Source organism: Alligator mississippiensis, chromosome 2 (assembly GCF_030867095.1).
Source record: "Alligator mississippiensis isolate rAllMis1 chromosome 2, rAllMis1, whole genome shotgun sequence".
NCBI lineage: Eukaryota > Metazoa > Chordata > Crocodylia > Alligatoridae > Alligator > Alligator mississippiensis.
Genome location: NC_081825.1, coordinates 50,033,267 through 50,147,642, shown reverse-complemented (window position 1 = coordinate 50,147,642; position 114,376 = coordinate 50,033,267). Strand labels below are relative to the sequence as shown.

The following is a 114,376-nucleotide window of genomic DNA, read 5'->3' as shown; positions in this document are numbered from 1 at the left end:
GTGTGCAGTGGTCTTGAGAGCCCAATGTTTGCTGACATCATTGACACACAGCATCTATGAAAAGTAGGCCAGTTTAATTAGGTGCCTGACTAAGAATTTAGAAGCCAAGTGTACCAAATGGTGTAACAATACCATTTAGGCACGTTTACCATGTTTCACCTGATCTGACCGAGATAGAAGATATTGTGTGTTCACCTTGAGCTGGGTTTTGAAATGATATTTAATACAATAGTGAAATTCTCCAAAGCAGATGGTCAGCACAAAGGTTATGTAACATGTAATCATTATACCCCATAAGACTCCAGTGGAAGCTGCTAGGTGTGTGATTCTTGAAAACTTGAGTCTTGAGAAGGAGATATTCATTAGCACAAAGAAGTTCAAGGCAAGACCCATACTAAACTTGTAGGTACTTCCCAGAGGGGTTACAATTCTGTCATCCCTCAAGATCCAAAGAAGAGGTCATAGGCAGATTAATGAATGGGCAAGCTGGGCACAAGCCCAGGGGCCCCTACCAATTTGGGGCCCTGGCCCTGGAATCCTCATCAGCAGGGAAGTGAAGGCCACAGTTTTAAACTTGGCACCCATTTTTGCTGCCAATTTTAAAAGTGTGGCTTCGCCTTTACTTCCCTGGAAGCTGGAATGGGGTGGAGTTGGGCCAGGCTGGGGTCAGGCCGGGAGAGGCATGCTGCGCCTGTGGGGAGGGGCTGGACCGGGTGGTGCTGCATCCTGTGGGGGAGAGGGCTGAGCCGGGCTGGGAGAGTTGTGCCCCACCTAGTGTGGGGTTGGGGAGGGAGGTTGGGGCCAGACCAGGAGCACCACGCTGCACTATGCCTTTGTGGACAGTGGTGCTGGGCATTGGCAATGCGTAGTGGGTGCACGTGGGTGCACGTGCACACCCTGAGCGTGGCAGTGCACCCCCTATGGAAAGGTGCTGGTGGAATTCAGGTGGAATTCACATGACCAAAAACAAGGTAGATAAACCCCACTCCAGCAGCTGCAAAATTACTAAGGCACCTAGATTCAGGAGATAACTACCTCCATTTTGGCCTGAAAAAATCCCCAGGCATCTAGACTGGGACTACAGCACTTGCCCAGATGTGATCCAAATCAAGCATCTAGGAATCTAACTCCTGTTGCAATCCAGATTGGTGCTAGGAGGCAACTAATTTTGCCAGAAATCTCTGATTTCTTAAATGGCCATTGAGAAAGCTTAGTGACTGTTTGACAAGGAGCATGCAAAATGCTCTATACAAAACACAGACACCAGAAAAGAAAGGGGTCTAGATGCAGCTTTCTACTTTTTGTTCTAAAATTTCAAGCAGGGGTCAGCAACGTTTGGCATAGGCAGCTCAGGTTGGAGAAGGAAGGGCAAGAGGACCCAACCTCCACCACTTCTCCCCTATACCCAGCTGCAGCATGCTGTGGCAAAAGCACCTCTCTGCTGGAACCTGTGCTGCCTGGCGGTGGCACAGTACAAACAAAGCACTTCCTCCCTGCCAAAGCCTGGGTTCCTGACTGCAGTGTGGGCAGAGATCCCCTTCTGCTGAAGACCTCAGTGCCCAATTGCAGTCCAGTGCAAGGACAGCTCCCCCTGCCTCAAGATGCCACTGAAGCCGCAGCTCTGTGTGCTGGATCCAAAGGCTCCATGGGGCATAGAGGGCCAACTCCTGGCCTAGAGTTCAGAGCATTCACTGTGAAAGTGGGAGACCCAGGTAATAGATTCTTTTCAGCTTTATGGGATGCAAACTCATATCTTTGACTCTCCAGAAGATTGGCTCGTGTAGGCCATGCTTCCTGTAGAAGCTGTTCCATTGGGCAGCCAAGAATACTTTGTAAGACTAGAAGGAAAGCAAACAAGAGGGAGGTAATTCTGTAGCCCAGTTGCTGTAACATTGACGGGGTGGGAGGCACTCTGATTATGTGCTCTAACCATTAGGAAAAAGGTAAATACACTCTTCTTCCCATTCAAGCAGGATCAGGGGTTGCCATGCTTTGTACTGAACTCAGCATTGCTATCAGTTCAGTATGCGCCTCTTGATATCCTGAGCTATTGAGTAATACTGTTGTCTGCTACCAAACAGCTACCAGGCTAAACTTCAGTGGTGGCAGTAGCTCAAGTGACATATGTCCATAGTTGATAGTTTTAAGGTCTTTTGTGATGCAAAGTGTGATGAAAATTTATCAGATACATCAATAACCATTAAATAATAACATGATGCTAGGTATGGAAGAATATATCTGTTCCTACCTAGCTAAGACATCTGAGTATTAAATTAAACAGCACATAAAACTGCTGATCAGTCAAAAATAAACATGCTTTTGTCCCTTAAAATACATTCATCCTTTGGCCCAAAGACCTAACTAAAATAAAGCAAAAATGGTTATGCAATTATTAATATTTAAAATTATTGTCGTGTAATGTATTGGCACTTATTCTACCCGATTACCAGATGTGAAAAGAAGAAGTAAAATTTCTCAAATTAGATTTCCTTGTTTAAGCATGAGCAGTGCCATCAACAAACCATTTCTTCCTGTTAAACAGTTTCTGGTATTCTCTTCCCAGGAGGGTGCCCTAACTAGCTACTGCTGCTAGGATTTTAACTGTTTTTTAGCCAAAGACTTTCTAAAGTAAAATACATAAACAATCCTATGAGCAATGCTGGAAGCTAACTTTGTCCTTCTCCCAATGGATTTCCCATCTCACAGGGCTACAGAACTAACCTTCCTTTTGCTTACTTTCTCTCTGGCCCCATGAAACTTGCATTCATGTTTGTCCAGCAGGCCAGCTTCAACAGGACGAATGGGGGATTCTCCCACCCATCCTTTTCTTTAGCCTGATGGTTAGTGCACTCTCTCAAGAAGTGAAAAATGTGAGTTTGGGTGTGGGGTTGGAACCCAGGTCTCCTTGGGTAAGTGTTTTAAACACTAAGCTATTGTGGAAAAGGGTGGCATCATCTTCTGTATCATCACTAGTCACACTTGTGAATGAATTGTGGTGGGAGGGAAGGTTCTGCACTTTACACAGAATCCGGTTTAATGTTGGGGTGAACTGGGCTTCTGGTGCTCCAGACCCCAAGATAACAGCAGTGCTTGAGATATAGCCCAGAGTCAAGAGCTCAAGCACCTAAGAAGGATAGGATAGGAATCCACACTGTGCCAAGCATTTCCTATGCATTTCCTAGCACAGAGCTTTGGTACTCTGAATTGACCTTTCGAGGCACCTCTCTATTGACTGCATGGAAATCCTAACTGCCTAACCTTGTTGGTGAGGCTCAATCTCCCACAGCAAGGGCCTTGATTCTTAGGCATTGCAACACCTAAGTGGATCTGGCCAGTGACTTGAAAACTTAAGTGTCCAAACTAATGTTTTAGAGAATTAACACACTAATATGCTAAATTTTTCCCTCCCCCAACAAGAAGTCCCATTCTAATGAAAATTGTTAATTTAGTTGTACATATCATAGTGTGCCTGACAGACACAGGAAATACAGTTTTCTTTTTTGGACGAAAGAGGCTTTTTTTCCCCAGAGTTTAGCAATGTTTTTCGTAATGTCTCTGTGGGGATTTTAAATTTTTTATCTGAAACTGAATGTGTTTTTGGCCAGACAGCAGTTGTGGTGTAAGTTCCTCTTTCCTTATGTTCAAATGTCACAAGAATTTTCTTTTCTTCACATGTTTTGTAGGGCAATGGGCTACAGGCAGAATGAAAAAATGTGTATCTGAAACTGGATTCCTAGGGAGAGATTTTCTTAGGTACTAAGGGCATTTATGCACTCAGCTTTCATTGGCCTTTTGTGATTTTGGAAGTCACATTATAAGAAGCCTGAGCACCCACAGAAGCCATACACCGGAAAAGGAACATGCTATGCAAAGCAGTCTATTGGCTTTGTACTGGCTTTCTCCATAGGGTAAATTGTGCCCTTAGAGAATTGATTAGTTGCATTTTACAAATAAAAGAATAACATTTAAAAAAGATAGGGGCTCTAGTCTTGATAATTATGGCATGATCGGACTCTGAGGGAGGAGGATAGACAAGAAAAATAGCTTTCTTTTTAAAGTGTTTTCTTGTAATGTAAATACAAGTTTTAAATTTATGGCATTTGTGTGCAGTAAGGGCGACATCTAGTGGCCATGTAAACATTAACAAGCCTCCTGTGTCAGGGTAAGATTAGTTGATAGATGGAAACTTAAAATGTCAGGACAAGTATAGATATTGCTTATTTGGTTCAGCACATGCATAAATCTGTCTTATGGGCATATTCATGTACAGCAGGGTGCTTGGAAGATGGATTAAGAGATATAGGTTCTGGTCCTAATTCTCCCACTGATGAGTGTCCTTAAGAAAATGTTGTACTTCCGTTTTCCAATCTCGAAAGTGCATTAATTGCTTACATATTTTCGTTAAATCATGTAGTATCATCAGATAAACAACAAAAGATATGCACTAAGTCACCTTATCAGTTGACCTTGAAAATCTCTTTAATTAGTTCCAAGACAAACATCAAGCACTGGTGAAACAAGCCCCTGTTTTGATTGTTATATGCGAGGCTTCCTTTTATGTGCTCATGTTTCTTTGGTACTTAATGCCATTACCTCACTTCCCAATACAAAATGTTACTTTTTTATATTAGTGAAAATGAAAAACAGATTGATTTGCTGGGCCTTACCACCCTTCCCCTCTATATACCAATGTATCTCTATCAGACTCAGTGGTCTTTGTTCCTGATCTAAATTACTAACCACAAATCATTATAGTTAAAATCTAGTGAATGCTTTTGTTTTTCTCTTCTAGCCTGGAAAATGTTGAAATAATAGTAAACCAAAGTAAAAATCTTAAAATTAACCATTTTTGCTTCTATTTTTTAATATTATTTAAAAAATATTTTTTAATGGTGATATCCATGGCCTATATGCTTGCACGATGTAGAGAAACATTTCTTCCTTAGGTGTCAGGATATCCCTTGTAGAAATCATGGATTTTGCAATGAGCTTGTCTGACAGCAGTGGACTGTGTGTGCATGGAGTTTATTGGACAACTGGGGCTGGTGGATCCTCAGCTGGGTCCTCTGACTTCCATGACAGCATGTTTCATTGACTATCTGATCTTATAGCTGCAGGATTTGTTTGAGTATCTGTAAGAAGCTTAAAATGATAAATGGCCTAATTATATACTGGGAATAAATGAGACTCGCCCTCTTTATGCATTTGTTGATAACCATCATCTGTAAATCAAACAAACTGTTTCTTTTAACCTTTTTTTAGGTCTTGCTTTTAAAACTTGATGATGGTTACTATCAGTTGGCCCATACATGTTTGTGCAATGGCAGAGTATGTGCGTGAGGCTATGTATGGCCTGGGTATATCAAATGTCAGTTTGGAGTGTCCTCTGTTCTTTTTTGATAGAAACCTGAAAAGTTTCAAAGAAAAAAATAATGTTCTGACTATGAGGGTGGTCAAGCATTGGCTGCCTAGAGAAGCTGTGGAATCTCCATCCTTGGGAAACTTTCAAAAGCAGATTACACAGACACTTGGCTGGGATAGTTTAGTCAGGGATGATCCTGCCTTGAGCAGGGGGCTGGACTAGCTGACATTGCGAAGTCCCTTCCAGCCCTATTTTCCTATGATTCAATAAAAAGGAAATGCTGTTATGATAATTTTCAGTCAGTTGAAAAAACAACTTCCATTAAGAAGGACTTTAATAGAAAGTTTTTGAGAGCTCTTGAATTGATGCTACAGAGCAGGTTTTAGCTATAGTTTTCTAAAATTGTACTTAGCACAAGCTTTGCCTACACTTAGGGCCAGTTTCTACTGCACGACTTATTTGCTTATGAGCTATTCTATTCCAACCTGCACAAGTCATCCTTAAGATTAAGTCATAAACAAGCAGCAAGGAGGAGTAAGAAAATTGAACTCCTGAATGATTCCTTTGCTTCAGTATTTCACCAGACTAAGGGGAAAATCATACTACATAAGGTTCAGAATGGGCATGGTGGGAAGGACTGCCTTCCTACTGTTGAGGCTAAGCTGATGCATGATCAGTTAGAAAAGTTAGACATTTATAAGTCAGCAGGGCCAGATGAACTTCATCCAAGAATGCTGAAGGAGCTGGCCGAAGCCATTGTGGGACCTCTGGCGAAACTCTTCCAAAACTCATGGTGTTTGGGGGAGGTCCCTGAAGACTGAAAGAGAGACAATATTGTGCCCATCTTCAAGAAGGGGAGGAGAGAGAACCCAGGCAACTATAGGCCAATTAGCCTAACTTTTATCCCAGGGAAAATCCAAGAAAAATTCATCAAGGAGGCTTGCAGAAAGTAGGATTCTCAATGACAGCCAAGAAAAATTCATCAAGGAGGCTTGCAGAAAGTAGGATTCTAAATGACAGCCAGCATGGCTTTGTTGCAGGCAGGTCTTGTTTTACCAATCTCATCTCCTTCTACGACCAGGTAACTAGGAACCTAGATAAGAGAGAGGAGGTCAACCTTGTATACCTAGACTTCAAAAAGGCCTTTGATCTGGTATCCCATGATGTTCTTACGGTAAAATTGGTGGATTGTAGGCTTTATTGCTTGACAGTCAGGTGGGTAAAAAGCTGGCTGCGGGGTAGGACCCAGAGAGTTCTAATGAACAGATCTGTGTCATACTGGAGAGAAGTGGCCAGTGGTGTCACTCAGGGGTCTGTGCTTTTCAACACCTCTATCAGTGATTTGGATGTGGGGGTGAAGAGCTCACTGGTTAAGTTCATGGACAACACCAAGTTATGGGGAAGCGTGGCCATGCTTGAAGATAGGTTGCAGATACAGGCGGACCTAGACAGGCTGGCAAGTTAGGTGGACTGGAACCACATGAAGTTCAACACTGAGAAGTGTAAAGTGCTCTATCTGGGGACAGACAGTCCCCAACATACTTACAGGCTTGGTGGCATCATATTTACTAGCACCACAACTGAAAGGGACCTAGGGGTAGTAATAAACCATAGTATGAACATGAGCTGGCAGTACGATGCTGTAGCCAGCAGGGCAAACAATACTCTGGCATGCATCAACCGATGCATCTCAAGCAAAATCAAGGAAGTTATTCTTCCATTTTACTCAGCATTGGTGAGACTGCAGATGGAGTACTGCATTCATTTCTGGGTACCGCACTTCAACAAGGATGTGGGAAAGCTTGAGAGAGTCCAGAGAAGGGCCACCCATATGATCAAAGACTTGTATGGCAAGCCATAAAAGGAAAGGCTGAGGGACCTGGGCCTCTTCAGCCTCCAAAAGAGAAGGCTGAGAGGGGACTTGTTAGTAGCTTACCACTACATCAGGGGAATACATCAAGGGCTCGGGGAACAACTGTTCACTAGGGCAACCTTGGGGGAAAACCAGGAGTAATGGCCACAAACTCCTAGAGGACCATTTCAGGTTTAACACTAGGAAATACTTCTTCACAGTCAGGTTGTCCAGACTATGGAATAAACTCCCTCCAGAGGTGGTATAATCACCTACCCTGGAAATCTTCAAGAGGAGGCTGGATGGTCACCTTGCTGGGGTCACCTGATCCCAGTTGTCTTTCCTGCCTAGTGCAGAGGGGCTGGACCCAAAAATCTTTGAAGTCCCTTCCAATCTATGAATTTGTGAACCTAATAAGTGGAATAGAACCATGCCCTAAAATAGAATCTGTATCCTGAAGCTATCTGGTGTGTGAGTGGATAGCTTTTTAACTGTGGGTAAGAAACTCTACACTTCTAACAGCTGAGGGAAATTTTTGTGTACCTCAAGCTCTAGGGATCAATCTGAACTTTTCACAGAACCATCTGGGTTCTCTCCTCCTGCTACATTGAATGGACCTGTGTTCAGCACAGTGATTTGTAAGAACAATGTAGATTTTTACTGTTTTGCTTAAAATTCCCAGTGCGCGGGACTAACACCCACTGTGGGTGTGTCCAGATGAGAGTAGACCAATCTGTGGCACCACATACCACACACACCACACATGCAGGCATTGCCTGTGGTACTACTTTGCAGCTGTGGGTGCGGGGGGGCTTGACCATGGGAGATCCCAGGGTAAAAAAAACCCCGCACCTAGAAAAACTGGGGTAGTGCACATGGTGGCAGTGCACACTGCCCAAAATCAGTGTGGGGCCAGCTGGATCCAAGCTCTGGCTGCAAGCTAGGCTCCCTGCTGCAGGAGCACTGCAGCTGCAGCTTCTGGAGACCCCCAGGACCCCATGTAAGTCTGCTGGGGCCAGCACACTTCCTGGCCCCAGCCTCTCCTACCCCATCCTGGGCAGCATGCTCTATGTCAGAGCGCATATAGCATAGGTGTTCCCTGGGGACCACTGCTACTTGTCCCCAGGGAAACACATGTTCCCACTCGTGAGGATGCACCCTATTTAATCATTGATTTACTTTGCTTATTTTATTTTTCCAAACCAGCAGATGGTTGAAAGTATCTTTAAGGATTTGTCTAGAAAGTTCCTTGTATATTTTAGCAAATTATTAGTTGCATCTATTTATTTTGATTTAGAACAAGAAACTGTTTGTTCCTGCTTTCAGCATGCAGGCTGTGCACACAAAGCTTTGGACAAGTTCCTGGCCTTTGCTCTGACACCTTTGCTGTGTTCTGTGATGCAAAGCAGCCCAAAGCCAGCTTAATTAGCTTCCTCAGGATACCACTGAATAGGGGAATCCCCAAAAGATTTTGATCCACAGTAGTTAAGACTATGCCACACCTCAGGCTTCATTATATGCACTTAGGCTGAGAAAGCTGCTGGATTGCAGCACCATATAAAAGAAAATAGCCTTCAGGCCATCCCAGCAGGAGGGAATACAAAGAAGACATCAAACCACAGTTTCCCTCCCTGCTCTCAAGTGTATGCTGAGAGCGGAGTTGGAACATAATAAGCAGGGTTAATGAGGTCACAAGCAGAACACATCCTAGCCTTTGGTTTTAAGAAATATTCCAAGAAGATGCTTTGAAGCAGCCTTTTGCTTTGGTAACTATGTAATTTTTTCCCCTGAAAACCACAGTAAATGGCCACACAGAATATGCATAATTAATCTGCATGTAGGTCACTGCTTGCCTCAGGCTACAGCAAATTCCACTCCTACTTTTCAAAATGCCTTACTTTTTATCATTTTCTCTGGATTTAATGTTTAAAAACATGGCCTGCCAGCCTCTCAGCCCTGTATTACCTTTCTGTGTGTAACACAATTGAATTCTTTAGAATTAAGGGGCATTTAGTGAACTGTATAAGAGAGAATCATGAAAATCTCTATGCCATTTTTCTCCCTTCTAATACTTTGTTGTAGGGTAGAAATCTTCTACAGGTTCTATGTGCTGCTGTGCTGTGCAGAGCAACTATTGGCAGGCTAGCTATAGAACACAATGAGGCTATCCAGACGGCCTTATTTTATCATGTTATAAAAACCCTGCGGGGAAGAATAAGAGTGCCAAAGAAACTCAGGCTCATGCCCTTAAAGGCACTTGGAGCTGAATTCAAGAAAGGACTTAGATGCCTAGCAAAGTTGGCTGCTGCAGTGCCTAACTTTTAGGTGTCTAGCTCTCAGAGTCCAGTCCTGTGGCATCCAGGGTCCTGTTTTAGGAGTACTGACTCCCTTTCCAATGCATGGGAATAGTTGGGCATCTCAGAAACTCTAAATGCTGAGCAAGGACCTGCTTAGAGCTAGCAAGAGCAAACACTGAGCCCCATGGTGTGCCAAAAATCCTGACCTACTCTGGAGCTTAGCCATCTGAGTCACGGCTGCAGGTAGGCACCTCTGTGGACTAGAGAACAAAGGGCAGAATCTTTTGAGTTGGGGCACCTACAACTATTCTTTCAAAGAGCTGAGAGGACTCCCTTGGCCTAGAGAGAGTTTAATGCATCCAATGACTGTTCAATGTAAAATCCACAGAAGTGATAGAAGCAGGGAAAGGACCATGGCACCAATATGACCACTTGCCACATTTTAAAGAGAAAGTGGCCCAACTACATTATGTGAATATCCAATTATGCTGGTGTCTGCTAAGTATGCCCTAAACATGCCTGCCAGATCATGCCCTCAGTGAACTTAGTCAGAGCATGTCCAATGCCTGATTCCTAACTGTACTTAGATGGGAGCTGGCACCACATAGCTGCTCAAACTGAGGCAGTTCTGGGCATGCATGAAAGCAGAGCCCTAAGGGCTTAGGACATTTACTAAGTGCTTTTAGGTATGCTCATGGTATGGTGGCTGCAGCCAGGTTCCCAAAGCAATGACCACCCCTCTGCCAGTGCTCGCTGTTTTCATATTGGGAGAGGGAAAGGCATCAAAGGGAACTCGTTCTTGGGGCTCCCCAGCTGGTGCTGATGGGCTAGGGTGGGTGAACTGGAGCCACACACCTCAAGAGGGGGCTCTAATACACTCGCCCCACCCTTGAGGGTAGGTTGAAAAAAGCCCAGACTGAACTCCCTCCACTCCCTTTCCCCCTCCTATTCTGAAAACAGTGACATCTGATACCTCATGCAATGAAGGGTCAGTTTTTCACCCAATTGGCCATTTTTGAAGCTGTCTGCAGCTGTGCTCTTGTGTTTGGTCGCAGCTATATACTGCTTTCTGGGGCCAGATCAGGCAAAAATTGTCACTTCTCTCTGCACCCTTAATGCTGTCCCTCCTCCCCTCTACTGATGACAGTTCCATAGAAGGCAACTATGACAGTGGCTCTCAACTTTTTTTTGACTTGAGGCACCCATCCATAATGTTTGTGAATTGACTGGTATCCTACTTCAAACACTGATTTTTATATAGTGTTTACCTCCTTACAATGGGGATGGGCAGTAGGGGTGGGGGATAATTCAGGCAGAGACAAGCCTGAGCTCGGTTTACCTGCTTAGTTTATCTCTTCACACCTTGTGGCACCTCTGAAAGGGTCTGGCAGCACCCCAGCACCCTGTTTGAGAATAACAAATCTAGAGTTTGGGGCCTACTTGTAGAATGCCTACAGTGCTGCTGGTAAGATAGGCCTTGCTGGCGGGGGGGGGGAGCCCAATCTAGTTTGAGAATCTGAGGGTTTGAGTGATTTTTAACTGTGGGGTTATATCAACAATTGGGAAGCATTATGAATGCTAACAGGTAGAAACTTAGGTATCTATGGGGACAGAAAGCACTTAAGCAGTGGTTTTGAGATTATCAGTTGTCCTTATGAGGTCGTAGAATTAGGTGCCAGGAAAGCACAGTACATGCCCAGGTATTTGGTGATAATGACTTTCCTTTGCATGCTCCCATCAGAAGAAAAGGAGGTTAGGGTCTTCTGGGCGCAACAGAACTGTGACCTTTCAAAATGTGACCTACAGGAGTACTCTGTCTCTACCACAGACCTCCCAAAATTTAAGGCATTCATAATTCTCCTTAGGCCACCCTTGTTGCTTCCTTATAGTTTCATAGTTTCATAGTAGCTAGGGTCAGGAGGGACCTGAACAGATTATCTAGCCTGACCCCTGCCACAGGCAGGAATGAATGCTGGGTTCACAGGACCACAGACAGATGATCATCCAACCTCCTCTTTAATTTGCTCAAGGTAGGGGCGAGGACCACTTCCCTGGGAAGTCAGTTCCAGATTTTGGCCACCCTAACTGTAAAATATTGCCTTCTGATCTCTAACCTAAACCTATTCTCCATCAGTTTATTACCATTGTTCCTTGTCACCCTAGGTGGTGCTGGGGAGAAAAGGGCTCTGCCTATTTGCTGTTGATCTCCCCTGATGAGCTTGTAGGCAGCCACTAGGTCTTCCCTCAGCCTCCTCTTGCTGAGGCTGAACATGTCCAGGTCCTTCAGTCTCTCCTCGTAGGGCCTGTCCTGCTGCCCTCTCACCAAGTGGGTGGCCCTCCTCTGAACCCTCTCCAGGCTGGCCACATCCCTTTTGAAGTGCGGCGCCCAGTACTGGATGCAGTACTCCAGCTGCGGCCTGACCAAAGTTGCATAGAGGGGGCCGGTTTGAGATGCACCTTTGGATGCATGACAAGGTATGGCTGGCCTTGCTGGCTGCAGTCTGGCATTGGCAGCTCATGTTCATCTTGGAGTCAATAATGACTCCAAGATCCCTTTCCACCTCTGTGCTTTCAAGAAGGGAACTCCCCAGCCTGTATGTATGCTGTGGATTCCTTCTCCCAAGGTGCAGCACCCTGCATTTATCTGTTGAACCCCATCCTATTCTCATCTGCCCACTTTTGTAGTCTGTCTAAATCTAGTTGCAGCGTCTCTCTCCCTTCAAGTGTGTCCACCTCGCCCCACATCTTAGTGTCATCAGCAAACTTGGACAGCATGCTGTCCACCCCCTCGTCCAAGTCGCTGATGAAGATGTGAAACAGTGCAGGCCCGAGGACCGAGCCCTGGGGTACCCCACTGCTCACATCTCATCAGGTTGAGTACAACCCGTCCACCACTACTCTGCGTGCGCCCAATCAGTCAATTTTTTACCCATCCAACTGTGCAGGCATCAATGCCACAGTCGCTTAATTTATTGATGAGGATGGGGTGAGAGATAGTGTCAAAGGCCTCTTAAAGTCTAGAAAGACTATGTCCACAGCAACATCATCATCCAAGGATTTAGTTACTTGGTTGTAAAAGGCAATCAGGTTGATTTGGCAGGACTTGCCTTTGATGAACCCATGTTGATTGCCCCTGAGCATGATCTCCCCTGCTGGCCCCCCACAGATGTGCTCCTTGATGATTCTTTCCAAGATCTTCCTGAGCACCGAGGTGAGGCTTACAGGCCTATAGTTACTTGGGTCCTCCTTCCTCCCCTTCTTGAAAATTGGGACCACATTAGCCAGTTTCCAATCCCCCGGCACCTGGCCAGATGACCACAAATGCTCAGCCAGGCCAAGGGATCCACAATGACCCCTGCCAGCTCCCTCAACACCCTTGGGTGGAGGGCATCTGGACCTGTAGATTTAAAAATGTCTAGCCCTTCCAGAAGATCCCTAACTACATCTGCGCTGACTGAAGGTCTGATAGAGCTATCCCCAAGATTGTCCCTACCTCTGGTAGGTGGGATATCCCGGTCCCTGTTCAAGAAAACAGAGGCAAAGAAACTTAAAAATATCAGCTTTCTTGTCTGGTGTAGCCAACAAGATTCCTGTTTGTGTCTTGCAGGGACCCTACATTGCCTGGTTCCCTCTTCTTGCTCCCAATGTAGTTGAAAAAGGACTTTTTGCTGTCCCTAATTCTGGATGCTAGCCTGAGTTCTATCTCTGCCTTGGCCTTCCTAATAGCCCTCCTACACTCCCAGGCCAAGAAGGAGTACTCCTCCTTGGTGATAGCTCCTCCCTTCCACTGGTTGTGTGCCCCCCTTTTAGTCCTCAGGCATTCCTGAATGCCCTTGCTAAGCCAAGGGGGTTTCTGAGCACTCTTACCCCCCTCGCTTCTCTCAAGGACTGTTATCCTTTAGGCCTGGAGGATCACCCCCTTACGGTACGACCATCCCTTGTGGACTGCCATCTCCTCTACCTTCTGGGCCCTCAGTGTCTCCCCCACTAGTCTCCTAAGCTCATTGAAGTTGGCCCTTCTGAAGTCAAGGGCTTTAGCCTTGGTGCAAGTCCTTGACGCCCTGCATTGGATAATGAAATCCAGCAGGTGATGATCGCTATTGCCCAGGTGGTCAAGGACCTGCAGTCCCCTCACCAGGTCATCCCCCATGGCCAGGACCAGGTCCAGCAAGGCGTTACCCCTAGTGGGGCTGTGCACTTCCTGGATAAGATGAAGGTCCTGTAATACAGCCAGGAACCTATGCGAAGGGTCAGACCTGGCTGTCTGCTCCTCCCAGCAAATGTCTGGGTAGTTTAGGTCACCCATGACAATAACAATAACTTCTTCCCTCTGTCAGTGCCTTTGTTAACTGCCTCCCCTATTCATGGTTGTATGGTAGCAGTTGGAAAAAAGAATCCAGCCTTAATTTGGAGCTCCATGATTGCACCCACTATATATAGGAATTCAGAAGAAGTACCATGGAGCATGTAAGGCCATGGACAGGTGTTATATTTGTAGCAAGAAGCAAGCCCTTTTATTGCTGCAAAAAGTGAGTACAGTCATGCAAGTGGTTTGTCTCAGAAAGACATAAGTCTTTAACAAAATGTTAACTCATTCTTCCAGCAATTTCTCAGCAGCATGATTTCCAGAGCCACAGGTAATATCTGTATGGTTACATGCAACACCACAGGACATAGCTTGGCAACCCTTTTTTCTCCCACAGCTCCAGGGAGTGAATCTGTCCAGTCAGAGGTTTGCAGGTCACCACACAAGTCTCACTGCTCAGCTGTGTCTTCCTTTGTGAACAGGATGAAACCCCTGTTGCTCAGAGAACCTGGCAGCCTCTTGCAGGTTGATTATCCAACTGAATCACGTTGCCAGCACCCACTGGGTAGCCAGGAACACTGGCAATGCATCTCCTAGTATGGACTTACCTACTCTGAACTGGTTGCCAAACCAGAGAAAGCATGCCCAGAACCTCAGTCCTGTCCTCACATGGTAGCACATGGTGTTGTGCACCAGCTCACATGCTGGAGCTGAATGAGCTGTCTGAAGTGGTGGTAGGTCTTGTCTGTGCTGACAGGAGTACAGCACATACTGGATCTGCCTGAATCTTAGGTGCCAGCAGCAGGGGTTTATTATGGACAGGAAGTAAAATTGTCAAGCCTTTGGCAGTGGAAGCCGTGCAGGCAAAATATGTTTCTACACTCCCAGGATCTGTCTATGTGCTTGGGAAGGGGGAAGGTGTGGAAGGTCCCTGGTAGTTTTGGGTCCTCAGGCAGCCAATCAGCTCTTTCCTCTGCACTCATCTGTCCTCAGGACCTGCCAGACAGATGCCCCCAGAAAGCATACTAGGATTACTGTGTGCTAGACCGCTGGCTGCAGAGCACCAGAGGGGCACGCTCTGTGGCATTCTGGATAGCTGGGGTGCCTGCACACAAAGAGAAGGGCTGCTCTGATGCACTGCAATTTGAGTGTGTGGGAGCAGACTTGATTAATTGACTCTGCTGCAGCATGGCAATTACTGCGCTCCAGCAGCCTCCCGTGTCTCGTGTATCAGCATCCGCACGCTTTAAAGTGGTGATGGGGGTGCTTTATCTAAAGCTTGTTCAATGAGCTCCAGTTCATTTAGTTCGTTTGACCTTGGGTTTCTCATTAAAGGTAATAAATAATGAACTGAAATAAATTAATGAATTGTTTGGAATTCACGTCTGCAAATATTTTGTTCTGAATGACAAACTATGGACTACAGTTATTGTATACAAATATCATTTATTTATCCATTAAACTAATCTTAACTGTGAACCAGAAATTCGCTTTTTACAAACATTGCATGAAACATTTAGTTATATGTTCGTGAAAAGCAAATAATAATAGAGATTAAGGGGTTGCATCAAAATCCAACAGAGCTCTTTGCAGTTTGATTTACATAATTCAATCATTTGTACCACTATAAAAAAAGTGATGCACAGGTTTATAGTGAATTTAATCATAAGATTATATAGTTCTGTATGCACATCAGATCAGCATATTCTTTATTATTTAATGAGATATAAAAATAATTATTCTGGAAAATTTCTCTGGTGCACAGAAATTCCAGTGATTGCCTCTCTTCAAAACTCAGAAAAAGTAAAATAAAAAATGCTCTTTTTTTTTAATTGCTGATTTTACATATTTTAAATTTATTTTCTGAACATTCTGGTCCATATGTGATTACACTCTGTTGTTGTAAAAATGACATCACAATTAATATTCTGATGGTTTTATTAACAAGTATAATACATATATATTGTATATGGCATATTGTATGAGGCCTGTACAGTACAAATTTAAGTTCACAGTTTGACATGACAAAATGTCATTACTGAGTTCCCATTGGACTACCAAAGTAGAAACAGTGAAAGTACATTAAACATTCACATCTTTAGTAAGAAAGATTACCAAAATGTCTCAGTATTTGCAAGGTATAGTAATGCATGCTAGAAACCTTTAATTACCCAGTCTTATTAGCTTATAAAATATATTACATTCTATTAAAAAATTTCTGCATAGTTTATACAAGTATTAAAGTAAATGTAATATCCCTGCTATATTTGCAGGTGATATTTTAAGAGATGCTAAGGAGAAAGATTATTTTGACCCTCTAACATTTAAAGTACATAAATAGCAGAAAAGTGCTAATATCTGTAAAACATATTGAAAGTTGTTGTAGCCCTCTTAATACATGTAAAATTCCTTGTAATTATTTTTCTTTACAGAAAGGATTTGCATTCATTTACAAGTTGCTACCCTTGACAGAGACAAAAACAGAGACAAAAGCCAACAACATATTTAGACAAGCTTGTGGCATTAGAGAGGTCACTACAGAACTACAGTGTATATTTAAATAAAACCACGTTGCTGAAATACCTGTTGAACTCCGAAGGATTGTCTCGGAAATAAGTAACCCATTATAATTATGTTTAATGGTGAATACAGGCACAATATTAGTAAAACAATATTCTCAAGCTACATACTATACAGTGCAATAGTGCTAGTAAACCAGGATTTATTTTAAATATACACGTAACTCTGCTGCAGGATTAGTTTTTTTACATTTTACACCTGATCCTGCATCCATGTAGGTGGATGACGACAGGACTGGCTTGTTTTCCTTTTAGTCATTTCCTTAGTTCCATCCATATATTTTCAAAGTACCCCTCAAACCAAGTTCATTAAAAACAGTTAATGCCCCATTTAAGATGTGGATTCACATTTTAAAATGAAGGAAAAAACACCTTACTTGTTTGCAATCTTTTTTGACTTCTTACAAAATGACACCATATACATAAAGAGAAAAATCCTATAAAGATATTTGTAGGAACTTAAGATTTTTATTTAATGCTTAAATTTAAACTGTTCTTGTTAAATGTCCTATATCATTAAGTATGTAGTCAAGGCATTTTAAATTATATTGCATCTCTGCTCCTATCCCCACTGTTCATCTTAAACATTTAAAAAAAACGGAGGGTAAATAGATTAATAAATGAACATGGTTGATAAGCTAAATGTTGGGGATAAAAATGCTGTTGGAGTAGATCTAACATCAAATAAATCGTTCAAGCAGGTCATCTGGACCCAGTTCTGTACTTAGAAAACCATGCAAATATTTAAAGAAAATCTTTATGAAAGAAAAAAAAAGAAAGAAAAAGGAAAAGAAACTAGCAGCACTAGAAATAAATGTTATTTTTAAAAATCCAAAATGTGATGCGTTTAAAATTACATTGAAAGCAGAAATGGAAATAAAATGCCTGTCACCTGCCTTGTCCATTATAGAATTGTTTTTTTTTCATTTCCAGGATACGAAATTTGTTGGTACACTTGTGTTATACAGTATATTAAGGGTACAGCCTAAGAAACTGCACCCGTAGGAGTTGCATAAAATGATCTGCTATCAAAGCTAATGAGAATTCCACAGGTATTAAGTTCTAGGGTAGTGACCAATTCTAATTCTTCCATGGCAGAGTTGCCAAAAAAACCCAAAATGATGCTAGGTTATACTAATTCTCCATCCAGGAAGGCTTTGGCTACATGAGTAACAGATCAGCGTACTGACAGAAAACAGAATTGTCTGTATATCCCTGCAAGATGCATGGGTTTTTGTGGGTGGTATCTTTTAACTGGACCTACTTTCTAGGTATCACAGTAGTCTTCCTTAGGACTCTGGAGAGAAGCAGGCATGGCAGAACTGAACAGATCTGCTATGCAAAGGTAAATAAGTAGCTATTTAGCTCCACTGTACTTGCTTCTCTCTTTGGGATCTAAGAAAGAGTAGTGATACCTGAAAGCTTGTCTAAATGTATCCCAAATCAGTTTACTGGACCACTTGGTCCAATAAAAAAAAATATCACCCACAAAAATTGCTGCTTCTCTCATTTTCTGGACCATCACAACTGCCACATCACTTCAACACTACTATATTTACCGGACAGTTCTAATGGATAAAGGCCCAGATTTCCATCTCGTTTCATGAGTGTAAAACTGGCATAACCTTCATTTTATTCCAAAAAAGATAGTTCAGATCAACATTCATATAACACAGCAGAATATGGTCTTAATCCCTCAGACAGAGTTTACACAAACTTTCAAGAACTGCTATGAAAATTGCCATTACCCACTTGCAGGTCTTGAATATAAAACAAAACAGCATCACAAAAGGACAAGATATGCCTTAGATAAAATGCACAAGGATTTCTATACTTCAGTATTCAAGTGTTAGTTGTAGAACACATACAATACTTCATATTTTATGGCAGAAGCACTTCTTTGCACAATAAGTGAAACTACTCCTAATTCATCTTTAGACACCTGTAGGTTTTATCTTATTCTTTCACTCACCCCTAAAAGGTCTGTGAATAGGTCTACACCTACACTGCAGACCTTCCCCTCCAGTTTCACTGGCAGATGGGATGTCAGCAACAGGGGTTCTTCTACCTTTTTGGAGAAGCCACACTGCCAAGGAAGCAGAGGTAGACTCCGCGCACACAAACTCCTGGATCAGCAGCACACTCCAGTGTATTTTTGGAGTCCATGGTGTTTAGGGACACCAGCAACACCTGCTCTTTACGATCTCAATTTTTGTTCCATAGAAGGCAACATACAGCAGAGACTTGACCAGACTGTTCTCTTGGAGAATACAATGAGTATTTTCTTTGCTAGTAGGCTTTTCCATGTAAAAGAGGAAAATTGAGAATACCTTTTTCAAATTTCAGGGAATTAACAAAAACTTTGTGGTTCTGGAATATTTTAGTTTAGAGAAATATATCCTACTTTCTTTTGGTGGCCCACAAGTCTGCCAACTAACATAGAAAAATTCTTTTTAATCCTGGTTAATACATTACAAGGACTGAAGTATGTTTAGCATCACATTGGGTCATTTTAATTCAGGATATTCTATTTGTATTATGAACATACATATTCATCTGTTTTTTTCTCGTTAACTTCAGAATTAAGACTTGATGATGTAATGTGTTAGTTATATTTACATCTTTATCTAGCCATCTTAAAAAAGATAAGAGCTACAAAAAAGTAACTTTAAATGGTTTTATCAGGCATATTCTTACCACCTAAGACATTACTCAGTTTCTCAATGGAGGTGCATATGGGATGCCATTTTGTCTTAAAAATCCTGTGAACTATTTTTAAATAGTATATAATATATCAAAACTAGCACTCACTTCCCATAATGTTATGGTTTGGAGCATTTTGATATGGCAATTACTGCTTTTGGCATACAATAAAAAAAGTTTTTGAGGAAAGGAAATGTTCGAGAGTGGCTAGAAAGGAAGATGCCTATAATGGCTGAAATGAGGTATGGTAGACCTCTACGAAAGTCATGTAATACTATGCTACAGATGAATATATTGTGTACCATCCATACAGCTACATATAAAACAGAGATACAGTGGGCTCATCTACATGTACACTTTACTACAGAGTTGACTACTCAGCTCTGCAGTAAAGCGTCACCGTCTACACATGTGGCACTATTAGGCCACAGTAAACTAATCAACTTTGTTGCAGGATGCAGTTCTTGCCCGACAAGTACTATTCTACAGTAGAGCTATTTAATGCATCAATTCACATGTCCATGGTGACTGGTTGGCTAGGGCATGAGAGTACTACAGTACAGGGGCTGCCTGCTGGCTAGCCCCACACTGTAGCACTTGTGCCCCAGCCAGCTCCTCTGCAGCACATTGGGCTGGGGTGCATCAGCTCTGGTCTGGCAGGCTGACCTCCTGAGCCCCCTGCTGGCTGAGGCTGTGCCACCCTGGCTCAATGTGCTGCAGTCTCAGGTACATGTGTAAATGCTGCGCCTGGGAGTACTACACTTTGGCACAAACTGTGCTGGAAGTTATTCAAGCACATTAATAGCATGTGTAGATGTGCCCAGCATCATGCAAGGTCTTCACCGGCTGAATCTGCCAAGGCATTATGCAATACAAACAGAATACAGACATACAACACAGTATTCAGTACAGTTTGATTTCTGCTGGGTCTAAATGAATTTTACCACTTAAAACTTTCATGATTTAAGAAGAATATATTGCTTAGCTCTTTTGCTCTTGAGGCAGAGGGGATTTCTACATCAAAGAGGTGCTTTTCTAAAAGTGTTGTGTTAAACAGGATGGTGTAACCAACAATGTTGGAAAAGTCTATTCATTGCATTGTTGAGCATACAAAGAGAGTATTTTTTACAGGACATAAATAAAGTCTCTGGCAAGGACTAGCAATCTGGATACTGAATAGCATTTACTAGTTTATCACTATATGCTGGTTGATTAAATGGAGAAACCAATGAAGTTCCCTTATTCACAAAGGAATACATTAAACATACTGTCTGCAGAAACGGTTTGCTTAGCATCCCCCAGAGGAAAAAAAGGAAGAAAAAAAAAAAAAAGTGTTCACATTCTTTAGGTCTGACCCGTGGCAAGAACACAGAAGGGTTAGAGAACATCTATTACTGACCATAAGGAAGCTTTTAATGGTATAAACTCAGAGATTCAGACCAGCTGAATCCAAATTAAAAATGCACATGTAAAAAAAGAAAGTGTGATGGGAGTCAGAGGACAAAAGACATTCAGACTAACATGTGACGTTTCCTGTGAAGGGCAAGATGGTCCGAACGTGAGAAGCTACGGTCACAGTCTGGGCACTGAAAAGGCTTGATTCCAGTATGTTTACGGAAATGCCTTGTTAGTTCATCAGAACGAGCAAACTTCCACGTGCATCCTTCCCAGGTACATTTGTATGGCTTTTCACCTAGGAAAGGAAACAGAAACTGGGATTTAAAGAAGGAAGTAAGAGGAGATCAGAGAGATCAAATGTCAGAGTGCTTAAGAAGGTTAACACAAACACTTCAATTCTTTTACACACGGGGATCTACTCAAATCATGATTTTGCATTTTTTGCAGAAACTGCAGTTTGAGGCAGTTTCTGTGAAAAGCAGCATTCCCTGTACCAGAAAACACCCCCTCACCCAACCTACTGAAAATAAAATGCTAGTTTCCCAGCAAGAGCCAGCAGTTCTCACAGCCACTGGCACAAAGAAGGGGAGCCAAGGTGGCAGCTACTCCCGCCGCTGCTAACTGGTGGAGAGGGCTGCCATTCATGCAGCCTTATCCCTCTCTGCCAATCAGTGGTGAGGGGCAGAACTGCATGAATGGCAGCCCTTTTGGCCAATGAGTGGTGAGAGGCAGGGCACCTGAAGGGCAGCACTCTTGGACAGTCGGTGGCAAGGGGCAGGGCCACTGCCACGGCCCTTCGGTCAACCAGAGGTGTGGGGGGCGGGGGGATCTTGCAGCAAACAGCCATGAAAATGGCAGCGGGCACTAGGATTGGTGTACAAAATTACCTGCCTGCCTCCTCAATTTCGGTAGGTCTTTATTTATGCAATAAGATGCATCTTTTCTTGTCCATTAAAACTCCAGCTAGTCTTTTTCCATTTACTCAGTGACGTATCTAGCTAATGCACATTGCAAACATTTGTGTCTCGTGAATTTCTAAACGCCTGAATTTAACAGATCAGAAAAAAATTCATTGACAGCTTGCTTATATTACAGTCACCTTGCTCTTTTCTTTCCTGACCTTGTCATTGGTGTCTTACAACCACTTTTGTTTGGACTTAAGCTAAAGTCCCTCTCCTGCAAATACTTAAGTTTAATTTTAAATACTAAAGACTATGAGACCACTTATGCACATAAAGTCAACTTGTGAGTAAGTAGTAGGATTGAGACGTTACACTGAGTTCTCTGGACTAGAATAACAGCTAGTACAATGGGGTACTGCAGCCTCATAGTTATTAACGACAGTGATAATGTTGTTGCCTTAAATAGATCCAATTTTAACTCTTTCCTTCAATAATTAAGTTAATCTATGTACTTCTCTCTTAATTATTACCTTCTAAATCAACCTTATTTTCATTTACGCTAAAGACCCAATTATTCTGCCAATGGTATAAATGGCCAGAGTGCAAATGAGAATTAGACCTTCTATCTTGTCTAAATGTGTCTTATTGCCATGTAAACATCCAGGAAAAGTGCAGCAAGCGTGCCACAGCATATTTTCACTATGCTGGCTTTGACTAGGCATAGGGACATTTTTTAAATTGTATGTTAGAAAGCAGCATGCAGAAAAAATCTGACCAGTGTTTTTCTGTGTCTGAATGCATAAATCTTTATAGAGATTTCATACTTGGCATCCAATTTGGAGTTTTGAAAGAGGGGCTACTCCCATGGAAACGTATGAGCCAAAATCTAGTAGTGCTGTTAAGTGGTGAGCAGGGATCCAGGTTTTCTGTCTGCCATGGAAAAAACACGGTAAAACCTGGATTTTCTCACTTTAAGGAGAAAAATGTGGGAAATGGCAGGTTTCCCTTGCAGGCTGTCAGACTTTCAGGCTGCAAGGGGCTGGGGGAATGGGAGGAATGCAATCAGGCAGGGGACACAATGTGCATATGTGCATGCACACATGCACATGGCAGCCTGGTAGCATGAGAGCAGCTTCCTGCAGATAAACTGGGGGGAGAGGGGGATTGAGGCCCCCATAGGGAGGGAGGGTGGGAGGGAGTTGGGCAGGGCTGGGGCTGCTGCCCAGCTTGGGGCCCAGTGCTGGAATGCATGGCTGCAGGGCCCAGGCAGGGAGTGGGATGGAGCTGCAGGCAGTTCATCTGGAGGGGCTGGGGGCGGGGGAGGAGGGGGCACTCTGTGCACTCCTGAGGGAGAGGCATGGGTGGCACGTGCCCAAGATTTGTGTGCAGGGTGGGGGCAGATGCAGGCTGCCTGCTGCAGGCTCAGCGCTGGCTGCCCTGCTGCCCTTCCCCTTGAGGCCTCTGCAGCACAGTGGGCAGGACCCGGTACAGCAGGACAGAGCGGGATGGTGAGGCCTGGTCCTGTCACCAGGAGCCCCGTATTGCCACGGCAAGGTGCCCTCTGCCTGCACAGCAGCACCAAGGTGCACAACCCCACACCGCCACTCCCGCTGCTGCCGGGTGAGTAGGGGCACCTTCCCATGGTGGCATGGGGCTCCCAGTGGTGGCACCAAGCCTTCCTGACCCACCCTGCTCTGCCCTGCCACACCAGGTCCCACCTGGTTGGCCAGAGAGACCCCCAGGGGGAGGGCAGCAGGGTGGGCAGCCCCGAGCCCACAGCCACCCCCCCCCCAAGGGCTCCAGTTGTGCTTCCTGTGAGGTAGGGGGAGCTAGGCTCTGTGCTCTGTTCCACTGCCTCCCACAGGTAGCAGCTGGGGCTCGGGTGCTGCGAGGGGCAGTGGTATGGCCGGAGGGCTATGGGTTGGGAGTGAGGGGCAGTGGCAGGGCTGGGGGGGCTGCGGCTGTGTGGGGGAGTGAGGGGCAATGGCATGGGCAGGGCACTGGCATATCAGGGTTGCTCAGCACCACAAAGCAGCTGGGGGTAGGGAGAGCCACATCTGGACCTGCGTCCTAGTAAGCAAAGGGGACGGAGGGAGCTCTGATTTTCCATCATAAAAAACCCAGAATCAAATGCCAAAATGTACAGGTAGTTAGAATTTATATTACAATGATTGAAGCAGTGGTGGGCTTCCAAACTGCTTTAAAATTGTAAATACAGTGAAAGCTGTGTTAACCACCCCCCCCCCCCCCGTGGGAAGGTCTGTGGAAGAAGCAGGGGGAGGGAAAAAGGATCTGCACAGGGAAGGGTGGGCTGCTACTGTGGGCTGGGGCCAGGGGAGTGGGCCGCACTGCACTCCTGTCTTCCTTGATAGGTATAACTCTCAGATAACCGGAATTTTTAGACAACTGGCACCCCGCCTTGCCCCACTTATGCCAGATAACAAAGCTTTTACTGTATATTAATAAAACATTGTGTTCAACTGATACCACTATATATATATATATATATATATATATATATATATATATAGGCGTTTCATTTTAATAAAGGAAAATTGTGAATTTGGGGGGTTTTAATCAGAGAATTTGCTATTTTTAAACAAAGAAAACCAGGATCCATCTGGGGGATGAGCAAAATAGCTATCTTCAAAGCAAGAGGACAAAAGTGGGTGTAGAAAAAGGAAAGAAAAGGAGCTATCAAGCAAATACAAGATGTATTAGGAGGATTCTTGTCTAGACTTACAACCTGTTAGTTACCTCCCCTTCATCTTCCCCCTTCCACTGCAAGGCACAGAAGCAAAGCCAGCCAAATGCCAGATCTGTGTAAAATATAACACTTATACCTGATGTCATCACTTTCACCACTATTTCAACTTTTAGTTTAAATAGCTTAATCAGTCAAGCAAGGTCCCACGAAACCTTTTGGAACGTGCAAGTAGGACACAATGAGCTGACAGACAGGGGCATGTTTAGGCTACTATGTTTAGAAAAACATCATGACAGTGTTTGTAACAACAATTTTTTTTAAACATTTAAATCAAACCAGATTTCCTTGCAAATAGAAAAAAAGTGTTAAATCTCAGTAATATCTTAAGGATGGGATATAGTTGGGGCTTGGCCTTTAACTCATCAAAATCAATACTGATGAAAGAAAAGTGCACCTGGACTCCCACCTGTATGTGTTCTTCTGTGAGCTTTCAGGTGGGAGCTTTTAGTGTAGACCTTGTTGCAACCTTCATAATCACATCTGTGTATTCTGCGTTTCCTTTGTGTGTCTGGAGATTCCACAGGTAAAAGCCGCTTCCCAGGCTGCACTATAACTGAAGGGTGATTCCTGTGAAGTTAAATCATGTGTTAAAAATGAAAAATATTTAAAACACAATGAACTTCATTATAGTGATTTAAGACAGAGCCTTCTATTCTTTACCATTCTGTCTCTTGGCAGGGAGAACTACATTACATGTATGGGGAAAAATTCAGAACTTAGCATTTTTATGGATTTTAACAGTAATGTTTTGATGCTTGTTGGGCTTATTCACTTTGTGGTATGAGTAAAACCAAAGATATTCCCCTCTGCCTGCCTGGATTTTAATTAAGTTTTACTTATAAAAGCAAAGATTTTTGTTTTTCAGGCAAATATGTATTACATTTCCAGAAAACTTTAGTTCGCAAAATTGCTTTTGTTTGCAAAATTTCTCTCTTTAAAAAACAGCCAATTTGTTTTTAATTGAAAATAGCTTTTCTATATTCATAAATACATATCTTTAGCTTTGCAAGGCAGAATGCAGAATCTGTATTGTTCCAGCCACTCCTTAAAAGAGTAATTATGAATTTCCTGTTTGGTGTTGGCAGAAGGGTGTGGCCCCCCTTTACCACTGACGTCAATTCCTAAAAGCAGAATTTAAGTCTGCTGTCACACCCACAGGATGTCTGAAATTGGTTCTGAAGCTTCACAAAAACATTTTTCTTGACTTGAAACCCATAGGTAAAATGCAGGTAAAACACATGTACACACACACATTTTTAGGGGTATCACCAACTGTGTACATTAAAAATCAAAAAGTATGACTGCTTCTAAAACTGGAAACCGTCATGAAACTGACCTTAGTGGCACTGATAAGAGGAAAATGCATTTAAGAAAGCAAAAAACAACACCAGCACCAAGCATTAAAAAAAAAAAAAAAAAAAAAATTTTAAATCAGTGTGCCCAGGACTATTTAACTGATAAATAGGGTTGATTTGGGGGTATTTTCTAGCTTTTAAGTGAAACTGAATATGCCACATGCACATGCTAAGATTTATCCTAGTAAAACTGGTTCTACCACCTATAATAAGCTTTATAGAATGCAAGCCTTTTTAGCAATTACTGAACTTGCCATTTTTTTACTAGATCCAATTATGTCTAACAACATTCAAGCTTATCTAGAGGCTATTTGTTATTTAAAGCAAGTACTTTTAGGGCCTAAAGTTTAGAAATGCTGAGAAACCACAGCTCCTATTAAAGTCTATGGGAGTTGTTGGTGTTCTGGGCGCTTGATAATCAAAGCCTTAGGCTCAGCAATGCAGAACACAGAATCATAGAAAATTAGGGTTGGAAGGGACCTCAGGAGGTCACCTAGTCCAACCCCCTGCTCAAAGCAGGACCATCCCAGCCAAGGCTTTGTCTAGCCAGGTCTTCAAAACCTTCAAGGACGGAGAGTCTATGACTTCTTTGGGTAACCTGTTCCAATGTTTTACTTCCCTCCTAATGAGAAAATTCTTCCTATTGTCTAACCTAAATTTACCTTGCTGCAACTTGAGAACATTGCTCCTTGTTCTGTTACCTGTTACCACTGAGCACAGTCTAGATCAGGGGTTTTCAACCTTTTTTAACAAGTGTACCCTTTCCGCCTTGAAGTTTCAGCTCATGTACCCCTTTATGTTTTTTTCTTGTTTTTAATGGGTAGGGGGCACAGTGAAGGAGGGAGTGGGGCTGGGATAGACTCTGGGTAGCCAGGATGGGGCGTGAGACAGAGCCGTTGAACATCGGGGGGGGGGAGAGGGAGAGGGCAGGAATGTGAGGAGACGGGACGGTTCCTGCTGCTGTGCACACCCTGGGAGGGGCATGTGCCCCAGGATCTGCGTGGGGTGGGCCAAGACAGATCAAGGCCCCAGCTGTGGGGGAGGGAGTGGGCCAGGGCAGGATGCGGGACTGAGCCATGTGGGGGGGGGGGGGGCGGCTTCCGCTGCTACATGCAACCTGGGAGGGCATGGTAGGCGTGTGCCCTCAGATCTGGGCATGGGGGTTGGAAGGGCTGCCGCTGCAGACTGGGGCAATGGGCTTTTCCTGGCAGGGGGCTGGGCCAGGCTGTGCTTGGGGCGGGCAGCAGTGGCACTGGGAAGGGGCCTGGGGGCTAAGGCAAATTTTGGGTTGGCTGCAGCCCCCCCCCCCATAGCCCTGCTCCCTTAGACCCCCATGCTGAGGGAGGGAGTGGGGCTGGGGCAGGGGCTGCCCCGTTGGGGTGAAGCATGGGACAAAGCCAAGAGTGGCTTGTCTGGGGGGTGCCGGGGGTGGCGGCTCCCACCACTGCATCACCCAGAAGGCACAGGGCACATGCCCCCAGTTCCCATGGGGCAGGGCGGAGCAGGCTGCAGACCAGGGCAACGCCTGACTGTTCCTGGTGGGGGCTGGGCCAGGCTGTGCTTGAGGAGGGTGGCAGCAGCGCTGGGAGGGGGTTACAGGAGGGGCTTCAGCCACCCCAAAATTTGCCATAGACCTCCCCCCTCCCTGCAACCTTGCTCCCAGTGCAGCTTGGTCCAACACCCCCACCGGGAACAGCGGCCTGCAGCCCACCCTGCCCCACATGCTGATCTGGGGGCACGTGTCCTGTGCCCTCCCAGGGTGCATGCAGCAGTGGGAGCTGTTACCCGCTATCCCCTGGACAAACCATTCGTGGCTCTGTCTTGTGCTCCGCCTTGGCTGGGCAGCACCTGCCCTTGGTCCAGCCCCACTCCCTTCCTCACTGTGGGGGCCTACTGGAGTGGGGTTACTGGGGGGGCTGCAGTCACCCAAAATTCACTGTAGCCCCTCCATCCCCTTCCCTGCACCGCCACCACCTGCCCCAAGTGCATCCTGGTTCAGTCCCCACCAGGAAGAGCCTGGTACCTCCCCAGGCCGAGCCCCACACACAGATGCAGGGGCACATGCCCCTGTGCCCTCCCGGGGTGCACACAGCAATCGGAGCTGTCCCACCCCGGCAACCCCTACCACAGCCCCCCAGAACAAACTTATCAGCTGAACCTGGTTGCTCTCCATGTGGCTGGGCTGCTCCTGGCCCCCTGCGTGCTGCGCTGTGGCTGTGTGCATGCATGCAGAGTTCCATGTACCCCCTATTAATCTTTTAAGTACCCCTAGGAGTATGTGTATCCCTGGTTGGCAACCACTGGTCTAACTCCATCTTCTTATGAACCCCCCTTCTGGTAGTTGAAGGTTGCTATTAAATCCCCTCTCAGTCTTCTCTAGACGAAATAAGCCCAGTTCCCTCAGCCTTTTCTCAGAAGTCATGTCCCCCAGCCCGAATGATTTTTGCTGCCCTCAGCTGTACTCTCTCCAATTTATCCACATCCTTTCTGTAGTGGGGGGGACCCAAAGCTGAACAAAGTACTCCAGATGTGGCCTCACCAGTGCTGAATAAAGGGGAATAATCGCTTTCCTTTACCCTGTAACCCCTTCTCTGCAGAGCTGCTGTCCAGCCAGTCAGCCCCCAGCCTGTATTGGTGTATGGGATTTTTCTGTCCTAAGTGCAAGGTATACCACCAGCCACTGATCTTCCTGCATCCAGAGCCAGTCATCTCATCCTAGAAGGCAATCAGGTTGGTCAGGCATGACTTGCTCTTGGTGAATTCATGCTGACGGTTCCTAACCACCTTCTCCTCCAAGTGCTTAGAAATGGATTCCTTGAGAATCTTCTCCATGATTTTTCCAGGGACTAAGGTTAGGTTGACTGATCTGTAGTTCCCTGGATCTGTTTTTTCTTCTTTTCTTAAATATAGGCACTATGTTTGCCCTTTTCCAATCATCTGGGACCTCTCCTGATCACCATGAGTTTTCAAAGATGATGGCCAATGGCTCTGCAATCACATCAACCAAGTCCCTCATCACCCTTGGGTGCATCGCATCCGGCCTATGTCCAGCTTTTACAAATAGTTTCATAGTAGCCAGGGTGAGGAGGGACCCGAACAGATCATCTAGCCTGACCCCTTGCTACAGGCAGGAATGAATGCTGGGTTCACAAGACCACAGACATGATCATCCAACCTCCTCTTGAATTTGCCCAAGGTAGGGGTGAGGACCACTTCCCTGGGAAGTCGGTTCCAGATTTTGGCCACCCTAACTGTAAAATATTGCCTTCTGATCTCTAACCTAAACCTATTCTCCATCTGCTTATTACCATTGTTCCTTGTCACCCCAGGTGGTGCTGGGGAGAAAAGGGCTCTACCTATTTGCTGTTGATCTCCCTTGATAAGTCTGTAGGCAGCCACCAGGTCCCTCCTCAGCCTCCTCTTGCTGAGGCTGAACAGGTCCAGGTCCCTCAGTCTCTCCTTGTAGGGCCTGTCCTGCTGCCCTCTCACCAAGTGGGTGGCCCTCCTCTGAACCCTCTCCAGGCTGGCCACATCCCTTTTCGAAGTGCGGTGCCTAGTACTGGACACAGCACTCCAACTGTGGCCTGACCAAAGTTGCATAGAGGGGGAGTATCACCTTTCTGGACTGGCTTGAGATGCACCTTTGGATGCATGACAAGGTATGGCTGGCCTTGCTGGCTGCGGTCTGGCATTGGCAGCTCATGTTCATCTTGGAGTCAATAATGACTCCAAGATCCCTTTCCACCTCTGCTTTCAAGAAGGGAACTCCCCAGCCTGTATGTATGCTGTGGATTCCTTCTCCCATGGCGCAGCACCCTGCATTTGTCTACATTGAACCCCATCCTATTCTCATCTGCTCACTTTTGTAGTCTGTCTAAATCTAGTTGCAGCCTCTCTCTCCCTTCAAGTGTGTTCACCTCACCCCACGTCTTAGTGTCATCAGCAAACTTGGACAGCGTGCTTTCCACCCCCTCGTCTAAGTCGCCGATGAAGATGTTAAACAGTGCAGGCCCAAGGACTGAGCCCTAGGGTACCCCACTGCTCACATAGTTTCATAGTTGGTAGGGTTGGAAGGGACCTGAGCAGATCATCAAGTCCGACCCCCTGCCATGGCAGGAAAAAGTACTGGGGTCAAACGACCCCAGCGAAGTGTTTGTCTAACCTCCTCTTAAAGACCCCCAGGGTAGGAGCCAGCACCACTTCACTTGGAAGTTGGTTCCAGGTCCTAGCCGCCCTGACTGTGAAGTCTCGCCTCCTGACATCTAGTCTGAATCTACCCTCTGCCAGCTTGTGACCGTTATTTCTAGTCACTCCTGGTAGTGCTTGGGGGAAACAGGGAGTCCCCCAATGCCTGCTGGTCCCCTCTGACTAGTTTGTAACAGGTCACTAGATCCCCCCCTCAGCCTTCTCTTGTGGAGGCTGAACAGGTTCAGGTCCCTTAGCCTCTTTTCGTAGGGGCTGCCCTGCTGCTCCCTGATCATGCAGGTGGCACTGCTCTGAACCCTCTCAATGCCGTCCACATCCCTCCTGAAGTGCATCCCTCCTGGACGCAGTACTCCAACTGTGGCCTGACCAGTGCTGCATACAGGGGGAGGATCACCTCCTTGGACCTACTTGAGATGCATCTGTGGATGCATGACAAGGTGTGGTTGGCCTTCCTGACCGTGTCCCCACACTGTCGGCCCATGTTCATTTTGGCATCAATAATGATTCCAAGATCCTTTTCTGCCTCTGTACTGACAAGAAGGGAGTTCCCCAGCCTGTAGGTATGCTGCTGGTTCTTCTTCCCCAGGCTTGCACTTGTCAGTGTTGAAACCCATCCTGATCTCATCTGCTCACTCCTGTAACTTGACCAGGTCCAATTGCAGCCTATTCTTCCCTTCTAGCGTGCCCACATCCCCCCACATCTTAGTGGTGTCAGCAAATTTAAATAGGGTGCTTTTTACCCCTTCGTCCAAGTCACTGATGAAGATGTTGAACAGCACAAGTCCAAGGACCGAGCCCTGGGGGACCCCACTGCCCACATCCCTCCAGGTTGAAAATGACCCATCCACCACCACTCTCTGGGTGCGGCCCTCCAGCCAGTTAGTGACCCATTTGACTGTGTAGGTGTTGACGCCACAGTCCCCTAGTTTTTTAATGAGAATGGGTTGAGAGACAGTGTCAAAGGCCTTCCTGAAAACTAAGAAGACTACGTCCACTGCTACCCCTGCGCCTAAGGATTTTGTGACCTGGTCATAGGAGGCCACCAGGTTGGTCTGATAGGACCTGCCTCTAATGAACCCATGTTGGTTGCCCCTAAGCATAACCTCCCCTGCTGGCCCCTCATGGACATGCGCCAGGATAATTCTTTAAAAAAGTTTACCCAGGATCAAGGTAAGACTAACTGGCCTATAGTTCCCTGGGTCCTCCTTACTCCCTTTTTTGAAAATGGGAACCACACTGGCCCTTTTCCAGTCCTCTGGCACCACACCAGAGCACCACGAGTGCTCATAAAGCCATGCCAGGGGTCCCGCAATGATCTCTGCTAATTCCCTCAGCACTCTGGGGTGGAGGTCATCAGGACCAGCTGATTTAAATATGTCCAATCCCTCCAGAAGCTCCCTGACTAGATCCTCACTGACCCTAGGCCTGGGTGTGCCTCCCCCGGGGCCTGAGGGGGTCCCAGTGGACGGGCAGATCTGGTCCCTGCTCAGGAAAATGGAGGCAAAGAAATCGTTAAATAGGTTAGCCTTGTCGTCTGGTGTGACAGCCAGATTTCCTAGCATGTCTTGCAGAGAGGCCCCACATTACCCAGTACCTTCTTAGTATAGTCCCTAATCTGTTCTCTCTCAACTATTGGCTGCTCACCTCCACCCTAAACAGTGCTGCCAGGTGCAGCAGTTTGGGAGCTGACCTGTCACAGAAGTGACAATTTTCTCCTGATCTGGCCACAGACAGCAGCTCTTTATAGCTGTGATCAAACCCAAGTGCATGGCTGCAGACAGCTTAAAAAATGGCTGATTGGGTGAAAATCTGAGTCCTCATTGTATAAGGTATCAGATGAAGAGGTTTAAAAATGTAGCATCTTCTGTAACTTGCATCTGCAGAGCTCCCAGCCTGTCACTGTTTTCAAAATGGGAGGGGGAAAGGGAGCAGAGGGAGTTTAGTCTGGAGTTTTTTTTAAACCACCCCACCCCCCTGAGAGTGGGACAGGTGTATTGGAGCCCCCTCCTGAAGTGGGAGAAGGGCTCCAATTCACTCACCCCAGCCTTCAGCACCAGCTGGAGAGCCCCAAAAATGAGCTCCCTCAGCTGCCTTCCCCCTCCCATTCTGAAAACAGGGAGCACTTGGCAGAGAGCCTTGGCCACTGCTAGGGGAACCTAGCTAGATACCCCTCCCCCCTGGAACCAAGAATGAACTTCTGTTTGGTCTGGGGTAACACTAACTCAGAATGCTTTGCAGAAATCCTTCTGAGTTACAGTGGGGAGCTGCACATCTCTCTGCATCCTTACTTTTAAGGGTAATATGGTAGTTATTACAAGACTGAGTCACAGAAGAGCAACAAGCAGGGAACCTAGTGTGTTTGAAATAGAATTGTACTAAGGTCTAAGTCTGCTTACACATCTAATAGGTCAAAAAGAATATGACCCTTAGGGTAAACTATTTACAGAACCAGGTAAAAATATATACATTTAGAAGCTTTAATGAAAAAAGATAGTTAATATCATCATGTGTGTAAAATATTAGCTCACTTTTCAAGTTCTGAGCTCTCTCTACTATTCATGTAACCTACGTGCAAATATGTTTTTAGTCTCTAGAAAAAAACAAAAAATGCTATCATTTTGCCTTTGAAGAATTGCTGTGTTTTTTAGTGTTGTTACATACTAGCCATTTGACAGAACTGCAGCATAGACCAGATGACAATTCTTAGGATACAGCAGCTTCTTTAGAACCGAGTACTGGTGCATGAACTCAGATTTCTAGTCATACTCTTTGTGGCTGCTTTTGATCCAAGACTGCTACACAAGTCAAAACAAAACAAAAAAAAAGTCTCACTTAGAATGCAGCCAGACACAATGTCTACTCCACAGACTTGTAATTTTTTAAGCAATGCAAGGGGGGATATGGCAGTGCAAGGGGGGACAATTTTTTAAGCCACAAAATTCTACAACTGATAAGCACAAGGGGACAACAGTTGAAGAAATAGGATATTTAGTGTCATAAGGGGGATTGCACACACGCAATCTCTCCTTCCTTGCATGGACACATGCATACCCCTAGCCCCCCACACTCCTGTCCTGGGGTACCAGTGCGGATCCCATGCTCCCACAGTCCAGCCATGCAGCTGGGAACCACCTGGTCCTGGAGTGGCCAACAGTAATGCAGGAAAATGGCAGCTACAGGTGCGGGGGGAGTAACAGTAAGTGGGTGTGCAGGAGCCCAGTGACAGCTGGGTGGGAGAACAGGACCTGTGCCAATGTCCCAGGACCACTGCGGGCAGGGCCCAGAACACGATGCTGGGAGCATGGGCATGGGCTGGCAGGGGCTCTATGGAGTTGGGCTGGATTCCCACTGTCCCTGCTGGCGCAGCCTGGCCTGGCTCCACAGAGCCCTGCCAGTTCAGGCCCCGTGCTCCTGTTGCCCTGCTCTAGGCCCCACTGGTCCTAGCCCAGGATATTGGCACAGGCCGTGTGCTCCCACCCAGCTGCTGCTGCTGCACTCCTGTGTGTCCGCTCACCCGCTTGCTGCCACTTCCCTGCTGCCTACCTCCACTTTCACTGCTTACCTGCCCCTCACCACAGCACTCCAGGCACCACATGGTTCCTGATTTCATGGCTGAACCGCAGGACTCAGAAGGAGCTGGCCTTGCCCAGCTTTGAACACTGGGGCAACTGTCTGCGGTCCTCCCCTGCCTTCCTCCTCCCCCACCTTAGCTGAATTCCTCTGTCTGTTGGAGGGAGGCAGGAACAGCCCTAGGGTCCTGCTGCGGTGCGTGCAGCGGTGGGAGCTCCCCCCCATGTGTCTGGATGAGCCACCTGGGCTCTGACTCTTCCCCAGCCCGGCTTCGCTGGGGCCCCCACTCACCCCATGGCAGGGTGCATGAGGGCATAGGTGGCAAAAAAGGGAAGGCCAACAGGGCTTAACCCCCACACATGCAGGGCACCGGTAGGGCCACAAGGCAGCCTGGCTGTAGGCTTCCGGGGGCTGCAGCAGAGGTGGGGTGGGACGCACGCGGAGCGGTGAAGGGGGAAGTGGAGCAGGGGCCAATGCTGCACAGCTGGGGTGGGCATGGGATGGAGCTGTGAGCAGCTCATCCAGGGGGTGCAAGGAGTGGGGGGAACGCAGCCCAGGAAGGCACAGGAGGCACGCACCTCCAGATGTGCATGTGGGCAAGATTGGGGCAGCACCAGGCTCTTCCTGGTGCAGCGGTGGTGCTGCGAGTGGGTGGGGTGGGGCTACAGTGAATTTTCAGGTACCTGCAGCCCTCCCCATAGCCCTGCTCCCAGTGCCACTGCCTGGCTCAAGAGCCACACTGGGAAGAGCCTGGCACCACCCCAGTCCATCCTGCCCCGTGCGCAGATTCAGAGGCACGCACCCCACATGCCCTCCTGGGTTGTAGGCCTCATGCCCCCTGGACAAGCTGCTCATGGCTCTGTCCTGCACCTGCCCCAGCTGTGCAGGACCTGCCTGTGCTTCACTCCCTCACTTGCCGCTGGCGGGGCAGGGCAGATCGACGCCCCAGTGGTGAGGGAGGGAACGGGGCACGTTCCCCCAGGCCTCCGCTTGTTCCACTACCCAGCCTGGCCAGGCCCACTCCCCCCAGCCCTTGTTCCTGCCTGTGCCCCAATCCCTCTCTCACAACTAAGGCCTCAATCTGCCCTGCCCCTACCATGGTCCTTTCCCCACAGACCTACCTGTTGGGGGAACACACCCCCAAATAATTTTTTCTCCCTCTGCCTCAATCTGCTCCCCCCCCCATTCCCCACAGACTGACCAGCGGGGCCGGGGGTAGATCTTGGCTTGATTTTTAATCCAAAAAGTGATCTTCTACCCAAAAAAATTGGAGACCACTGCTTTAAACACTATAGCTCAGCTTTTCAGCTCAGCCTTTACCACTGTTTAATACCAGTTCAAAGAACATGTGTCATACTTGTGATGCTCTGGAAGCACTGAACATTCAAAGATTACTATAACATTTGTTTAAGTGCTATATGAATAGTTGTGTTCCTGGTCCAGTGACAGTTTCCTATCTAAACTTCAGTCCATGTGGGTAATCAGTTCAAATTACTAATACAGTTGTGACAAGTCTGTGGAAGTATCAGCCATGGTGGGGAAATAGCATTTATTTTGTTTAGGTTTCACAGATCCGGACAACAAAGGAGGAAGCTGTTTAAATAATCAGCTCTTTTTATACATGCAGATCAAATACAAAAAAAAAAAAAAAAAGGGACAAAAACTTGAGTATTGTACCTGCTAGGTCCCAGTCCCAACATATAAGATAGGTAGGTACCTGGGTAAATGTGCTTGTCAGCTATATACAGCTCTGATGCACTTTCTCTTTAATGGGTTCGTCTAACTGAACAGTACCAGGCTTTGTGAAAGCTGGTTGGCTACCAGCTGACTTCGGCACTGTCCCGGAGGGATATTAGAGTAGTTGGTGCAAAACCAAACTCAGACTTGCAGAGGTGATCACAGGGGAATGCAACCTAAAACTCCTGTCTAGAGGGAGAGGAATGTTTATCCCCATACCAAGAAGGGTCACGTCTAGTAGCCATTACATGGCTTAAGGAGGCCAGGAACAGCAATGGAGTAATTAACCCCAAAACTGTGATGCCTACCACTATGTTACTATCTTAGGAGACAGCAAGAGAAGGCTGCTATCTCAGTGAGGTGAAAGGCCTGCTGGTGACATGTGTGGATCCTATCAAACTGTCTCTGGTGACCCTAGGCTGCTGGATTCAGGAGTTTACTGTAGGAATCTGACTCGGATCACCTTCTCTCACCCGGGATTGGTGCTTCTGTTCCATATGGTGCTCCTGGGAGGGGGATGAGATTTTGGGGCCATGTGCCATTAGCAGTCTTCTCCAACTCCTGCTACAGCTGCTCTGATGGCTCCCAGGCATTCCCACCAGAGTGTCTGCTGCTGCTTTGGCAGAAGTATGGCCAGACTTTTAGAATGTTCAGGGATTTTAGCAGGCTGCCAAAAATTTCCTGAGGAACATGGGAGAACGAAAATGGTGATTTTTAATACAGTTTAGTACGTCTGATTGGAATTTGTTGGGGGTGGGGAAGCACATTTGTATTCTCAGAGGTTCTCCCCCATATCAAGAGCTAGGAACAAACAATGGAATTGTTAATCCTTCTCTAAGAAAAGGTTGCCAAACTCTTTTTAAATGGACCTCATTTTGACAATCTAAATATAGATGTAATTATGATCTGTTGATATGATATACTTTCAGGTTAATACCATCTTGTACCTGTTCAAATTATAGGATCAATTCCATAAAATTTCACCTGAAGAACTACGTTGATATGCACCAAGGGTTCTATTTACGGTAGTTTATAGGACTCGGACCAATGTATAGTGAGAATTCCTAAAGTTACAAGTAAAGCAGATTTGTATACTTCCTGTGTATGTAGTGAACATGCTGATAACTTTGTTGCCAAAAACAAAGGTGAGATTACATCTCACATCATGGCGGGAGTGAGGAGGGAACCTAAATACAAAAACCTAGTTCAGTTACCAACTGCAACCTATGTTTATGATATTTTATTGGGTGCTTCAAAGCACACTGGATTTTCCTTCAAAGGATACACATATATAATTAAAAAATAGTTGTTATATTTTATTCTTCAGCTGAAAAATAGGTAGTTTTGGACTATCATTAGTTACTCACTCTTGCAACATTACTTGGGGAGGAGACAGTGAAGTCATCAATGGAGGTGACATTTGTTCAGGATAGAAGTCAGTCCTAGGTGATTCAGTTCCTGGTTCTACTTTAATAGTTTTCTTTAATGGAGGTTTTTCATAAGATTCAATTACAGGCACTAGAAAAAAAGAAAAAAAAAATCAAGTATGTAAAGAGCTATACAAGTTAAACGATATAGGCAACATCTAGATCTGAAAATGTAAAAGTTGACCAGCTCAAGTCTTGCATACAACTCACATTAAAATAAGACTTCTAGTTTTTGGTCTGCCTCCTAATGAATTTGAATTTAATACAAATCTCTTATCTTGACTAGGTCTAATCTGGATATATTTTTAGGATCAATAGATATATTTGGGTATAAATAAGTGCAGAATCTAACCCATAAAGTCTAACCAGAATTTGCATGGCAAATACTTCATGTTTTAGAATAAGGATTTTTGTCCTGATTTTTCATTTCCTAAAATGAAAATCACTTACTCAAAATATACTTGGATATACAATTATTTGACATAAAAGAGAAACAGAACAGCAGTACCACCTACCTGGTACACTACTTGGATTCTCCAATTCATCAGCAAGAACTGTAGGCATCATTAGAGGTTGCTGGAGATGAGGAGTATACATGAAGGGAACAGGCTGGACCACAAGTGGCTGTATAACTGGGAGTATTCCAGGGCTTCTAAGTCCATGGTGTGAAAGAGCCGCCATAACTGGAGGGATTGTTAATGGTAAGGGAAATGGTTGTACTCCAGGAGGTGGTGGTGTGAATTTTTTCATAGGTGGACTGGGTGAGGACAGAGTTAGTCCAGGTGAGGCTCTTCTGTGTACAGTCTGAAATTTTAGTGGGGAAGGAGAACTTCCAGCTGAAAGTGGTGAGCTTCGTTTGTTCACCGTTAGATCTACTGGCTCCATCTGGATTCCATTAGCTAGTCCTTCTGGGGTTGAATAGAATTTATTGTGAAACATATTTGGTGTAGAATAAATGACGCCGTATTTGTTTGGCTTAATTTGATCCATGTAATTGGATGGGTATGACTGGGGAAACAAGGAGAGAGAAGAGGAGAATTAAAATAGAAACCATAAGTTCTAAAAAAATTCTAGTGCTAAAATTACTGATGCCTGGTCAAGCGAGGCAAACTAATAATACAAAAGGCAAAGGCATACTACATTCATGTATTCCTTTTTTTCTTAGGGGGAGAGCAATTCAAGTTTGATTCTCTAATCATTTGGAAATCAGTAATCAGCATGCAACAAAAGAGAAGGAAGTGCAGTATATAGATCCTCCAGATTTAATTATTAAGACGTTTTATCTAAGAAAAAGTGCTTTACAAACATGTAGTAAACTTCCATCCATCCTGTGTTGTAAACAGGATAAGGAAAGTAGGATGATGCCAGATTGCTACAGATGGATAAACTGCAGTTAAATAAGAACACAATTAAGCTGGAACTAGATTCTAACGGTCCTAAACCCCAGTCAGTTATACCTGTAATTGGAAAACACTTACTCTCCCCATCTTCACTAAAACCAAAGTCTATTCTAAACAAAATACTTTACAACTGAATCCTATAAGCAAGTTCAGAAACAGTCAATGTAAGAAGTTAGAGTTCAACAAATACATTTTAAGTGTTTTTTCTTGGAGAAGATTAGGAGGGAAATGCAGCTAAGTTGCTATTTTGGAAAGCTATGTAATCTTGTAAAAGGGACAAAAGGTTTGATTCTCTGATGTGCTTAATGAGTATTTCCTGACTGTTAATAAGAATTCATGATGCTCATTCTATTTGAAAATTAGACTTTAATAATGCCTTTCACACTGAAGGAAAACATGTTCTTGAATAATAAACAACTTTTGGGGTCCTATTTTAAACCACTCCTGTCATAAAAAAACATTTAAAAACAAATTAAATGAATACAGAGCACCATAGTACTCTGGAATGCCTTCAGATCCTTTTAAGGTTGTTATGGGTACCATGCAGCATTAACACCATTAGGTGTGCAAACATCTATATGTTATTCACAAGATAAACTGTGGTATTTCAAATTGGAATATATCATGTCAAAAGCCTGCTGTGGTCTTTCCAAGTTCTTTGCAACAGAAGAATTGTTCTATTATTTTTCCATAATCAAAGAAATGAGTTAAAGCTGAAGGCTGGCATTTTCCTAGGGGTGCCTCAAGTCTAAGATGGATGAAAGCCACTGCTTTAATAGATAACAACTTTTAGAAGCCTATAAAATATTCTAAGACAGGAATGTACATAGTGTAGTTTATACATTCTACATTTAAAAAAAAATATTACTTTGCTTTCAGCATCTTTATGAAATATATTTACATATATTTTCCTTGGGTGTATAAGTTCTCACTTTGCAGCCATGCTTTCCCGCTGCCCCAAACCCCCCGGGGCTCTGCCTCTCCCCACTTACCCCAGCTCTTGCTGCAGCTGTCCCGGGAGCAGCTGATGCCAGTTCCCTGCAGCCTCTGGGCCGCACTGTGCCCTGGTGCAGGCAGCTGGTGTTGGCAGCTCCCGGGCCTGCTCTAGCACGGGATGGGGTGAACGCAGACAAGTAGAGCCTTGGGTGGTGCAGGGTGCAGTACTCACCCCAGCCCTGGCTGCAGAGGCCCTGGGAGCTGCTAGCACCAGCTGCCTGCAGCCACTGGGCTGCACCATACCCAACCCCCCCCAGGGCTCTGCCTATTCCCACTCACCCCAGCCCTGGCTTCAGCGGCCTCGGGAGCTGCCAGTGCCAGCTGCCTGGACCAGACCATGGTGCAGCCCAGCCATTACAGGGAGCTGGCATCAGCTGTTCCTGGGACAGCTGCAGTAGGAGGTGGGGTGAGCGGGGACAGGGAGAGCCCTGCAGGGTTTGGGGCATGGTGCAGCCTAGTGGCTACAGGCAGCTGGTGCTGGCAGCTCCTGGGGCCACTACAGCTGGGGCGAGTGCTGTGCCCAGCACTACCTGGGGCTCCGCTTGTCCACACTTACCCCAGCCTGTGCTGGAGCGGCCCCAGGAGCAGCCGACACAGGAACTTATCCCTATTTCTTACATTATAAAGTGTGTTCACTTTATGCAAATTCAATTTATGTGGCACTCTCCAGGAATGCATGTAGTGCATAAATTGAGGGAAACCTGTATCATGACCACCTTATCCAGAAGTGCTCATGAACTGTATGAAAGTATAAGCACTGCTAGACACAGCAGTAATGTTATTTATTATAATTCTAAATGATCAAGGCCACCACATATTGATTGAGTTTAATATTTAACAGTACTTAGCATCTACTAAATCTGATTAAGACTGGGGTGGAGGCTGGAATTCAAACACTGAATACATAAATTGTATTAAGTGCTTGTGTTAAACTTCAGTTACTGTCCTATAGTACAAAGTCTAGTTGGCTTTACTATCCTGTAGAAGTGTCCAACAGTACAACTAGGCATCAGTTTATTTGTAACCCAGAAAGACTTATCACAAGGTCACTAATCTGAAGCAGCAGTGTAATGAGGGGTGGGTGAACAGGGTACTAGTCCTGTTCACCAACTTAAGAGTGAGCTTCAAGATTGGTAGCTGCTGCTGTAGGCCCGGGTGCCACCACTGCCCATGGCAAAAAAACAGCATGCTCTGCCTCTCATCTGAACATTTATTCATTTTGTAAAGTACATGCCAGCTTTGGTGAAGGAACATTAGAATTCCTGTTACACTTTTTGTTCAAGTAAGGGGATCTCATATTCAGACACTATGATTCTGAAGCTGCAAATATTTGTGAATGTGACTAGTTTAATTCACATGAGTAGTCCCATTGTATTCCAGTCTCCATAGGTTTTCACAGAACTAGGGTCCTACATGTCTTCCAGTATTTAAAATTATACTACTCTGAGGTCGACAACACAGAAGTATTGTAATACTGGAAAGGAAGAAAAAAAAAAAAATGGAGAAGACCATCCATATTAAATCTGTGATTTAAAATTGTTGTTGTTGAAGTAGGAGCCTGTGTTAAAGAACATAACAGTTCTGGCTAAATCCCAGCCCATTAAAACATTTTTGCTTCTCTCATTAGAAAAAGTCAAACTATTAAAACAGTAGTGCAAAAAATGCTTATAAAAGATTAAGTAAATTTAGAAAATTAAGTCTTCTGCCCCTCCACTCCCAAAAGAACCACTCACCCAGTGCGACAGAAATGACAATTATATTTTCTAAAGTAGCTTGCTTTATTAGGAATTCAGACTTGCTCCTGATCTCTTGAATTGCTTTGAATAAAAGGTTTGCATTGTTGTAAGCTGGCACAGATTTCACTGAAGTCAGCTATTTTTGTGCCAGTCTGGAGAGGCTGGCTTATTTTTTCTAAGCTTTCCTTTACTCTGAGGTTGTGTGCACCATGTTTCTGTCTGAATTGCAGAAAGAAGTAGGGAACACACTTTTTGTTTGTTTGTTTTTTTACAAAACTTATTAGGAAAAACTGCATAATCTAAAGTAGTACAAAAAAGAAGAAATGTGAAGTACAAAAATATGCTTTAAAAAAAATTAAAAGTTTGATGAACTTTTCATACCAGGTGATATACATAAAACAATTACACAGTGATATACCAAGTCATTTCTACACAAATGAGGCATTGGGACAGCATATATGCTGTCAATTAAGCAAGAAAATAAATACTGTATTTACTCAATTACAAGATGAGGATCCCCCATTCAACAATGGGAAAACAAAGCCTCATCTTAGAAGCAAGTAAAAACGCAGTACCTGCAGTTAGAAGCAGCAGGAGGAATCCACTTAACAATGCACGGAGCAATGTGGGACTTGGTGCAGGGGCATAGGGTGGTGTGGGACCCAGGACAGAGGCCCCCAGTGGTGTGGGAAGGGACCGGTAACAAAGGGGACAAAGTACTTGGGAGGGAAGAGGGGGAACAGGTGGCTGGGGAAGGCAAGTAGTGGGGCAGGCACACAGGTGGGGCAAAGGGCTGTGATCAGGCTGCCTGCTTACCCTCCCCATTTGCCTCCCCACTGCTTGCTCCCCTGCCACTGATTTCCCTGCTGTAGCAATGGACAGGGACAAATTTAAGGTGACCCTCCAATAATTAGATCCAATACATGAAAAATGTATTAATTTGTTATAATCTTCCATGTATAGAACCTAATTATTGGAGGGTTGTCTTTAATTCATCCTTCCCACCATTGCAGGGAGGGCGGAAAGGGGAGCGGTCAAGCAGCTTGCCCCCTGTTTCTGCCTCCCCTGCTGCCACCTGCAGCCTCCACTTTCCCCCTACTCCCCACCCTTTGCTCCCTGCTTCCTCTTCAGCCTCTGCTCCCCTCTACAGCAGGTGTATGGGCTGTACAATGTTGTTATGGGGCCAGGCTGGGGCCATGCTCAGTGCCCCAGGCTGCAGCATACAGCAAGGGTAAGGGAGGGATAGGGACAGGTGGGGGAGTAGAGTCTGCATTGGAGAGATGGGGCTGGGGGAGAAGGGGGAAAGAGGGAAACCTGGCAAGATACTAATATGTGGAGAATTAGAAGATGCAGACTCCTATACTGACTGTTTCAGGAAAAAAAAAAACAGTGAAATTCTTAACAAATCTAGAACTGCAACAACTTCTCTCCCTCAGAGAGAAGAGCCACCGCAGTCTCCAAGATCGAAAAATGAAATAGTAATCAAACAAATGGACAAGGCTGGAGCTTTAGATATCTTGTCAAGACTACATCAATGAAGCTGACAGACAACTCTAATACCAAACAGTATAAAGAACTTGGGGAGGATGCCACACCAGAATTCATTTTGGAACTGGAAAAGATCAAATCCTTCCTGTGCCAAGTTCAGGAAAATGACTTCCACTTATCCCTCATTCTCTCACCCAAGAACTTTCTATATGCTCCCAAAGATCCACAAACAAAGTAACCCTGGCAGACCCATCATATTCAACTGTGCTGGATATCATCACTCAAAAAGCTATCAGGATTCATAGAAACTACCTGAAACCACTTGTCACTCAAATATAACGTTTTCTACAAGATACCAGAGATTTCCTGAACATCAACCACCTCCCTGAGAAGGTCATACTTGCAATTGTCCTGGATGTCATGAGCTCATACACGAACATCCCACACCAAGAAGGCACAACTGCCTGCTTGAAACGCTTTTAGAAGCCTGGAGTGGATTTAGATCTGTAACAATGGGCTGCACAAAACATCCATTTCATCCCTCACCCATAACTTCACTTCTAACACTTCCTCCAAATTAAAGGCACAGCTGCGTACCCCTCAATATACCAACCCCTTCATGAGCCACCTGGAGGAAGTGTTTTTAGACAACTGCACCATTAAACCTACTTTATACAGATGATATTTATGTTATCTGGACTGAACATCTGGACTCATTTATTGGCTTTCACCATAAGTTTAACAACTATCATCCCTCAACCAAACTTTCTTTGGAATATTCCAACACTAGCATCAACTTTTTAAGATACCACAATCCATATCCAGGATGGCTAGGCTGACCATATGGGAATCTGGGACACTACCCATCTCTCCACCCATGCTCTCAAGTCAACCGGGGCAGGGCAGCATGCTGGGCAAGCAGCAGTGCCTGCCTGCCAGCCTGCAAGGTGCTCCACACTGCTGCAACTCCCGGACAGACTGTGCCCCATGCCCCTGTGTTTCCAGGATACCTATTATAATTCCCAACAGCTGGCCAGAACCAGCTTCCAAAATCTGGGACTGCTCCAGCTAAAAAGGCACATATGCTCACCCAAAGGATGGCACCCTACAAACCAATATATACAGACAACTTACCGGCCACCATACCTATGTCCACAAGACCAGTGGTCATCCCAAATGCACCAAAAAGGCTATTAGCTACAGCCCAGCCCTCAGATACCACCACATCTGCTCTGAGAACACTTGTGATGCCCACCTGACCAACCTAAAATCTGCCTTTATGCAACAAGGACACTCCAGTAGACCATACATTTGAAAGAGCTATCCAAAAGTCCTTCAATAACTGATATAATACAAGATGGAAACCACCTGTGACTGCACACACCTGGTCGTCAGTTACTACCCCACACTGGAACAAATCAGAAGGATTGCTGAACTACAGCTTCTACTGGACAAAGATCAGACCTTGAGGGAAATATTCACAGCCCCTTTGCTTCTGGCTTTCAAACAACACCCTAACCTTGCTTATGACAATGAGCTGGGCAAACCTACCCGACAGACATCAAGTGGAAAGGACACGGACTTGCCAGAAACACTTAACCTGTCAGCACATCTCCACTGCCACCACTATCACTGTCCATAAAAACTCCCATCAGAATCCAGGTTCCTACACATGCCTTTTGCAAAATGTGATATACCTGATATTCCAGTACACCAAGTGCTCTCATGGCAACTAAGTGGGTGAAACTAAACTATGCACCAGAATGAACTTCCACAAAAATATACAAAAAGGACAGAAACATACACACATTATTATGAGCACGTTTCTCACAGAACAAGCACTCCCCCTCTGACCTCACTACTCTTGTGCTCAAGGGAAATCTATCCAACACCTTTAAAAGGTAAACTTGGGAACAAAATGTCACAAGCTGGTGACTAAACAGTGTCCAAGGACTAAACACTGATATCAGTTTCATGGCAGTTTTCAACTGCCGAATTCTTTCCGCACAGGAAAGGTGAGAAAGACCCTCCTCCCTTTTGATAGGTCTTGATCTCCCAGTAATCATCTTTTTTTTCTGCTAACTGTGTCTGCTAAACCTGAGAATTTCTATTGCTCCATCCCATCTGCTATGTGGTGCCTGGCTCCTGTGCTCAGAAACCTGAGAAAAAAATTCTTGCATTTGAAAGTTTGTTTAACTTTATCCCAATTATATAGTTGGTCCAATAAATCATGATTAGCAATTCTTCTCAGATGAGAGTGACTGTCTTATCTGTGAGTTCGAAGATGGCTGACAAAGCCAATCTGGGATCAAAAGGTTCTATTGTAACTCAGGGGCATGTGTGGGGTGGGTGGCTCCAGATTCTTGATTCAGTCAATGACATGCTGTTTCTGCAGCTCCTGCTTTTCTGTTTCCTGTTGTGGTCATGAGGTTTCCAAGTACCAAAACCCTTGCAGCAGGCACTTCCTCCATTTGGGGCAGTCCTAGGTGACAGTCTCCCATGAGTTAATGGGAATGTTGCATTTTTTCAAGGTGGCCTTGAGGACCTCTTTGAAGTGCTTTCCCTGCCTTCTGCTTGAGCGTACACCTTGACTGAGCTGGGAAAATAAAGCTTTCTTTGGGAGTCTAGAGTTGGACATCTGGATGATGTGGCCAGTCCACTTGATACTTGTGGTGTTTGCTTGCAAGAGGATGCTAACTTTGGTATGTCTATCTTCCCATTGGATTCAAAGGATCTTCTGCAGGAAGCACTGAAGGTACTTTTTTAGTGACTTGAGGTATCTCCTATACATTGTCCAAATCTCATGAGGGTCCAATAAAAGACAGCATCTTAAGAAATCCTTCCCTAAGGACAGTATACTTGGAACACTCCTCCACTTGACAATCTGTCAAGAATAAAAGCTGGCCAAGTATGTCAAAGACACACAAATCCCCACCCAGATATTACTACTTATGTAAGGAAACATGATGAAGTGCTAATCTACTAAATTTTTTTTTTTTTTAAATGAAACAAAAATGTAGTGAAGCAACTTGTTTTACATGTTTATAGATTCTGAAGTATGATATCAAGCTTCTCAGGTACAAAATCCACTGGACTAAACTTTAAGACCTAACAAATCTATTTATTTTCAAAAGGGCTGGGGGGGGGAGGGGAGGGCTGCCACCTTATTCATCGGTGTTGTCTAACTGAAGGCACGCGAGAATGATAAAATGTATCATTTTCATTACAGTATAACAGGTAGTACACTAGTTATATAACAACTGGAGGCATCCTGTAGCTAGGTAGCAGAGGAAACTCTTTCACAAATCATTTTTTAATAAGGGACAACAAATATTTATGAATTAATAATAAATATAATATCACATAGCTAAGATTGTTAGGTGTAGTTCTATAACTTTAACTCAGAATTTCCTGGGTTTGTAATTATCTCCCAAATAAGTATTACAGTATCCTTATACTGTTTTTACTCTGAACTATAACTGCAGTTTAATATATTTTCGTGTGGAAATTAGAGAGAAAGGGCTTGTAAACCATTTGCTTCATTTTTTAAAAGTGGGAATAAAAGGATATTCCTAGATCATTGGTAATATGCACATACAAAGGACATATTTTTATGGTGCAGATTTGTCATGATTGCAGACTAAAATAATTGATGGTTAAAAAGTTAGAAATCTTTTGCTTTAAGATAGTGATTATGCTAGGCAATTACAATTGGTTTGTGATTCTTACATATTAAATCACAGAACATTTTTTGGCCTCAGCACCCCTCCGTAACTCCTGAATTCAGAGGCACTTGATTTCAATAACAGTTTATTTATTATAGAACTTAACTTGGCTTTGAGGTACAGGCGTTGAGGGCAGGAGTGAGCACATAGGACCACTTATGTAGTTTAGATTATCATTTGTATGCGATGGTTTAGATAGGGATCATCCTGCCTCAGACAGGGGGCTGGACTAAATGATTTTGGAGGTCCCTTCCAGCTCTACTTCTCTATGATTTGATTTTAAAAAGCTGTGAAGTAAATAGTGCAGAAATACTGTTTACTTCAACTCCCAAAGAAAGTACATACCATAGGAAAAAACCCAATAAATTCTGTAAATAAATTGTCACTATACTTGTTCAGGCATTTGCTTATAACAGGTATTTACTTAATTTAATTGGGGATGAGATGACACTAACTACCTCTCCTATAAAAAAAAAATGTTTATAGGACCATTTATATCATAAGATATTCATAATAATTTAGTTCCATAAACTGCAGGGGCCAATGGCAGAAGGACAAAATGCTTTGGGTGTGGACTTCAACCATCTGAGAAGCATAGCTAATCCTTTAAACCATACGCCCTGATTCAGGTCTGTGATGTTAACACTGTAATTTGTTCTCACCCCTTGATGTTAAGGTCATAAACAAATGGTATTTTTGTCCAACTTTTTTACATATGATATATAGTGTATGTTTACACAATTTTACTTATTTTTACTGCTTACTCATTATTTTAAGACCTTTCTTTTGTTTGACTTCTCATGGTGCTGTTAAACAACGGATTCAGTGCTCATAAGGCCTCATTCAAAAGATCTCTTTGCTGTCAACTTCTTATGAAGCTAGAGGCATGCTCAAAACCTCTGAAAACCCAGCCAGTAGCAGTTCCTCTACCAATCCCCAGAAAGATGGTCAAGAAAGTTACCATATTAACAGCCATGTTACCTTTCTTGCTATGTTCTCTTCACACAGGGATCTCTTTCCCTTTAAAGATGATTCAAGAGCAGCTGTCTGCTAAGCAGTCCTTCATGGGATGGCTCCAAGGGAGCTGCACTACCAGGGGAAGCCAGGATCTCAAGGACCTGGGGGCTAGTGGCCAGTCTGTCCACAGAGGTTGAGGTAAACACAGTTCCTACCCTGGGGAAGAACTGAGGAATCTCTGTGAGGAGAACCTCACTGTTTAATTTTTGCTCTATATCTTCTTGTGAAAGAACTTGAATTCAGGCTTCAACTTCCTTCCTTCCCTAGATACTGCATTTTATGCAAAAATAAATGAAAACACGTATATTTAATAAAGAACTGTCTTGTGATGGCTAGTCAGAGCGCTGGCACTACGACAAAGGAATCTACTAGTTCTAGCACTGAAAAAAAAACCTCATTTACCATGAAGGTCTATTGGAAAACTTGATACTTAGAAACACTTTATTTATCATTTTAACAAATTACAGATAAAAAACAAATCATTTACTATAACATTTAAATTCTATTAAAAAAAAAATATATATTTTTCTCCTGATCTACAGCTTTTTGAGCAGCTTATTTTGGCTTGCAGCTGCCCCTGCAGTGCTCTAAATGGGGCTGAGCCCATGCACTCCTACTAGGGGCAGCCCGCACTGTGCTCCTGTCCACACCCAACAACAGCACTGTCCCGGCCCCGAGCACCTCCCCGACCTGCGTGCACAGCTTTCCAGCAGGGCTGCTGCAGCCACCTGGGTACTGCTTGGCTTCCCTGCCTCTTCCTCCTGCCCCTGCTGCATTACTCCAGGCAGGGGGGAAGCTACACCCAGGCAACTCCTGCCTCGGTGGCTAGAGCTGGAGCCCCACGCACTTTCTACCGACTCAACTCCCTGCAGGTGGCTGCTCATTGTGCCAGGTGGGCACAGTGGGTGGGAGCTGGAGCTGAAGCCCTGTGCGCTGGGGCAGAAGCCACCCGGCCACAGCTCCCCACTGGCCTGATGTGGTGCAGCAGGGGCAGGAGGAAGAGGAGCAGCTGCTAGAGCTGGGAAAAACTGAGCAGCACCTGGGCAACTGCAGTAGCAGAAGCAGCGAGAGCAACTCCACAGGGAAAAACTGTGCGCACTGGCCAGGGTCAGGGTGCTGCTGTTGCAGGCAGGAGTGTGGGCTGCCCTGGGTGGGGGCGGGCAAGGCATGGCCCCATGTGGAGTGCCATGGGGGCAGCCATGGGCCAGGTACAAATCAATTGGTGGGCCAGATTCAGACTGCAGGGCATATTTTGCCCACCTGTGAGATAGGTCCTCAGTAGGATCTTCAGGGAAAAAATGTCACTAAATCCTCCTAAAAAGAGACCACAAGAAGCTAATGTTTCCATTGTGCTTGCTGGGTATTGCAGAAACATCTGGCTATTTACGGCAGGGTTTTAATCTCTTGCCAGTTCTCACGTGTGTCATCTCGAATCATCACAGAAATTTTGAATGCAGATGGATACAGATGCATATTAAGGAAAGTTATTTTACATGTGTAAGGTAATTCTTCATTTTTGCCACTACTCTGATGGTAACTGCTGGGGGAGGGGGTTGCTATGTTAATGATCATTCTGCACCTGATGAACACACTTTGTAATCGCCTCTATGCTAAGAGGAATTAATATATGTGCAGCAAGTGAAGATTAGGACACTGACTAAATAACAATCATTTTAATTTCTGTTATGATGCGAGTCATTTTTGTGATGAAACACAAAGTCATGTATTAACCCATTTCTAGACCAGTCATTTCCCTGCCACTGGTCAGAAGAATGCAAAGTAAACAACTTAGTAAAAGGCAACCTGGACTTTTAAAATTAATTCAGTTTTTACTGATCTGTAATATTTGTAATATTTTTGGTAGAAAGCCTTTGAAAAGCAGCTTTCAGTGAGAAGTCTGCTGCCTATCCATTTAAAACCAATTGTAAACAAACACACTTCTTTTCAAACTTTCCACAGAAAGCTGTTTTTCAAAGACTTTCTACCAAATATTACAAGTAGCAATAACCATGGTAACTTTGTTTCTAAGGCCTCCACATGACCCTAAGTCTTGTATAACCACTGTTGGCAGGAATAGAAAAAGCTAAAATTCAGAAATGATCTAATTTAATAAGCCTCTCATTACTAGCTTGTAAATACAATATTCCATCAAAACTCTTCCCATTAAGACTATTTTTTGAGTACACAGAAGCAAACAGGCTATGGCAGCAGACTTGCCCTAGAACTGCCTAGCAGGAACTTAGGTGCTTACATATCATCAAGATGTTTGCTTTCTTTTCCACCTTCTTTTATGCAGCTCTACTGGTAAGGCTCAAATAGCAACATGAAATAAAAACAAGGGATTGACATTCTGACCTATTCGAACAACAATGATGGCACTGACTTCAGAAAGAGGAAAATAATGCTACTAATGTACGAGTTCAGCTGTAGCCAAGTGTTAGCTGGGTATTCCAGAACTAATATTTCTAAGGGCTCATCTACGTGAGGTCTCAAGAAGCTATGGGGAAATTAGCTAATGTGAAGTCTGTGTTAAGTATATGGATACAGCCATTTATTTGTAGGTACAGTAGGCCTTGGTTGTTGTGGTTTGAGAATGTCAATCTAATGTCATTTTCCCACTGAATAGCAGTATTCACAAGGAAGGTATAATATGCTTCAAGTTATGCATAACTGATTTCACCCTTTAGATTAGGGGTGCTCAACTCATGTTCCATGGGCCAGATTCAGCCCCTGGAATCATGTCATCAGGCCCATGGGGCTCCCTATAGGTCTGAAAATTTGGCAATAGGGGAATGGTTGCCACTCCTCTGCTGGCAAACTTCTGGATCAATGAGGAATCCTGAAAGCTGGATAACGTGGCCCTGTGGGCTAGATCAGGTGTGCAGGGTAGTGAATGTCCCCTGGGCTGGGCAGAGGCAGAGGCAGTATTGGGTCTGAACCTGGTATGCAGGACCAGGGAGAAGGGGGGCACAGTGCCCAATCCGAGTACAGAGGGCCTGATCCCAGCATGCTGGGCTTGATCCTGGCACACAGAGCCTGATCTGGCCCATGGGTCAGCCCTGCACTGCTCATCTGGTCTGCAGGGCTGAAATGCTTTGACACTACTGCTTTAGGTGATCCACTGTAACTTTCCTGCTATGTGTACAAGTCACACATTATTCCATTTTATTGTTATCTGCATCTATTTATGTGCCTGCACCAGGTAGACAGGTGCAGACATGGCCTAAGAGTAATAAACAAACAGCTTCCTAAAGGTTCTCATAAGGAGCCTGTGGTCCAATTATACACTCTGTGAAATCCACAGGAGTTCTGCTACCGATTTCAATGGCAGCAGGATCAAACCATAAAAGAGAATCATGGTGATTATAGTATCTTGAAAGTCTTACCACTGAAACAGGTTCCATGGCTTCTTGCTTGATCGGGACTGGGTCAAACATTAGCATGTTTTTTAGGGAAAACTTCTGATGCCTTTGTTGTCCTGGGCTACAGAAGGGGAAAAAAGAAAAAAGTGTTTTGGAAAGTTGTAGGAATGGTTAGAATCAACCCAGAATTGTTTTATTTGGAGCTTGCTCCTCCTGTTAGATCAAATTTATTTGATTTCATTTTTCCAAATAGGTAAGTTTTATATACTCCACTGCTTTATTACAAAATAATTATTTTGTGATGTCATTTAATGTTACTATAATTTCAGTAAAGCTCTACACACCAATCATCTGAACAAGTTCAGATATACCTCCATGCCGTATTTGTCAGAAAGTAGTAAACTTGTTCTACATACGTACATATAAATAAAAATGAAAGGTTAAGTTTTATTATTATAAAAGCTTCCTATTAATTCCACAATACGCAAAGCATAAACTATAGTCTCTAGCCAGTTGTCCTGATGGTGGTGACTAAACACTGCTGCTGCAAAAGCTAGCCACACAGAGGGAGGAAACTTAAGAGCAAGGCCATTTTAGAAATGCACAGCAGGCATACTGCCAATAAGACACCACAACTGATGCATCAGCTGCTTCCCAAAGAGAACAGATTACACATCTGCCACAGTCAGTTGGGAAACAACCAATATTAAAAGCTGTGCTAGTAGTAAGTTTCTATTGAAACATGTTATATGAATACATAGATATATCTGAATTATGTTAAGTAGGGCTACATACAAAATCCTGTCCAGCCTGGCCTCAAGGGCTGACAAAGTATTAAAGTTGACAGGCAGTATATGGAAAACCATTTCACCATCCTAGACAAGCTTTATGTCCTACACTGAGTGGGAGCATTAACAAATCCAACTACTTCCAGTAGGTGGTGCTACATACCTATAACACTAGGATTCTACCATGTTACATCAGGACATTTTCACTGTAAGATTAAAGCTCACTAAACAAATTAAAAGGCTTTAATGGTAGCTGAAAAGTTGTCTTATGAATTAATGAGTTAAAAGTATACATGCTTCAAATTGCCAAATTCCAATTGTTCCACACTAATGAGCAATCATGCAATAGTTAAATCAGTGAGCACACCTTAGATAAAATGACTTTATATATCTAAGAATGATTTTTTTTCCATCCATCTCAGGGATAAAAGGAGAAAGTTTAGTAATTTAATGAAAAACCCACTCAAACTTGGGTTCCTAAATAACAGAAGGAAACAAAGCACCGTGAATAAAAATTTGAAGCGTAAAACTAAGCATCAATATAAATCACCCACGGAAGGACCTGATCAAACCAAGTTGAAAAAAAAATAAATAAAAAGAAACAGATAATAGTTCAAAGAAAATGCCATTTTTTTCCAAATTAAATGCAATTTTAAAGCTGGCAATACTTGATACAATCTGGATTGCCTATATATGTTCCTCTGGAAAAAAAAAAAAAGGAGAAACAATTATGCTCTCTCTCCTGTAATTTAAATGAGATTTTTTTTTTTTTCAGGTTGTGAACATTTTATATCATCTTCTCTAATACTAAATCTTCCTACGTGCCATCATATGAAAGAAATATCTGGGGAAACTGACATATCTACACCTGATGATATAGAAGGAAAAGCATGTTCCAGAATATAAAAAGCCTCCTCTGCATGCCGGCCCTCATTTAGGGGAATTTAGAAGAGTTGCTTTCAGAAAGTTTCCAGAAACTTTCCATTTTTAATTTAAATGGTATAGTTAAAATGACAACAAATAACCTTTTTAAAGCAAAAATACAAAGTGAAAGGAATTCCAAGTCATCCATTTTTCCCTCAACCACGTCTCCTGCCACTGTTGCGGTTCTGCATTTCCATTTTTCAGGGCTGTTTATTTTCTACCTGTTACTGGGTGTCAGTGGGTGAAACACTTTATATGGCTAAAGAAAGTTACATTCTCATGCTTCACAGCACATGGGTATGGGCGAGTTAGAACGAAACTGATAATAGAAAGTGTAGTGGACAGAGTAAAAGTGAAAAGTTTTTTTTCTTTAATCTCTTTCAGTTAGAGTAATTTAACAATAGTAGGCTTAAATTTCATTGCTGTATCATGTATATGCAAGTACAGTATTTCTTTATCGGGTATTATACTGATTTTTTTAAACTATAGTTAAGACGAATACCTCTCCCATCCCCCTCCAGCTAGGTGGTAAGAATAAACTGATTTTATAGGTAGATCATTAAAATATGTACAATATTTTGGTCCCATGGGTTTGGGTTATAAAACGTATCCTTCACCTTATGTAAACTGGTGCGACTCCACTGGAGTCAATTTACACCAGCTGAAAGTTTTACACTAGGTTAAACTCCCAGGATGCGTGATGGATTTCTGGAAGACTGAAGTATCCTCCAAACTATCCAAGTCACTCTGAGGAGAAATCTAATCATTCATACATAAAGTGAATTACAAATCAAAGAAGAGCCTTTGTCTTTTACAAAATGGTTAGTTTTTTTGCATTAAAATGCTTTTTATGTGGGTAAAAGAATTTAAGCTGCATGTAATCTGAAACTAAATAATTAACTGTGATCCAGTAGGCAAACATTCCACCCTTTCTTGCTTTCTTTGCTAACAAGCCACCCAGTTATACTTTTCTGCCTCCTCCCATACACTCCACCCTATGGATCTTTGCCAAGACAGCCCAACTTGTCCAAACAGGACATGGCTCTTGATAAGACTCTGCTCACACCCTGTACTTCAGAAAGACAAGTGAAGTAATTGATTTTTGTATGCAAATAAGGACAGGTGCAAAGGTCTAAGCAAAGTCTCCCAACGTTTTCATATCTTATCCCAATGAAGAGACAACAAGTAAGAAAAAGAAAGACCTTGTCCTTTAATAAAGTCTGCTACATCTGATCCAATTTTCAGTGATTCCTTCTTTCTGAAAGGAATCTTACCATGAAAATAGTTAATTTTCTTGTCAAGATTACTTTTAACTTCTACACAGGGATGGTTTGTTATTTCAGAGATGTGGATAAAAGTAAGTGAAAGATTAAAAGTACTTAACACATATTCTGACAACAAGGATTTGTACAGACTATTTACTCTGGATAAGATTTGCCAATGGGCAAAGCAGCCACAGAATGCACTGCACCAATGGCTGTTTTGCAACCCTGGGGAAGGGCTGCACAAAGCAGCTATGCAGGTGTGTTCTGCATGTCTATATTCAAGGAGCAGGTCCACTCCACTCTGTGAAGCTACTATGCAAGAAGGTGATTTAGAAATGCTAGAGATCTCCCAATGGAGATATACATAAGCTTTGGCTTGTGTTCCAGTGAAATATCTGGAATAGTCATCAGTAGTATGACCTCCGTTATGCCTGTGGACTGGGGGGCAGAGGTGGGGGGGGAGGGGTGAAGAAAACAGATTCTGCCCTTTAACCTTTGCACAGTACCTATACAAAGCTTGTTTAGTCAGTCCTTGTGCCTGGGGAAGGTGAGACTGTCAACTTATGGTGTTGCAGGGGTTTAGGCTGTAGCCGTGTTGGTCTAAGGATATAGGCAGACAAGGTTCCTTGGGTGAATTTGAGTCTCAGGCTTTGTACAGAGACTGTAAAGTATTACATTATAATTTGATGATATACACAGAATTACTACTTCAATGACTGTGTAGTGGGGGATGGGGCAGTTTTTGCAACAAAGTATTTAGGAGCCAACTTGTTTGACCAATACTTTGCAGTTCTGCCTCTCTGGAACTAATTCTGATGATCTGAAACTACTTCTTTCTTCATATCTCAAGCCAAACTTCCCCTGTTATTACAGAGAAGTGGTATTATCAGACGACCCCACTGTTGAAGTCTGTGAGACCCTGCATGAGAAATACTCTTCAATGTATCTTTTAAGGATAATTAAACAAAGAAAAGCAATTTGAGAAGAAAATTCCTTGGAAGTGTAAAGAAAGTCCCTCCAGACTTGGTAACAGAAAATATTATATGGATAATACTGGCTGCTCATCAAAATCCTGAGTCAGCAAAATACACAAGTTTCATTTATTTCAATGGGAAGTAAGCAAGAGCTTTACTGAACTAGCTCCCAAAATAGCAGCAGCCAAAAAGTTCTTATGTATATTAGCACTTAGAATCAGCTAGATGCGATAGAAAACACAAAAGAGTAAAGGCCTAGGGTAGGGATCCAAGTTATGCACAAACCAGTTTAAGTGATTGGAAACCACTTTAGATCTATAAACACAACAGAAGTTCAGTGCACATAAACCACTTTCAAAATGGCCAAAACTGGTAATACTACATCTATCCAGATTTATCAGACGACTTAACTGATTTAGGTTAAATTGGTTTATTGAGTTTGTCCCAGAACCCCTCCAGATTCAAGTGAACTCACAGTCCTCCAGCATCCCAGGATGCTTTGTACCTCCCCTGCAAACCCCCTCTTGCAAGGAGGGCGAGGCAGGTTAGGCTTGGCCCGGCACCAGCTGTCCGATCCAGCCCGGCAGGGAGGCATGCTCTAGCACACCCTGGCTTCTGGCTTGAGCCACTGCAGGCATGTAGCTGCATTTCTGGAATCAAAATGAATGCCTGTTGACTTGCTTATCAATTCAATCTACACATCTTAGACCAACCTGCAAAGATTGAACCTATTCAGCCCTGGGCTTTTTCACTGTCTGTACTTAGCTAGAGAAGATAGTATAGAGGGGAGTAGAGTGAAGCAGTTGGCCTAGAAGGAAAAATAGTGGGAAAATTATAAAGAATTGGCTGTATAACAAGAAAAAAAAATACCAATGGGTTGCCTTTTTTTTTTTTTTGCATTGGATACGCAGTGGCATTTGGTAACAGCTGGTAAAACAGACAAGAAAACTCCAAGATAAAAGAAAGTTAAGATTAGGCAGAAGGTTTGGTTGAAACTTTCCTCCACATGAAAAAGGAGCAAACTGAAACACATTTTGTGTAGATGCCACTAAATTGTTTTGGTCCAAAAAACCACAAGAACTCTCCCAAATGTAAAGTGTTTGCTTTACATTTTAATATCCATTTTTTTAAATCAAAAGGATGTTTCATTTCAAAATGTTAAGTTTTCAGCCAATAAACTGTTTTGCTTGATCAAAAATACTTTTTTGCAACTTTTTTAGCTGGTCTTTTCTCTTACTTCGCCCCCTATTTTTCAGGAGTGTCAACAAACTGACAAAAATCAGTTATTGACAGTTTTGTAGAAAATGCTTCAAAAGATATACATTTCCCATTATTAGAAGCCACTTTGTCTATAACTACTTTGATATATTAATGTATCAGAAGTAAAGGAGGACAGTATTTAATATTTCAATCAAAATTAAGGGCACACTCTATATAGGAACTCTATAGTTACCCATCTGAGAAACCATCCTAGCAAATAGTCTCTAAGGATACTCAGAAAAAATAAGAAGTTTTAACTGAGAAAATGTTACAGCCATGGAACCTTGTGCAAACATTGCATCTACTGAACTGAAGGAAGAAAGGGAGAAAAATTCTTTAGCCACCTCTTGTAGACAATACTCTCCCTTATCAGGGCAGACTGCTGTCTGGTTTCCTGTCTCAAGCTACTGCTCACAAGGAGAAAGTCTAGCAATGAGAACAGATCTGACTTTTAAAAGCAAGTGAAGTATGAAGAATGGTATGACACTTTTCCCCTGGCCAAACTGAACCAGAAGAAAAAAAAGTTAATTTTGAAGAGAATTGAAAAGAACAAATATAAACAGAGCCTTCCTACTATTCTCAGCTACCTTTCACTAATAGAGGCAGGAAAGAGCATTAGAGACTTCAAACATAAAAATGAACCTATTTTTATGCTCACTGATTTATAAAAGCACTTAATTTAAATTATAACTTATATGTTTCTTTCAACCACTTAAAACATACATTGACAGGTAGAACAGAGCCCCATCAAGTCAGAGAAATAAGGTTCTGTGTTTATAACCACAAGAGTTTAGTCATTTGCTAGGATCTTAAAAAAATCCCAGCATTAGAATAGAAAATGTCATTCTCTAATATTAAGTTTATTCTTCTACTTGCTCAAACACATTCAAGACAGATATTTAAATCTTTGACAACATAAGGCAAAAAAATCCAAACATCAAGTGAAAAGTCAGTAATGATTTAATAATAGTTAATGCTTTTAATTTTATTGAAGATTTGAAAATAGAAATGTCCATGCACGTGTGTGTTTGGGGCAATTAAAGAATGAACGAGTGAGAGAGGATGGTAGGGATGGAAGAATGATTAAACACTGGATTCTCCAAGACTGGAGAATTGATTTCTACATGCACCAAAGTTTGATAGCTGACTGCATGTACCAGATAAACTTGCACAAATTTTTTCAATTATGATGTGATTTAGTGTTTAAAATCTGTTAAAGCTTTCTCTCTCTATTTAGCTAACATATTCATGTACTGGTTTCCCCTGGGACAGATCAACAATGACTATTAAATCCCTACAAGGAAGTCTTGGCACTAGAAGAAATCTTAATAGGAAGGGTTAAATTTGTTCCCAAAACCAGCTCTGCCAAACTTCATATTCTGGACTGGAGGCAACTAGCCTTGGAATGAAAACACAAAGCTCCAACATTAACTGCATAAGAGAGTTTTATTTTTAAGGACCTTTTGCTAGCAGTGTTGCTTAATGTTAAAAACTTGCTCTACAAAATGTATGGCCTTTTGAATCTCAGTTTAAGATTTTATATCAAAAACTTTTTCTATAGAAATTGTACTACAAAATTGACTAGGTTTGGACACAATAGTAAACCAAAGGTTTTGATCTTCCAAGAAGACAAGATAAAATAAGAATGAAGCTGAAATTCTTGTGCAGAGTCGTTTACAAGACAGCAGAACTGTACCTATACACTATGCCATACAGTTTTCCAGCACTATCAGTTATTTTTACTATTTTCCTTTTTCCCAAAACAGAATAATATACACATTATTTACAAACACAACTTACCTAATTTATTAGCTTCTGAGATCCCTTGAAATAACTTTCATATAATTTGTATTTCTGAAGAGACAAAAAGCAAAATTAAGATTACTGGCATATAGGGTATGCATATTTTTAAAAATAAGTAAGCCATTGCCTTTAATATAGATTTAATTACACTTTAAAAAGGGGAAGCTTAAATAAGTTTCAGATGTAGATTTCAATGTAATTACATTTAACATCTATATGCTATCTGCAGCTACACAGATTACTAGGAATAAATAAAGTAAAGAAGAATAGGCATATATAGGACAAAGCAGAAACATCTTTGTATATAAAAGAAAATGTATACCTTCCATGCACAAGTGACAGAAAGGAAGAAATAATTAATCTCTTATTTCATTTAGGGTCTGATTCAAAGCCTATATAAGGCATTGTGAATCTTTCTACTGATTTCAATGAGCTTTGGCTCAGGTCCTTAGCTCTTCTCCAGTCAGCCCCAAGGTAATAGAAAGATTTCTTATGCTCTCTTTTTCAGTTTTTACTTGCTGTTTCTCTGTTTCTTGTATTTTCCCTGCCATCAACAAAGCCAAGAAGGGAAGTCTACTCTACTCTACTCCTTCAAAAAAAAGTGTTCAGAATTTAGCAAAATATTGGACCTCTTTAACCCAAACAAAGTTTTGTTAGCATTTGCTTGCATTATTATCTACAGAAATGTGGATTTTCTAGTTCTAGGTAACAGCAACATGCTTCCTTTCACCCAACACTGTACAATTCTACTCTTGATCTGAATTGGAATAGAGAGTGGTATCTTCAGGTTAGATAGGGACAGAAGCCAATATATTTATAAAAAGTAAATACACTGGTCTGAATTGTATAATGCCACTGTTAAATGTAAAGACTAATACAATTCTATGGCATGAATGCAATTACTCCAGACTTATACTGATGCAAGTGACAGAAATTAGGCTTATAGTTTTTTTAAAACATTCACTTATGTATACAATTTAGATGCCACCCTTCCCAACAACAGTTCAGGTTCTATGAATACAGGTTCAGAGTAAAAAAAGATTACAATTATTTATTCTTCCATGCATTAAAAGTTAATTCAGACATCTCATGATGACATAACACAGGCATCTTAAGAAATCATGTGTGTGTAGAGACATGATAACTCACTGGGTGGGGACTGGGAGTTGAGGGGCAGTGACAAGGGGCCTGGACTAGGCTACTGATCTACCCAAAAACAAGTATGAAACAGGAAAGAGCACACATATGCCACTTGGAATGTATGACGCAAACCCCAGCCTTGAAACAAAGAACAGGAAACAGCTCTGCTGGCTGTGTGGAGAGAAAGCATAGAGAAACATTTAGGCGGCCCTCCCTGACCCTATATTCATGAGCAGCTGGAGGTTTTTAAACAACAACAGTGGGTGGAGGTGTTGGTTCACTGGGTGTGAATAAAAACACTGTCTTTATGCAGGAGACCTGCCCTATTTACAAACAAGCAAACACCACTTGCTCCCTTATGTTGTTAAGTGTAAGTATTTTAGATAGCATGGGCATGATGATTAACCCAAGTGTCTCTGGGATTTCTTTTCTGCCTATACACTGCTAATATTTAACCTCAGTCTGGTTCTACATCAGGTCACAGTCCTAACTTACAGCTGAAAATTGAAAATCTTCTTCAAAAGGAAAAGAAAGAGCAGAATCAGATTATTACAGGAACTAATTTTAAAAGGCCAGCCTCTAATAGAAATTAGTTGGTTTTCACTGGAAAAATTCAGTAGAGTTTATTGGCTGATGACAGAACCCAAATTTCAACTGTGAAATGCAATTACTACAGCAATTAATATCTGATAGCAATTCTGGCTAATTTTCACTTTTCAGAAGCACTCGCCTTAGCGTGTGTGTGTGTATATATATATATGATTATATACAAATAACATAATTTTATAAATTGAACTAGCTTAGTAAAAATATAATACTTGACAGGTCATAAAAAACACATTACTAAGAACATCCAGCAAACTACTTGAGTAAGAATCATTAGATAGTAGGGGTGAAAAAGCAGATCTCATGAAGATAATGCATCAGAATTAGACATTTCTCACACAATTTCATTCAGACCTACAGCTCTACTGAAACTCTTGTTTACAAAATACTTTGAACTAGGTTCACATTGGGGGCCAGACAGCTGCTGTACTTGATATTATCAAACGTGAGAAATTGGTGCTGATGGATTAGCATCATAGTAACCATGGTAACCACTCTAAGGTTTACTTTAATAACTGCAATTTAAGATATACATGAGATTATAAACGGTACTGAAAAATTTACACAGTAGTGTGTGGGTTTATGTTTTACAGTAGTTTCTTATTTCCTCCATACTTATACTTGCATTTCCAAATGATAAGTGGTATCTGGATATTCAGGTAGACACCCTCACTGTTGTTAACTGGAAAGTGTTCAACTACTTCATTCACTCTTGCATCACTGCTTACCTGTCCTGAATACTTTTGATTTGGCTGATAAATATAGCCATTTTGTAGGTGTAAAGGAGGGGAGTTTCTCAAGCTTTTCAGACATGAGGCACACCTTGAAAGGTTCAAGGCATGAGGCACACCTCAAGAGACCCTTCAGAAAATGCTAGCTCTCAGTCTTCCCTCTCTTTTGTGCTACAGAAAAACAAATGAGCAATCATTCCTTGGCAAAGAACTCAAAAGATCACAGTAAGTCAGTATGATTTAACAATATGGATTCCTATTTGAAATCTCTGGGTTTACCTTGCAAATAGTGTTTGGACACCTGCAGTACCTACTAACAGTCTACTATTACTACTACAACCAGCTACCTACACCAACAGTACCTACCACTGTGTACCTCGCAGCACCCTTGAAAGGATCTACAACACTGGTTGAGAATCACCTGCCTAAGGTGTAGTCACAATACTGTCTCAGATCTGTTACTTACTATACAAAATTTCAATTTCCACATGGAGGGAAAGACTGCTTAACATCTCTCCCCCCAAGCCTTAATCCTCTAACTTGCATTAACGTACATTAAATCACTGCAAGCAAAAACTTATTTACCTGCTTGCAAGAAGAAAAAACAATGCCACCCAGCCAAAAACTGTTTTGCATTGTTGCATCCAAGTGATATCAATCAAACAAAATAGTATATTTTAAGAAGAGCAAGAGGAAAAGTTAGTTTGAAGTAAATCTCTCCGGGTCAGCCAAGATTATTAAATCCAGATGTCATTCCTCTCATGCAAGAAGTTCCTCATAAAACAACTAAGGGACATATCTTAAAACTATCTTGTGGAAAAAAAAAAGACATTTGCAAGGAGCAATCCCATTCTTTATTTTCAATAACTTGACAATGAACTTTTATGGACATTAAGTTACATAAAATCAGAACCACAAAGCTCCTTCATCATTAGGCATCCAAGTTCAACTTTTTCATAACAATAAAGCAGAGCTAAGCCGCATGAACTGTGACACTTCCCAAATTTCCAGAGCCACAAGGCTACTATACAGGAGGTTGAACACAAGCTGACAAGGCACATACATTAACCAGATTACAGTGAGGGCTGCTAAAGCAATTGCTTTCTTTAAAGAATGTCCAAGTTGGGAGAAACATGACTACAAACTACACACCCAAGTTTGGAGAAACACTCATTTGGGTGTTTTGGGGACTGGACTCGATGATCTTCTGAGGTCCTTTCCAGCACTAATATCTATGAAACCTAATGTCTATGAAAAAGAGCACTGTTCAGGATTACTTGCAACTATCTGTCCAGTTCTGGCCTGGCTTCTTAAAAGAATAGCACTTCTTTGACCGAGTTCCCCCTCCAGCAGTGTCAAACACACATCTGACAAACAGCCAATATAAATGCTCCCCTTCCCATTTACGCTTAGAAAAAAAACAAAACAAAACACCACTCGGAATAAAAGGACGCCTATTACAGACGTCCCGTCCATTCCCTGTTAAACTGATCCTCACCTTCTAAGTATCAGCGTTACCACAGTCATGAGCCATCTTAATCTTTTTTTTTTTTAAGGCGAGTGTAAAGCGGACGAGGGGTAAATGAGGCAGAGCAGCTGGGTTTCACAAAGCATTTTGGGAGCGATATCCCACCTGGTGCAGGTCCCTTGTAGGTCAGTGCTAAACCAGGGCTCACTCTAGTCCTTACAAATTGTTGAGTAAATGAGGAGCCCTGATCTATGAGACACGAAAGCAAGGAGAGCCGAGCCCCGCTGTCCCCCAGGCCGACGGGGAGGTCTCCGGGCCGCACTGGAGCAGGGCCCGGGGGCGGCCTCTCACAGGACTGGTGCAAGCCGGCTGCAGACGGACCCCGAGGAGATGCTCTGGAGAACTGACGGTCCCCGGGGCCGCCACCAGCTGGTGCTTTCCACCTCCGCGGCTCCCCCGGCTCCCAGCGGAGCCCAGGCCGGCGCGGGGCAGGCGGGCACTCGCTGCCGGGGGAACAATGGAGCGAGGCGCCGGGCTGGGGCTGCTGGGGGGAAGCACCGCCTGCACCCCTCCGGGCACGGAGACCCTGTCCCTGCCCGCCTCAGGCGCCTTGCAGCGCCGGCAAAGTTTGTCCGGGCCCGGCCGCACTCACCGTCGGCGGCGGCGGCAGGCGGCGGGCGTTGCGCGGCTCGGCGCTCGCTGCTCCCCGGCTCCTGGCACCCGGCTGCGCTGTCACATGACGCCGGCGCCGCTCGCTGCCAGGCCGCCTTGGCCGGCGGGTGAGCGCGGGGCGGGGCGGGGCGGGGGCAGGGCGGTGCCCCCGCCCGCTGGGTGGAGGCTGCGGCGGTGCTGGCGGCGCTCACACTTACGGAGCCCGGCCCGGCCCGGCCCTGCCCCCGGGGCAGGCAGCCGCGCACACACTCATTACCCAGCACCAGGGCAGGGCGGGTCTCGGTGCACTGCCTCCCCGGCGCGTCAGGCAGAGGCGTGCGCCGCCCGCCCGCCTGGCCCCGCACCCCGCCCCGCGCCCGGGGACAGGAAGGGCGGCGCGGCGGCCTCGCAAACACGGGCAGTGGCGGCAGCGGGTAGGGCTGGGTTGGGCTGGGCCGGGGCCCCGCGGCGCTGCCCCTCCCAGCCCGGCTGCTGCCGCCAGAGGCAGACGGAGGAGGAGACGGAGCCGCCCCAGGGACGCCCGGCTGGCTTGGAAACGCGGCAGCTGCCGGGGTCAGGGCAGCCTGTGCTCTGTGCAGCCGGCAGAGACCCTGGCACCGTCCTCCCCGCGGGGCCGAGGCAGCAGGGGAGAGGAGCCAGCCTGGGGGCCCTCCCCGCGGGGAGCAGAGAGCACGGCCCTGTGTGGCACCGAGCGCAGATCTGGGTTGGGACACAGCAGTGCAGGCCTGGCCCAGGGACCCCCGGCCCAGCAGGGACCCCGGCTGTAGACCGACCCTGTGCCGGCGGCCCACGAGAAGGTCCAACTTCCCTCAGGCCGCAGCAAGGTCCAACTTGTGCTCTCGGCCACTCTGCTGCAACTCTGGATGTAGACAGTTGTCGGGGCTCACCGTGGCACCATTGTAGTTGCATCCGTGAACCCCAAGACTACTGTAGTTTTTGGCTTTTTTATTTCGCTCTGAAGCCCTGAGCCTGCAGGTAGTCATGGGAACTTCAGGGGAACCATTGTTGGCCTCCAGTGCTCCCTGGCCTGAATAAAGGGTTTGGTCCTCCCTTAGGGTAGCCGTCATAGAGGGCATTCCGGTTTTCTTCTGCTCTGTTCTCTATTGATACAAAGCCCGGTGCCTTTATGTCATAAAGGGGTCTGGTTTCATATCAATAGAGAACTATCAGACTGTCCTCTACAATGGCCACCCTATCTTCCCTGCATGCTGCTGGTGGGCTCAGTAGCAGTCAGACTATAGGGGAAGGTATTGACCTTGCCCGCAAAAGTTAATGATCTGACTCTGCTGTAAAGCAGTGGTTTTCAAACTTCAGGAAGTTGTTGAACCTTTTTCATATCAATTCTGGTGCAGAACCCCTACCCCTAACCTAAAGACTGATGCAGAGCCAAGCGACCTGGCATGGCAATGGCAGCTCACTGCCCCCTGGCTGCCTCCAGCACTATTCCCCATCTCTTTTGAGAGCCCCAGGTGAAGGATCATGGAACCCCACAGTTCCCTGGACCAGTTTGAAAAGCACTGCTGTAAGGTGTGAGATACAAGTGAAAAGTCAAAGGCTGTTCACATTTTAGAGCGATACATAAATGAGCAGGACATTTATTTATGCAGATGCAGCAACAGTGCTAAAGCCATATTTGCACCTTATCTAGAGCTAATTTGCTTTTCCCTAGGACATGGTTCCCTAACCATGCAACTCTTGGTTCTCTGAAAATGTGCTGGGTGCACAGTGCTTTATAAATGGACAGATTTCATTAGATGCCTAAGGAGTGAGTTAGTGGCCTCACTTTAAGAACTTGGTTTAAAAAATATTGGCCTAATGTTTTAACTTCATATTTTAGGCTAGGACTCCAGATCTGTGGGGCTATGAACTTATTTCATGTTCAGCATGATCTGATAAATCATTTATTGGCCTGAGTTACCTGTAATTACCTGAGTTACCTAAAGTGACACCAGGTAAGTGATTAGCAGGGGGTAAATTCTACTTTAGTAAGGCCTGATTTTGCAGTGACAGAGTAAGAGCAGCTGAAAGCCAACGGTGCTTTCTTTGAGGACTGGAAGTGTAATTTCCATTGCAAGTTCAGGGATTTATAATATAGAGGAAGTTATTTGAACTGGCACTCAACACTGCTGAAAATTAGGGCACATATTCAGGTGACTTTAAGTATATAGGAACCTAATTGTATGTACCTGTTCTTGAACACTTTGTATTCTTCTCTCTGATTTATTTTTTTACAATTACAGCATGAAAATAAAACAAAGACTTAAAGGGGAAAACGTTCAAGCATTTTACTGCTTCCGTTATTTGCAGTGGTGTTTCATCCATGCTTTCATACTTCAAGGGTATTTTAATGTATCCTTTGGCTCAGCTTACCCCATTGTCTAGATGCCATGGCTGTAAAAATTAAACTAGGGCCCCAGTCTGAAGCCCTGAAGAATACTGTGTGGTACAACAATCAGTTGTAGTATCTCTTGCTGAGTGATTATATTGCATCATGCCATTGCATGGTGTTGTTGAAATATGCAGCTCTTTAAACAAGAAAGGGTATGTTATCAGGCTATAATATATATAAACACAAACATACAATTACTGTGTCAAAGCACCCAGAGTGGCTAGTGTGGTGCAAAAGGAGCTGCTGCAAAGGTTCCATCTGCATGTGTTGAAGAGTAAGGTAATTCTCTGTTCCATCTTTTTTTGACTCAGGTGAAGCTACAATCATTCGCATTGATAGTTTAAATCCATGAAATCAAGGACAGAACTGTCTCAGGTTCAAAGTGACATTTGTTCAATGTCAATTGAACAAATATATGGTAGAGCTTGTTGCGGCTCCCTCATTAGGCAATGGGAGTTGTGCGTATTATTACCTGATTGTAATATTTTTTATCTATGACATATATCAGTGGTGTTCAGTTTATCTGGCCCTATGAGAGCCATGATAATTAACAATGCCATCTGTCTCCCACTGCCAAATTCTCTGACCTGTGGGCTGGATGAGATGGCTCCAAGCATTGGATTTGGTCCAGAGACTGATCCTGCATGTTAGATCAGGCCTGCGGCCTGACACTGCACCACTCATTCATCCCATAGATTGGCTCCACACCATTCATCCCTGGTTTATAATTTGGCTGCCGTAAAGCTAATCCGGATTTAATGCAAGACAAAAGATAGAGTCATTTTTGGCCTAGGAAAGGAAGGTTCAACACTATTATGACACTCTGTCTTTAACAGGATACCATGTCCAAGCAATTTCCACTTTTCAGGGAATATTCTAGGCATCGGTGGGCTAAGTCCCATTGATTTTGGTAAGCACTGGAAAATCAGGAGGAGGAAATGAGGAATGATGCACAAAACCCTTGGCATCTGGTTAGCAGACCCAGACCCTTCAGTCAGGTCTGTAATTCTCTCTAGATCAAAGAACTGGTTCATGACACGTATTAACATCTGTTAGCATAACACTACCCCTCACCTCTGCCTTGTCAGTTCCCTCCCATGGAGTTTAAAATGTTGATGCCGTGAATCATTTCTCCCCCAGACAGAAATAAAAATAAATAATAATGGTACAGGGTGGGTGAACACACTGACCCCCTGGAAGCGTGGAAAATTTGATGGAGGAGAAAGCACAGAGCCCCTGACAGTGATTGGTGGCACACCATCTTTGGCATAGGGGGAGGGGAAAACTGAGTACCCTGATGTGGCAAAAAAGTGAATGGACCCTGACTTAGCAGAGAGGGGAATGGGGACACACAAAGCCCCAGACATGGGGAAGCTGGAGGGCACACACAGGCCTTGACATGAGGGAATGAGCAGGCTGTTCCAGGGAGTCCCTGCAGTAAAGAGAATGGGAGGGTGCCATACAGGAAGCTTGTTGAGCAACTTTGTGCGATGATGTGTAAGGAAGGGGTGGGCAATTATTTGGGCTGGAGGGCCACTTAGGAAGTTTTAGTGAGCTGTTGCATGTGGGGAAGGGGCTGGGGCTGGGGCAGGGGTGTGATGCCCCAACCTTCAACAGCTCACCAAAACTCCTTAAGTGCTAGATTACTGGGGTGGGCAGGGTTTCCATGGAGACTGGCCTGGGATCCCCACAGGCAGGGTGTGCTGCCCTGGCAGATGGGATGCAGTTGTGGGTGGGTGGGGAGTGGCATTTGGGAGCAGGATGGATGGGTGGGGCTGGGCCTGGAATTGCAGAGTGGTGGCAGCATGCAGCCAGGGCCCAGGGCAGAACCACGATCCACTCCCAGCATGGCCACATGCTGCCTCCACCTCATGCTCCCGGCCCTGCCTGGCTCCCTTTCAGATGTGGCTCCCTGCCTGCCTGTGGCCCCATCCCATTCGACCAGCTGAGTTACCTTGCTCATGAGGGTCCTGGGCTAGTCTCCATGGAGACACCACCCAGCCGCCTGCTCTGTCCAGTGCCTTGGGGGTGTGGGTGAGCAGAAGGGCTGGTGAGCCTGGGCAGCAGGACCAGGTCCGCTGGTGGTGGCAGAGACTGGCAGCAGCAGCTGGAAGGAGCTGCTCCTGTTGGGGCTGCCAGGAAACAAATCTCGCTGCCACACTGCCCCAGGCCCCCTGCACACCAGTGGGTGGTGGGACTGGCCACGTGCACCAAGGTCCAGGCTGGTCTGGGTGTGGCTGAGGGACCAGATATGTGCTGGACAAAATCTGTTGGGGGCCGGATCTGACCAGTGGGCTGTAAGGCACTTAGTATACAGAAGTACCAGAGAATGCAGTCTCCTTGTTGAACTATTTAACAGGCCATGTTAGTTTTAAGGGAGCTAGCTCAGGTACTGGGATGCATGGAACTCAGCTGCCTATGAGGATGGGTAGATACTGGGCTGGTTAGCCTGCACTGAGCTCCCCACTGACGCAGCTTGACAAACACTGGTAGCTAAGTTAGTTCTGCACTGCAGGCACAACAGTGACTGCAGTTTAGACATACCCCCATGTAAATAACATGATTCTGTCCAGTCTTTTTGCACTAACCTCTCAGTGCTGAGTGCTTGGGGGTGGAATCAACTTGCTGCTTTTAGCCAGAAAACCTCTTGTGCAGACTGCTGTAAAACACCGCAAAATTAAACACAAGAAAACCTTTAATAGAGTTAATAATTAATATAATAATAATAATAGAAAACCAGATCCTGCAAAGACTGAGACATGTGAGTAACATTGTGTGTGTGAATGATCCTGTTTAATTCAAGTGATATAAGTGTAGTAAGTCAGGATTCTGTGCCTGTGGTGCAGGTGCATGAGGGAGGAAACCATCAGTGGAGTCTGGGCAGAAGATTGATTTCAAACACTATAAACATAGGGCTCTTGTGCTTTCACAGCATTTAGACAGTGTAATAGTGATTGACTGCTCTTTGAATGCCCAAACCCTCACCCTCCTGCTGCATGGTTGCTTGCCCAGTTTTTAATTAGTGTAAGAAAAAAAACCCCTTAACTAACAGCAACAGCAGTCATATGGCAAAGTTTAAGCTAGAGCTTAGAACATCTTTGTGTATACAGACTTTTTTGACTGCCAATATGTTTCTGCTAATGGTAATAGATACTGATAGTGGCTGGGCTTGAATTTTATTACTTGAGGTCTAGAAGGATTATTATTATTATCATATTCTAGGAAGAACTAAGATTTCCATATGCTAAAGAGGCTCAGCAAACACAATAACAAATAGAGATATAAATATAACTACTATAGGCTTTTGGGGCCAGATTCTGATCTCATTTACATTGGTGTAGATCCAGAGTAACTCACCTATACGGACATAACTGAAATCAGAGGCTGGATATCTGTGTGTTCTTTTGTGAGCTATCTTGCAGTGATTTAGCTGTTATTTCTGCTATTTGGGCTTGAACTTTACTACTTGAAGTCCAGAGGAACTAGTGGGTGCATCTATATGTTCATTAAAGCACCTTAGTTACTGCACATTTAGTTTAGTACTTGCTTAATGAAGTACTAACTAAATGTGCAGTAACTAGTGTTACGGTGCGCAATTATTTTGTGATACTTATGGTGCATGCCACACTACTGTGCAGTATTATTAGGCTAATGTGCAGTAAGCATCTTGTGTAGACATACTCACTGTGTCTCTGATGTGCATTGGACTGGAGTTTCTGTCCAGGGGGTAAAATGAAGCATAAAAAAAAGATGATGTGGTTTACATACAGAAATATATAAAGTCACTGGCAAAGTTGGACAATAGAATTCTGTTGTCCACAGATCTGTGATATCTGCCCCAGCATTCATCCTCAGTAGAAGGTGATTGAAAGTAACATGGATTAAAATTCAGAAGGAGAAGCACTCCTTTCAGTTCTGTTGCTTTAGAACAGGGGTCAGCAATCTCTGGCATGTGTACAGCCATCCGGGCTCTGGGTAGCTTCCCCTGGCCACTGAGCAGCAGGCAGCCAGGAGGCTGCAAGTCCTGCTGCAGGCAGCTCAGGCTCCATGGCAGGCAACAGCTGATCAGAGCCTGGGCCAGCTGTGGCAGATAGCTGGGAGGCTGCAAACAGCTGCACCAGGGTCCAGAGCCCCTCCCAGCTCCATGGCCAGTGGTGACTGCATGCACATCTTGAGGGATGCAGTGGGGAAGGGGCTGGGGCAGCACAACCCTGGCCCCTCCCCTACTTTTTGCCTGGAGGCACCTGTGCACCCGCCACCAGAAATGAGGATTGGGCCCTTCATGCCTCCCCTGCCATCTGCTCCTGGCATGCCAAGTCCAGGCATGGGTTGAGGTTGGGGTGTTTTTGATACTCCATCCAAAAACACAGCTGATCCCTGGTCTAGAATATTATGTAAATCAGTCTTCTGAAGCCTTCTGTTAGGTAGCTGATCACTCCTACTGAATAAATACTGTGTCCTTCTTTGCCCTACTACCCAAAGTAAGCCACGGAAGTCCTATATCAATGATGCTATGCAGCCACTGATGTCATATGCAATGTCTTCAAAGAAGTCTCATTATTTCTGCTACCCTCACAAATCCTTCTTTCAAGAGCCATTTCCAGATGGTTAGGGCCTATTGCTTTTCTGTGCCATACCCTGTATCGACATAAAACCATACCTACAACAAGTATAAATTGACACAGCTCCATTTACTTCAGTGGGGCTAAGTCTATTTACACCTACTAAGGATCTCCTCCATCATTAAAAAGCTGCTTTGACGTTGCTCAGTCAAGCAGTTCAACACATGCAATGCTGAATTCCTTCTAGCAGGTGAACATATCCTGGATCTAGCTATTGATAGTTTGGGGCTATGGTGCTTGCAATTGCTAGACACTAGTTATTTTTGTTGACTTGAGGTAAAATAAGTAAGATTCCTGACAAGGCATTTTAGTGTCTTTTTAAGTTTTTGGCATACAGAAGGGCATCATGTTTAGAGGAAGGGGAACTGGAGAAGGATTTGGGTTTCTTATTCTGACATTTTAAAGAATATTTTGGAATGATTTTCCCCTTTGTGGCAGGGCACTGTTGGTGCCTTCCACTTTAAGGACTGAGCCAAGCAGCCAGCAGGTGCTTGATTGTGGTGGTCATTTTAGATCTTTGGCCGCCTATAGAAACAGAGCAGTTTGCTGCTGGCAGGCTGGGCAGTAACATTGCCTGGCTGCATGCAACAACCTGGAGGTAAGGACAGGAGCTGTAGGGGATGGTTTAGAGATTCCTGGTCCTGGGCATGACCTAAAACAACTTCACCCTGCCAGGAGTGGGTGGCCTGGTGGGGCTCTCAGTGGTGTGAGAGCCCCCAGGAAATGCCAGGCCAGTTATCACCCTGGTGAAAAGTGGGTTGGGGTGCCTTAATAATCCCAGCTCCCACAACCAGGTGGGTTACCCCTAGTAGAGGCCAGAAGGTGGACCCAGGAGAGAGTGGGGCTAGAGGCTCAGAGGCCTGACTTAGAGTACCCTTGACTGGTCAATGCTGGGGCCAGGACCAGAATGGTGAAAAGGGCCAGGAGCCCACCATGAGGGACACCCAGAGCTGAGGGCCTGGGGTTTCCAACTGGCCTTGGAGGTGAGGCAAGGCCTGTGTGGCCAAAGGTCCTGGAGGGACCACACCTGAGAGGGGAAACAGCTCAGGGAGCTAGGCAGTCCAGAATGAGAGCGGAGTAGGCCACCTGAGTGGAGGGATCTTGCGGGGGTCTGGACTGAAGGATTCTGGGGCCCAGAGTGGGGCTGGTAAGGTTAACATCTGAGGATGCCATCTGTGAGGGTTGGGCTGCAGTGTAGGGGAGCAACAGAGCTGCAGATAGCACCCCCTGGCACTAGGGGCAGTCTCCTGCCTAATTAACAACTTAATTAGATATCATTAAGGCATGGCAGGTGAGAAGGTGGGTGGTTGGACCAGAAACAGGTGGGCGGGCTTTTTGTAGACTGGTCCCGAGGAAGCTCCCCCTGTTACACCCCTGCATATGAATTAAGAGTTATTTTTATTCATTAGTTTGTTACAAGTTACTTTTGCACATATTTCACAATAATTTGGGTTTTTTCTTTAGTATTTGGGGTGTTCGTCTCTGTATATCATTTAAGAGGGACAGTTAGGTTTACGTTTGCAATAACTCTGACTTTAGTAGAATGCCCACAGTGATGAAAGTGACTCATAATGCCTAGTAGTAAAAAAACAATAATAGGGTTTTTCAGTTTTCAAAATCAACATTTAAATATATACAATTTGGGCTGATAATATTTTTCATGTCCTCAAATCATATTGTATTAAAGTATGTTAATGCAATTGGAAAATATGCAGATATTGAGAGACCTACATTTTTGTTTGATTTCATTGTAATGTGATTGAATATTTAATTTTAAAAGAGTGCATGTTTGTGATATATAAAGACCTGAGTAAAAGGTATAGAATCAATTTCTCTTCATAAGCATGCATTCTCAACTTTACATAATACAGATCAGTTTCTGTATCTGTTTGAAACAAGCCTGCAGATTCTATGTGAATTTTGGCTGGTATTACTACTTGGCACATTCAAACCACCATGTTTTTACAAATCTTTTTATGTTGCAGTAACTAATTTTCAGTATAGTCTGTGACATCTGAAAGCAGATATGCAAAGTATTCTGACCCACAAAAGTATACTAAGAGCCGATTTACACAGAAAGGTAAGTCATAATGTATCTGATTTAAAACAGACCTGGCCTTGAAAGCCTCTCCTTGCAAAGAATTATATTTGTCCAAAACACTGTAAATAAAAATAAATATTCACAATCATCTTAACTCAGATAATAATCAAAATGTAGCACAATGGCCATTGGATAAACCATTTCTCTCATTCTCAGGTAGCGTTATATGCATTAGTCAGAACCATCTGTTTTCCCCAATAGGTATTCCTAGCAATCTTTATCTTCTCTATACTACTTAATTACAAATAGAATCATCAATGTTTACTGTAAGATATGTATTTTAACTAAGAACACTATTCGTTTTTAAAAAATTCTTAGAGAAGTGTTTTAGTTAAGAATGATACCTTTAGTTTTGTAAAAGATCTATAAATGATATCAACTCATAATTTCAACGTTCCTTTGATTTCCCAAGTCCATACTAAGTCCTCTCTAAACCAAACAATGTAACCCACACCATACCTACCCCAGGCAGAGGTTTGACTTTGAAAAGGAAGAAGTACTAGAGACTCCATAAAGTGCCCCAGACAAAACATGCCTAGAGCCACAAAACCTATTTAATGCCTCCCATTTGACCTGTGGGCTCCTTAGGATCCTATAGCTAGGCTTCTGCTGGCATGCTGGGTTGTGGATGGCCAGGTCTGGAGCCACTTGGGGATCAATATGCTGACCAGTGTCAGGAGGGGTGAGCAGAGTCCAGGAACAAGCTAGGTCAAGAAGCCAGAAAGTTAGTCCAAGAGTGGGTCTTGGAACAAGCTGAATCAGGAAACTGGGAAGTCAGGCAGAGAGTGGAGGCAGAGAGCAAGCTGGGTTGACAAGCTAGTAGAACAAACAGAGTGGAGTCAGTGTGCTTGCACACTGACTCAGGAGTTCATAGTGGGGAAGTGGAGGGTTAGTTGGCAACTCTGGGGCAGAGGGCTATGCCCTCCTAGAGGCCTTAGACCAGCCTTGACCAGCCTGGGTGACAGGTAGTAGGGTGGCAGGCTAGGATAAGCAGCTGTGCTAGTTAGGTCAAAGCCTCAGGTTTGAGTCAGTGGTCTGACATCTACACTTCCTTAGAAGTGATCTAGTCTGAACATATTACTTTGAGCATGTAGACCCCTAGCTCCTGCATGAGCTCTTTTCAGATCCAGAATGATGCCGAGAAACTTAAGTACTCGGGTGAGGGTCCTGATCTGTGAGCCATGCTTCAAGGCTGTCTAATGCATGCTAGTAACTCTGAGCTTGCTCAAAAGTATTGGGGGTCCTTCCACACCTCTTGCTCAATAGACCAGTCATGCAGGAAGTGTGAGACCTGGGTTGTGAACCCTACTCAATCTGGGAGATGCAAACCCAATTTTCCTGCCTCTCAGTGTATTGCTCTAATCACCAAGTTGTAGAGTAGTCTGGGTTCAGGTTACAAGGGGCGCATCTACACATATAATTAATGTGACTGAATATATGATGGCTTAATTTGAACTGGAATAAATTTATCCTGGCATCACCATCTACATGTTCATTTAAGCACAGTAATTTACTGTACTACCAGATAGTATCTGGCAGCACAGGATCTGAAGGGACCTCTTGTAAATGAGTCTACTGTACCCTAATTGCTGTGCACATGTAGATGGTGACACTTTATTGTGCAGCAATATAATCTGTTGCGTAGTAAAGCGCCTTGTGTAAATACATGTGGCTGGAGCTCCCCCAGTGGGCACCAGGGCACTCTGACCTGAGACTAAATCTAGTACCAGGTCATGTGCATGTATAGATGCTGGCTTACTCCTGTTTAATGTGCAGTAAATTTTAGCCAGCTTAAATGCATGTGTAGACATGCCCAGTGAGGAGGGCATTCTTCTAAGAGGGGGAAGTCCTGGGTTTTGGCCCTTGCCTCTGTGGCTGTTTATATATTTTACAATGACTGTCATTGATTTAAAAAAAACAACAAAACAACTCCCTTGGAGCGGGGACTGGAGCCCAGGTCTCCCCATCAGCTGAGCACTCCAGCCACTAAATTAGTCAGGTTTGTTTTGCTTGCTCTTGTGCTCTCTCCGGCTCTAGGATTCTTTCTGCCCAGGGGTCCAGCTTCTTCAACAAGAATGATGAACATGGCTGCCCTCCCCATACCCCAAGACTGTTCTGTAGTTTAGTAGTTAGGGCATGGGGGAGGTAGGAGATGTGAATACCCTTAGGCTGAGGAGGACCTATAGCACTGGTCTCCTACTTCCTGAGTGAGTACTCTAACCTCTAGACTATTATGCAAAAGTCAGGCATCCCTTCTCCCCGTAGTTTGGCAGCGACTCTCGGAGGAGGGACTAGACATTCTGGATCCTGAGTGAACAGAGATGCCTAATGTGCTACCTGAGCTAGGAGCCAAATCTGTGGAGAAGGGCGGGAGTTCAGACACACCCCTTTATTGTTTTTTATTGGCTAGCCCTAGGTTTCCAGGCTATCTGGATTGCTCTTTGGAAGTGTCTGGATTGTTCTTTGGAAGTATGTACCTCTCCATATTCTCTGTATAGTGTGCACAGTTGCCTAACTTTGGATCACACTTTAGTGGTACCCAAGTCTCTGCACTGACTGAATAGGGATCCTAGATACCTAAACAAGTCAAAGACCACAATACCTATGGTACCATTCTAGACCTGGCCCCAAGTGCCTTACAATCTTTAATGTACTTGGCCCAGATTCACAAATGACCAAGGTGTGGTGATGTTCAGTTTCACCACACCTAATTTTTGGCAACCAGAATGGAATTCACAGATCTGATTTAGATGCATAGTGTGTGGAGAGTTAGATGTCTGTGACTGAGATTTACAGTAGCCAATGCACTGTGCTGAGCTGGGGTTTGCATACCTAAGCTAGCCAATAGCAAATAGCAAGTAGGGGTGTATCTGAAATGTAGCCACTTTTCTAGACTTAGGTGTCTGCTTGCAGCCTTGAGTTAGATGTGCACGTGTATCTGGGTTTCACAACCCCAAAATTTTTCCTGGACTTATGTGCTAAGTTGTCCCTTTGCAAATGGAGGATTGGCTCACTTTTTAAAGTACTACTGCCTACCTTTTATTTTATAGACTAAAGTTGAAAGCATTTGTGTAGAAAGTGGGAGACTAGCAGCAGTAGTCATTTAGCTGTGCTCAAAGGGGTGACTTAGGAGCCTAGGTGCAGGGAGTTGGTTTTGAACTGTGGATACCATTTTCACATAGGCATGTAACTCAGGGCTATAGGTTGGTGCCTAAGTCCAGGAAAGACATGGGTTTTCTGACTCTCTTCTCTCTCTGGCATTTCCTGTTGGCTGGTTTAGGTGTCCTCTCTGTTCAATGTGCTGGCTGTTCCTAGGCGCCTAAGGGCTTGTCAATACCATGCCAATCTGAAAGAAGAGGGGCTGGTATTGACAAGCCCTTAGGCACCTAGGAACAGCCAGCACATTGAACAGAGAGGGCCCAGGTACTGTCCACCTGAATCCTCTGACATGCTCCACAGTGGGAAGCTTGCCAGTTAGGCTGTTCCATGCCCATTTCCACTGCCTGCTAGAGTCTGAGAATCAACGCATCTAATTTCTGGACTTTTGTTTCTGGCCCTGTGCTTCCGAGGGCACACTGCTTCTGTGGTACAGAAAAGCCTTAACTCTCCCCATTAATTGTATGGAAAAATTAAATGCCTCACTTGGGTTTATAAATCCCACTACTGGAGCCAGTTGCCCAAGTACGGTCTGGTGATGTCTGGCTAGGTGTCACCAAGCCTACAGCTCTAGGCCTGAGTGGTTTGTTTGGGTTTTTTTTTCCCCCAAGGTAACACAGGTAGTTTCTGGGAGAGCGGGGAACTGAATGAAGGTCTTCTGTATCTTAAGTTTGTACCCTAAGCACTGGACCATTCTTCTCTCAGTTCTTTCTGTAATAATAATAGTAACTCTATTCTATGTTTTTAATACCTTTTCTTTCACCTGGTAAAGTTCCTTATTGAATATTAAAAAATGTGAAAGTGAAACCACTTTAGGGGAAATATTTACAGCTTCACATTGTTTTTAATATTTTTCTTATATATCAAAACCTCTAATTTCTGGAATTTTGGTTCAAGTTTCACATTTCCCAACCATTTTTAAAAGCACTGCTTTTATTTGACCCTTGCAAAGCATACAAAAGCTAATTCTACTGACAGTATCAGTTACATATAAAATGCAGTTTCCTTATTTGAAGTCTTTCATACACATGCACAAATACAGCTTAATGAAAATTGAATTAATTGAAGTAATATGATTAAATAATCAACAATAAAAGCTCTGCTGGGAGGAATATACAGCTTTATATCTGGAAGTCTATCTTTTAAAATCAGAAATTAGAAAATAAATATACTTGCTGGTTTTACCACCTGACCCTCACATTTCCAGCTCCAGCACAGAACATACATATAATTCCAGTATTAGAATATAAGCAAATACTTAGAGACACTACAGCCAGCAGAAACATGAGATGAGGATTATCTTGTAGGTCTGGTTTTTCATCTTAGTTAGGGTGTGGTGTTGCTTTAATAAGTAAGCTAAATAATTACTTATTTACAGATTCAGCAAACAGTAAGGTCACACTAGTTTTTCTGGGTTAGGAACCATAATGAAGAGATATGGTTGGTTAAAATACTTTGATTTTCTTTGTATTCATCTGTAGCACAAGAAGCATTTTTGCGATTAGAATTCAATCTCATGCTGTGGGGTTATTACAGACTGACTTAAAGGGACACAAAGATCAGAATATTTCAGGGTTTCAGTTTGTAATTCTGTATACTGTCTGAAAGGATATTTATTTAGGATTTTGCAAATTCACTGATAAATATTCAGTGATTTTAAAATGTCTCACCACATTTGGAGCTCTTCAAATCATTTTAATAGTTTTTTTTCAGTACAAAGCAAATTAGTTTGTACATATGCTTCACCCAGACATTTCAGTGTTTTATATGCCAAAATTAAAAGTAGTAGGCAATGAAATAGTCTCAATCTAAAGTTTAAGATATAATTCAGAAAATTGTTTCTTCTTGGTTTTTATCATAATAAAATTAGTCGTGGATCTAAATTTTCAAAAGTGATTAGAGATTTACAGTTTCTCAATTTTTTTTTTTATGTTATAGCTGAGATATTTTAAAGGAGCATTTCAAATTTTTTAAGATGAATTTTTCAGAACATTTTAGAAATAATTTCCCTTCAAGCTCCTTCGGATTGGGCATTCAGAATCATTAAGCATTTTTAAAACCCTTTTCCTGGTGATTGAAAGAAGATTCAAGAAGGTACATGTGTGTGTACGCATATAGTTTCAGCGACAACCACCTCTGTGCTTACATGGTCTATCAGCACTGCGTCGTTTTCCCCTTTATTTTCTTTCTTTTATTTTAGTGTGCAAATAGTGTGCCTGCTTTTGATCTCATTTTTCACTGATATAAATCAGGAGTAAACTCATTAAATTAATTATAGTTACTGGACTCTGGTATATGATCTGTTCAGTGAGATCAGTCAAACCCTGTCTCTATCCCACATTTCAAGTACAGGGGTGCACACATGGATCGCAAGTATGTAATAGGGGAGGAATTTTGAGTTTGCATGGCTAAAACTACCCAAAAATGAATTAAGCTCCTTCCCCCCTATATCAATGTAAGTGATATTTGAAGAAATACAAATAAAGCTGTCAGGATACATATATAGCTAGAACACAGTAGAGATCAGAGAGAACTTCTGTTCTTGAAGGTGTATGTCATTCTATTCTATTTGACTGCCAGCACTCAAAACATATAGTCTAAGATTGGGTTTGAATTTGAAGAAGAGACATTGAATGAACTACCTTGTGCATAGAAAGTGGTACTGGAAATTCAGTAGTTAAATATCCAATCATGGTTTTGGATATCAGGTACAGTGTCTTAACCATATTCCACTTGAGATAATTATATTCTGCCTACCTTTTTTCCCCTTAAAATTTTAATAACATGTTATTTGCTGCCCATCCAAAATGGCTTTGTGTTGTTCCTATGCCCTGTTTAAAGTTTGTCTTATTTAGTCGAAGAAGTGACAAGAGTTTTAGTGGTTTAGGCACTGTGGTCCTGATCCTGCTGTTGCTATACAGACAAGACTTCAATTGATTCCAGTTTAAACAAACATCACAGCATCAGGCTCTTATATATGTTGGGTGGGGAAAATGTACACTTGTTAGATCTTGCATTACAGTCACTGAAAGTCTTGCATGCAGTAAGGGATTTTGTCCTATGAGATAGGGAAGTATTATGATTTAAATCAGTAGTGCTCAATCTTTTCATCCAGAAGACTGGATGGGCAGTGCCTGATCCTTCCACAGGCCAGATTCTGGTGGATCCAATCGGACAACTGGGGCAGGTGCAGCAGGGCCCCATCCATGCAGAGGAAAGCAACAGGCAGTCCGGCCCTGATCCAGCTGTGCAGGGGAAGAAGATTTGGCCCAGCCATTACCTGGCTCCCCGGCCCCAACCTGGCTAGGTGGAGGGGAGGGGATGTGGCCTGGCCCTGCAAAGGGGAGCGGGGCAGAAGGGGGCATGGGCCAGCCTCATACTAGCTGTGCAGGGGGAGGGGGTAAAGCCCAGCCCCAACCAAGCTGCACAGAGGGAAGGGGATGTGGCCATACCCTCATCTGGCCATGCAGGGGAGGGTTGTGGCCTGGCTCTGCCCCACCCTGTCGGGCTTGGGATTTTGGCAGTGAGGTGGCAATACTGCCACTCCTCCCCCACTGCCAAATTTCCCATACCATAGGGAGCCCCATAGGCCAGATTCCAAAGCTCCTTGGGCTGCATTTGGTGCAAAGGCAGGTGGTTGAACACCCCTGATTTAAATCACAAAGAACTAAGGCAGCAGTAGAGATGCATTGTGAAAATGCTTCAATAGGTTAAAAGCTAATATTCCAAAAAGGATTTCTAAGTGCCTAAGTCACCTTTGAAAATGTAACTTAACTACTAAAGGTACTGAGCTGCTTTTGAAATTTTCTGGAGAGCATTTGTTCAAGGCCACATTGTCAGTCTGTGGCTAAGTCAGGAACTGGATCCAAATCTCTTTGAATATTGTCTCTTTGCCTCTGTTCAGTAACCCACTGGCTGCAATGTACATCTATGTGTTCTAAATTTATTTTTAGAGCTTGAGCAGTGGTAAGAGAATGGATCTAACTAATAAGGAGGTGTGAGATAAGAGAACTTTTTATAAAGTATTTCCAAAATTATGACATCATGAAATGATGAAATGAACAAACTACCATCAAAGCCAAAAACAACAAAAGAGAAAAAGCACAAACAAACAAATCTCAAAGAGCATGCAAAATAATACAAACATACTAATACCCTAATCAAGTGCTATATGCTCACATGGGGCACCTTGCAGAACCATTGCCCAGGGTCACCAGGCCTGCTGTCTTTATTGATACATTTTTAAATTTAGGAGTGACGACAAAGGATAAAAAGATAGAGAGAATATTTGTTCTCTTTAGTCTACTTTCTATTGTATCATGAAGGCTTTCTTAAAAAAAATTCCCCCCCCCCCCAAGCTGGGCAGACCTGAGAACTGCAGTAGGATCTTTCTCACCCTCCTGTTGAAAGGACCATGAAAACTTTCACTGGAGATCTTTACTTTGAATCATGTGTCAGGAATTTGAGTTAAAGTGTTAACAAAAATAAGCCCTCACCAGGGGCATTTGTACACATACTTGTGCCACAGCGCTGGGGGCTTTTAAAAGTGCCCAGTATAAGCAGCAGTACGCTTTTGAACTAAAACACCTCAAAATTCTTTTAGTTCAAAAGCACACCACTGCTATTCTCTGCATGCTGACACACATTTCACCACTTATACAACTTCACACGTTGCAACACAGTGTGTGTCAGCTTTTGTGTGAAGCAGACTCGATTAATCGAGTCTGCTCCAACCCACTGGAACGCTGGTGTGTCACGGCACGAAAAGGTGTGTGTACAAATGCCCCAGGGTGTTAAACATTCATCAAAGTCCTTTTTAGTTGGACTCGAGGCACCCCTCTATAACTTCTGTGAATTAAGTGGCACCCGATTTCAAAAACTAATTTGTATATTACAGTGCTTATCTCCTTGCAGGTGACCCAGGCCGTGGGGGTGGGGAATCTGCCAGGCCAGGGTAAGCCTGAGCCTGAACTTATTTCCTCACACTTTGCTTATGTCTTCACACTGTGGCACCCATCAGAGTATCTCATAGCTAGGGACCTACCAAATTTGTGATTTTTGTGGATTTTGCAGATTCCATGAAATCCGGGCAATGCCTGAGAAATCCACAGAATCCATGAAATCTGCTGGGGGGGGGGGGGGGGAACCCTTACCAAGTGCTGCAGCAGCTCGCTGGGGAGGGGAAGGCTGCCCACTCAAAGGGCTGCTGACAAGATGGCTGTTGCCACGTACCTCTCCATTGCTTGGCTGTGAGGGCTGCCTGTCATGTGGCTCTGTTCCTTTCCACCAATCAGTGACCAGGGGCAGGGCTGCATGATGAACAGCCCTCACAGCCAATCAGCAGCAAGGAGCAGGGCCACATGGCAGACAGCCCCCACAGCCAATCAGTGGTGAGGGGCAGGGCCACCAGAGCACCAGGGTGGGGAGGTCCACATACTCTGCCTACAAAATAGCTGCCAGGGCCCACATTTGACCTGGGAAATTGGGGGGCAGCCCCTGTGAATTAAGTCCTTACTCATAGCACCCCTGGGGGGCCATAATCACAACCATAATCCAACAAACGCTCCACAGGTTTTTGTAGGAAAGAATAGTGAGCACCTGAATTTCTAATATAAAAACAGGCATATCTTTTGTTGTTGAAAATACTGGAGACCTTCATTTTACATCTTAAGGAAGCAATCAAACACACTTTCCCCCTTTACCATTATTTTATATGATACCTTAAAAATACAACCAAAATATGGCTATGGGGTAAACTTTCAGAAGTCACTAGGATATATAGGATATAGGACATAGGACAGTTTTTGGAAGTGACATGCACTCAGGGACTTGAGTCAAAGGGAAATATGTTTAAGTCACATAGGGTGTATCTATACATGCAATTAATTTGAAGTAATCAACCCAGTGCTTTTTGCATTGGAGTGTATTGCTCCCAGACACACTGTTTGAATATGCGCCCAGGATCGCAGCATGCTCAGCCTGGTTGGAGCAGCCTCAGCCCTGAGGGGTCAGCCTGCTAGCCCAGGGCTGCTCCAACCCAGCTCAATGTGCTGCAGAAGAGATGGCTGGGGCACAACGGTGCCCCAGTGTGGGGCTAGCTGTCAGGCAGCCCCCAAACTGAAGCACACTTATGTCCCAGCCAGACAGGTCAGTATCTACACGTGTATTGTTCTGCATGTAAAAACTCTGCAGCAGGGTAATATTGTATTTACAAGTACCACCCTGCTGTGGAGTTTACGAGTTTTCTGCGGCTTAATAGGGCCACATGTGTAGATGCTGAGACATTTACTGTGGAGCTAATTAGGCAATGCCACAGTAAACATCTCATGTAGATGGACCCACTGAGTATTTTGAAAATTTGACTCCATCTCTGCTACAGTTTCAGCAAGTTTACTTCCAACATACCTTCCTGGTAAGTGTAGGAAGTCTATTTGTTTATGAACTTTATTATTTCTATGATTGAAGTTATAAAAAATCTGCTACCTCCCCAATATGTCCTATGACAAACTGGCAGAACTTTTCACATAGTCATTCCTGGGTGCTTCATAAATCCTTTATATTGTATAGTGTTTAGGGAAGCCCTATAGAATCACTAGAGAGGGGAATGAAGTGCATTTGTCCCTGTAAATGCCATATACAGCCTAATGCACGTATAATTTTTGCAGTATATCTTCATCTGTTGTGAACCTTGCTTCTACCTCTGCAAATTTTAGTTAGAAAACTTCATGTGACTGAATTCCTGTATCCTTAGTAACATTTAAACAGGAATAAAACAGAGTCACCAAACAGGAAAAAGTTACTGAAAACTATCCAGAAATGAGAGATTATCCCTCTTTTGCCCTAGAGGCAGCAAAGTCACAGTTTTCAGGGTTTTTATGAAGCCTATGTGAGACAGCTTCGTTCTTTCACCCTCTTTACAGTAGTTGAGGGGGTAGGAGCAGCAGAAGGGTTTCCAAAATTCTAAGTTTAGCTTTGTGAGAATTTTTCTGCTACAGGACCTGTGGAAAATAGCCTTCCAAAGAATCCTTCATGAACCCTTGCATATGGGATTTGCCAGGGCCAGGACTGGGAACAGGAGCCAGTGTGCCTGGGCACAGCTGCAGTATTCAGTGCTTCTGTGATTGAGAAAGGCTGAGAAGAAATCTGTCGGAGCTGTGTAAATTACACTGGTGATCTTTCTGCTAGCAGATCAACCCTCTACATTGAAAGAACTAGTGCATTCTTTATGCTTCATCAAATTCCTTTATAAATGGCAAAGCTGGTCCTGGTTTCATCATCTGTTGGAAGAAATCCCTCTGCGTCATATTGTATAAAAGCATGCAAATCCACTGCATAATTTTCTCAGTTGATTTTCAGTAATGCTCAGTTTTGGCTTAACTACTACTGCCGAAGTCAGAGCAGAGTTGGGCCAATAATAAGCACTTTTGAAATCCCATTCAAAATAACAAAACTTAACTTTGATATTCACATCAGAAGTCTTGTATAGCAACCCCCAAACTCACATTAGAATATTATGAACATGTCATATTCAACTGAGGATCACAATGAGTCTATTTGTATTTATTTATCTTGTACCTCATATATATTTTTCAAGGGACTTTAATTCATACTTAAATCATCCTGTCTGCACCATCTGCATATAAAATTATTAGTATTTTTCCATAAGCAAAAATGAATGAAAGTTAAGAACTGGCATTTTCCGAGGGGCGCCTTGAATCTAAAAAGGTTGAAAACCACTACAGTACAATAATGTCAGTAATATACTCAATCAGTGGAAATATACAGTACTTTGACTTTACTGACTTCCAGTCATTTCTGTGTTAGACTTTTTAATAGATGAAACTTTCCGTGTAATACCTTCTGTAGGACAGTTTAGATGTAGTGAAAATTAATTATTAAAAACCAAGGAAGCGATACAGTAGTTTATAATAGGATTTATTCCATTATATATTTTCCTATTATAACCAGACGCTTTTGAAAGAAAATCTGATTCAGTTGGAAGATTAAAGCCCAGTTCAAAATTACCTCTCTTTTCAGAAATTTGACGTGCCTACAATATTTAAGGATCATAAATTCAAGGAAGGTACAATTAGGGCTCAGATTGTTTACTGGGGGCATTTGACAGATAAATAAAAATAGCACTAACATATTTTTAAGGTGTTTAATGCACAGTAAAAGCTGCTAAAATGAAAGCATGAAGCTTTAAGGAAATACTAATTTAAAAAAATGAGATTTAGATAATTTATTGGGTGTTAAATACAATACAATTTAGTTACTGTGGGGATAACAGTGAAAGAATTAAAAAATAAAGCAAGGACTTTTCCTTACCTGGAACTCCATTTCCTACAAAATTTACCATTGAGCATAAATGACTTTAAAGACTCTAAATTTTCTCTAAAGATTATCATCCACTGGGCACAACTCTTGAAAGCTGAAAGTTTTCAGAAGGAACCTGCTTTGCTTATAGATAAAGTTGGAAGTTATCATATTCATGCAAAGATGGAATATTTATAACATTTAAGAAGGTAAGTACTGCTTGCATTTATACAGGCAACCTAACTCAGGCATTTTCTGAGAAATGTATCTATTTCCAGGACAGCTAAGGAACTAGGATTTCATTTATTATCAAACTAGTTTTTAGTTATAGAAGCAATTAATAGAAAGGTCACAGTCTCTTTTAATTTTTTCTTAGTAACCATGAAGAGTGCTCATGAGGGAAGTAAAAGCTGAATGGAAAAAAAAAAAAGTTGAAGGTGGACCTTTCTGACCACAAATGTAACAAAAGACTTCAAGTGCAGAAAATGAAAAGTTGAGACTAGAGCTTTTGCTGTGTATTAATGGATTATTAGGAGACTCAGAAATTCTAGAGTGGAAAATCAGTATACACAGGGAGACCTTTTAGATGAAATTCACCCCTGTGCAATGGGCCAGGAAAAGGCCTGGACACTTCCCTTAATGTCAATTTAAACCCTCAAAAGGAATTTTAAATGAGTCACAGTCACTGGGCTGAAGAAATGGAAACTTCATCTTTAATAAAAAAAAATAAGTAGGGCCCTGATCCTACAGATACTAATGTACAAGCTTAACTTTATAAGGTGTGAATATTTCCAGAGTGATAACTCACAAAGTGAAAACCTCATTGCTAAATTCTTGGCAGGATTGGGACCTCAGGGAAGAAATAAAAACAGTCAAGGAGAGTAGTTTTAACACATGGCGTCACATCACAATGTTTAGATGTCATATATTCAAAGCACTGCATAAACAATGAATCTGATCCCAGAAACTCTTACCTCTTCCAATAAACCCAGTGAAGTCAAAGGGATTGCTTGGGAAATGGGTTTGAGAATGAATCCCATTAATTATTCCACATGACAAACTAGTGAAGCAGGTACATAAAGATAATAATATATATTTTACAGATGAAACCATACGATGGGGGAAGCGAGCCAAGTGTTTTTTACCTTTTTTTTTTTTAAACAACACATTATTTAAACAAAGCTAGAAGAGTACCCAAGCTAATCAAACAGTCAGTGCCCTACATGGTTGCATATCTGTAAATTAATAAGGCAAAGCAGTTCTGAAGATTTCTTTTTTTAAATTAATGCTAAACAGTAATGCTGAGTGCAACTTGCGGATACTAGCAAAAAGGAAAATGTCTATCAGTTTTTCTTTTGTTCTTTAAAGATCCTGTTCAAGGAAACTCTGAGCCAGCAGGTTCACCAAAAGGCTATTGAATGTTCACTGGAACATATTATGCAGGGCAGATTTCTCTTGGACACCTGCCAATTTTTTTTTTAATGCTGTTTGTGGTAGGCATTGCTTGAACATTGACATTTAGCCAAGCAAGGAGCATTTGCTTTAAAGATACACTCCATAGATTTTGTATATTCATGTGATTCCAACTTCCCACCCTTTAGTAGATGGACTACCTGTCAGTCTTGCTGTTTAGTACAAACAGGCAAAACTCAGAACCTAGATCTGAAAACGCTCTTCTCTGAACTTTGGTAATTTTTGCCTAAATTGAACTTAAGTAAATCAGCATCCAACCTTTGCAGACTGTATTCACCTCTACTTTTTCAGACTGGGGTTGGGGTTTTTTTTGCATTTATTTTGTTCTTTCATATTCTGAATTTTACTTATTTCTGTCACTTTTACAGGCAACAACTGCTGTTTAGATATAGATATAGATATTTAAGGACAGAAGAAACCTCTTGGTAGGATACATACCAAAATAAGATTTGGCTTGACCTTAAAAAATAGTTGGCTGTTCCCAGGAGGGAAAGGGTTAGTGTATGAAAGGGTAGTGGAAGAAACACGTTGGATAAGATTAAGCTAATAGCATTCTATCTCTGTGGTTTGAGCAAAAACATCATCTTAATTCTAATGTAATTTTAAACTATTCTATTTTTTTTCTGGGCAAATACCAATAACCTTCCTAACAGTTTAAGATATGAGAGGCCAAAATGAATAGAAGTGAGATTTTAAAAATAAAATGTGGTAGTGTTAGAAGGCCTGGAGGCTGTCTATAGGCTATCAATACTCTTCCTTTTAAATCTAGTAGTCTCAGTATCCACTTCATGTACAAACCCTGACCCTGCCTAAGGTTTTAACATTGATTAGAACATCTCACTTTTGTCAAAAGGCTGCATACTGCCCTTGGTTTACACAGAGCAATGGTTGTTGCTCCTGATTTACGGTATAGTGAGAGATCAGAATTTGAACACCCCAAATCCTGTGAATAAGTACATATAATAGACTAAATTTCCTGTTGATTTTCCATGGAGTAACACAAGCAGAGAATCTGGCTCTATTTATATGCTTTGGTATGCCAAAATGTTAACTTTAAGAAATGTTATGTCAAGAAAATAATGTGCTTTCCTACTATACTCGGTGCTTAGGCAAACTGACACTGAAACTCTCCTCAAATAGGGCATCCCTGGAATTCCTGCCATCTAAATTCAACTAATTCAGGCTGAGGTCTTAAAATTGGCTTCCTTCAATTGAGTTTTGTTATGCACTTGGCATGCTCTCACACCCAAACCTCCCATCTGCAGCCTGCACCTGCATTGCACAATATTTAAATGAAATAACGCTGAACTTCCTGGACCACGAAGGTGTCTTTAAGTTCACAGCTTACAGGCTAGACCATTTGTAACCAAATGAAAGAGATTTATGTGCAGTAAATAATGTGGATTTCCCGTTCCAACAATTTTGGTTTTGTTCTTTGAAAACTAGCTCCTTTCTGGCATACCACTGCTTTTCCAAAGCAAGCAATGTGGGACATGAAAGGCAGGGCATACCATTTACAATCTGGATTTTAAATACTGGAGTTGGGAATTCCTTTTTGCTGCATTGTGGCAAAACAACTGTGGGTTATATTTATCCCTTTACATAATGCAAGAATAGTTACTCTATATACTGTTGAGACTTTTCTATACTTGGTTATGAAATTACTCACAAAAGCCAAATCCTACCCATGGTCTGCTTCTGTGATTCTGGTGTGGTTCTGATGAGCATGACTGGCATGATTCTGGGGGGGAATGCCCAGTTTCTTCATCTGACACAAATCTGGTCTTCTGGGCATATCCTCTTCTGCTGATGGAAAGTTTAGAAAAATATAATGAACAGGGGGTTGAGGTCAGAGCAAGTGTGTGCCCAGGGGTTCCAGAAATACAAAGAACTATTCACCCTGGGAATGAAGACATTACTTTTGTTCCCTGTCTTTTTGGTCTCTTCAGCACTCTGCTTGCTTACTCAGGGCTACACTGAATTTGTTTGAAAGGGTGTAGATGTAGGAGGGCAGGAAGGGTGATTCCTCTGGGTCCCACTACTTAGGGATGCTGGGTCCATCTCTTGACAGGGTACATTCCTCTGGTAGGGGACCTTATGTCTCAAGATTTTGCTCCACCTCTGTGATAATTTGACTATGCCACTGTGTCTATAACACAGAAGAAAAGATCATGGGTATTTCTGGTACTGCTAATGCCAAGTTTTCGAGTTTCATGACTTCCACCTTAGAAATCATAAGACAAGCTTAAAAAAATAAGGGATTTAAAAAAAATAAATAAATTGCATATTGTTTGTTTTTGTCTGCTTGTTTGTATTTTCTGGCATTAAGCCTTTGGGATATACTGTGCTACATCCTAAAATTTCCTTTGCAGTCACGTAGACTAGAAACTTTACTGTTTTAAATGAAATCTAAATACTCACTGTCACTTGACTCCAGGAGGTGGGCCTTTTAAAAAGAACACCAAATACTGGGGAAAAATAGTAAGAATTGGGAATAATGCCTAGAGACTGGCATTCTTCTATTACAGTGGTTTTGCAGATCCGTTAGCCACACTTCCACTGATGACAGATTGTATAGCAACTGTGATGGCTCCTGCGGGCCCAAAACAAAATTTTCCATAGAAGAGTTTGCTGGAAGAGCTATGCAGACAAACCCTCTTGGTGTATACACAGAAATAATTAGCAAAAGGTTGCTTTTGATGGTATAGTTCATATGTCAGCAACATGCTGCCTATAGGCCAGACCCACCCCACAAAGCCACTGGATCTAGCTGGTGAAACCAAAGGGTGGGTCTAGGTTTGTGCCTGCGCAACAAGAAGCTGCACTGGAGCTGGGAATCTGGAAGCTGCACTCATACTGTTGCTGCTTCTCCCTGCACCCGCATCCCCACTACCCAGCTGTAGCACAGACACAACTGGAAGCTGCCTGGCCCTGGAGCAGCTCCCCACCAAATGGAAACTGTGCCACTATTGCCACTATTGCTTCTCTCCATAGGCCCCATCTCCCCACCACCAATGCTGTCCTTTTCTAAGGTTGTGGCTTGGGTACAGCTTCCAGTTGGTGGAGAGTTGCACCCACATTACAGGTGAGTAGCGGGAGGGTGAGGGCAGGGCATAGGCAGTAGAAGGCTGGGGCTAAGGGGGCTAAGCCTGCCCAAATGTGGGGAGCCTGGGTGCAGGCTTTGGGCAGCTGCAGCGGGGCAGGAGGGGGTGGGAAGGGGTGTGTACAGACAGAGATGAGCAGCCAGAGCCTGCAGGCAGCCAGGAACTCAGCCTAGCCTGGCTGTGTGGGGAGTAATACCCAGCTGAGCAGGTAAATGTATGGACAAGAAGGGGCGTGGGGGAGGGAAGGGGCTTGGGGGTGCAGATCGAGGCCCCCATGGTAGGGGTGAGTGGGACTCTGGGGCAGGTCATGGGGTGCTCGTTCAGGGGTGTGGGGTCAGGGGGTTCCCACAGCTGTCTGCACCCCTGGAGATATGTGCCCCCCCAATCTGTGCTGTGTGCAAGGTGGAGGTGGCTGCCACTGCACTGCCACTGCCAGTGGCTGACAGTTGCATGATGCCATGTGCCTCCCACTTCTGGGCAGGTAGCGCAGCTAGTGCACAGGAGGCATGTGATGTTGTGCAGCTGCCAGTGCACTGGCAGCAGGGTGCGAAGCACAGCCAATAGCAGCAGCTGTCTCCACCCTGCACATGGATTGGAGGGGGCACGTGCCCTCTGTTCCTGCCCCCAGGGTGCACACAGCAGTGGGAACCCCCCCCCCCCCAGCGCCCCTGAACGAGCTGTCTGGGCTCCGAGCCTGCCATGACCCACTCCCAGCCCTGGGGCCCCATTCACCCCAGCCCCTGCCTCTGCCCCACTCTGTCCCTCATTGCGGGGGGCTTGACCTGTTCCCCCACATCACTTTCCCACAGCAGACTTACTTGCTGGGGGTGTGTGCACGCACTCAGCCCCCTCAGATCATTTTTTCTTTCTCCACCTATGGGGCAGGGAGATGCAGCAGGAGCATGGATGCAGCTTTCATCTGGCTGGAAGCTGCATTTGCACCCCAGCAGGGATGTGGGGGAACTGGGAGAAGCAGCGGTGAAGCAGGTGCAGCTGCCAGCTTCTTGGCTCTGGAGGGTGTAGAGGATGCCCCACACTGCTGATACGACACTGAGGCAACCCAGTCCACATTGAACTAGAGCAAGGGTGGGCAACATATGGCCTGCCAAGGGATTTTGTCCAGCTCATGGTGGGTCCCTTGGTTCTGCCTGGCCCAGGTACAGGGCTCAACCTGGGCTGTGGCACATGCAGCCAGTCCTGCCACCCATAGGCATGCAACTGGCCCGGGATGTGTGGCCGCTGGACTTCATTTTCTGGCGGCCCCAGTGGTGGTGGCTCTTCCGGCTGCCACAGTCTACAGACCCAACCCTGCTGCCCAGGCACCCTGGCCATCTGGCCTGCACCCACTACCAAGGGCAGGACCCATGCAAGCAGGGTGTTTGGCTGGGTGGCTGGGAACTGCATCCAGGAGTGAGACAGGTGGGCAGGGCTGGCAAGAACCTGTGAAGGACGTGGGTTCTGCTGGCAGGGCTGTGCGGGGAGTGGATCCGACTCTGCCTCAGGCCCTGGCCCCACTTTCGTGCTGTCAGTGCCTCAAGATCCTAAACATGGCCCCAGACACAGCTCCCTACCCATCTGCAGCCCCATCCTGTCTGCATGCCCTGCCTGTGTGACTCCCGGCCAGTCTCCATGGAGATCTCAGGATCACAGGGCAGTGACAGCCTGGGGCCAGGGATGGGGCTGAGGCTGAGCTGTGATCTTCTCCCTGCATATTTGTGCCCCAACCTTGTGATTTCTGGAGTCTCCTGGGAGCCACGTGGGCGGGGCGCATAGTAAGGTGGACAGGAAGCTGCGTCCACGCTGGGTCCAGGATCTTGGGGCAGTGACAGCGCAAGGCTGGGGCAGAGCTGTGAGCTGTCCCTTGCACACGCTTAGCTGTGGAACCAGCACCTGTCACAGGGGTGTGTGTGGGCAGCATACTGTGACTCTACCCCAGGTCCTGGTCCCATGCTGTCACTGCCTCATGACCCCACACCGTAATCCCAGCCTCGCCTACCCATCCCACGTCTGAACACTGCTCCCCACCCACTCGCGGCCGCATCCCATATAGGGAGTTTTGGTGATCTGTTGCATGGGGGTGGGGGAGTGCTAACCCAGCCTACAATGGCTCAGCAAAACTCCCTATGTGGCCTGTGAGCCCAAATAATTGCCCACTCTTGAACTATAGCCTGGTTGTTCTATGCTGTGTCTTGAAAAGGTTGCTGATTTGTGGTATGGTGAATACCAGTTCCTTAAACAAGATGATTTAAATTGACACAGAAAAGTGATTTTCTGGTATTCTTCCACCTACATTGGGGTTTGTGGTGTTTTTGTGCGTCCTGTTGTTGAATCCCTGTCCTCTGCATATGGTTCATTTGTCTGGATTCACACCAAGCTAAGATTTGTTCCTTCTGTCAACAATTCATTCGCAGGATTGTGTTCTTCATTTCCTAAGAATTGTGGACATGTTGCCACATGTTTTTTGCTGGTTAAAGATAAAGCATTGAAAGCAACACACACACACACACACACACACACACACACTGTTTTCTGTCAACAACAAAAGAGATGTTTGTGATAAAATAGCATGATTTGTTAAAAGAGGAGTGTTTGAATGATCTGAGCATAGGGCTGTAAGCAAGGAAGTTCTGTGGCCTTTTCATAGCTTTGCTAGTGGCTGTCATTTTCCTTGGTAACTCACGTAACATGAAAGAATAAATGTTAATAGTTACAGCCAGGATCTTCTGGACACTATAGAATGAAAATTGAGTTGCGGATTCCCATCTCTGATCCATGTTGAACTAACTGAGACCGAGTAAAAAGCTGTGGCTGCATGAAAGGGAAGAAGTATTCCAAAAGATTAATTAATTACAAAGGATTAATTAATCAGCGGTTCCTTAGGCACCTAAATCAGACTTGGGTGGAGTTTAGGCTGGAATTCTGTTTTCCTTTATGCATATTAGGCGTGTGTAGATGAAACAAAATTTCCCCTTTACACCAACGCAACTGCATTTGTGTTTGCACAACCCAGGAATTCCCGCTGCTTTAAAGTCCATTTAGCGCTGTAGGCTAACACTACTCAGAGATGCGTTAGCCTGTGCTGCTTTTGTGCTACATTGCTCCAAGTGTGGATTTTGTTTGTGCAAACAGCCAGAGACTCTGAAGACTTGTAATTAATCCCCTTTGCCATGAGGGGCCACTGTGGCTAGGATCTGGAGCCAACTTCCAAGAGAAGTGGTGCTCGCTCCTACCCTGGGGGTCTTCAAAAGGAGGCTAGATAAATACCTTGCTGGGGTCGTTTGACCCCCAGCATTCTTTCCTGCTCATGGCAGGGGGTCGGACTTGATGATCTGCTCAGATCACTTCTGACCCTACCAGCTATGAAACTACGTTCTGGCTTTTAGCTGGTAGGTGATGCTGTGTGTTTGTCTACACATGCCCCTAATTGGCAGTTTCCTTGATGTCTACCTGGCTGCTTTGGCTCCACTTTATGTTTTGGTCACTAAACATGTGCACTAGCTGTGAATTTATGTGGTTACAAATGGGCATACATAACCCCAATGTGTAAATATTTGAGTTCAAAGGTTCAGGAGAACTGGGGAATAGAAGGGCCCTCCCATGGTTTATTCCCAATAGCTGAGTGGGTAGATCACTTGTTCAGGAAGCCAGCGACATAAAGGCATTTTTACATGTTCTGGGGGATGTGGCACCGAGTGCTTTAAAAAATGAGCCATGCTAATTAAAAGCATCCATGCATCATGTGTATCAGCATCACCATACGTCCCCACACTGTAGAAATGGTGGTGGGGCTCTTTGAACTAAAGCTCAAACATGTTTTATTTCAAAGCGTCCTGCTGTCATTTTTTCAATACAGAGATGCACAGTGATGTTCATGCACATTCTGCCTCATACGTTAATTTCCATGCTCCAACAGATTTGATTAATTGAGTCTGCTCTGATGCGCTGGATTTCCAGTGCATCAGAGTAGGCTCTGCACATGCGTATAGAAGCGCAAAAACTGCTTGCTTTCGCTAATGCTCATTAAAATAGGCTAATGCTCCTTTTTCTAGTACCTCACAATGGAGGTACTAAACTTTAATGTGCATTAGCAAAAGCACATTAATGAACATGTAGATGAGCCCTTGAAGGCTGTGATCATGTCTCTTCTTAAGCACCTTTTTTCCCCTCAAGCTGAGCATGCCTATTTCCTTCAACCTCTCCTCATATGACTTGCCTTCCAAACTCATTACCATTTTTTTCACCCACTTCTGGACCCTCTCTGATTTCTCCATGTTCCTTTTAAACTGCACACAGTACTCTAGCTGAGGCCTGAGCAGAGAGGCACTATCACCTCCCTAATATTGTACCTAATGTTTTTATTGATGCATTCCAAAACTGCATTCACTTTTTGCGCAGCTGCATCGCACCAAAGACTTATATTGAGTCTGTGATCTACCAAGACTTCACAGTTCTTTTCCAGAGTGCTGCCATCCAGTCAGGTGTCACCCATTTTATATTTTTGTTTTTGATTATTCTGCCTGAGGTGTAGCACCTTGCATTTGTCAGTATTGAATTTTATCCTGTTAACTCCAGCGAAGATTTCCAAGCTGTCAAGATCCTTCTGAATTCTGCTCCTGTCCTCCAACATGTTCATAATCCTTCCCAGCTTCATGTCATCTGCAAACTTGCTCAAGAAACTCTCAATTTCAATATCCAGATCATTAATAAACAGGTTAAGCAGCACTGATCCCAGGACTGATCACTGTGGGACTCCACTCAAAACCTCTTGCCATTCTGACATGGATCCATTTATACTTACTCTTTGCTTGCAGCCATTGAGTCAGTTATCTATCCACCTAACAGTAGTTTTGTCTACCCCCCATTTCTTCAGTTTCTTTATTTGAAGGTCACATGAGACCTTGTCATAAGTCTTGTTCAAGTCCATATACACTACATGCAACTCCCCCTTAATGCTGTTTCGCTTAGCGCTATAAAACTCATTTTACATTCATACCCGATTCCACTTAGCGCTCGGCAAGTTTTGTCATAATGCTCATGGTCGCCATCTTGGTTCATCAAAAACTTTCAGTTTTGCTTAATGCTTTTTATGCTTAGCGCTCATTTTTTTGGGAACCAATTAAGAACACTAAGTGGGGGTGCCTGTATATCCACAGCATTCCCTTTATACATCCAAGTAGTTACTTTGTCAAAGAAAGAGATCAGGGTTTTTTTTGTTTGTTTTTGTTACATGATTTGTTCTTCATAAATCCATGCTAGCTGTTTGTGATCAGCTTTCCCCTTCAGATGTTTGCAAATTACCTTCCTTATGATATGATCCAGTAATTTCCTGGGTACTGATCCAGTAACTTCCTGGGCTAATCTGCTGTAGTTCCTTGGATCCTCCTTTTTGCCTTTTTGAAAAAAGGGTCATTAGGTTGGACCTCAGCTGTGGTATCTCAGCTGTCGCACACAACTTTCTGAGTATTATTGCCGAGAGTGCCAAGATAACCTTTGCCAGTTCCTTCACTACCCTGTGATAAAGTTCATCCAGCTCTGCAGGCTTGAAATAATTCAGACCGATCAAATGCTCTCATACTGTTTCTTTTGTTAGCTTATCCCTCAGCTTGTCCCCATCTTTATTCAAATAATCATTATTAGATGTCTAGTTGCAGCTTAATTTTTTTGTGAAGACTGAGGCAAAGTAGCTGATAAGTAGCTTTGTCTTCTTTGTATCTTCTGTTAACAGTTCCCCTTGCCATTTAACAGTGCACATACAGCGTCCTTAGTCTTTCTGAGCAACATGCTTATGGGACCTCTTCTTGTCTTTAACTTCCCTTTTCAGCTCATTCTTTATCTTAGCCATGCCTTCCTGATTGTGTCCTCTCTATTTCCTGGTATGCTTCCTTTGTGACCTGTCCATTTTTGTATTACCTGTACGCTTTCCTTTTGCAGTTGAGGTATCCTATAAGCTCCTTGTGTAGCTACATTGGTCTCTTACTATTCGTCCTGTGCTTCCATCATCTCAGAACAGTTTTTAGTTGGGCTTCCAATCCTGTGCTCTTTAGAAGCTTCCATCTCTCTGGGGCACCTTTATTCTTCAGTCTGTCTTCCCAGCGCACCATGCCTTTAGTTAAAGCACTCTTGCCACCATTTTGAAGTGCAGGGATGCTGAATACACAAGACACCAAGGCTGCTGGAGCATGCTAATTAGCACACTTCAGTGACTCAATTAATCAAGTCTGCTCCAACACACTAACTACTGTGCATCCAAGCAGGCATCCCACATATCTACAGGTACCATTTATGTTTGGCTGTATTGTTCTTCCAGGAGATGCCTGGAAAACTGAAGTCTCCCATCAGTACCACCGTATAACTTGTGGATAATTTTGTCAACTCCTTGAAGGTGCCTCACCCACCTCTTCTTCCTTTACTTCATGGCCTATATTAAATCCCAACCATTATATTGGTTGCTTTATCTTTCATGTTTTGTCTTCACTCAGATGCATACTGTAGGCAATTGAGGGTTATCAGAGCAGAACACTTACTTTTTTTGGTGGAACTAGGTGTGTGCTAGCCCTTAGGTCCCAGAAGGTAACTTTATATCATATGTTCCACAACACATCCACCCTCTCTCATCTGCCATGACTTGATGTTAAAGGTAAGTAATAATAATAATAAAAAAAAAAAAGGCTTGCTGGCCCAAACCACTGTTGACTCCTGGCTAACTGATGTTCCTTGGGGCTCTGCCTCCTCTTGTACCCCAGCCTGGCACTGACCTGATGGTAGTCTGTGCTCACTATGATCTGCTTCCAGATCACAGATGAGTCCTCATAACAGGTCTGTAAACTTGACCTTGACTCTGTCTACAGGGACTTACTGTTAGCTTTCTATAGCAGCACAGATCAAGTACTTGAGCTTGTATCATTTGATTGCCCACAGGAGTGAGGCTCCTGGTCAGGGTATGTCTGTCTAAATCAAAGAAAAGTCCTTAGGTTGGTATCAGGGTACTTGGCCTCGGGATTCCCCCGATCACTGGCCCTGAAATGCCACCACTTATGGTTAACCGTCTTCTCTGCTCCTGAAGGTATTCTCATTCCTGGCAGGCTGCAGCTTTCCGAGCCCATCTCTTTCTCACCACTGAAGTTTTGGTAAGTAAGGGGACTCCTCCGAGCTGCCGAAAGGGGAGAGATTACCACTCCCCTCCTTTTACCCCTGCAGGGGTCCAAGCCTCTGCTCATTCAATAGCCTCTTCCTTCTCTGTGTCTCTCCTCTCCTCCTGCAGCAGGGAGGAGGGGGTGAGTTCTGACATCATTCATCGAGCACCCAGCCAATCAGGGCCAGCAGGTGCTGATAAAGTGCATCATCTGCGATTCCAGTGAGTTCCGTTCTTCCGACTCTCATTCGCAACAAGGTAAGTACTCTTGCCTAGAATTGGTTCTCCAGCCATCTTTGGGGTCCTCTTGGTGCTTGCCTCTGATCCCTGGACCATCCTTAGACATGGCAGTGCTATCTATGCTGCCACACACATTGATCTGCTATTGTCTTCCTCCTGAACCAGGGAATTAGTGTATGTGTTCTTTGACATACAGGACAATACCACCATCTTCTCTCCCAACCCTGTCCTTCTGAAAAAGTATGTAGCCCCCAGTACTGGCATTCTTGTCATAAGAGCCGTTCCATCAGGTCTCTGTGATACTGAGCATATAATAAATTATTGCTATTAGTAATAGTATTGGTATTAGAACTATTGCTATATACTTAATACAATTATAGTAATAAATGCTGTCATGGGATGGGGTCCCTAAGGATGGCAGTGATCTCCTAAGGCCCCTTGACTGTACCAATTCAGCCTGATGGGCACCCCCTATTCTCCCCCACCACGTCTTGATGTATTCTGTAATATAGGGAGGCTGCCTTCATGTCCTGATGGATTTCCTTGAACCCCGTGGGTTCTGGACCTCTTGTGGGTCCCATTTCAAATTAGATGTCTCAGGGACACCCCAGCCTTATGGGCAATATGCGTGGCTCCAAACTGCCCCTTTACCATGCCCCAAGCCTCGCAGAAGGTACTGGCGTTGCCTCACCTAGGTCTCATTATAATTCAGCCCCTTGTCCTTGCTGGGCTCTCCGCACCCCTTGTCTCTGTGCCCTCTCTGGCGCCGGAGTCTGTGCACCCCAAATGCTGCACACTCTCTGGCATCAGGGTCCCCACACTATAGCGGGGCCCCAGTGAGGCCTCCTCCTTCCCCAGTAGCCTCTCCCAAACAACAACCAAACATAAGCCCCTGGGCTATAACATAAACACAAGCTACGTAAGGTGTGCTCAGCCCCTTTACATCACCCAGAGCAGAACTTAGTCAGGCCTCTTCCCTTTACTTGCTCTAGGAGTGCTCCTTCTCCCTTGGCCACCAGCAGAGAACTGAACTCCCTAGTCCCCGTCCTGGGGTTTTATATGGGCCCAGGGCCCTGCCCCTTCCAGCCAGCTGACCAGGTGCAGGTGCAGGCTAATTTCTTCAATAGCCAGCTGCCATGGCAGCCTGCACCTGGGCTCCTGTCTGGCTCTTTAGGCTCTCCCCAGGTAGTTTCTGCAGTTCTAGGAGTAGGCACTTAAGTGCCCTGCGACAAATACACAGATAATAGAGAAAAGCTTGGATGTATTTAAAGCTTCTGTGGTTTCTTTTGAGAGAGTATGACAATTTTAGTAGGCTGATAATATAATTATGGAGGAGTTTCAGTTTAGATTCCTAGGCCTACTCCCCTCTCCAATGTGGTGTTTATTACAACTTTCTCACTAACTCAGTTTGAGCCTCAAAGTATGTCTCATTCCAGAAATTATTTTATTTTCAGAAAACATGAAGAGAATTGGTGCACTTAAATTTTTTTAATTATGTTTGCTTTAAGATGCACTTTTCCTCCATGTATCAATCACAAATTTAGTAATGCCTGCCTCATATGGATGAGTGGTGGTTTAATGTATTAATATTTTAAAGAAGACAGAGATCCACATGTAAAAATGCTATAAACAGTATTAAATATAGTAAATATTAATACTGGCTGGGGTTTTCGAAAGCATCTATGAGAGTTAGGGGCACTTTTTTAAACGTGCTCCGACATGTTCTGATTAGAACGTGTCAGAGCAGACTTGATTAATTGAGTCTGCTTCAGTGTTCTCATCAGAACTCTCCAGTATGCTGCAATGTCTCATGTATTTGGTACCCTCCATTTCAAAATGGCGGTGGGAGTGCTTTAGCTAAAGCTTGTCAAATAAGTTTTAGTTAAAGCACCTTCACCACCATTTTGCAACACAGGATATTGAATATGCAACATGCTGCAAAAGTTTTAATTAGTGTGGCTTCTGAGACGTGCTCTAATTAAAATGCCCTGCCCCACCTGGAGCATGTGTATAGGTGCCCTTCGTGCCCAACATGCAATAAAAGTTGAGGGAACTTTGGTTGTCTGGAACTTAAGTGATTACCTTTGTCACTATGTAGAGAGTTCTACAGAGAGAATATATAAATATAAATACATTAAGGGATCTTGTAAGTAAAATGAAAAATCAATTCTATTTAATTTTTGCAGTTACCTTATACTACTGTAGATTTCATTCTATTCCATTCTATTCAACTAGCTGACCTCCCAAAGTCCCATCCAGCCTTATTTTCAATTATTTGTAATTTCATGTTAGGAATAACTTTGTTGAAACTGATACATAGAAATGTTAATTGGATGGGTTTTAAGAAGAGACAGTAAAATTGTAATTAAAAAATGGTAAATCTATTGCCACTCAATAGGTGTGACTACATGAGATGCTACATTGCCATAGTGATGAGCTATGGCAACGTAGCTCATTACTACAGCAACATAGCATCAGCGGGCATGAATTTTGATACCAACGCTACTGTGCAATGCTGGGACTGCACAGTAACAACAGTTACTAGTAGTTACTAGACCAAGTACTAAATGACTGTGCAGTAACAACTCCACAGTTAGGGGCATGTGTAGATGTGCTCAGTGGGAACTAAAATTATGCTAGTTTTAAAATAGGATTTTTAAACAGGCTTTGCCACAGTGGAGAATTCTCCTTTGCAAAGGAAATTCTTTGTTAGACGTTTCCACCTGGAAACCACCCATTTACAGTGACTGACTCATGCAAAGTTAATGGATAATGCTGGTCTTTTGGGGCTTCTTTATAAAAATGTGATAAACAAAGAAATAACCATTAGAACTGCTGACTTTAAAACTGTCTCTCTTTTATTTGAGGAATATAACCAGAAGTACACCTCAGTCTTGTAAGCTGCAGGAACGTAGAGCTCCAGGGACAAAGCCTATGGGAGTAGTCATTAAATAAGTGAAGTGCCTCTGTCAGATAAGAGCACACACCAACTGCTGAAACTTCCTTAGCCTGATGAAGGGTTTTTGAACCCGAAAGCTTGCTTAATAACTATTCTCCAACCATTTGGGTTGGTCTAATAAAAGATATCAAATTCACCCAAGGAACCTTGTCTGCCTCTGTCAGATAAGGGCAGGATTTGGCTTACATTGGCAAAGCAACTTAACAAATCTATAGATAGATAGATTAGATTAGTGGAAACTAAAATTATGCTATATATATAAACTGCATTTCATATAAAATATAGTTGTCCACAGCAGGTAGTACTGAGGTAATGAAAACCATGCAATTGCAGGGGAATGTATTGTATGATGATTAGATTCAAGTAAGGTTGCCTGTAAAGAGTCAAAAGGGCCATAGGACTAGTTAAGAGACACCAGTTTTTGCAGGCAGCAGTGCACCGGAGAGTAAAGAACATTGACTCTAACTCTGACTCTCAAGCCTGGTATCCATTTACAGCTAGGTCAGCTGGGGATAGCCGTTGGCATAAATCCATCACGAGCTCAAAAAAGGCCTCTGGAGCTACCGGCAAACACCTTAACAGCATTGCTGCTGTATTCCTTTGTAGGAAAGAGTAGGGACTGGAAACAAAATCTTTGCATGAGGCCACTAAAACCTTTTGGTTGATTAGCCATGATTTTGCAGAGCACTTCTGAAAGCAAGGCTTAATAGTGAAGTCCTCTTAGCATATCGCTTCCCAGTTTGATTTTGTTTCAAATATTTACATTTAAACAAACTTGCTTCTCAGAAACCCTTTCCTCTTTCTATAAGTAGATCCACAAAGCAGAAATGGTGCCTACATATTACATGAACGCCACACCCTTGGCATTTTATATCTATCGGTACTTTGTTCTTGTTTGCTAATTCAGTAGGTGTGGATCTCTGGTTTTGATAAGTGTTTATTTCCTGTTTTATGTCTGGTCAGGTGTTCTACAATTAGACTTTTAAAAGGAACCGATGTGTACTTTGGTTTTCTGAGATCCTGAAGTCATAAAATCAATTTGGGAAATGAGTGCACTTGATGTATTACTAGTTCATATCCTATGTGCTGAATACCTCCCCCCACCCCAAACTAAAGAAGCTTTCAGTTTATTTTCAGTTTATTTTTTTCAGATCTTTCAAACAATTTGGTTAATGGCTCCTCTCAAAACAAATTTGTAGCATTCATTATATGAGTAATGTCACAATTATAATGGAGCATGGAGCCAAAGTCATCACATATGGAGAAGTTTGCTTACGGAGAGAAAAAAGCTCCAATGACAAAGGCCCTGGCTTGACATTCAGGAGTCCTGCACTTATTTCCTGGCTTTGCCATAAACTTTCTCCATGACTTCAAGCAAGTGCCCAGTTACCCATCTGTAAATTGAAGAAAATACCTCACAGGGCTGTTGTGACAATGCATATTCTTAGGGACTCTGGGCACCTATACACATGATGGTCCTCTGCTATTGTGTGCTAATTAGCATGCGTTGGAGCAGACTCAATTAATTGAATCTACTGTGGGTCTGCTGCAGCATGCCAATTAGCATGTTCCAGCAGCTTCCATGTCACATGTATTCAGTGTCCCTCCATTTCAAAATGGTGGCAGGGACGCTTTAACTAAAGCTCATGAGCTTTAGTCCAAATGCCCCCACTGCCATTTTGAAGCATGGGATGCTGAATATGTGTGATGCTGCAGGCAGTTTAATTACAGAGGCTCCTAGAGCTACTCTAATTAAAGTGTCCCCCTTCCCCTTGCGCATATGTATAGACGCCCTCTGATACTATAAATAATAGTGACCATATAAGTGACTACCTAGTATTGGGTGGTGGGGAGTAGGAGGAAGGTAAATGGCATTCTTATTACATTTCATGGGGCTGGCTTGTACCTTAGAAAACATTAATATTAATGTCACTTTGTAAAATCAGATGATGATGCTATGAAGCCTTCCTGAATGTTTAAATACAATGTAACTCTGTCCTGTATTTATACCTTTCTCCTTTTTTTTTTTTTTTCATGATGCAAAAGTTTTTCATTTCTTCCCCTTAGGTCTGTTTTACCTACTATCCGTTGTAACACAGTGGCAGAGAGTGGATGCTGAAAGGGAGAGTGAACAGGGAATGACCAGTGTATTTTCCCTGTTCTTCTCCCACTTGCAGCCTCCAGTACTTAAGGTCTAGGAAGTTTTGATTCAGAGGTTGAACTCTGTGGCAGGGCGTTATTGGTGCCTGCCATTTTAAGGGCCGAGTCAGGCATCCAGCAGGTGCCAGATGGCAGCAGCTATTTTGAGAAAGTAGTATTAAAAGGCTGCAGTTTGCTGCTGACAGAGAGGCAGAAACATTACCTGGCTGAGCTGCAGCAGGAACATCTACGAGGTAAAGGCAAGAGCTTATGGAATGGCTAGGAGGCTCTTGGTCCTGGGCATGACCTAAAACTTCATCCTGCCAGGGATGGGTGGCCTGGTGGGGCTCCTAATGGCATGGGAACCCTCAGGAAAAGCCAGGCCAGTTACCACCCCAGTGAAAGATGGGTCAGGGCACGTTAATAACCCTAGCTCCCACAACTGGGTGTGTTAACCCCATAGTAGGGCTGAGAAGGTGGAGCCATGTGAGAGAGTGGGCTAGATGCTCAGAAGCCTGACTTGAGGCACCCTCAATTGGCTAATGCTGGGGCCAGGACCAGAAGAGTCAAAAGGGCCAGGGGCCCACTGAGGGACGCCCAGAGCCGAAGGCCTGGGGTTCTGACTGCCTTTGAGGTGAGGCCAGGGCCTGTGTGGCCAAAGGTCCTGGGGGGGGCCATGCCTGAGAGGGGGAAGAGTACAGGGAGCTAGGTAGCCTAGAAAGAGGGTAGAGTAGGCTGCCTGATAGAAGGGATCCAGTTGGGGTCCAGACTGGAGGATCATGGGGCCCAGTGTGAGGTCAGAGACTAAGAACTGTGATGCCATCTGTGAGGCATGGGCTGTGGTGTAGGGAAGGTAAGGGGCATTATCTGCGGCTCCAGGCATCAGGACAGTAATGGGCAGTCTTCTGCATTATACCAACAGTTTATGGAACAGCAAAGTCATGGCAGGAGAGACTGGGTGGATTGCCCATGGAGAAAGGTGGGTGGGCCAGCACAAGACCCGGCCCTGAGAGTTGCATCCTGTCGCATACTCCTAACTCCCATGTTCAATAACTATTGATACACCTTTCCTTCAAGAATTTGTCCAATCCCTTTTTGAATCTGGTTAAACTGTCAGCCTCCACAACATCTTGTGGCAACAGGTTCCACACTTTAATTATATGCTGTGTGAAAAAGAACTTCCTTCTGTTAGTTTTAAATTTACTACCTACTAGTTTTATTTTATGACCTCTAGTTCTTCTATTGTACTAAAGAGTAAATAATACATCCCTGTTTAGTTTCTCTTCACCATTTGGTATTTTGTGAACCCTTATCATCCCCCTTAAAAGAAGCCTAGCCTCCTTAATCTCCACTCATATGGGAGCCCCTCAATCCCACTAATCATCTTTATTGTCCTTTTCAGTACCTTTTTTAGTTCTTCTATATCCTCTTTGAGGTATGGGGACCAAAACTGGATACAGTGTTCAAGGTTTGGACACACCATGGATTTATTAGAGGCATAATAATATTTTCTGTTTTGTTCATAAATTCGTTCTTAATAATCCCTAACATTTTATCCGCTGAGCACTGAGCTTATGTTTTTAGCGAATTGTCCACAATGTCTCCAAGATCTCTTTCCTGTGTGGTAACACCTAAAGTAGAGCCCATCATAGTATAGCAGCATGCAGGGGCCAGACTGCCTCCCTTGCTTCTGGTACTGGGTTGATAAGCTCTGGAGCACTGTCCTTTCCATCAGGTGACTCCCTAGTCAGGCAGAGGGGTTCCCCCTTGTGCCTAAGGTCGACCTGCCCCTCCCAGCTGCAGCTTAACCCAGCTGCTTGCAGCCTTTACTCTCAGCCTGTCTGGAATCTACCCTACACAGCCAGCTTCCTGGCAGTGCAGCTAGATCCTGCTCAGCTCCTTGCCTACGTCACAAGGTCAGCCTACTCCATTTTCCCCTTAACAGGGAACCAGAGGCTCCTGTTTAAAGGCCCACTTTCATACTCCCCTTACTTTTTTTCTTTAACCTGTCACACTCCTTTGGCTCATTCACTTCATAATAAAAAGTTTTTGTTCCTTTTTTAAAAATGAGAAAAACTAAAAAGGGAAAACAGTCTTGACCTAACTTGCTTCACCATTTGCTAGGTCAGCTCTCAGCTTAAAATAAATGCACAATCTACATTTTCTGTTTGGAGTTCCCCTGTGCCAATTGTCTTCCAAACCCTTTCCAGTCTAACTTCTGTCCTTTGCACCACAGTGAAACTATTGTTGCCCACATATCTGACAATGTCTCACCAAAACCCAGAACCAGTGCTCCATCCTCCTTGACCTGCTATCACTCTGTAAACAGCCACAGAACTTTCATGTTTCTACTTCAAAGCCCTCCATAAAAAAAACTCTCCTTTGCTATGATGGCTAGGAAAAACTTGACAAAGGTGCTAAAAAAAACATTGTCTGTCTATAAGAGACCATTATTTCATAGACATTAGGGCTGGAAGGGACCTCGGAAGATCAGAGTCCAGCCCCCTGCCCGAGGGGCAGGAAGTCAGCTAGGGTCATAGGATCCCAGCAAGATAAGCATCCAAATTTCTATTGAAGGTGTTCAGCGTAGGTGCTTGAACCACCTCCGCTGGCAGGCTATTCCAGACCCTGGGGGCTCGGACAGTAAAGAAATTCTTCCTTATGTCCAGCCTGAAACGGTCTTGCAGTAGTTTGTAACCGTTCGACCTCGTCATCCCTTGGGGCACTCTGGTGAATAAACGTTCCCCAAGATACTGGTGGTCACCCCTGATAAACTTATAGGTGGCTATCAGGTCACCTCTGAGCCTGCACTTTTCCAGGCTAAAGAGCCCATAGCTCTGTCTGTCATCATAAGGTCTGTTTTCCTGACCTCTGATCATGTGTGTGGCTCTCTTCTGGACTCTCTTAAGCTTCTCCACATCCTTTTTGAATTGTGGGGCCCAAAACTGGATGCAGTACTCCAGCTGTGGCCTTACCAAGGCCAAGTACAAGGGGAGAATGACGTCTCGGGATTTGCTTGAGAAGCATCTATGGATGCAAGCCAGCATTTTGGTTGCTTTACTAGCTGTAGCATTGCATTGCAGGCTCATGTTCATCTTGTGGTCAATGATGACCCCCAAGTCTCCTTCTTCCGTAGTGCTAGCCAGCATAGCACTGCCGAGCCTATAAGGATGCTGCAGGTTTTTCCTCCCAAGGTGGAGAACCTTGCATTTTTCAGTGTTAAACACCATCAGGTTCTCATCCGCCCATTTGCTGAACCTGTCCAGGTCAGCCTGGATCACCCTCCTGTCTTCAGGTGTGGATGCTTTGCCCCAGAGTTTAGTGTCATCGGCAGACTTGGCCAGTCCGCTTCCGACTCCATGTCCACATTATTAATGAAGACGTTGAACGATATGGATCTAAGGACAGAGCCTTGGGGGACCCCACTGGTCACAGATAACCATGGCGATTGACTTCCGTCTGTTACCAGCCTCTGGGTCCAACCACAGAGCCAATTTCCCAGCCAGTGGATCGTGGTGGACCCTGTGCGGGCCGGGAGCGGTCCGAGGCCCTTTTTTTGCGCGGCGGGCTGTGGCCAGCAGCCCGGACACGCCGGGTCGGGGAAGACAGGCAGCACGCTAGAATTAGGCACGGATGCTTAGTGGTTGATTTAAGATTATTTTACTTACACTGAAGATGGTCACGGTGCAGGCAAGAAAACTTGCTTGAGTTGCGGTTACAAAACAGAACAAAAAACTAGAACCTGCAGAACGTAAGGGTACGTCGCAATGGGGTTTCGGCGACAGGAGATGAACAGAAACCTCAGGAGTATGTCGCAATGGGGTTTCGGCGACGGGAAGAAAAAAACTGCAGGACTCGAACCCCGGGTAGAGCTCTGGATTCACTCACACGAAGTTTGCTAGGCTCCGTGGAACTTTGTGTGCAGGGAAGGGTACGTCGAGGGATCAGGCGGCAACGGGGAGAGGCGAGAGGCTGATCAGACCCCTATAGCCTTCTTGAAATACACGCTGGGTCCGATAGGCTCCGCAGCGCTTAGAGATCTTCACGAGACGTGAAGTTCTCCTCCTCCTGATGGTCATGGAGTCCTCCAACTTGGGTGGAAACCACTCAAGCCTCTTATACGGCTAGCAAGCCAATCACTAGCCGCCACGTGGGAATAATTTAGAACTGACCAATAGTGGGGCACGAATCTGAATACAAATGGCGGGAACTCCTTGCAACGTGCATTTCTGTGCTGCAACGAAGAAATGCACCCTGCAAAGAAAGCTACAAACGGCGAGAAAATAATTTAGCAGTGCCGAAGCACACACAAACAAAAAATCACACGCTTGGGTTGTGACAGACCCAAGGCCACAGTTGGCCAGTTTTGCCAAGAGGTGATCATGGGATACCAGATCGAAGGCTTTTTTGAAGTCAAGATATACGACATCAATCTCTTCTCCCTTGTCCAGGTGATAGGTCACCTCATCGTAGAAGGAAATAAGATTGGTCAAGCAAGACCTACCCACAACAAACCCGTGCTGGCTATCTCTCGGGATATTGGCATCAACCAGTCCATTAAGGATGGCCTCTTTTTAATTAGATTTTCTAAGACCTTCCTGGGGATAGAGGTCAGGCTGATGGGCCTGTAGTTTGCCAGATTCACTTTCCTCCCTTTCCTGAAGATAGGTACCACATTGGCCTTCTTCCAATCTTTGGGTATTTCACCAGAGCGCCAGGAGTTCTCAAAGATCCATGCCAGGGGCTCGGCTATGATGCTTGCCAGCTCCGTGAGTACCCTGCGGTGTAGATTGTCAGGGCCAGCTGACTTGAAGGTATCCAACCTCTCAAAGTGTTCCTTCACGAGGTCAGCATTGATGGAGAGCAGGGAATCATCTTCACCTGGACCTCCCTGTCCTGTAGTGGGCATGGGGGTCCCATGGGACTGATGAAACACTGATGCAAAGTACCCATTTAATAGGTTGACAAGGTTCCTTGGGTGAATCTGATATCTTTTATTAGACCAACCCAAGTAGTTGGAAAATAATTATTAAGCAAGCTTTTGGGTTCAAAAGCCCTTCGTCAGGCTAAGGAAGTTTCAGCAGTGGGTTCAGCAGAAGGGTTTTTGAACCTGAAAGCTTGCTTAATAATTATTTTTCAACTATTTGGGTTGGTCTAATAAAAGATATCAGATTCACCCAAGGAACCTTGTCTGCCTATGTCCTTAGACCAGCACGGCTACAACCTACACCCCCATTTAATAGGTTGTTTTTTTCCTGGGCGTCAGTTGTCCCATCTGGTTTAGCAGGGGTCCAAAGTTGCCCTTGCTTTTCCTCTGGCTCCCCACACATCTGAAAAAGGACTTTTTATTGTCCTTGATACTCGAAGGTAGTTGGAATTCACTTGCGGCCTTGGCTTTCCTGGTTTGCTCCCTGCAGGACCAGACCAGTGCAGAATATTCCTCCTTGGAGGTGAATCCCACTTTCCATTCTTTGTAGGCCTTTCTTTTTAGCCTCAGGTCTGCTAGATCCCTGGAGAGCCAGGGGGGCTGCTGTGCCCTCTTGCTGCCTTGCCTCCGAGATGGAATAGAATTAGCTTGTGTATCCTTTGAGGAGCAACCGCTCTTCCTGAACTCCCCTTCCCCTGGGGTCGTGGCCCCTTAGGGTCTCACTGACAAGCCTCCTGAGCTTGTCAAAGTTGGCTTTCCTGAAGTCAAGGACTTCTGTATTGCTGTGACTGACTTGCCAGCTTCATGGCAGATGGTGAAGGTGATCAGCTCGTGGTCACTGTCACCCAGCTTCCCATCAATCACTAGGTCACTGATTAGGTTGTCCCTAGTTGCCAGTACCAGGTTGAGCAGCGCTTTAAATCTTGTTGGCCCGTAGACTTCGAGTCAGGTAGAGGTCATCCATGCACGATAGGAAGCTTTGCGATCGCTTGGATTTTTCTGAGTGATCTTCCCACGTGATGTCTGGGTAGTTGAAATCACCCATGACAACCATGGTCCTGGAGCATGTGGCCTCAGTCAGTTCCCAGGTGAACTCCTGGTCAAGCTCTTGGCTTTGGGTGGGAGGTCTGTAGTAGACTCCCACCGTTGTGTCCCTTGTGCTGTGTTCTCCATGGATTTTTAACCCAGAGGGTCTCCAGTCATCCACCCTGGTCACCAAGATCAGCTTGCAGGGATGTGTAGCTTTTCTTAACATAGAGAGAGCTACACCCCTGCCCCTTTTATCTACTCAATCTCTCCTGTACAGGATATAGCCATCTCTACCCATGGTCCAGTCATGGGTGGTATCCCACCAGGTCTCCACTATCCCTATGATGTCATAATTATTTGTGTTAAGCAGGAGGATGAGTTCCTCCTGCTTATTCCCCAAGCTCCTGGCATTTGTGTACAGGCAGGCAAGTGTCTCCTTGGGGGCTCTTGCCTTGCCCACAAATTGTACCAGGGCTGGGGCAGGGGTGGTCTCCCTTAAGTGCCTTGGCCTGCTGGCTTTGCAAGGGTTGCTCAGTGGGCCAGCAGTGGCGGTAGTCCCCCCTGTCCTCCAGCGGGCTTAGTTTAAAGCTCGGTGGATCAGGTCAGCCAGTCTGGCTGAGAAGAGACTCCTCCCCAGTGGAGAGAGGTGGAGGCTCTTCGAGCCATGTCATTGGTGCCCACATGAATAAGGAGCATGGGATAGTGGTCTGTGGGTTGGAGGAGCTTAGGGATCCTCTCCTCAATGTCTCGGATGCAGGCCCCTGGGAAGCAGCAGACTTCCTGGGCTAAGGAGTCAGGGAGGCAGATTACCCCCTCAGTTCCCCTCGGGATGGAGTCTCCCATGACAAACACTTTGAGTTTTGTCTTGGGGAGAGTGGGGGTGGTAGCTACAGTTGAGGCTGTGTTGCCTGCGGGAGCTGGCAACTTAACAGGCTCTGCTGCGGCTGCAAGAGGTTTGTACTTGTTGCTTAGCTCCAGTGGGGCAGGGGCCTTGCTGCAGCAGGCCTTAGGGCCCTTGACCACCTTGGTCCATCCCCCTGACTGGATAGAATATGAGGTCCCGGAGTCCTCCCTTGTCCTGGAGGGAGACCGTGGTCTACCCTCTGTCTCCTGGGGGAGAAAGGCCTGGCAGTAGGAGTCTACCTCCTGCTTGAAGTCTCTGGACTGTGGCCTGGAGCTCCTCCAGCTGGTGCGCCAGAGACCCCAAAAGGAAGCACAAGGGGAGGTGGCCATGCTCCCAGGCCCTGGAGCCTGAAAAAGGGACAGGCAGCCCCCACAGCCAAGAGCCAGGGGCTCTGTCTGTATGGAGCCTGGAACTATGGGCTCCATCTGGGTAGCCGTCTCTGAGGTGCCAGAGGGGGGGTGCCGCAGACCCTGTGGGGACCCTTGGGGTGTGGTGAGTGCCCATCGGTGTAATGCCGCTGGTAGGTGGGCTGGGCCTGAGTCTGCCTACCCTAGGGGATCACAGGCAGGGCCTCGGGCCCTCCCGTGCACCCTCCTGCGCAAACTCTGTGCTAACTCATGCGCCGGCAGACAAGTGTGCCTGTTTGTGCAACCTGTTCACGTGGCTCTGTTTGCATGGCTCCCTGGGGGGCTGGGCAAAGTAGGGGCCTGGGCAGGGCGAGACCCAGCCTGGCTCCCGCTCAGCCACCTCCTCCCACTCTCTAGGGGTTAACCCCCTCCCAGCACGGGCCCTGCTTACCTCCAGCTGTGCTGGGGGGGGTCGGTGGGGGGCTCCGTGGCTGCTGGGGGGTTTCTGGGGGGCTTTCAGGGGAATGAGGGTGCAGCAGGTTTTTACCCACACATCTCTCACTGCTCCCGGAGCCTAACTATTGTCTCATTGTTTCCAGGTGTGTCTATATAAATTTGTTGTTTCTTGTCTTAGATTATAGAAATCATCTTTATTTTTTTGTTTGGACAGCATATAGCTCAGTAAGATCTTGATCTGAGTTCCTCAGGTACTATGGTAATGCTTCTAAGCATGCTTAGAAGGAACTATTGAGTTGCACAGAGGGAAGTAGGATCTAAAAATCTGCATACATGGCTCAAAATGCCACTTACACAGCTAAAGTTTCATAGATTCATAGATGTAAGGGTTGGAAGGGACCTCAATAGATCATCGAGTCCAACCCCCTGCATAGGCAGGAAAGAGTGCTGGGTTTAGATGACCCCAGCTAGATGCCTATCTAACCTCCTCTTGAAGACCCCCAGGGTAGGAGAGAGCACCACTTCCCTTGGGAGCCCATTCCAGACCTTGGCCACTCTAACCGTGAAGAAGTTCTTCCTAATGTCCAGTCTAAATCTGTTCTCTGCTAGCTTATGGCCATTATTTCTTGTAACCCCCAGGGGCGCCTTGGTGAGTAAAGCCTCACCAATTCCCTTCTGTGCCCCCATGATGAACTTATAGACAGCCACAAGGTCGCCTCTCAACCTTCTCTTGTGGAGGCTGAAGAGGTCCAGTTGCGTAGTCTCTCCTCATAGGGCTTGGTCTGCAAGTCCTTAACCATATGAGTGGCCCTTCTCTGGACCCTCTCCAGGTTATCCACATCCCTCTTGAAGTGCGGCACCCAAAATTGCACGCAGTATTCCAACTGCGGTCTGACCAGTGCGGGATAGAGGGGAAGTATCACCTCCTTGGTTCTGTTCGTCATGCATCTGCTGATGCATGATAAAGTGCCATTAGCTTCTCTGATGACTTCGTCACACTGACGACTCATGTTCATCTTGGAGTCTAATAGGACTCCAAGATCCCTTTCTGCTTCCGTGTCTCCAAGCAGGTCATTTCCTAGGCAGTAGGTATGCTGGACATTTTTCCTCCCTAGATGCAGCACTTTGCATTTCTCCTTCATAGATTCATAGATGTTAGGGTCGGAAGGGACCTCAATAGATCATCGAGTCCGACCCCCTGCATAGGCAGGAAAGAGTGCTGGGTTTAGATGACCCCAGCTAGATGCATATCTAACCTCCTCTTGAAGACCCCCAGGGTAGGAGAGAGCACCACTTCCCTTGGGAGCCCGTTCCAGACCTTGGCCATGTGGCGGGCCAGTAGGGGGCGCTCCTGTGTTGAGCCGCCCACCTCCCTGCGCCCGACCACCTTCCAGGGTCCGAGTGCCTCCCTTGGGGTGCCTCCCATCCGGCCGACCCCTTCCCTGGAGCACACCTGCTAGCCTGGGGTTCCCGCTGCCACCATCCAAGGCTCTGGACTCACTTCTGGCTCTGCGCACCTTGGAAAACGCAGACCTGATCGTCCAATGGGTACTAGACCCAATACAAGCACTTGGGGCACTTCCCCAAGTCAGGGGCTTATTAGGAAAGTCTCCCTTAGTCCACAGACCTAAGGGGCCTCCTTGGCATAATTTAGACCCACCCCTCAATAAGTCTCCCACACCGGTCACAAAGGAGAACTTTATTGATTACAGAGGGTAGGGCGGAAACAGGGTAAAAGGTAGAACAATATCATAGAAATATTACAGGAATATCAAAGGAATCCCATAGAGCAAACCAGGGTGGCTGAGGTAGCCGTTTAAACACGCATCTGAGTTACTGAAGCTAAATATCTAATCGGATCTCGAGTAGCTTACTCACTCGCATCGTCCAGAGGTGGTTGTTGTTTCCTCGGGAGGCAGGGCACTCTTGGAGCATGCGGTGATGAGGAGAGAGCCAGGTTCAGATTCACCTGGATGACCGCATGGCTAATGGCTGCCTTCTTCTTGGATCGGGCCCTTAAATAACCTCTCTGACCTCAGCAGCCCGGTCCAATCGAAGCTGCCAATACTGGCTACAAACTGACCAATCTCCCAAAGCATCCCTGGCTACCTGGGCCCGCGCAGGGCCGGGTCTTTCCCCCCCCTGCCCAGGTGACTAGAGCATCGCCTCCCAGGACCCAGGCTTTTGTCATGCAGACAAGGAGGGAGATCCCCGCCCTGAGGGATTCAACAGCAGCCTCCCAGGCTGGTGGAGACAGATCTCTGGAGAGGGGCACCAACAGTGGCATTTCTGCCACAGGCCACTCTAACTGTGAAGAAGTTCTTCCTAATGTCCAATCTAAATCTGCTCTCTGCTAGCTTGTGGCCATTATTTCTTGTAAACCGTGGGGGAGCCTTGGTGAATAAATACTCACCAATTCCCTTCTGTGCCCCCGTGATGAACTTATAGGCAGCCACAAGGTCGCCTCTCAACCTTCTCTTGCGGAGGCTGAAAAGGTCCAGTTTCTCTAGTCTCTCCTCGTAGGGCTTGGTCTATAGGCCCTTAACCATACGAGTGGCCCTTCTCTGGACCCTCTCCAGGTTATCCGCATCCTTCTTGAAGTGTGGCGCCCAGAATTGCATGCAGTACTCCAACTGCGGTCTGACCAGTGCCCGATAGAGGGGAAGTATCACCTCCTTGGACCTATTCGTCATGCATCTGCTGATGCACAATAAAGTGCCATTGGCTTTTCTGATGGCTTCGTCACACTGCCGACTCATGTTCATCTTGGAGTCCACTAGGACTCCAAGATCCCTTTCTACTTCCGTGCCACCCAGCAGGTCATTTCCTAGGCTGTAGGTGTGCTGGACATTTTTCCTCCCTAGGTGCAGCACTTTGCATTTCTCCTTGTTGAACTGCATCCTGTTGTTTTCTGCCCACTTGTCCAACCTGTCCAGGTCTGCTTGCAGCTCTTCCCTGCCCTCCGGCGTGTCCACTTCTCCCCATAGCTTTGTGTCATCTGCAAACTTGGACAGAGTACATTTCACTCCCTTGTCCAAGTCACTGCTGAAGACATTAAAGAGTATCGGTCCAAGGACTGAGCCCTGCGGGACCCCACTGCCCACACCCTTCCAGGTCAAGACCGACCCATCCACCACGACTCTCTGGGTGCAACCCTCCAGCCAATTCGCCACCCACTGGACTGTGTAGTCATCCAAGTCACAGCCTCTTAACTTGTTCACCAGTATGGGGTGGGATACCATATCGAAGGCCTTCCTGAAGTCTAAGTATACGACATCCACCCCTCCTCCTGTGTCCAGGTGTTTTGTAACCTGGTGATAAAAAGAGACTAGATTGGTCAGGCACGATCTGCCTGCCTCAAACCCGTGCTGGTTTCCCCTCAGCATAATTTGTCCTGCTGGGCTCTCACAAATGTGAGCCTTGATAATTTTTTCAAAGACTTTGCCAAGGATGGAGGTGAGACTGACTGGTCTATAGTTGCCCGGGTCCTCCTTCCTCCCCTTCTTGAAAATAGGGACCACATTGGCTCTTTTCCAGTCCTCCGGGACTTGGCCCGTGAGCCACGAGCGTTCAAATATTCCCACCAGTGGCTCTGCAATGATGTCGGCCAGTGCCTTCAGCACCCTCGGATGGAGCTTATCCGGGCCTGCCGACTTAAAGGCATCCAGTTCTTCCAAGTGACTCTGCACCATCTCAGGGTCTACGCATGGAAGTCTGGCGCCTTGCTGCTGCCTCTCTACAATCCCAGTGAGAGACTTGTCCTGCCCCTCACTTAGGAACACTGAGGCAAAGAACTCATTGAGGAGTTCAGCCTTGTCCCCCCTGTCCGTCACCAATTGTTTCTGCCCATTTAGCAGGGGTCCTATTCCTCCCTGGGCCTTCCTTTTACTCCCTATATATCTAAAAAACAATTTCTTGTTGTCTTTTACTTGGGATGCCATCCTCAGCTCCATGGTAGCTTTGGCCTGTCTAACTACCTCCCTACAAGCACAAGCAGAGGAGATATATTCGTCTTTGGTGATCTCACCCTGTTTCCACTTTTTATGTGCTCCCCTTTTGTCCCTTAGGCTGCCCTGGATTTCTCTGGTCAGCCATGGAAGCCTCCTGGCCCCTTTCCCTCTTTTACCTCGCACGGGGATCGTCTTGCTTTGTGCCCGAAGGATCGTTTCCTTAAGGCACAGCCACCCTTCTTGGGCTCCCATCACTTCAAAACTCCTACTCTGCAGTGCGTCCTTGACTAATCGCCTGAGTTCATTGAGATCAGCTTTCCTAAAGTCTAGCACTTTCACCCTACTAGTTACCTTACCCACTCGACGTCTTATTATGAATTCTGTTATTAGGTGATCACTGTCCCCCAGATGGCTACCGATCTGTAGGTCCCCTACCATGTCATCCCCCATTGCCAATACCAGATCCAGTATGGCATTCCCCCTAGTGGGACCGTGTACCTCCTGTGTCAGGTGGAGGTCCTGTACACAGGTTAGAAACCTGCGTGAGCTGTGGGACTTTGCTGTCTGTGACTCCCAGCAGATGCCCGGGTAGTTTAGGTCCCCCATGACTACTGCCTCTTTAGCTTTTATGGTCTCTGAGAGTTGCCTCAGGAGCCCCGAATCTATTTCTTCCTCTTGATGTGGGGGTCTGTAGCAGACCCCTACCACCAAATCCCTTTCTCCTTGCCCCCATGTAGCCTAACCCACAATCCTTCTACTTCCTCATCCTTGGATTCCGTCTTGATGAGGGTTGATGTATATTGCTCATTGACATACAGCGCAACCCCTCCCCCTTTTTTCCCCACCCTGTCCTTTCTGTACAATCTATAGCCCTCAATATGTACTGCCCAGTCGTGGGATGAATCCCACCAGGTTTCCGTTAGCCCCACTAAGTCATAGGTGTTTAGTGCAAGCAGGAGCGCTAGTTCATCCTGCTTGTTTCCCATGCTCCTAGCATTAGTATATAGGCACTTGAGCCCTGCGACTGGTGCCTTTGCTGCCCCCCCGCTATGAGTCCCAAGGGGCCCTTTGTTTCTTACCTTCTCGTTTCTTACCTGTTCTGTAGTGCTGGTCTCCCCATGGCTTTCAGGTTTCCAATGCTCTCTTTCTTCAGGCTGGTCTGTCCTTGTGGGTGCCACATGGTTTGGTGGTCCACAGCTTCCCCTGCCCTCGTACTCCCCTCCCCCCGACGAGCCTAGTTTAAAGCCCGCTGGAGGAGATCCGCCAACCTAGAAGAAAACACACGCTTACCTTTGGGGGACAGGTGAAGCCCATCCCAGCTGAGCATGTCCCTCGTTGTAATGTGCGGGTCGTTGTCCAGGAAGCCGAATCCTGCCTTGAGACATCACGCCGAAGCCGCCAGTTGGTCTCTCTGATGCAGTTCTCATGCTGTCTTCTGCGTCTGTTCACTGGTAGGATGGAAGACAATAATACCTGTGCACCGAACTCCCTCAGCACGCTGCCCAGAGCACTGTAGTCCACCATCAGGTGATTGGGGGTTCTCCTGTCTGCATCATTAATACCCACATGGACTAGGATCATGGGGTAGTAATCGGTGGGCTTGATCCTGGCCTGGATTACCTCTGTCACATCCCGAATCTTTGCTCCGGGCAGGCAGTATACCTCTCGTGCTTAGGGGTCCTGGTGACAGATGGGCCCTTCCGTACCTCTCAGGATGGAGTCGCCTATGACGAGCACTCGCCGCCTCCTCCTCTGGGTCCTCTTGGATCTCTTGACCTGTTCGGAGTGTGAAGAATGTGGAGTTTCTTCCTGCCCAAGGGTTTCCTCCTCCCCTTCCATCTCCTGCAGGGTCGCCAGGGCCTCGTACCTGTTCTCCAGTCGGACTGGAGGAGCTGGTACCTGTTCGCTGAGAGCTGCTCTGACCGTCTGCCACTCTGCTGCGAAGGGCACTCCCCGGGATGCTTCTTCCTTAGCTGCCTGGTCCTGCAGGGAAAGGAAATAACTGTCAATTTCATCCTCTGCCTCCCTGATCCCCCTCAGCCTGCTAACCTCCTCCCGGAGCTCCCTGACCTGTGCCTCCAGAGCCCTAAGACGGGCACCTGCCGGACAGGTGTAGGGGCCCCCAATCTCTGCCCCCCGGCCCTGCTGGGGATCCCCCACAGGCCAGGAGGTAGGGGGACATTAGCTCCCCCATGGGCTCGGTCTGGGTGGAGGCCTCAGACCAGCCCCGGCTAGCCTTGTCCCCCTGGGCAGAGGCCCTAGCAGCACTCCTTGTAGACACCATTCTAAGCTGCTGTTTGTAGATCTGTGTGGTGTCTATGCCCTACCCCTACAGGAGTCTCACTCCTTGCCCTTCCTGCCTGCCCGCTGGCGTGAATGCCTGTGCAAACGCCGGTGTGCTCTTACAGAGCGCACCTGTTTGTGCGCTCTGTTAGCACTGCGCGGCTTGGGAGCACGACTCCCTACCGGCTCAGCTATATGGGACCCGGGGGGCTTCCCCTCTGGATCCAGCTCAGCTGCGTCATAGGGGACTCACGGTAAAGTGAGGACCCCAGCCCCAGTGCGGGCATGGAGCCCGGGGGGTACAGACCCCAGCTCCAGAGCGGAGCACAGCCCGGTGAGAGGGCAACCTTGCAGAGGGAAGAGCCCAGCCTGGTGAGAGGGCAACCTTGCAGAGAAGCCCCAGTGTGGGTGTGGAGAGCCCCAGGAGAGGGGCAGCATTACGGAGAAGCCCCAGTGGGTAGGGCAGCAGTACAGAGAAGGCCCTAGTGAGAAGGGTGGCGTACAAAGAAGGCCTGCAAGGCTTAGATACGCCAGACACCCGGAGCAGGAGAACTGTGGCCAAGTGGAGGAGAGGTAGCCTCCTTACAAAAACACATATCATCAAAGTCATGGCGGGCGAGAATAGGAGGGTGCAAGTCCGAAGTGTGGCACAGTAGAGGAGGCGGCAAGGTCTAGCACGGCGACCCTGCCATCCCTCCTGTTACAGTCATTAAGAATGAAATAGGTGGTTTCTCAGGTTTCTCCAGCACCAGTTTTCACATTCCACTCAATCTGTGCTTGCACAACAAAGATGTCATTTAGCTTTGACTGTTGGTTTACTTTGTGTCTTTATGTGGGATTTAGCAAGCAGTGGGTTTTTTTTATGTCTTCTGCTTTAGTGACAATAGAAAAGCCAACATAATCAAATACTGCTCAGTTTATGTCCATGGTCCCCGAAGCACAGGAATTGTTGTTTTGGCTTAGAGTGGGTGCCGTATATAAATCCATGTGTTTAATCTTGTTTTGAGACTGTCTGCCAGACAAGAGCTGTTGC

The 114,376-nt window shown here is 44.8% G+C and overlaps 1 protein-coding gene across 4 annotated transcripts; it reads right to left on the bottom strand.

Annotated features, from left to right (window-relative positions):
* Positions 1-15,737: 15,737 nt before the first annotated feature.
* KLF3 (KLF transcription factor 3) lies at positions 15,738-61,880 on the bottom strand. Of its 4 annotated transcripts, none has more exons than XM_014594953.3 (7): positions 61,797-61,880; positions 57,197-57,250; positions 50,210-50,306; positions 36,977-37,469; positions 36,402-36,552; positions 24,573-24,733; positions 15,738-20,792 (listed from the first exon to the last, which is right to left on the bottom strand). In XM_014594953.3, exons 3-7 carry the CDS (start codon positions 50,264-50,266, stop codon positions 20,611-20,613), a joined length of 1,044 nt encoding a protein of 347 aa, XP_014450439.2. In that variant the 5' UTR covers positions 50,267-50,306; positions 57,197-57,250; positions 61,797-61,880; the 3' UTR covers positions 15,738-20,610. The 4 variants fall into 4 exon arrangements, with proteins under 4 accessions (XP_014450439.2, XP_059577617.1, XP_059577616.1 ...); XM_059721634.1 differs by lacking the exon at positions 61,797-61,880 and adding an exon at positions 61,310-61,403; XM_059721633.1 differs by lacking the exon at positions 61,797-61,880 and adding an exon at positions 61,175-61,299.
* Positions 61,881-114,376: the final 52,496 nt, after the last annotated feature.

Excerpts from the sequence above, each read along its gene's own strand:
- KLF3 (XM_059721632.1), bottom strand. The coding sequence starts at position 54,784 with ATGCAGCTACATGCCTGCAGTGGCTCAAGCCAGAAGCCAGGGTGTGCT. Across the intron at positions 37,470-50,209 it reads CCATGGAACCTGTTTCAGTG|TCATACCCATCCAATTACAT; the intron begins GTAAGACTTTCA and ends TTGTTTCCCCAG. Across the intron at positions 36,553-36,976 it reads GAATCCAAGTAGTGTACCAG|TGCCTGTAATTGAATCTTAT; the intron begins GTAGGTGGTACT and ends CTTTTTTTCTAG.